The 112465-nt window shown below is 44.7% G+C and overlaps 34 protein-coding genes across 34 annotated transcripts; 14 read left to right on the top strand and 20 right to left on the bottom strand.

Moving 5' to 3' along the window:
- Window positions 1–3633: 3633 nt before the first annotated feature.
- On the bottom strand, window positions 3634–4149 carry K444DRAFT_629632 (uncharacterized protein; the record flags this gene model as incomplete). Its single annotated transcript, XM_024883091.1, has 1 exon — window positions 3634–4149. One exon carries the CDS (start codon window positions 4147–4149, stop codon window positions 3634–3636), a length of 516 nt encoding a protein of 171 aa, XP_024737136.1.
- Window positions 4150–4614: 465 nt separating this feature from the next.
- Window positions 4615–5901, bottom strand: K444DRAFT_722306 (uncharacterized protein; the record flags this gene model as incomplete). The annotated part of the gene is made up of 5 exons (XM_024888554.1): window positions 4615–4681; window positions 4732–5000; window positions 5059–5280; window positions 5384–5628; window positions 5682–5901. 5 exons carry the CDS (start codon window positions 5899–5901, stop codon window positions 4615–4617), a joined length of 1023 nt encoding a protein of 340 aa, XP_024737135.1.
- A 1371-nt stretch (window positions 5902–7272) lies between these two features.
- K444DRAFT_629630 (uncharacterized protein) lies at window positions 7273–8556 on the bottom strand (the record flags this gene model as incomplete). Its single annotated transcript, XM_024883090.1, has 2 exons — window positions 7273–7578; window positions 7708–8556. The coding sequence occupies 2 exons, from the start codon at window positions 8554–8556 to the stop codon at window positions 7273–7275; spliced, it is 1155 nt and encodes a 384-aa protein (XP_024737134.1).
- A 459-nt stretch (window positions 8557–9015) lies between these two features.
- Window positions 9016–10097, top strand: K444DRAFT_643150 (uncharacterized protein; the record flags this gene model as incomplete). Its single annotated transcript, XM_024884828.1, has 5 exons — window positions 9016–9065; window positions 9134–9520; window positions 9592–9790; window positions 9835–10028; window positions 10067–10097. The coding sequence occupies 5 exons, from the start codon at window positions 9016–9018 to the stop codon at window positions 10095–10097; spliced, it is 861 nt and encodes a 286-aa protein (XP_024737133.1).
- A 495-nt stretch (window positions 10098–10592) lies between these two features.
- Window positions 10593–12554, bottom strand: K444DRAFT_486354 (uncharacterized protein; the record flags this gene model as incomplete). Its single annotated transcript, XM_024873118.1, has 1 exon — window positions 10593–12554. A coding segment is annotated over one exon (1962 nt), but the record flags the coding sequence as incomplete, so codon positions are not given.
- A 2105-nt stretch (window positions 12555–14659) lies between these two features.
- Window positions 14660–16570, top strand: K444DRAFT_629628 (uncharacterized protein; the record flags this gene model as incomplete). The annotated part of the gene is made up of 2 exons (XM_024883089.1): window positions 14660–15169; window positions 15227–16570. 2 exons carry the CDS (start codon window positions 14660–14662, stop codon window positions 16568–16570), a joined length of 1854 nt encoding a protein of 617 aa, XP_024737131.1.
- Window positions 16571–18126: 1556 nt separating this feature from the next.
- K444DRAFT_629627 (uncharacterized protein) lies at window positions 18127–19238 on the top strand (the record flags this gene model as incomplete). Its single annotated transcript, XM_024883088.1, has 2 exons — window positions 18127–19098; window positions 19149–19238. The coding sequence occupies 2 exons, from the start codon at window positions 18127–18129 to the stop codon at window positions 19236–19238; spliced, it is 1062 nt and encodes a 353-aa protein (XP_024737130.1).
- A 9219-nt stretch (window positions 19239–28457) lies between these two features.
- On the top strand, window positions 28458–30238 carry K444DRAFT_722289 (MFS general substrate transporter; the record flags this gene model as incomplete). The annotated part of the gene is made up of 6 exons (XM_024888553.1): window positions 28458–28576; window positions 28602–28722; window positions 28771–29027; window positions 29078–29183; window positions 29239–29416; window positions 29474–30238. The coding sequence occupies 6 exons, from the start codon at window positions 28458–28460 to the stop codon at window positions 29992–29994; spliced, it is 1302 nt and encodes a 433-aa protein (XP_024737129.1). The 3' UTR covers window positions 29995–30238.
- Window positions 30239–30482: 244 nt separating this feature from the next.
- Window positions 30483–40052, bottom strand: K444DRAFT_528789 (uncharacterized protein; the record flags this gene model as incomplete). Its single annotated transcript, XM_024874755.1, has 6 exons — window positions 30483–31822; window positions 31892–34843; window positions 35021–36416; window positions 36485–36559; window positions 36616–39695; window positions 39752–40052. The coding sequence occupies 6 exons, from the start codon at window positions 40050–40052 to the stop codon at window positions 30483–30485; spliced, it is 9144 nt and encodes a 3047-aa protein (XP_024737128.1).
- A 741-nt stretch (window positions 40053–40793) lies between these two features.
- K444DRAFT_629625 (uncharacterized protein) lies at window positions 40794–42446 on the top strand (the record flags this gene model as incomplete). Its single annotated transcript, XM_024883087.1, has 2 exons — window positions 40794–40825; window positions 41393–42446. 2 exons carry the CDS (start codon window positions 40794–40796, stop codon window positions 42444–42446), a joined length of 1086 nt encoding a protein of 361 aa, XP_024737127.1.
- A 120-nt stretch (window positions 42447–42566) lies between these two features.
- Window positions 42567–48663, bottom strand: K444DRAFT_399230 (uncharacterized protein). Its single transcript, XM_024872507.1, has 2 exons — window positions 48524–48663; window positions 42567–48463 (listed from the first exon to the last, which is right to left on the bottom strand). The coding sequence occupies exons 1-2, from the start codon at window positions 48526–48528 to the stop codon at window positions 42688–42690; spliced, it is 5781 nt and encodes a 1926-aa protein (XP_024737126.1). The 5' UTR covers window positions 48529–48663; the 3' UTR covers window positions 42567–42687.
- Window positions 48664–49735: 1072 nt separating this feature from the next.
- Window positions 49736–50614, bottom strand: K444DRAFT_629622 (uncharacterized protein; the record flags this gene model as incomplete). The annotated part of the gene is made up of 3 exons (XM_024883086.1): window positions 49736–49873; window positions 49961–50326; window positions 50459–50614. 3 exons carry the CDS (start codon window positions 50612–50614, stop codon window positions 49736–49738), a joined length of 660 nt encoding a protein of 219 aa, XP_024737125.1.
- A 3059-nt stretch (window positions 50615–53673) lies between these two features.
- K444DRAFT_629621 (DUF221-domain-containing protein) lies at window positions 53674–56207 on the bottom strand (the record flags this gene model as incomplete). The annotated part of the gene is made up of 3 exons (XM_024883085.1): window positions 53674–54317; window positions 54372–55996; window positions 56041–56207. 3 exons carry the CDS (start codon window positions 56205–56207, stop codon window positions 53674–53676), a joined length of 2436 nt encoding a protein of 811 aa, XP_024737124.1.
- Window positions 56208–56714: 507 nt separating this feature from the next.
- K444DRAFT_722249 (glycoside hydrolase family 18 protein) lies at window positions 56715–58900 on the bottom strand (the record flags this gene model as incomplete). The annotated part of the gene is made up of 3 exons (XM_024888552.1): window positions 56715–58505; window positions 58612–58713; window positions 58767–58900. 3 exons carry the CDS (start codon window positions 58898–58900, stop codon window positions 56840–56842), a joined length of 1902 nt encoding a protein of 633 aa, XP_024737123.1. The 3' UTR covers window positions 56715–56839.
- Window positions 58901–59299: 399 nt separating this feature from the next.
- Window positions 59300–59991, bottom strand: K444DRAFT_612819 (uncharacterized protein). The gene is made up of 2 exons (XM_024880214.1): window positions 59582–59991; window positions 59300–59532 (listed from the first exon to the last, which is right to left on the bottom strand). Exons 1-2 carry the CDS (start codon window positions 59941–59943, stop codon window positions 59364–59366), a joined length of 531 nt encoding a protein of 176 aa, XP_024737122.1. The 5' UTR covers window positions 59944–59991; the 3' UTR covers window positions 59300–59363.
- Window positions 59992–60306: 315 nt separating this feature from the next.
- On the top strand, window positions 60307–61092 carry K444DRAFT_663398 (uncharacterized protein). The gene is made up of 3 exons (XM_024886828.1): window positions 60307–60629; window positions 60676–60746; window positions 60796–61092. The coding sequence occupies exons 1-3, from the start codon at window positions 60446–60448 to the stop codon at window positions 61012–61014; spliced, it is 474 nt and encodes a 157-aa protein (XP_024737121.1). The 5' UTR covers window positions 60307–60445; the 3' UTR covers window positions 61015–61092.
- A 271-nt stretch (window positions 61093–61363) lies between these two features.
- On the top strand, window positions 61364–62114 carry K444DRAFT_629618 (uncharacterized protein; the record flags this gene model as incomplete). Its single annotated transcript, XM_024883084.1, has 2 exons — window positions 61364–61384; window positions 61470–62114. 2 exons carry the CDS (start codon window positions 61364–61366, stop codon window positions 62112–62114), a joined length of 666 nt encoding a protein of 221 aa, XP_024737120.1.
- A 364-nt stretch (window positions 62115–62478) lies between these two features.
- On the top strand, window positions 62479–62964 carry K444DRAFT_629617 (uncharacterized protein; the record flags this gene model as incomplete). Its single annotated transcript, XM_024883083.1, has 1 exon — window positions 62479–62964. One exon carries the CDS (start codon window positions 62479–62481, stop codon window positions 62962–62964), a length of 486 nt encoding a protein of 161 aa, XP_024737119.1.
- A 1746-nt stretch (window positions 62965–64710) lies between these two features.
- Window positions 64711–66095, bottom strand: K444DRAFT_589371 (uncharacterized protein; the record flags this gene model as incomplete). Its single annotated transcript, XM_024878104.1, has 3 exons — window positions 64711–64796; window positions 64845–65557; window positions 65611–66095. 3 exons carry the CDS (start codon window positions 66093–66095, stop codon window positions 64711–64713), a joined length of 1284 nt encoding a protein of 427 aa, XP_024737118.1.
- Window positions 66096–67881: 1786 nt separating this feature from the next.
- On the top strand, window positions 67882–70050 carry K444DRAFT_663397 (uncharacterized protein; the record flags this gene model as incomplete). The annotated part of the gene is made up of 1 exon (XM_024886827.1): window positions 67882–70050. Exon 1 carries the CDS (start codon window positions 67909–67911, stop codon window positions 70048–70050), a length of 2142 nt encoding a protein of 713 aa, XP_024737117.1. The 5' UTR covers window positions 67882–67908.
- Window positions 70051–71992: 1942 nt separating this feature from the next.
- On the bottom strand, window positions 71993–72318 carry K444DRAFT_612815 (uncharacterized protein; the record flags this gene model as incomplete). The annotated part of the gene is made up of 1 exon (XM_024880213.1): window positions 71993–72318. A coding segment is annotated over exon 1 (284 nt), but the record flags the coding sequence as incomplete, so codon positions are not given.
- Window positions 72319–72668: 350 nt separating this feature from the next.
- On the bottom strand, window positions 72669–73061 carry K444DRAFT_612814 (uncharacterized protein; the record flags this gene model as incomplete). Its single annotated transcript, XM_024880212.1, has 1 exon — window positions 72669–73061. A coding segment is annotated over exon 1 (224 nt), but the record flags the coding sequence as incomplete, so codon positions are not given.
- Window positions 73062–74847: 1786 nt separating this feature from the next.
- On the top strand, window positions 74848–76661 carry K444DRAFT_561359 (uncharacterized protein). The gene is made up of 3 exons (XM_024876933.1): window positions 74848–74977; window positions 75038–75543; window positions 75608–76661. Exons 1-3 carry the CDS (start codon window positions 74929–74931, stop codon window positions 76289–76291), a joined length of 1239 nt encoding a protein of 412 aa, XP_024737114.1. The 5' UTR covers window positions 74848–74928; the 3' UTR covers window positions 76292–76661.
- On the bottom strand, window positions 76453–77148 carry K444DRAFT_399107 (uncharacterized protein). The gene is made up of 3 exons (XM_024872506.1): window positions 76997–77148; window positions 76838–76893; window positions 76453–76783 (listed from the first exon to the last, which is right to left on the bottom strand). Exons 1-3 carry the CDS (start codon window positions 77060–77062, stop codon window positions 76615–76617), a joined length of 291 nt encoding a protein of 96 aa, XP_024737113.1. The 5' UTR covers window positions 77063–77148; the 3' UTR covers window positions 76453–76614.
- A 1101-nt stretch (window positions 77149–78249) lies between these two features.
- On the bottom strand, window positions 78250–78785 carry K444DRAFT_663394 (uncharacterized protein). Its single transcript, XM_024886826.1, has 2 exons — window positions 78582–78785; window positions 78250–78527 (listed from the first exon to the last, which is right to left on the bottom strand). The coding sequence occupies exons 1-2, from the start codon at window positions 78722–78724 to the stop codon at window positions 78323–78325; spliced, it is 348 nt and encodes a 115-aa protein (XP_024737112.1). The 5' UTR covers window positions 78725–78785; the 3' UTR covers window positions 78250–78322.
- A 692-nt stretch (window positions 78786–79477) lies between these two features.
- On the top strand, window positions 79478–81082 carry K444DRAFT_643141 (uncharacterized protein; the record flags this gene model as incomplete). The annotated part of the gene is made up of 2 exons (XM_024884827.1): window positions 79478–79915; window positions 79979–81082. The coding sequence occupies 2 exons, from the start codon at window positions 79478–79480 to the stop codon at window positions 81080–81082; spliced, it is 1542 nt and encodes a 513-aa protein (XP_024737111.1).
- Window positions 81083–83496: 2414 nt separating this feature from the next.
- K444DRAFT_528767 (glycosyltransferase family 2 protein) lies at window positions 83497–84692 on the bottom strand (the record flags this gene model as incomplete). The annotated part of the gene is made up of 2 exons (XM_024874752.1): window positions 83497–83794; window positions 83845–84692. Coding segments are annotated over 2 exons (1146 nt in total), but the record flags the coding sequence as incomplete, so codon positions are not given.
- Window positions 84693–85031: 339 nt separating this feature from the next.
- K444DRAFT_589363 (P-loop containing nucleoside triphosphate hydrolase protein) lies at window positions 85032–87539 on the bottom strand (the record flags this gene model as incomplete). The annotated part of the gene is made up of 8 exons (XM_024878103.1): window positions 85032–85395; window positions 85447–85857; window positions 85912–85984; window positions 86036–86222; window positions 86281–86458; window positions 86531–87175; window positions 87225–87343; window positions 87395–87539. 8 exons carry the CDS (start codon window positions 87537–87539, stop codon window positions 85246–85248), a joined length of 1908 nt encoding a protein of 635 aa, XP_024737109.1. The 3' UTR covers window positions 85032–85245.
- Window positions 87540–90086: 2547 nt separating this feature from the next.
- On the top strand, window positions 90087–90991 carry K444DRAFT_629609 (uncharacterized protein; the record flags this gene model as incomplete). The annotated part of the gene is made up of 3 exons (XM_024883082.1): window positions 90087–90338; window positions 90388–90732; window positions 90779–90991. The coding sequence occupies 3 exons, from the start codon at window positions 90087–90089 to the stop codon at window positions 90989–90991; spliced, it is 810 nt and encodes a 269-aa protein (XP_024737108.1).
- Window positions 90992–93945: 2954 nt separating this feature from the next.
- K444DRAFT_722228 (uncharacterized protein) lies at window positions 93946–94985 on the bottom strand (the record flags this gene model as incomplete). Its single annotated transcript, XM_024888551.1, has 3 exons — window positions 94541–94985; window positions 94200–94495; window positions 93946–94150 (listed from the first exon to the last, which is right to left on the bottom strand). The coding sequence occupies exons 1-3, from the start codon at window positions 94715–94717 to the stop codon at window positions 93946–93948; spliced, it is 678 nt and encodes a 225-aa protein (XP_024737107.1). The 5' UTR covers window positions 94718–94985.
- Window positions 94986–95420: 435 nt separating this feature from the next.
- Window positions 95421–96056, top strand: K444DRAFT_494177 (uncharacterized protein; the record flags this gene model as incomplete). Its single annotated transcript, XM_024873259.1, has 2 exons — window positions 95421–95877; window positions 95920–96056. Coding segments are annotated over 2 exons (594 nt in total), but the record flags the coding sequence as incomplete, so codon positions are not given.
- A 144-nt stretch (window positions 96057–96200) lies between these two features.
- On the top strand, window positions 96201–97133 carry K444DRAFT_398833 (uncharacterized protein). Its single transcript, XM_024872504.1, has 3 exons — window positions 96201–96484; window positions 96848–96977; window positions 97024–97133. Exons 1-2 carry the CDS (start codon window positions 96344–96346, stop codon window positions 96974–96976), a joined length of 270 nt encoding a protein of 89 aa, XP_024737105.1. The 5' UTR covers window positions 96201–96343; the 3' UTR covers window position 96977; window positions 97024–97133.
- A 110-nt stretch (window positions 97134–97243) lies between these two features.
- Window positions 97244–97945, bottom strand: K444DRAFT_528897 (kinase-like protein; the record flags this gene model as incomplete). The annotated part of the gene is made up of 1 exon (XM_024874763.1): window positions 97244–97945. One exon carries the CDS (start codon window positions 97943–97945, stop codon window positions 97244–97246), a length of 702 nt encoding a protein of 233 aa, XP_024737104.1.
- Window positions 97946–99956: 2011 nt separating this feature from the next.
- Window positions 99957–100778, bottom strand: K444DRAFT_398989 (uncharacterized protein). Its single transcript, XM_024872505.1, has one exon. It carries the CDS (start codon window positions 100518–100520, stop codon window positions 100107–100109), a length of 414 nt encoding a protein of 137 aa, XP_024737103.1. The 5' UTR covers window positions 100521–100778; the 3' UTR covers window positions 99957–100106.
- Between the last annotated feature and the right edge of the window lie 11687 nt (window positions 100779–112465).

The raw sequence follows: 112465 nt of genomic DNA, 5'->3' as shown, positions 1-112465 counted from the left end.
ACCTGCAGGATGCTTGTCATTCTCGCACTGCACAAGGGTCTCTTTAAGCACTTCCGAACATTGGAAGAGCTGATGAGTTGTACACCGAGGCCAGATGGGAGCCCGATACCTGACCGCGTACTGGTCTTTTGCCACCCCAATTCGGCAGCAGTGTGCTTATTACCACCCTCCTATGCCTGCACCAGCAACAGGGAAATCCCTTCGATTCATAGACAGCAACCCTAGACCAGCAAAATCACCACGGCACGCAGCACCCCCCGAATTACCTTCGAATATTCCTTGTCCCGAATACGGAACTCAATTCACAACCCCTATAGCCGACCTAACGAAGCAATGCCCGCAATAGCACTAGACTACTTCCCCACAACAATGTCAATGAACCCTTGGACAGGCGGTCTAGAAGCAGGAGATGTGTACGAAACATTAAGTCAAGTTGCCACATAACCATCTGTTATTGCTGGTCTTCGAGGGCTACCTCGCACCTCTCTCCACTGTCCCTCTCGAGGCCTTCGAACCATCTACGAATAAGGCCGCTTAGAGACATGATGTGCCTTCTTCAATAGTTAGCCTTGATTATGGTGATCCTCATGCGAATGTAGTTTGTGGAAAGAGTTGAGAAGCCCCAGCGCAAATGACGCGATCCCAATCCGAAGCCTACATGGCCTGCATATTATGTTTTCTACCATTCGTGTAACCCGCAGCAACGATCACCGAGTCAAATGATGCGCTACATTCTTCTTGCCAGCTAGACCGCAAGGAGATGATAGACTGTTAGTAACCTTGAGTGGCAGAGACCGTAAGGAGAGACGACACCAAAACGATGATCTCCCTCCTCCACGCCGTCTTCCAATTCACAAGTCTGAAGATAGGGGTAGCTTGAGGCGGATTGGCGGCGCTGAGACAGGCTGGAGGCAATGGTACAAGGCCTATCTACATCAAGCAGAGCCGTATTTGAACGCCAAACGGCACCGCCTCGTATTGTAGGAGTCCATCTGAATCGATGTTTGAAATAACCTTGTATAATAAAGATATACAAACATCTTCAATGCACGGAACCAAGGCAGGAGTCATCGAAGCATTGTGACTACTCAAATCCGATGCCCCTTTCCCAATTCGGAACCATAAACGAGCCCTTGAATATCGCTCCGAAAGCAGCTTGCATTTGCCGGGGTGGGGCATAAGTACAGGAGCTCGTCAGGCTATACTTGTCTGGTAATTATTAAATGAGCGAGAGTATGAAACAGATCTCTCCTACGAATCCGATGGCTGAGGAGAATGCAGCAATGCGAGCATTCATGGTGTGTCGGAACTTTTCGGAGGTATGCTGGCACGCAATGACATTGCTCAAGGACTGCCTGTGAATGAGCATAGGTGACGAATACTGGAGAAGGAATGCCGGTCGTCAATTTAAGCAGCAGTAGCCAATAAATGGGATGATGTGGTGTTTGACGGTTAATATCGTCGTTGATAGTTATATAAGTAGACATTTAAGATTCTTTTTAGTGCTTTGCAAAAACTAAAGGGAGGATAGCGTTTTTTTGTAAAGGAAAGAAAGTAACCAAGTGCCGAACCAGATATGTTCCCGCTATACTGTTGCTTCCCCATGTTGAAGCTTGTGGCTCTCGAGCCCTTGAGCCAAAACGGCAGAGCTAAAAGAAATAAGCCAACCTCCATCTTCGGACGGTTACATCCAAGGTCTGGAAAGCTCTTGCATCGCCTTGCAGCTTCTTTGGACTATTTCCCGTAGCTCTCGCGTCACCACCTCTCTATCTTCCCTGCTATTACTGTGTACGCGCCACTTCCATTGTAGCTTACGGGAACTCCGTGGTCGATGGTGGTTGGGGGATGGAATGCTAATAAAAGTTGACTTCGTCAGTCATGGAGCAACAGTTGGTAGCGGCAGGAGACGAGCACATGAACTAAACTCACCTCTCTTCCTAGGGTGAGGGTCTAATCAAGAAGTTGGTAGAAACAACGGCAGCCCGCTTTGCTACAATCCTTTGTCTGCGGCATTGTGCGTTAAAGGAGTGAATGGAGGAGAGGAGGTGGTTGATCTTGCCCCGAGACTAGAATGCCTGTGCCAGCAGCCTTTCAGGCAGGATTCTCTTAGCGCAATGTCGCCAGGTTAGTAATAATTTACCTTACCAGGGAGGGGACATCCATATGTCTTGGGATCGTATTCGATGTTGGGGATGGCAAGGCAGGCTGCTGTCCTTGGAGAATTGCCCGACGACTGCTGATGACTGGTGGGGATTTATGCTTGCGGCTCTATGGGTTCTAGTCCATATAAGAGCTAGAATGAGATGTCATTGTAGGGAAGAGATGTTGAGAGCAAGGACGTGGAGGAAAATTGTTCAGTTGGTGAATTCATGTTCTGGCAGTAGATCAACTTCACTAGAAATTAGGGGGTTCCACTGCAGCCAGAACCTTGCACGCTGTATCCAGCAGTATCGCACAGATTAACGCCCTCCTGCACCCCAGCGTGTTGCAAGTGTCGGTTTGGCACGGCAAAGCCGCCCACAATCCGCACTGCCCGCTGATGCTTGCCCCTAACCACGCCTCAGATCAGTTAGCGTGTGATCCACAGCGCAAAGGCTAGGGTTTACCTGGGCCAAACCGCCTGCCCTGAAACTTCGATCAGATCATGTCAGAACATCCCACGCCAAACTTCCCCGATGATCTACCGCACCTCTAAAATTATCTAGAGAATTAAATTACTTTGAAATTCTATTCTATCTCCGCCGTTCCAAGTCCTACCGGTTCCCAACAATTAGAATGGTAACACTTTCGGCATTAGAAACCCGAACACTCTAAATTGAATGAACATCTCGACGAACCCAAAGAACAAACAGTCCCACGATTGACGGAAAAGGAAAGCCCACCAACCCGCTCACTAAAACTAATTCGCCGAGCCTACGAGAATGACTCCGCGGGTAAGGCCCCTCTGTCTTGTTGCTCGGAGTGTAATATTTTACATACTGACTTTCTGTAGCCGGACGGACGCAGTAGAGGCAAGAGATATGTCTATATTTGGCACTGCGTGAGTTGTCTACCTCGTACCCTATAACTCTATGTGAGAGCCTAACATGCCCGACTAGTGTGCGTGTGGGAAGGCTGGTATAGGAATCATGACCGAGGCCTGCCCCGATTGTGGTGCATCAAGATGCCCCTTTTGCAGGACAGAGAAGGTCAGGGTTCAATGATGAGACTGGACTTGCTGAGCCTTACGAAGGGAAAAACGTGGACAGCGAAAATACGCCTACAAGATACAGGAGGGGAAATTTGATGGTTCAAAAACGTCGACATTTCAAATATGGAGAACCAATATTATCTTGCAAATGAAAGCACTTTGAAGTCCCAACCCTTTCTACGCTATCAGAAGGCTCCCAGGCAGATCAAGTTCTCTATCACCTCTCCTGCAGTCCCCAGACAGTCTAGCAAACCGAAGTCCGGATGTTTGCTGGTAACTTGGAGCTCGCAAGCTTAATCACAAAGAGATTGTCCTTGAGCCTCACTTGGCTTCATTAACCTGAGTGAAAGCCAAGGAACATTGCGAATGTTCCATACGAAGTGGAACGCTGTGCGTGAACTGAAGAGAATGGTTGAGGCATGGCTATTGGGGGTTGCCCGCTATTAAGTACTCAAGCCGGTGCTGTCAAGATGCCGCGTCGTCTTCCCCGTCCGAGTTGAGCCGTTATATTGAGTCTGGGGCAAATACTGGTGAGTATGCTGATCGAGGAAGGTTTCTAAATGTGCTTTGTAGTGCTCTAACTTCTCTTTTGCAGTTTGAGGCGGGCTTTCCACATGAGCCGGTATTCCAGATCTAGTCATACGCCTCTTGTTACTGTCCACAAAAACTGGTGAGCATTCGGAGCCACCCGCGGGACGCACCACACAGCGGTAGCGGAGAGGCTCCCCGTTACGCTTTTTGCCAGGGTTCCCACCATTTCCATTAATGTCATGCTCGTAGCTGAAAAGGTTGGAATTGGATGGAAATTCGGCTTGTTGTTCATGAGAATGTTGGAGTAGGGCATCTGAACCGATAGCGTCTTTGCTATTCGGTGAGACACTGCCATGAGCACCAGCGGATTCGAAGTCTTCCGCAAATCCTGGGGGAGACGAAACGGGAGGGCTGAGGTTGAAACTCATTCCGTCTTCTGCACATTCATGAACGAGGCTAGGTGTGCTTTGCAAAGGAATGCTGTTGTAGAAACTTAACCCACATTACTAAAAGCAGGCTTTTTGCTAACTATGAGTAAAAAGGTAGCCTCCCCGAACTATTTTTATTTCAAACTCGCCGAACTTTCCACGGCCTCCTCCCATTTTCGATATAGTCAGTCTCAGGAAGTCTTGCCTTGGCTAGGACCTCGTTAGTAATTTGAATCCATTCACAAAGGAATACTTGCGCTCTAGTCTTAAGGAAAACCATTTGCAACACTTGACTAAACCGAGAATAAAGCACGAACAGAAACACCACACTTGTAAAAATGCTAGGTATAATCACAGTGAAGAATCCTTCGAGAATATTGGCAAGGATCTTCAACCTCTCAGTATAACAAAGACGAATGAACTCGTCATCTTTTCTCAATAGCCCTTTGCCACGCAAAAGCCACTTCAAGACGTGCCAGTAGACGAGGAGTTGGAATTCAGATTACCGAGGAACATAATAATCACCGCATAGCTTTTCCTCGTTAGTAATTGGGATTCCCTCCTGCGAGAGTGAATACTCACGCGATACTACCGAAGAAGACCACTTGCACCTTAGCACCAGTAAGACTCGAGACTACTACCGAGAACAATGTGACATATAGCGAGGCTATAGTTGCTATTATAGGCTTGCTCATTGGGACCAAGAAGAGAAGGAACACAGGAATAAGGAGGATCACGATAACGGATACCTCCAAAATGTTGGCGACGATCTTAAGCCTGTCCGCAGAATAAAGGTGGACGAACTCGTTATCTGTCTTTCGACGCGTCTCAGTGTCATGCTGGAGGAACCTCTTTGGTATATTAGTTCTTTAATTCCTTCCAGATTTTCATATCGAGGAGTACGCGTACCTTAATCCAAGGAAGCGGATAAGAGTCGAGAAAAGACTCTACGAGGTTCTCAAAGGGACGGTCATGTTGAGATTGCCCAGCCAGGGACACAAGGTCGTCGGGATAGAAGATAAAGTCACTTTTCCCCGCTCCTATAGCAAGTGGCTTCTCGTCCCAAACCCATGTAAACAGAGCTTTTGCATTTCTTGGTGGACATTTGCCAAGAGCACGAAGGCCTGCGTCCTTCAAGACAATGTCAGCTAGTAACAACGTTAATTTTCTCCTCCTCGAATCTTAATGGGTAGAGCATGCCATATTGAGAATAGGCCGTCGAGATTTTCGATACCAGTTTCCGTTGCTCGTCATCCCACCCATTATAGTTTTCATATCCCCTGAGTCTCTTCTCCATCGTATTATCTGCAGCGTCTTTCTTGTCAAGCTTGTCGAGCACTTTCTCCATGTCTATCAAGTCATTCTGGAGATGTGCGAGAAGTCGATACGACAGTCGACCGAATCGGCGAACACTTGCAAAGGTGTCACAGCTATTAGCAAAAGCAGCAAGCTGCGGGTAGCCTTCGGGATAGTCATCCACTGTGTTTGAAGTATTAGCCAAGAGCCAGGATCTGGGAAGCCACACGGCATACCTTTTTCATAGTTTAACTTGTCAAACCCACGCGATTTGTTCAGCTCTTGAACCTCTTCCGGGTTGGGACGAGACGATGGGGTGAGTTTGAGGAGGCATAACACTGTCTTGAGCACTGTCTTGACTATGGACAGCAAGCCAGAATTCTCGGGGCTTGGCGAGCTCTCCTCACCCAAGGTTATAGCCGCTGGTAATTGTTCCGCCTGTCGAAGTTGAGTCATTTCGTGGGTCTCTGGTATTATTGCTAAAACAGCTGTCTCGGGTCTGTTAGGGCTGCAAATGTAAGCTTCTGGAGGACGCTTGGCACGCTGTGGTTCGATCGCGGCAGCGTGCAAAGTGTGAAGCACCGGATGACACAGTTACTACTTTCAAAAAGAGATTCACCGTGTGTGATATATACTATAGACTCTTGGTACGATTCCAATTTTAGCATGTGCACCTCCAAATTGGTCGCATGGAAGGAGGCCCACATCCTCGCCCCCAAAAAGAGAATGAGGCAGCCAATGGGATTCAAGGTGTGTCGCACAAGCATGCCCCAAAGACCCGATTCAATGGGATACTTTTCCCGCTAGCGCATGCCCTGCACTTAGAAATTAAGAGAATGTGTTCGGTGCAGTTGCTGCAAAGGAAAAAATTCCATGCATGATAGGTCCCCGCTGTTTTACCAATATGCACAGTAAGTGCATTTTGCCAACAGAGCAACCGGTCTGCATATGCCAAGTCACCAATACCCAGGATGCTAAACAGACTACATGGGCAGATAAGTGCTCGATCCATGCTTACTTAGGGTAATCCTCTGCCCTTCCGCATGGACTTGCATAGCCCCAGGTAAGATAAAGTCCACGGGTTTCGTAAGCCTTAAATACCAGCCGGCATTGCGAAGCATTCTACTCTTAATCTGAGCATTGTCTGTACCCAAGGACTTCCTCAGCCTCCCCATTTATTGTAAAACGACCCGGAACTATTTTTGGGTTCTCAAAAGTGGATCTGGAAGAAAGGCGCTTCAAATGCCACCGCCGTCGCTTGAGAGAGAGGAAGCCCCAATGGCCGCCCAACGAAAGGTTGAGTACGACAAGATTCGACCTCATATGCGTGCGTCCAGAAGTTGAAGTTACTCCTCGGATCAGGCTACTGACGATATATTTTGCAGTCGAGAAGGATCATGTCGCAGGTCTGCCACGACTTGCCGCGTTGCAAGATAGTAACGATAGCTTTTGCATCTTCCGCAAATTTGGGCCAGTTACTGCTCGAATTCTTATAGAAAAACAAATTGAGCTTGGCCAACTTGTAACAAGGTTGAATGAACTCGACAACGAAGACGTCGAAAATTCAGAGACGAGGTACCGACTCCATAGTACCGAATTCTATGACGGGTGTGATCCCGAGCAAAGGAATTTAACGAAGGAAATTGAAGTCAAAATCAAAGACTACTGTTTGATCAACGATTTCTAATATTGCTTCTCCGGTTCTGTACTGACGAGATTAGGGGATCTCCTCTTGAAGTACGCTGATGTTAGGAGTCTGGAGTTGGTCTGGTAGTGTTGCTGTGACTGAGATTGATTGTTGCCGTAAGGGGAGTTGAGACCGGGAGTTTAGTCGCCGTTGGATGCAGAAATGAGAGACGGTGCGTTGGAGAGTTGGTTGGGGAACTGCTGGTAAGGAGGCCCATATGGGTAAGGCCCATGACCGTATTTTGGTAGTTCGTCTGCCTCGACGGCAGTACAAACGCCATTCAGTCTCTGGCGAGCGGCCTCCACAACTTGCATTGGCTCTCCGTTGATACTGTTTCCTGGGATATCATTCGTGCTGGCTCGAGAGGGTGCCTCATTGACCGTGTCGGAGCCATCAGATACGCTGGTCTGATCCGGATCCCTGGGGCCGAATTCCTTCAACTCTTTCTCGAATTGGTTGTATTATTCCAAGCCACCGCCGGGGTATGGCTTGCGTCTCCACTTGACACAGTAGGTACGGTGAACATCATGGAAGTAGATATTCATCTTGTCAATGGACTTGAGATACCTTTTTACCATCCTTAGTCGTGGCACCATGTCACTAAGAATCTTCTTAGTGCGGCCTGCCAGGCCTTTATTCGAATTGACATTGATATCGGGGCTAGGAGAGAGGGTGTCTCTCGGAATAAAATGATGCTGCTCGTCCATCTGGGGGAAATATGTCGCATAAAGACAGACGAAGGCTGCTTGCCATACTGCGAAGCCGAGTTGAGGTGATTCGGGAAGGAAATTATTGTCTTGGCAAGTAGAGACAATGTCGATAATGTCTCTCGATGCCTTCATTATTTGATCGGCGCTTTCTTCCCAGAATCCAAATGGGATATCAAACTTTTCTCCGGGGAATGTGGGCTCATCCAATGGACCAGAAGGCTTATTGCAGCGAAGCGGTATGAATGGTATGTACTCCCGGTGTAACATGATGAGGCAGAGGGAATAGAGAGTGTGCAGAGAAGCATATGTAGTTGCATTCCGTTTCTCGATGTGGGCGGACAGATTGGCCTCCGTCAATGTGAGATTTGATGGCAATGCGTCATGGAATTTCTGCAACTCATGGCGCAGCCTGAAGAATTCAGTAGCCTCATCCCAAGGAGGATGTTTCTCGGTCCTCCGGCCTCCAGCATAACTCCACTTAGATAGTCTCCCAAAGATTTCAGCCAGTCGAATGTATCTACTCAATACTCCGTCGTCATTGATAGATGGATGTTGCTCTGCATATTTGGGCTTTAACCAATCTGAGTTCAAGAAAGGCGTTTGAACATTGTGGACAAACAAGAACTGGTCGTCTGAGCACGGAAGCTGAACCCGAAGGTTATTCACGGCCATCATGGTTGGCGTGTATTTTCCGGCCGCGAGCATACGGTCCATAATGAAACAGCTCCAAAGAGTGCGCCTCCGGACCTCCTTATCGATAGCATCTTCTCGAGGGGTAGTGACTTATGACAATTATTCAGCCACAGTTTTCCATACCCACAAGGGTCTCTATCACAGCCATACCCCGACTCCTCTTCTACGAACGCAAATCTCATTGAACTCCTTGGAAACCGGAAGCCAAAAGAAGAGCCCCTCTGTCATCTACCACCTTGGGCATCAGATTGAAAATGGGGCTATATTTTAGTCGCACCCCCACACCGATGACACAAGCCTTCGGAGACCTCTCCCTCAAGCTCACAAATTCAGAGCTTGACATTCACACCCAACGACTCTGGGAAAAGAGAAAACCCCGAAGAGTGCGATTCCTTGAAGTCACCCAGCCACAAGCAATCTCGAACTTGGGATCCAGACAGCTTCATCGATGAGCACAACCGTCACAGACGGTTGAAGGGCATGCAGGAACTGAAGTTTCGACGAAAATCCTCAACCTGCCCTGTGCCAAAGTAAGCGCTTTATAAGCCCCAGCATCTATCTCCAAATCATTAATAATACCTCCTCCTCCGCTGACCAGCTCCAATGGATTATCTGTGCTTCACCGCGGCCTCGCAGCCCCACTACCAGTTCCTGGGTCTCCACCAACACCCGCCCACACCGGATCCGTGAACTCAGATGACTCTAGCAACTCTCCACCCGTGTGGCCCCAATCACAGTCCTTCCTGTTACCCAAGCAGGATGTGTTCGAGTTCCAGCACTTCGAAGCATCTACCCAGCACTACCCCATCAGAGTCAAGCCGCCGGCCCCGCTCTTGCTCCCGCAGCCATCGATCAGCAACTCGAACCACAACTATGCGATGAGTGATGGGAACCAGAATAATGCTTCCGACCGGAGGGGGAGCAATAGTTCTAACAATGACAACATGACGCCAGGGTCCCGGCGGAAGGCTCAGAATCGAGTAGCGTAAGGGATCCTCAACTCTGCTTTATAATCACTCTACTTTTCTCCCCCCAATTGCTAACATAAATCCCCAGACAACGAGCCTTCCGCGGACATAGGAACAGTACGTTAAAGACCTCGAAGCTAAGATCGCCGCCCTTGCAAAAGGACTCCGACTCCGTATTCGAAGGTAACGAGCGCATTAAGTTGCAGTTGCAAAAAATAACCATCGAGAACACGATTCTAAAGGAGAGAGCTGCACATTGGCACCGTGGAGGTTCAAAGCCGCTACCCGTTGCCTTGGAATGTGCTATCCGACGACATATTCCTACTCAGAGATGCTGCACGCGCACGAGAACAAGACGCTGAGCCATAGGATTGTGACTTCTAATGCCAGGGAGCGGTTGCTGGCTCCCAGTGCGGCGTGGGACTGCATTTTTACGCATCCGCTATCTACACGCGGACGGGTAAATATTGGGGACATGAGCGAGAGGTTGAAGAGGGTTGCTAGGTGCGATAGACAATGGCCGATGTTCGAGGAGGGGGGATTATTGATGCTATTGAAAAGAGCATTACGAGCGGGAGTGACAAGCTGTTGTAATCCTCTCTCTTCTTACGGGATATGCTGTTAGTCCTGGTGTCAGGAGTTTGTGGCGAGCGTGGGCGGGTCTGCCATGGGAGGCAGCGTCTTGTTAACGGGGCAATGGCGAGAGATCTTGCATTTGCATTTGCATTTCCTAGACTTTGGCCGCACGGAACGTGGAAGGAGGGAGTAATGCACCTGAACAGCTTAATCGTTTTGTGAAAATTCCTTTCAAAGAGTGTAGGCCTCTCAATCTAAGACCGGGGCCGAACCGTGACGCCTTCCCGATTACAAATACTCACCCAATTCCTGTCCGCTGAAAATCTTAAATTTTGTCTAGCCAGGCAGCCGAGTCAGAATGTACGGCTCTGGCACTGCTCAAATGATATTCGTAATGTTCATCCGCTCATCCCCCCTATTCCGATCTCGATTTTGGTTCCTGTCGGAACCCATGCCCCCTCCGCTTGAACCAGATCTGTCCTTCGTGTGCACAGGCTGTACGTAATCGCCTTGTTCCCGTGCCAGGACGCCAACCAAGTACTCCACTCGCTCCCAGACTCCCCAGTCTCGAGCCTCTACGTCCGTAGGGACGTTCGTGCCCTCCTCCCTCCCACCGCCGAGTAGTGTCAGGCTTGCCCCTATCTTTGCGGCTCCGCTGCTCCCCACGATATTCATGCCCGTCTCGCTGCCTGTCCAAATCCAACTGCTATCTGGACTAGCTTGCAGGTCCCCGGATACATATGCCATCAACTCCTCGTCTATTTCCTGCTCCCCGCGATACCCTTTGCTTCCAACCAATCCTCCCGCCCGTCGTTTCTCAATCAATACTCCTAAAAAGAATGCCACATTTCGACCGCATGCCACATTAACGTCCCGAAGAGTAGCGATGCTCGCAGAAGCGCGGATGCAAGTGAGTGCAGCGTCGAAATGGCCACCGAATAGCAGGAATAGAGTGCATCTCCAGATGTGCGTACATGTCATAGCATTTGCGGTAGGGCCAAATGGAGGTGTTAATGGATTCGAGGGAGTCGATGATGCCATTGCTCTTGCAACCAAATTCGTCGAGTCAAGTGCTGCTCGAATACACTGCTCAATTGCATTTCCCCTGACTTCCGGTGGACAAGACGTAGTGAGATTGTGACGGTGGAGTATTAGGCGAGCGTTCATGAGATGGCATACGGGAGCTAACATGCGAGGATCTAGAGGCTCGTATGCGGTAAGTTGGCAAGATAAAGGGAATGCTGCTATGCAAGAGCTGAAGTGTGTATCGAAGGTCTGAAGGGTTGAAGGTGAGATTATGGGTGATTTCAATGTCTTAATGAGCTGGGAAACAGAGCGGACAACGTGTATAATAGGCAAGATGAAGTTAGTTAGCGGAGAAACACCACTAGGGACCACTATCCCCGTATCGTAAATATAGTGGTCATCGATGGCCGCCGGGAGACTGATATCGCAATCTGCGTCTTCGATTAGTAGGGGCCGTCCAAGTTCAAGAGACATATGCCGGTCCCAAACGTAGATTCCCCACCACACTCTGCGCCTCATTTCCCCTTCAATTATGGGCCATGGTCCTGTCTCACAATGTAGACTAATATCTTGGGCTATTTGAACCGCAGAGGCAAGCCACGTCCACGCCGCCGATTTCAGGTTTATCTCCGTAAGAAAAACGCTGGTCAAGATTGCTGCTCTGGCGTAATCGATAACAAATTCGTCGTTCCACATGTCTATGAGCATCCGGGACGTTTCGATATATTCCTTGCCTTTGTTTGGCCTGTGAATACTGGGTTCCGTACTAAACAGAACGCCAACTGCCAAGACAGAAAAGAAGACGGAGCTCCACACCGGTGGAACACCATGTAGACTTTCCGCTTTGTAGACAGCTTCGTACTCCCTCTCGAACGTAGGCCAGTGCAGAATGGGTATTATCATATGTACTGAAGCGTAGTAGGAGCCAAGAAGATGGTCAGCCATGTGCTTCGGGGGAAGATCCGGACGAGGAGGATTGAAATGTGCTTGCGACCCTATTTGCCGGTACGGTGCAGGCGGTTTGAAGATACCCCGGCCGAAGTTTCGGATATTCGACCGTACCCGTAAGAGTTCCTGGGGAGGGGGCGGTCTCTGCCTCCTCTTGGGATGTGAACCGATTTCTGGTAGTTGTATCTGCATTTGCTGAGGCCCCTCGCTATCGATATCCATCTGGCACTCTCGAATCATCGACCGTAGCTGTAAATTCTCCTGTTTGATCTGTGCAATCTGCTTCTCCAAATCCTGTACTTGCTTGATAGATGACATCCGCCGGTTGGTCTCTTTTGTAAATTGACACTTGACCATGTGGATCGAGCATTCTGAGCAGCTGTTTGTTCCTGTTGCATTACACTTGACTTTCCGCTCTTTGCAGGCATCGCAGCTTGGATCTTTCCTCCGTTGCCCGTGACGATTTTTTGTTGCCGGTCGAGACCCATTGGCAGACGACATCTGCCCTCGCGAAGTGACTGCGGTTCTGCTTGAAGAAGCGGACATAATTCAGAGGGTCAGGAGACGTTGTACGAAGTAGCTGGACCGTGTGTATTTCGGGGTGAAAGGGGTTGCAGAAGACACCAGGGACCTCCAAATTGGGATGTTTGTTATATGCTGATCTTCTGTACGAAGTAGTCGACTAGTGGTCCACTTGAGGCGGAAGTTTGGATTCGGGAGTATGTTGGAAATCAGACCGGATAGCACAATCTTTAGGGAAATAGAATGAAAATTGGAACCTGAGTAACACCCAATTGGCAGTGGTGGTAGGATAGATTTAAAGTTTAGGACACGCTGAGAGAAGGACTGCCTGGGGAAGATTGTGGAATAAGTCAGATGGGAAATCTGCGTGTGGCACCTTTTTTGCCTTGTGAAGCTGCGACCGGCTGAGCCTCCCTAATCTGAGCCCACGAATGACGAGGTGTTATTCTCAGCGTAAAAGGCAGGGCCTCGTGCTTCCGTGACTGATTTGGGGTTAGGATTCTTAGATTGCAGTGTATGGGTTGGATGCGCGTGCCCGGGTGCAGCTCAGTGAACCCCGGAGCAGGGATGTTGTTGTGTGTGCGAGCGCTTGGAGTCACCAGCAGAAAGCCGGGATGATGCAAGCCTGCCACCCAAGTCTGAATTACCGTCAAATCTGCGGCTAAAATGGGAGACTGGCACCCGGATTTATTTATGCGCCACTAACATTATTATCGTATGGCTCATCAGGCAGAGACACTGAAAGCCTCCAGGCCATTCTTTGAGAACAGCGATCTTTCCGCACCTCCATTTTTTCATCTTGATCGGATTCCTCTCTGCATCCCCAGCAGAAATCGCCGCGACAGGTTTCTGCCTAGTAAAAATTTGTGCATAATCGTGGCCAAGTCTGTCACCAACACCCTCACAATTCTAGCCATCTTGCGGCTGCCACGTGCTTCTCCTCCTTTTCTTGCCCACAACAAACGCCTGCAATCCGCCACACTCATTACTCTTTCGATTTTCAAACTCAGGATCCCGTTGGTCGGGCTCCCTGCCACTCACGCCCTTATTAAGCTGGCTTTAGACTTTCATCCTCGATTTTGTCTCTGCCACACCGAATCAATTCTCTCCCCACAGTGTACATACTCTTTTGGTGACTTGCGGCTGCAAATTCCATAGTCTCTACCTGGACTAAGTCAGTTGACAGTGACTGACCAAGCAGTAATTGGTGGTATTACCTTTTTGCCGAAATCAGTCTTCAATAGCGAAAGAGTTGGTCTTTCCTTAGACGGCTGTATTTTCGGTATTTGTTGGATGCTTCCTACTTTGGTGCCTGAGGGCTTGGCCATAACCACTGATATGAAGAATATTTATATATTTGAAATCTGGAGCGATCAAAATTCTGAGAGAGTCTAGAAATCAAGTGTTTGTAGACATGATTTCACTGCTGTAATCCCTATATCACATTGTGGCTTTGATCAGCAATTCATTGATGCAGAACATGGCGTCAAGGGTCAAAGGGCGTTGGGAGTTGGGTCTCGGCGTTGGTAACGGCAGGACACCGGGACTAAAAATTTCGGCGTGATCCCCTCTACGGAAAACTATGGACTCAGCAGGACGTGCTCACCCCACCCACACGCCACGCCCACATCCACGCCCATATCCACGCCCCCTCCCTGTGCCTCTATTACTACTTAAAATATTTACTCTCTTTAAATTCTTCTCTCTCTCTCTATAAGTATAGGGCAAAAGCGATCCGCTCTGGATGCTCTCGAGGAGTGAAGTCATGTTACCGCATGCTCGCCCTATCACGCCGAATGGGCGATCTTGAATCCCAAGACGAACTGCTATTTGGGGCTTTTCGCAGCCGCACCCTCAAGTATGATATTTACGCCATATCCAGCCGGCCTTGTAACTGGAGCAAAGCTTCTCCCCTTGAGGAATCTTGCATTTCCGCACCGGCCGCTATTCCATTCGTGCTAGGGGGAGGCAGTGCCTCGATGTGACGTGTTTCACCTCGCACATAACGCGCATCATGCCGGCTTGCATCTCCAAGCAATCGGGGGAGTGGGCTTTCATCCCCGCTCGCGGCCCTAAGTTTGATAATGGGATACCTGCTAATGCCTGGTAACATGCAGCTGCCATCGCCGGTACCACACCTCCATGGATCTCGCACGCCTCACTTTTTAGTGGAATGGACCACCCTTCCCTACCCGGAAAACAAACACACCCAAGTCACCCACTCTCCCAAGTGTTCACAAGAGTCCAACTCTCCGAAGTGTCTTCAGCTCTCCCAGGTGTTCAGTCACTCAATAGATCACAACAGCGCCCGATCCTCGGACACATACAAACCCGAGTCCTCAACTCCGCCAAGTCTCCAACACTCCCAAGTGTCAACACTCCCAGCTCTTCAAACCGCCAATACTCCCACGTCTCCAGAATATCTTTGGCCTTCAGTCACCAACAATACAGCAAACCGCACAATGCCACCACCTTCAATTACAGCCCGCCAACACACGGGGGTTACCAACTCTCCCAGCAATACTGGTCCAGTCAACTCTCCCAACAATACTGATCCAGTCATCCCTCCATTGGCTGTCGTCGCCAGGACAAAAGTGAGTCTCTATTGTCTTGCCATTTGTGAGGTCTCTGGTTAACCTACCATGTTGTAGACCGTTGAACTCTTCAACAATACCCAGTCCATTTCAAAAGCTCTACTTTTGAAGAACAATCTACTTTATGCCGGGAACCGAACCATCTTCCCTGAATTTGCCCAGGTCATCTTCGGCATTCTCCAACACTGGCACCTCATCAGCAACCATGGCTTCGAATATCTCCATGAACTTTCTCACAATACCTCCTTTGTACTTACTGAGTTCATGAATCTCTTATGTAATTACTCAGGTCAGCTTTCTGAGGTTACGGGAGCTACATTGGCAGGCGCCAATTACAAAACTTGGAACGACATACACTATTTGCAAACCAAGCTTGACGATTGGTACTTGTTTATAAGTGTATTGAGGTTCGCGAGAGAGAAAGATAGTAGGGAGCGCGAAAAACTCGAAAAAATTATTACGAGGAGTGCCCGCAAGTCCCGCGAGAACAACATACAAATCGCAAAGGATTTTGTCGCCCAACTTCCTAACAACTCTGGCTCTGACCCTGACGTCGACCCTGACTCTGACTATCCGGTCGACGCCAGTAAACCCTCCCCAGCCGTCCAAAGTTTAAAGAGTGGCTCCGAGATAACTCTTTCAAATTCTGAGGCTTTGCCAGAGACTACTAGAGACATTCACCAGAAGCTGAAGTCGATTCTTACAATATTCCGTAGTGTCCGTTCTGTCGACCTACCAACTATACCTCCCCTTTGCCCGGTTGCGAACATAGGAACACTTAACCTTGGAGAGGCTCTTTTCGTCGACGCACTCTCTCATCAGAAACATATCGGGCAATGGATCCAAATATGGCCCGAACCACCTGACTTTAACACTTTGAGATTTACCAAGGCTAGTCTTTGCAAGGCTACGACTTCTTACCACGTCTTCCGCTTTTGGCCTGACCCCCGTCCTGGATATGAGAAGTGGTTCTGCACGAAGTACACACACCGTAGTCATCCTAAGGCTGAATGGCGCAAACTGCTCGTTTGCTGGAAATCAACTCCATCTTCCACCCAAAGGCAGCTGGTCGATACTTTAATGGCGCGAATAGACAGGACTGACCCCCATAAGGCTCTTTACCATTGGTCTTGCCACTCGATTGCTCCTTTGAAGGACGAAATGATCGTATTTCTCAAGAAGACTTTGCGAGACGATTCTCAAATGAAGGAGGGTTTTATTCAGGCCTGGTCTCCTCCCAAACCAGCGCCCACTTTCTCCCCCAAACCAGCGCCCCATTTCTCACCCACGCCGGCGAATAAAACCCCTATATATACCAAAGAACCACACTTTAAGATATTGCCTGATTGGGAGAATCCCGCCAGGGAATTGGTGGTCTCATGGACCAAATTGGAGGGTTGAATGGTAGGAGGCTGGTTACAAGGCTATGTTTCTTTCTTCCTTTCTTTCTTTGTGTCATTGAGAGCTTGGAGATGTGTTGTGTCTGCCTTTCTGTTCTTCCAAAAACTCAATTCTGTCATTACTGATACTGGGGATGTTGAGTCCCGCCGCACTTGATAATGCTGGTTCTTGAACTCCGATTTGTAATGTCGTATTGATTTGGTTCAATTGATTCACGACTGTATGGATTTTGCGAAGACTGTGGTTATTCAACCTTGTGACCAGGCTCAAGAGATTGCCAAACAAAGTCACAAGTCCACATTCTCCCCAATGCACCACCTGATAACTGCTCTAACAGCCGACATGATCATTCCAAATAGATCCATTCCATCTAGATCCCTGAGCTGACTGAAAACCTGCGGCTGTGGTTTTTCTGAGCTAGTGGTTAGTTTATCCTGTTGGCTGGGGGCATGATTTGCGAGAGCGGGTTGATAAAATGGATATGGTTGACGGAGCGGATGGTGTTTATATAAGCTCAAAATATCAACAAGTGGCCTTCTTGAACTACTATAACATTTTCTACGTTGCTGCTTCCCCCCAAAAACCTAACTGCAGCCCCTCAGCCATTGAACCCCAAACCCTCACCATTCGCGTAAACTATCGCGACAACACTAGGAGGGCATCGTTTGTGAATGGTATTCGTAGTTTGGACACCGCGCATGAACTGTGTAGCGGGCGTGACCGCAACGGAATTCGACTTGTATAGTCGCACATATTGGAAGATGTGAACAGTATGAACTTCGGCGAGGAACTGTGGAGGGCAAAGGCAGGAGAAGGAGCAGTAGCTGGAAGCATCAGCTTCTCATAGGCTGGACGCCCCTTTTCAAGCACCGATCTTTATTGGGGGCAACTCTTTGGTGGCAGCCGGGGAAGTGGGGGACAATTAGCGATGGGCAATGGGCGTCCCTTTTCCTTTGAGCAAGTCGAGAACTGCCCATTGAGCTCATTGGCGGGTGTTGTATTTCAGGCATGTTGGGGCTAACACTCATGGCTGTGGTTTTTGTCAGGGTGGACCCGCGCTGGTGGATCCCACACCGACCGCTCTCCCTCCTACCGGCAGCCAGAACGGCCCTCCACCACTAGCCCCTGGCCACTCCTCCCTCTAACTTAATTCCATCACCTGTGGGTGATCTCATGTATTCTTCATCCGCATACTCATATATCCCGGGCGGCTCGTGGCAATTACGCAACCATCAATACAAATTCAAGACCCATTGCCGAATAGGGGGCTGTCGTGTGACCTCTACTGATTGGACTATTTGCACCGCCTTTCAGCCATACCGAGTACAAATCGATTCCACCAGTAGGGTCCTTGTTTTCCCCTTTGGTTTTTGCATGCATTGCCTTCCCACTCTACTGGCCTTACAGATATGAGGCTCAAATCCCAGTCGCCTTATTGGCTGAGGATGTGCCGTGATGCAAACGATCGAGAGATCCATCTCGCTGGAGCCTCATCTGTTGACTGCTGAGAGCGTACAGGCAAGTCACCCCTTTTGCAAGTGAGGATACCAAGCAAAATGGGGGATAGATACGCTTTTCGACCTACACGAATCGCTCCCTACGGGGCGCATCGCTATGCTGCTCTCCCACTACGCAACAGAGACGGGGAACTTCCCCCTCAGGCAAGAGGTTTTGACAGGACGCCCATTCAACGCACATTGGAACAACCGCAAACTAGGGCGCCAGTCCCTACGCCTTCCTATGCGGTTGGAGATGAGGGGAGGGAGATGAGGGAGAGTTCACAACTTCGAGCGGAAAGACCTCAGTGTTCCAGATACAACAATATTGAAAGGTCAGAGAGTGTGGGACTTGAAGAGAGGAGTGAGAGGACAAAGAGTGTGTCACGTAAAAATTGTTCAGGTGACAAGGATCGCGGACTTGCTGGAGCTACTGCCGTGGGAATCAAAGTCGCCAACCGAGGTCGGAACAGACAATATGGCTACGATAATCGAGACGAACAACGCAATAGACGTGCTCCACCTAGAGGAGAAGCAGACATTCCTCCACGCGATCCTCCAACTCATCGTAAAGTATCCAATAACGGCACTTTACAATACTCAACCATTGAGCTTGGCGGGCGTAACCCACAAGAACGCAGGCCATCTAACTCAGAACGCCGAGAGTATACCTCGCATCCCTCTCAACAGCAGACTCCACCAGGAGAAGTTTTTATTCCCAATGACATATTGGGTCTCACAAAACTAAGGAAAGAGCTCAATTCTGTTACACCAAAGGGAATTCTTCGTCCTCCTACTAAGAAATTTTCCGAAGATTCAGATCCAATCCGTGAGAGAGCCGTCCCGCGAAGATATGCTAAGAGGATCCTGTCAAGCCCAATATGGACAATGATCCCCAGGCGCCTAGTAAATCCCGAGGCCTTAACAATGCGAGATGAGAGATTTATAGTAATAGAGGGCTTTGTCATTGTTTTGAGAATTTTGATTAAGGATGAGGTTCAAAATTATACGTATCTACGTTTAAAATTAGAGGTTCGTTTTATTTATAATATTAACGAGTTGCTAAATACTAACGGAAGCAGCCGCAATACAAAGAATACGAGAGCGAGGCAATACTCGTGATTCATTACAGCGCGGCAACGACTGAATTATCCACAGAGTCGCCAATATGATCCAATTCTGTAGAGCCCCGAATAGTCACTGCCGCTGTTATCTTGGTATTATGGGATATCTGTTTGAGTCTTGTATTGTACGGTTGTTGCGCTTTTTTACGAATTTGCTAATCTTCTTCTTACGCGACAATAGTTTTATCGATGTGTCTTCCGTATCGTCTGGAGGATTCTTTTGCCTTATTTCGCTTACTGTCACGTCCTGCTCGTTAAAATCCCATAACGCACTTTAAAGATATGAATCCATGCCTCTTCCTTTGTAATAGGAGTTATCGAAGCATTGTGGCCAATCAAATCATTTACCCCTCTCCCAATTCGGAACCATAAGCGAACCCCTGAATATCTCTACGAAAACAGCTTGCATTTGCCAAAGGGAGGCATAAGTACAGCAATACTATCTAGAAATAGTCGTCCTATACTAAGCTATTATTCGGGAATTAAATGGCATATTTCCTTTTGCTGCCTGTTCTTGGCTCCTGGAAGTAGCGATGGACGAGATCAAGTTCAAGCTCAGGATGCGCTGGAACAGCTTCCCCAGCAACGCAATTCAGGGCGAGTTTCTGGATAGGAGTGGGCATAGTTCTAAGATCTGTTATGGCTTTGATTTTCATTTCTTTTTGGGTTTGGCAATGCACTAATAATAATTGATCTCAACATTCTGCTTACATTATGTCAAACAATTTTGGTGAACGGTCTGTACTTCGAGTGGGAGCATACGACGTTCACCAGCATCCAATACTCTCCATTATAAAAGTCGACATTCCCAGCACCAACGCTGCCAACATGGATATTTATCGAAGAAGCGGGAGAAGCTGCAAGAAAGCTTGGCACAAAAGCTACGAGAGCAGGAAAAAAATAAATCAAGAGAAGCAAGAACAAAAGAAGCGTGAACAAGGGATTTGTTGATGTAATCATCGCCCCGTTGCGTACGGTGGCCATCGCAACGCAATATTTGAAGTATTGGGTGGGGCGGGGACAGAACAAGTTGCGTTGCATGGTCTGCAACGCCGAAGTGCAACGCCGATTGCCGGCAAAACACTGTCCCCTCGCTACGGTCTCGGGAACGCGACCTCGTCTCATCTCTGCAGCAGCACCTCCAGCAGCACCACCTCAGCACCACCTCCTTCAGCACCTCCTATAGCGCGCACGATCATAATAACAACTGAGAAAACACGATTACAAAATAAATTAGCACAGGCATGGAAGTAAGCAGATGAGCGATTAATTGAGATTACTTTGCTAATTTGAATAGAAAACAAGCCCGTCTTCCTCAAGGTACCCAGCTCAATAGCACGACGAGCGATGAAGCATAAAAAAGGGAGAAGGAACGGGTGAAGAAAAGGAAACAGAGAGCCAAAGCGTAAGCTTATTTGGGTGTATACCCTTTGGTGAGACAATGACGTATATTAAAGAATTGGAAGATCAAATTTTGCTCGGAGCCAAAAGTGGAGGACAGTACAGAAAGCTCAGATAAAGGGAGAGAGTTGGTAAGTGCTTATGCTCTTTCTCAAATAACAATATTCTAACTTCTTTAAGTTTACTGCAGACCGGCGAGGCAGAACTCCCCCGTGGAACTAAAGAAACCCGGAAGCGGAAAGCAGTACAAAGCACAGCTCGTAGTCGCAGCCGGCGGGCTGCCTTAGCAGAAGAAGTATTGCGGCGGAAAGCATAAGAGTTGCGGATATCCTTCGAAACGGATATAGATCTAGTCCAAGAGCGTCTCTTTCGCGACCCTCGTCGATCTGCAAAACAGCTATGCTGGTACCTTTCATGACAAATGTATTTCAAGGTTCTCCGGCGTCCTGTCGTGGCGCCACGAAGAATTTTTCTGTTCTGAATGCGAAGCAACTCCCAGACCGACTAAGATACGCAAAAGAGCCTGAGCTGTTATTGCTAGTCGATAAAGAGTGGTTTGAAGGCCGACTATCTCTGACTCTAGAGAAATTCATGACCAAGGTTATCTATACTAAGATCAAACTCGATTACCAAGAACTTGACCCCGAAATCTCAGAGATTACAACCGATAGCCTTCCCGCTAGGTCCATTGCATCGAAATTTATGTTATACGATGGAAGGATTAGCCCAAGACCTTTGAATCTCCCTAATCTTTTCATGCAAAGGGCAGGCACTTATCCAGGCATTGCGAAGTACTGTGGGCTTCTAATTCCAAGAAATGACTTATTTGTGTAAAAAGAAAACGCACAAATTACCCAGTTTTAATCCACCACCGAGCAGTCTTTCCCCTACTCTTCCTTCCGCCACCAATTGATCGGGTGTGGTAATCCTCAAGAGTAGAGAGAGTTGCTTTAACTTGGTTGCAATCCTACTTAAATTTGTAATTGCCAAGGCCAATAGAGTCAGCCATTGTTGCTACCTACATTTGAGGTCTGGAAAGAAGTCGTAGATGTCCAAATGGAGATGAGGCGGTGGACTTGTGCTCCTAAAGTTGTCAGGGTAATATCTCCACTAATTGCTCAAACGTTATCAAACTAGTTGTAGTGACTCGGGATGACTCGGGTTGGACGACATGTGCAAGTTTTATTAGTTATAATATATTATAATTATTAGAGAATATAAATTACTATATACTTCAGAGCAATTATAACTTTTAGATTTAGAAGGCTTTTAGAGATATTATAATTTTTCTCTCGGAATTCGGGAATAAATTAAGGGATTTCAAAATAAAAGAGAAGTTCGCGAGAATAATAATTATAACTGTAATTAATACTAGCTATTTACTTATAACTATACTCAGTGCTTTAGAGATTATACTTCTTCTAGCTTACTTTATTAACCAATACTCTATTATATCCTATATAACCTCAAGGGTGAGATAGCAAGTTCTATTTAGTAATTCCTTACCTACCTTGACAGAATGTATTCTATTCAACCGTTCGCGGATAACAGGATAACTCTGGTGGGTCCCTGACTAAGCGGGCTCGGTAACCCTTTTTAATAAGCGAATAGCTATGTTGTTACCCCGCCCCACGCCAGAAGTGGGCTACAGATCACGTGGAGGCTATTACCTCATCAGTCCAACGCCGGCATCTCCTTGTCCAATAGGATATGTTTTTCCTATGCAATTGCCCTCCTTCAAAACAAGTTCACGAGTGAACACTCACTAATTGCGAATAATCACCGCCCATTGGTGGTCACTGTCACTGACTGAAGAAGGTCCAAAGCCGCCACGAGCCTATATTTCCAACCTGGTAGAGTAGGAAAACTGACGGAGATGCTGTAGGCCTTCATTCTTCCAGAGAGGCCGGTCAGAACCGAGTCGGGACTCACACAATCGGGTTCCAATCGAGTGAGAATAGCCCACCTCAGTAACGGGTCGAGGAGCGAGGCCAAATCAAATATAGCAATTAATGGAAGATGGCGGGGCGGTGCCTCGACATTCTCAGTCTTTATTTCTTCCTGTCGAATCACGCACCGACAGAGGTTACCTATTCTGTAGTTATCTATCAAGAATGCCATGGAGGTGGTAGTGAGAGTACTCTTGGCTTTAATCTAACGAGGTGAAGATGCCAAGTAACCGCTTTGGGTTGCTATTGTCGGAGGGTAGGGTCCAGAATATCTCCTCGCAGTAGACATCTCGCATTGTGATGGAGACAACAGGCTTTTCACCTTGACAGAAGAATTCCATAACACGGATAGACTTTTTACTATTTCCTCCAGTACGCAAATGGCTCCGACTATAGCACGCCCAGAACTTGGCAGGTTTACCTGCTAAAGCTAGAGCATTTCTGCTAAACTTCTTGACACTCCCTAGAATCCTTGTTAACCAACTGCATATATAACTTTAAAGCAACAAGCAACCCTATTTCGATATGGCACCTTCCCTTGTTATCTATGGCATCGAATACGCTCCGCGGAAGCTGGGGACTAAAGACAGAGACATTACCGATATCTTGAATGTAGCGGATCTCATTTGATCAGGAGCCACCAAAAGCATGCATCATGGTGAAGAAAACCAAGGTTGAATTAGAAGACGCTATCATCTTCTTACAAAGTTGATTGGAAGAAACGAGAAGGCGGTTACAGTTCTTCAAACAACATCACAACTCATGTCGCACTGCTTCGCCAATATCACGAATCCGAAGGCTGGAGCGATGTATAATGTGACCTGCCCCACCCACGCATTGCACCTACTTTCCTTTCTCTTTAAACTCCAGAATGCGAGAGGGCCCTTCAGAAAAGGTGGAGACTAATGGCCCTGCCTTTACGGTTCGCGACTATTCTATTGGAGATGGTGCTGCGGAGCCAAGACCCGACCGGTGGATACTTCGTGGGCTTTACACCTGTGAGGGGCGAAGCGAGTCGAGAAAGAATTTCGGGATTATCTCGTTGCCGTTGTGTGCTCGTTGGCACTCCCGGCAAGGATCGATTCTATGGGTAAATCCGTCGAAACACCAGATAATATTAGCGAAGCAGTTGATTCACCACAGTTTCAAGAATCTTAGACAACCGTCAACCCTTCAATAAGTAAGACAGGCTTTCTTAAATATTTCAATACAATAATAGAATGCGTGATTTAAGGGCTTAACCTCACATACACAGCTTTCTTTGTTAAGTCAATTTCCGTTCCCATCCCCACAAGAGCTCGTTCAGCGTTCCTTCAATTACTACCCATTTGCCATCGGCCGTTTTTTTAATTTTCTGATAGATATCGAGAACTGACTGGACTGGCAAATGTGGCTCTAAGTTGAGTGTTTGAGAATCGATTAATCCAGGCGTATACTTCGTGTAAATGCCATAACGAATTCCTCGTCCGGACTCCTGAGGGAGGGTATCTTGAAATCCACAAAGCATTGGTCTTGACTCATTGCCGCAAGTATAAAGCAGAAGCTGGGCCTTGTAAATAAGCAAGACCTCTTTACGAGATTCCTTACAGATATAGAGTGCTTTGGGAGGACCGATGCCAGCGAGAGAAATAGGCTCCGGGTAGTGGTTAACCTTTGCAACAAAATGTATTTTAAAGTTACGAGGGGCTGGGAGAGAATAGTGCCATATTCGGTTTCGAAGTTCTCGAGGTAACTTTGGGAATAAGTGGAATTTGGCTAGTGTATTTCCTTCGAGCGACTGGCTGCCTTCTTTTTCAAATCCGTCTATAATTTGAAAAATAGTTTGACAAGGTGAGAGAGACATCCGCCGATTCCTTCGAGCTTGCGCCGTTCTCTGGCTCTCGCGAAGTGACCTCACTAAACAATTTTCTTAGTATAATTAAAATGGATATTTTATGAGAGGACATCTGAACTTACTTTTGAGGAAAAGGGTATTATTTACACTTTTAAAATAATCCAAAAATGACACAAAACAATAGCGGGAGCTTTGGTGTGAATTTCGTGAATTTGATAGTTGGGAGAGGAAGAGTAGGCTACTTAATCCGTAGGACTGCTTGTTAGTCGGTTTAGTAATTGCCTAAATTGGGATGGAAAGGATTGCATTAGAAGTTGTCTAAAGTAGAAGAAGTAGAGGGATCGAGGGATTATAAAGTCCTAGGGTAAGAGCACGTGATTTCCATTTGCCACTGCCTATGCAACAATCCTCGGTAGCCGCTGAGTATTAGCGTGTCCATTCCTAATTATCAAGCCTATGCTAGTATATTTGCAGTGATTATAGCGGCGAAAAAGAAAGGGACATCGAAATCATCCAGAATTATGGGGACGGCGGTACGATCTCTGAGATGAATGGAGATGGTCTTGGTAGTTGGGGTGAGGGGTGATCCCTTTTTACCGACTAACACTCACCGCTCGAATGGATCATTCCTATTAACAAAAAGCGCATCTTGACCCTTATTAAGTGAGGTATCAAATGAATGACCCACATATCAAATGGATGACCCACAAATCATATGGATGACCCACAAATCAAAATGGATGACCCACAAATCAAGTGGATGACCCACAAATCAAGTGGATGACCCACAATTAAGTGGTTAAGCTATAGCCAAAGATGAGGATTTCACAGTCTATTAAATTTCATATGTGGATAATGAAAAGACTCCCCGGTAGACTAGCTCGATTAGTCTGCACAAGTCGATCTTCAGTTATTCACTGGATGTGATACCCCCCGTTCGTCAATACGAGCGATTGATCAATCGCCCTCCCGATTGATCAATCGTAGCGCCCGATTGATCAATGGGGGGGGGGATTACAATTCGGGCTCCACAGTGGGTCCCGATTGCCCAATCGGGTAATATTGAGGTTTCGGGAATGGCAAAAGCAGTATATATTAGTATACTTCACCCAAATCAAGCTTTATTATACATGCCTCCCACTTCGTCTAGGTGCTTTCATAGCTACCCTAGCCCTTTTTGGTACCCTCACACCCACTTGTTCACCTGATTCCCCTTCTCTAGCTCCATCCTCACGTGCTTGCTCAATAGCTACTCTCTTCTTTGCTCTCTCAGATACCCTTCCAGCCTTCTGAACTGACGAAATTGAACCCCGGTTATTCTCCTTTGCCACTGCTTTGGGGAGGGTAATTTTGTCTTTCTTGTGGGCCGTACCAGTAATAGGCAAATCAGGATAAGTTGATTGTAAAGCAACTTTATTGAGAGTATTGTGCGGCCAGAGGGTTGTAAGCTCACCATGCTTAGTAGTCAACCGGTAGCCCTGTTTTTAATTAGCTTTAGCCAAAAGTATATCCTCATAAGTTACATACCTTTGAAGTCTTTTCCAGAACTCTCACTGGAATCCGAGCCATTTCTGTACTGAATCGATATTGCTTTGGGATCTGTAGGGTTGCGATCTCCTGAATATCATATTCAAGAGCTTTAGTACTAGCCCTCTTTACCATCTTCTCTTGCTGTTTCTTCATATGCTCCGCAACCCTCTTAGTTAGTTCAGATAAAATCATCTCCTCTGCTGCTTCCTCCTATTCTGCTTCCTCATTAACGAATAAGCTATCCTCTCCATTCTCTTCTTCTCCTTGAACCTCAATGGTAGATGATTGTTCAGAAGTACCACTCTCATCAATATCGATTTCCCTCTCTCCTAAGGCTGTACGTGCACGGCAAGCACTCTCCTTATGATTCAGGAAATCAGTAGGTGGCTTTCGTCCAAACCAGACCTCGTACGGCGTATTACCCTTAGGAAGGGCAGATGTAGCCGTAGTATTAATTACCCATGCAATCAAAGGAAGTAATTGTATCCAAGATTGGATACCAGTATCCGCTCGTACGGCCCGCAGTCGTTTCTTGAAGATTCGATTAGCAACCTCAATAGAGCCCTGAGATTGGGGGTGATAAGCTCGTCCGCGAACAATCTTTATCCCTCTCTTCTTGCAAACCTCAATTACTTTCCCCTTAAACTCGCCCCCATTATCACAGGCTAGAATGGCAATATACCCATTATCATTTAGCCATTTGATAAGCTCGTCCGCAGCTTCGTCCGCAGTCTTAGCCTTAAGCCCACGGATCCAAACGAACTTGGAAAAATGGCATTTCAATTGCCAGATCCACGTATATTCTCCATCCGGATCATGCTATAATAATATTAGTAAGTGGTATAGATAAAAATCGCGATTTTTATGATTTTCGCGAAAATCGCAGGAAAAGCTCAAAAATGCAGGAAATGCAGGAAATGCAGGAAAGGCTAAAATAGGGGTAAATCATATGACTTAGGGAACACTTACACGGAAATCCATTAAATCCAGAACCATACGCTGACCAGGATAATGAGATTGAATGGGTATTACCCCTGTATTGTTCTTTTGAGCCTTCTCCTTATTGCAATGAGCACAATGGGCACTTATCCAAGCGTGATCGTCACGGGATGGGCCATGCCAAAGTCGTCTTGTATACTCAAATACAGTATCAGAAGCTATTATATAATTAGTATAAAAATTAGTAGCTTTAAGGGAATACTTACCTGTATGCATTAATTTCTCATGAACAGTAGTCAAAATCTCAAAGGCATCGTTATAGCAAAGAGTATACCGGGCTGGAAGGATCTCATCGCGGCGAGTATCGTGGTACTCCTTACGATATACTTGATTATCCTGAAGCTCGTACAAGTGGGATTCGTGCTTAATATTAGCCTGGTAGTGCTTCTCTGCCTTAGTTCCACCAGGAAGCGGAGCATTAGGATTTTGAAGCCACCATCTAATATCCATACGTTTCCTAGCAGTAAGAATTTTCCTACTACCCCCCTTAGCAAGCCTCTGATCCCATGCAGCTTCGTCTTCGGCAGACCAATTATCAGTAGGCTCTTCAGTAATTGGGGAGGGCAAAAACTGGGTGCCAGACGAACGAGCTCCTGGAGCAGTAATATCAAAATATTGCTCTGCTCGCCCATAAATACGCTGACGAGGCGTATACGGGGTTGGGGATGAACGAAGGGTTGAAAGAGACATATTGGAAGTAAGGTAATTGATTAATTGAGAGGTATAAAAATCAGTGGTTGTGCTTGGTAAATTGGTGCTTGTAGTACTTGTAGTGTGAACTGTATCTAGAAAATAAGGGAGTAAAGGCCCTATACATATCTAGAAGCTCTGGAGAAGTGTCTTTACCCCTATTATTACTTCCCTTAATGCCTAGAAAAAAATTAAATAAACTATGTAATGCTATAGGTATAGCATAAATAAGTGAGGTATAAGCGAAATAAGAAAATTAGACTTGAGGATATACTTAGTATTAAATATTAGAAATCTATATTATAGCATAAAGAGTAAGGCTTAAGCGAAGTGAAGAACATAGAATTGAGGATATATTTAGTATGAACTAGTAAGTAAAAGCTTTCAGCTCCCTTAGCCCCATTAGCCCCGAAACCCCAATATTATGCGATTGATCAATCGGGACATCGATTGATTAATCGGGACCCACTGTGGAGCCCGAATCGTAATCCCCCCCCCCATTGATTAATCGGGCGCTACGATTGATCAATCGGGAGGGCGATTGATCAATGGGAGGGGGCGATTGATCAATCGCTCGTATTGACGAACGGGGGGGAACAGATGACTCTCCATTGTTGGCTACCAGACTTGCAATTTTTTTTTTTTTTTTGGCAAAGCCAACTCCAGATGACGAATGCGCGAAAATTGGCCGTAGCTTCTCGGTTAGCAGTAATAAGGATAGGTCCAAAATGGATCTCTTGGTCGCTCCTCAGCGTATTCTTTAGTAGAGCTCTTGCTTATGCCGGACTTCCCGTCAAATATACACCCGCCTCGCTCCAAGAAACAAAATAACGAAGTTAGCTTAGATGCAGTTCCGAGAGAAACATGTCGGCTACCTTTACAGAAAGAGGCCAAGGGAGCCAGATTCCTCCATGTGACAGAGGAGGCCATGCATGGACATTTTTAGTTGGAGCCGCAATGATTGAGGGTCTAATGTGGGGCAAGTATTCCTTGAAGTTTTCTTGCTAGAGATCGTTCTAACTTTAATTCAGGATTTCCATTGACATTTGGAATCTTTCAAACCTTTTATTTCACTCATCCACCTTTTGAAAGCAACAAGTACCTGCCAGTGGTCGGAACGCTGGCTACAGTAAAGAGCCTTTAAAACCCTAGTCGTTAATAGCTAACCTCTCCTTAGGGTATCTCATATCTTGCGACGCCACTCATCACACCTTTTACGATCAGATATCCCATGTATCGAAAGTACATGATTTGGTTCGGATGGCTCACCTGTATCATAGCGCTCATTGGAAGTAGCTTTGCTACCAAGTTATCCCATTTAATAATTACACAAGGGCTTCTATATGGACTTGGGTTTGTGGTGATCTACTACCCCCTCTTGAGCATGCTCAACGAGTGGTTCGTTAAACGCCGGGGCCTTGCTTATGGGATTTTGTAAGGCTCTTATCTTGTACAACTCGATTATTTCTACTAATAGCATTCAGGTTCGGAGCAGCAGGGTTATGTGGCCTTGGTCTTCCCTTTGCTATCGATAAATTGCTTCACACATATGGATATGTGATGACTCTCAGGATATATGCGGTCGCTATTGTACGTTAACTCCTGCTATGGGAATTAAAGGGATATTGCTCAGAAAGTAATCTAGTTTGTCCTCGTCGGTCCAGCTCTCCCTCTTTTACAGAATCGCCTCTCACCAGATATTTCTTGCTTTGAAGAAACGAACCCAGATACCGCAATCTTCGCTAAAGTGCCTTTTCTTAGTATGACGCTATCCAACGTCTTCCAGGGCCTCGTTTTCTTCTTGCCAGGTATCTACTTGCCTTGTAGGTATTCAGGAGTTACTATTCGTTGGTCTTACTAAACTTCTAACGTTCTAGTAGCATACGCGACTTCTTTTGCGTCGCCCCGAACAAATGCCCCTTTATTACTCTCCTTTTTAACTCTCTCTCAAACCCTCAGCCAAGTGGTTATAGGCCAGCTCTCCGATAATTACAACCCTTATCTCTTACTTTTCCTCTCTACCTTTCTTTCATCTTTGTGTATCCTTGTCTTGTGGGGTTTTAGCAATTGCCTTGCACTATTATATGTATTCGCTGTTCTATATGGCATCTCAGCAGGAGGATATAGCGTATTATATAGTAGATTTGCTACACACTTGACGGATAATAGAGCAACAGGATTGTGGCTTTATTCTATTTTCGAGTTTCAAAGGGGCATCGGAAATGTGATTGGTGGTTTGGCGGGCGGATTCTTAGTCGTGGATGAAGCAGGTTTAGTTGACGGGATGTATGGGCTTGGAAAATATATGGGTGTTATAGCATTTGCGGGAATTGGCATGCTCACTAGTTCTTTAGGGGCGATGGGCCACTTTTGGAAAGGGAAACAACATAATGTGATGTAGAAGTCAATGCTCGCGTGCTGTTGAGCTAGGGTGGCACCGCCAATCTTTAGTAGACCTGGTGCTGGAAAGCTAAACCACGAAGGAATGGAACGGGGAAATGTGTGAAGCTGTTATGAAATCACCTTAGCAAAGATGTACATACACCCGGCAGACTGATGCTGAATTGCTGGTCGAGAACTCGATCCTCTTCGCCCTTCCTGTCTCGCTGCGCCACCCGTTTCCATCTATGGTCCTCCTCAACTCCAGGATGATACTGCCCAGATGTCGGAGGCTTCTAAGAGGATACTTTGAGTTGGAGGCGTGATCAAGCACTGGGAAGAGGGGATGACGAGGGGGGAGATACAGTAACATCTCTTTGAAGATTACTCGTAGCGGAAGTTCGAGGCAACCTGACTCTTTACAGTAGGCACATACCATCCCAGCTAAAATACTCGGAGTGTTCACACAATCTCAGTCCAGTCTTCCTGTCTTTGTTGGCCTCTCAGCATTCACCGAAACTCATGCCGCCTTATCGGTACGGGTCTTGACAAAAGGAGCTCACCCTGAAAGTGCTCCCTTGAAATCAACTCTCCATTCAGAATCCTTCCAAAGTGTGAAGCAGTAAAACTCTGCCCTTTCCTCCTCAATGCCATAAAAGTTCTTAGGAATGCCACTGGGCTGATCATGAACGGACATATTGGGGCCATGATAACGCCCGACCGGAATCTATTCGGCGGGGTAATGAACCCATCATATGCGACCTCCATATGATTATCGGGGGGTTGAGAGCAGAGTCCTAAGAAGCCACATAGCAATTCGTACTCCTCGTAAGTTCGAATGTACAGCTGACCAGCGAATAAATTAAGTTGTTTGACGATAGCGGGGGTTGACCAGGATTCGGGGACGGTCGGAACAGTACAGAATGAGAGGTCCTCCAACGTCCGCACAGACACACTGAGGCGCGGAGAATACACGTGAAGGATCACGTGCTTGTACTGCCTTACGGACGGTAGAAGCTCTTGAGCCTCGTATGGGCTCAGAACCACGGATTCGATCCTATCTCCTTTCTTGCAGCTAACGACCCAATGCACCGGCCTCAAGAACGAGTCTAGCAGTTCGTCAGCCGAAGCCTGCACCGTCTGGGCGAAGTCGGCTGTGACAAGTAGATCATCTGGCCACGCATTTTTTTCGCAACAGTCGAATGCGGTGGTATTGCAAAGAGTCTGAAAGGCTGGTCGAAATGCATTCGAAGACCGTTCAAGGACGCCATGTGTGATCAAATGCCGTACATCCCGGTGGACACTGTGCTTACATGGCGTTGCGGCTGGCGGAAGCTCGACCTGCTGCTCCCGTTCATTTTCCGGAGAGAGTTCGCGCTCTTGTTCCTCTTGCAGCGCCGCCGTGCTAAATGATGCAACGCCGAATTCTCGGCACTTGGCTCGGATATCCGCTAGCTGTTTCCCACGCGCAGCGAGTAGCTCCTCCGCCACGTTCTCTAACAATATCTGTTCCTCCCGCTGTGTCCCTTTAACTCCGTATCGTTCTTGGAGGCTTTGTGCCTCTTTTTCGAGCAGTGACGCAGCTAGGTGTCTCGGAAAAGCCCCTTCTGCGCCCCAAGATTGAGCGCACGCTACGTGTCGACGCTGATGTCGGACCCCCTGAGTCGCCCACAAGGGGATACACTTTCTCGTGTGGGTGCATGTGCCTGCGATGCACCATTTCAAGACGTCGGCAACCTCGATAGGGCCCCGGCTCCTGCCTCTGGACTTGAGGATCTTGCGTTGAACTTCCATAGAAGCGCAAAATACGACAGACTGTCCCTTTCCAAGTTTTCGCATTCGCATACAAGCTTCCAATGATCAGCGTGCAACTCAGATTCTCACAATCAAAAGAAGGGGAAAGAAAAGGAAAAGTTCACCTTGCACAAGTCGGTCCTTGGTAAGTCCGGGGCCCAATGTCACAATTGCTCGATAATTCGCCGGCATCCTGAGGTCCGTCCCTCTCGTGTGAACCTCGTCGAGATATACCAAGCACTGATCCATCTGCTTTGCGAAGGGGGAGATTAATAACGGCTCTGTCGTCCCATCGCGGCTCAAGACGCAGATCTCGTTACGGTTGTCAAAGAAGATGACAGCTTGGGCGGCAGATTCTGATACGTTGGAGAGCCATGTGCGCGCCATCTCTTTGTTCTCCAGTTCCAACACCTGCGCACCAACATCGAGAATGACGCGGACAGGAGGATCTAATGCCAGGGCCATCTTCAACAGCACGCCAGCGTCCAGGACTCCGGTGTCAGATGACTGCTTAACGTCTGCGAAGGAGTTCTCGGATCTCAACAGGCAATCGAGTACTTTGGCATTTGTTGAGAGCTGCGGCGGCAGATCGCATTGAGTGATGGATAACGGTAAGATGTATCTGCTGTCATTCGTCCCACTAAAACCCGTGGTGGGGTGCGCTTTCTCCCGCGCAATGTCCCAGCCGGATGACGAGAGCTTGTGAGGGAACTCCTTCATCTCTGCCGGGAAGACGATGGTTGACATGTAGAAATTGATGAGGCCTCTTGCGAACCGCAACGGTGGGAACACTTCTCGAGAGCACTGTCCCGCGTTGCTGAGGTTGATACCAGTTATTTGTCTGAACGCAGTGGGCAGTTCTGGAGCGTCTTGCACCCATCGAGCGTACTCTTCTGGGGCGTGGTCGAACTGCAACAACGCTTCGAAACTAGCATGTATCTGCTGGTCTGACAGGCCACCATAGTAATACGAAAGGCAAGTGAGGACGATCGTGGCATCAGGGTGACTGAATTCAGCCCGTGTTGCTGGACTGTCTTTGGCATGATACGGAACCGCAAGCATCGTCCGCGAATAATCGAGTCCGTAGTTGACGCGCCACCGCTTCTGCTCGAAGGCAAACCTGAGGATCCCACCAGCGAATAGGCCCTTCAGAAGGAGGAGACCGTTCCTCACCGTGTCGGAACCAAATGCGGCTTCCTGGGGCGACTGGGTGGCCGTAGTGCTGAACCCCGGATCTGTGAGATATTGGAACAAGACATTTCGAACTCTTGGGGGGAGGTTTTGCACAGGCACTCCGGGCAAACCAGCTTTACAAAGCTGCCTGGCGACAATTCCCAACAGCTCATCGCCGGCCGGGGTTTGAAGGATACGGATCCTTGGGAAGCCGCCGGGCTGCGCCGGTACCACTTCCAAGCCGTGCGGGAAGCGTTCATGTACCTGGTGCGCGGAGGGGCCCAAGAGCCCCAGGACGTGCTGGATAATAGCCCAACGATCTGGACTAAACTCGATAGCGCGTTGCATGCCCATAGTATAGATCAGCTCAAACCGCACGCTCAGAATCTCATCACTCTCATCAAGGATATCCCGTGAATTTACCCGCAACCAGTCCTGTGTCCGAATTATAATGTTGCCTAGCTCTGGCTTGCTAGACAGGACTTGCTCAAATCCCATCAGCCCAAACGAAAGGATGTGCTCTGGCTGGATGAGAAGAACGCCGCCAGCCCGCATGCATTCTTGATATAATTCGAACATCTGGCGGGCTTGGAACGCATCCAACTTGAGAGACCGCGAGATTGGCATATAGAAGATGCGTCGGTTCAGCATGCCGCCAAGCTTCTTCACCAATAGTTGAAACATCTGCATCGCTAGAGGCTTGAGGACAATAACCCTGACAAGCCGTGTCCTGTCTGCAAGAGCTACCGCGGTTATGGGAACGATGACGGACGACTTGCCAAGTCCCATGTTCAGCTGCATAACAGAATTGCACCCGGAAGATGGCGACATCATTTCCCTCGCAATCTGGGCCTGTTCTTGCCGTATTTGGATGTTGTTTTCGACTTCAAGGAGAAGCCATTCAGGGTACCTCATTGGATCCCAGTCTTGATGGCCAGGGTTCTCGAGTTCAGTCAGGAGCTCTGCCAAGTTTGCGTGAGACGCGACAAGTCGTTCTGCACGTTGAAGGGCCGCGATGGCGAGTCCATACGCTACTAAGCACCTCTTCCAGCCATCGGGGAGAGCTGCAACTTTGTCGCTCGCCAAGTGTGAGAGGATTGAAGTCTGGGATATGCGGGGTAACATCTGTGCTTTCCGAACGAGATCATGGCCAATTTGCAACTGGCTGCAGATACTCTGATAGATAGTTTTAACGTAGCGATGAGCTCGCATAAGGTGTGCTTCCAATAACTCAGTCGATTCTTGTGGTAAGCTCAATTCGACAGACGTATCCTCACGCAACGCTTCGAAACTCTTGAACAGGTCACTGGCGTATCGTTGCTCATGCCCAGAAGAACATTGGGCAGACACATGAGCCAGGAGTTCTCTGAGCTTGGCATGATCCGTATTCTCTTTATTACTCGGAACAATCCATCCATCAAAGTCGCCTTGGTCAGCTGTCGGGAGCCACGGAGCGGGGTTGCTTGTGAGGTCCTCAAAGTTAATATGGGCCCGCATAGAGACGTATCCATCAACCGGCGGCGAAAATGAGTAATGCTCCAGGTTTTGGGACTCGGGAGCCAGGTCGTTTAGAATATTTTGTGCTCGTTGGACGTATCTTTGAAATTGAGCATTGCGGTGCCAGCTCTGGAACCAGGCCCGCGCACTCGCCGTTGCATCATCCACCAAGATATAGGTTCTGTGATTGGGATCTGGAGGAGTAGAGATGTTGGCTCGAGGCCACTGCGTGATGAGATCCTCCACAAACCTCCGGATCTTCTCTCCTTTTGCCACCTCGTGTTCCTCTCTTCGGCGCTGATCAGCAATGTGCTGCATCTCAAATGGGAGGTTGGGCAGATCGGATTCAGGACATTCATGAAACTGCCGCACGTGTCCTCCTGTCACCTTGGTCAATCTCTCCCGCTCTGGTCTGTAACCATCCCCAAGCCGAAAAACCGAGCAGTCAGGCGGCCGGAGAGTTCGGAGTCCTGGGATAGTCGCAAGAGCTAAGAGTGTCTGGACAAGCTCTTGATTTGCGTGTTGTGAGTATGATAAGGTACTCAGGAAGATCATAATTTTGTACTTGTCTTGTTCGACCACACTTCCGGAGAGGATGCTGTGGAGAGTGCACCAGTCGTCCGGGAGAAACTTGGCAGGCGGACCGAGCCACTTGACGTCAAAGCCTAGTGTTAAGTTGTTTGCCAGGCCAGGACCTAGAATCGGCTCGCCCCACGACTCTATTTCAGAGAGCAACCGTGGGCAGATTGTGAGGTTTGTAGACCAGTTGTCTACAAGCTTCGCAGTGCGACAAGTCTGAAGCTCTCGGGCGCCATTAAAGACCTGATCTCGGGAGGGGTATCTGGTATCGTGGTCTGTAGTGTACGCCTCGGCGCCAAAGCCGTATGTTTGGAATGATGAATCTCGGATAGCGGCCCTTTCCAGCAGGTCATGCTCGCCACGGGTCTCAGAGATCGGCAGTTCGGCAGGCTGTTCTCGGAACACATAGGACGCCTTGGCTTGGCTAAAGATCGATGCTACCTGTACAGAGAAAGCGCAGTGTTGCGAGAGGGGAGATAACGTCTCCCAATCTACTTGCTGCATTACCCGCAGATACTCTGGGTAATATTGACGCCGCGGAGTCAATCGTGCAAGCATTCTCAGAAGCTCAGCATCCTCAGGCTCGAGTTCGACAAATGATCGGGTGGCAGCACTTGCGAGACCGTAGAGGGCTTCCTCGGTGCCTGTCCTCCCGGTAAGGTGGTCGACCAGACAGTGCGCCGTCGTAGCATGAAGGTACAATCTGAAGAGCCTGCTCCTCAGGTTGCCATTATCGATGAGTCGTCCGAGTTGACTATCAATGTGGTATGAGTGATACTTGACGTGAGCGACCGAGGTTGTGTCAATATTCACCCGCACGTGATGACCATCTCGCGAGAAGGAAACGTGGCCGTGTGGGACAATGACGGACCGCGATGATCCTTCAACCTCGCGTAAGACGAGCTTGTTAACGAGTCCTGTCAATGCGCCAAAGGATTGGCACTCGTCCACTGCCATTCCCCGGAATTGCTTCGACACAAGCAAGTTCCCGTGATTCTGGAGGGAGAAATCAAGCCTCACTCGCGGCAAGTTCACCTCCAACGTTTCCGTCCCGCAGTCCAGTATCACATGGATGTGGGTTGCATATTCCAGCGGACCCAGGATCCGGGAGATGGCCTTGGCCGTGGGACTGCGAATGTCTATTAACCGTTTTGCGCCGCAGCTCAGAGCAACCTCTTGGCCATCGGCCCTCATCTGCCAGTTGTCTGGCCACGACGTCCATGCATGCCCCAATGGACGCCATTCAATTACCCCGGTGTCGATGTCCAACCAGTGTGCGTAGTCCTGCACAAAGGCTGCTGGGAAATTGTCGTGCAAAGCGTGTATAGGGAGCAACTCGCAGACCTTTTTCAGTTGGCGAGTCCGGATGATGAGCTCTGGGCCGCACATGCGGAAGTGCATCTGCCATAATATCAGTTTCAATTCTTTACCACTGCTAATATAGGGGAGAAGGATGCTGTGAGCAGTACTTGTTGCCCGCAAACCTCCTTCCGCGTCTCAAAAGCCATTCCTGTCATTGTTGAAGGGATGACCTCCAGAACTTTCTACACGATTTATAAGTCAGCGCCATTACGCTCATCTGAAAGTGAAGTCATCGTACCTCGCCAAACAGCCGACGGTAAGTACTGTGCAATTCATAATGTCCGGGAAGTCGGGTAAGTGGCAATCCGTTGACAAGCAAACTCCCATCCAAGACATTGTAGTAAACAATCATCCGAGAGAAGCCTCCCTCAGTGGACGTCTCAGTCACCAGCCACCTTTCACTTGGACTCTCCACGGTGGCCCAGGGGCGCCCTGGACGATATCCCGCCCAAACGCGACGTAACGTGCTGTCGATGCCACCTCTTTCCGCGAGTATCTTTTCACGCAGGATCGGTTCCAGGAGGTGACAGAGCTTCTCATGTCGCTCTAGCATGGTCTTCACTGCCCGAGGCAGGCGCGCTGTCACAGCGGGACAGCGATCGTGGACAACGATAGAGCATTCAGTCACGACTGCAATATCCTCTTCGGAATTCAGTAACGCAGAGAGATGATCCTTGTCCACATTCAAAGTGCTATGGCAAGTCAGAGCCATTTCGAGCACCCGGAGATTCAAGGTCTTCAATTCCTCGGCATCGCCCGCTTCATGAAGCAGCTGGCCCACATCTCGGGTCCACTCAAGCGTGACTTGCCGTGCTCGCCGGAGAAAGAGATAGCAACCAGTGCGAACTATGCCGCGAGAGGACATAGAGAGCAATCGAGTCGCAAGAGCAACGAAAGTGCGGACTGCTACAGCACCCTGCCAGTTACCCTCAACGGTCCCGAGCGCTTCTCCCAACACGGAGAGTAGAGAACTTCCAAACTCTTCTTCGTCTAAGTCGACGTGCGATTCTCGGAGATAGCGCCCGTCTCGAGACCGGCCAGCCTGCCACGCTGCTTGTACTACTAACAAGTAGGTCTCCTCATGGTTGAAGTTAAGGATCCGGGCGACAAGCTCACGTGCCATATTGCGCCATTGTAGTCGATTACCGGATCGCAAAGTGGCAAAGGCATAGAACTCATGCAAGTTCAGCCCCTTCGGGCACTCCGCTTGGGTTGCAAGAACTTCATTAGAGGTATGAGTGGTTCCATCTAACGCGTATTGCAGCGTTCCATAATGTCCGGATGGGAGCTGAAAAGTGCATAATCTCCGTACATCGCACCGATCAAGGAGATCCGCTGTCCACCGCATTAATGTTGAGTCATACATAGAATAGCGCAAGCCGTGGTGAACACAAATATTCTCTTCGGTGGCTAGAGGGATCTTCTTGGTGCCGTAGTGGGCCACGACGAATGGCTTTGCTATAGATGCGAGTTGGAGCCTTCCAGTCTGGGATCGAACGTATCTGCTTAAGCCGCTGAACCCGTGGAGGCAGTATATCATATTGACTCGCTGAGAATTGTCGAGGGTCGGTGGAGAGAAGACATCGACAAGAAGAGTGTATGTTATGTCCCGCCACTTGGCTATCACAGTTGGGACGTCAAGTTCGAACACTGCCGACTTCGCCTCCAACTCACCGTTTGGAAGCGGCCACTCATGAACAACAATTTCCAGACTCTCAGCACTCCTCTTCACCCGGCATTTTTGGCAATGCGGGTCGTGGTAAGAAGTCTGGCGGCGGCCAGACCATTGAGTGATGTATTCACAGCTCATGGCGTCGGACTGTCGCTTCAGGCGATTATACAGTTGACGTTGCTCCCTAAGCTCTCGCTTCTTCTGGTCCCGCTCAATCTCTGCCGCGGCCTCAATCTCCCGTCGTAAGTCTTGATGGCGCTGGGACCGGCCGAAGTACTGCACTGCAAAACTACCCCGCGCGTTGATATCTTGGAAGATCAAAGAGGACTCATGAACAGATCCGTTTTTCCTTCGCGCGAGATACTGCTCCACACGTGCCAATCGCTCCATCTGCGACTTCTTGGGCAGCAACAGCGGGGTAAACAGTGACGGCGGAAACCCAGGATCATACCTGCTCAGTAACGACTCGTGAAGAGTTGCACACTTGTCTAGGGCGACCCATAGATCCATGGAGGTAAGCAGCATTAATGAGATGTCCTCCGGGTTCCCGGCATAGATAGAAGTCGCCGTTGTAGTGTAGTTTTCGATCAACTCTGCCAGACACGTGCAGGTTGACGGCGAGTCCCAATTCGCTCCCAGCCAACCATCAAGCCAGTCTTGCACCCAGAGTTCCAGGTCCGCGAGGAACAAGCGGGCGGCACCCGCCACCAGGAGCTGGAACTGTGGGAAAGTTGAGCTATATTGCTTGATACGTAGATGACAGCCAGACGTAAAGCTGCCATGGCCTGAGAGTGTCATCTCGCGAGTCGCGATGCCCGCCAGGTAAGGGCGCAGCGTTGAAATAGTCAACCGGGTGTCACGGTAGAAAGACAGCTCTGCAGGATTCCAAGCTCCTTGTGTTCCGAGAGGGTCTAGGTTCTGCTCTATCATCCTCCATCTTTTGGCCAGCTCCAGATGCGCAGCTTCAATCGTTTCATGCACATACGGCATCCAGGACGCCTTATCTTCAATGCCGAGTTTGAGAATCCGCCGGCTAATCTTGGCCGCCATGACGAACAGAATCTCGCTTGGCAGAGACGCCTGCAAAGACCGCTGTAAGATATGGGTCATGAAGAAGATCATGAACGATTTGTACCACTTGTGAAGATCATCTGAATCTGTCCGAAGGCTTGTTTGGAGTGCAACGCGAAGCAGGAGCCAGAGGGGTGATCGGCGCCAGGGCTTCAGGGCATTGTTCCACAAGACGTCGTCGCGTGTGCGCTTGTGAATCCGAGCCGCATCGACTGGCTGTCCAATACCGCGCAAGATGCCGGTGAGCATCTCAGTAAGGAATTTCGGATGCAATGAGTCTCGAACCTCAGGGGTCCGGGAGTGTGCTTTTACGACAACCGGCCAAGCCTCCTTTGGCGTGTTGGCATCCAATTCTGCGAGGAGTTGTGCAAGCGCTTTGCGGAAGGAGGGATCGGCGAACCTGTCCTGCCCTACTGCAACTACCGGGCCTGGAAAACATCGCCGCAGCCGGCCCTTCGTCGTCATAACGGCATGGGTTGTTGGGGAGAGTTCGAAAGACTCGAACGAGACTTGTTGCGGTAATCTTCGGACGATGAGACCCGCATTCTGGCTGCGGATGTGAAAGGCGAGCACGCCTGGTGGAGAGGATCAGCACATTCATCTTCCAAGCAATACATTATTTCCCGCATACCTGTACCCTGCATTGCCTCCAGGAATAATTCAACCTTTTCAGAGAGCATATCTCCAGATGCATCCCTTAGCTCAAGCATCTTACTCAGCATCAATATCGGAGCCACCCATCGCCAACGCTCTCTGCCAGAGAGGCGTGCTCGAAATAACCTCAACGCTGCCCTGCATTCCTCTATCAGAGCCAAATCCTGCTTGGGATCGCGGTCGTCCTCTTGAGGTAACTTTGGCGGGAGGAAGACATGGGTGATAATGTATTCCAAATTTGAAGATGATGCCATCTTTTGACGTTTTCCAGGCCGCATTGAGGAGTACGGTGGGATGTGTAGGGTCGAATATCGGCCACAGGGCATGCTGATATGAAAAGAAACTTTCAGCCGCCAACTCCTGCAGGGCACATTAGCCCGCAGTACGCATGGTATCTCTGGGGTAACCCACTAAGGATGAGAAGACGATCTACTCATTATGTTCAAGACACGGCGTTGTCTTTTGTCTGAAGATGCATGGTTGGAGGACATATCGTTGCCCAAGGACAGCTGAAGGGAGGCTCCATTCTGCAGCTCGACTATTTTAAATCTGAGATGTGACCGATAAGCTTGAGATGCTAACAGTGAGTGGTCCTCGGCCTGCGGATGCCGCTGGTAAGGCTGTCAATTGCGCCTGTGGCCGACGGATGCTTCCCGAATGGCATCCATGTGGGATAATCAGTATGAGTTGGCACCAATGACTTCCGGTGGGCATAAAAGCGGTGAAAGAATTGCGGCTCAAGCCGCTGATAGGACAAAGGTTGAGAGTTGGGGAATACGCACCTGTGGGGTGAGGTGGCTCGCGTCAATTCTTCGGAAATGCCATGTGATTCGCTTAGTCATTGTCTAACTCAGTTACGTTGTAGACATTCGGACATCTGCTTTGAAATATACGTATATCATTGGTGAAATAAGCGAGAGCCAGATCTGTGAAGTGAATCTGTGTTGCTTAACAGTTTATTGACCTCTTGGTTCAGTCCATCACTTGTATATTATCGATACCGATATCACGAGGCTATAATGGCTGATGATATTATCGAACAGATCAGGCCGTACGTCCATGAGATTTTACGTATTGTGCTTGATGTCAAAGGTAGGAATTTGCGCGAGTTGAACGAACTTATTGGAAAGTGATCGATATATTGGTGATAAATCGATATATTGGAGGTTGACAATCTGTAAAATGACTAGATACAGGAGAGTGAGTTCTAGAAACAGAGGAAAAGTGTCCAAAGTAAGGGATTTATTCCCATTACCCTTCGGCGATACCGGTGATGCCGAGCCCGCTTTCTCCGATACATTATCAATCAGCTGATAAATCAAAGGTAATCAAAATGACGATATACTAGTAAGCTTGGTAAGCTCGGCGAGTGACGCATGACAAATGAGAGTGGAGAACCCTAAATTAGTGGTTGAACCTGGTGCTGGAAGGACTGGTAAGCTAGCTATGGTAGCGTACCAATTTCAACAGAACTGGTGGGAAAGACCTAGTAAGTTAGAGTTCCATCTCAATGTCCGAGCTAAGGTTATAATAGTTCAAAATTATCATGTCGAGATAGATGGGGGAGATGGAGAGGATATTTCTCGTCCGATTTGTGTTGAATTTAACACCTCCGCAGATCTCGTCGACTTGCCCCAACGAAAAGAACCTACGAGAAGATGCAGGGCACGAGCAATAGAACTGGCGGACTGGCGAAAAAATCGAAGCTTGCAGTTGATAACCTTGCCACTGACGCTCTGCCCAAGGATGGGACTCGCGAAGAGCCTGTCACTGATGAGTCTATGAGCGAGCCGCCCGGCGAAACCTCCACGAACATCTCTGCCACCGGTAAACCTGCCACGAGCGAGCCTACTATTGACAAATCGTACATCGAAAGTCCAAATACAGTTGAGACTCCGAAGTCTTTTGGCGCGGCCAATTTGCCAGCTTCTCCCACACATATTCCAATCGAGGGTGGTGGAACTATGGGTTTGTCGCCGGAAGGTGACATGTTCCCAGTGACTCATGGTGATGGACTGACGATCTTGGATGAGTATTTTGAAGAATCTGCCATCGGTTCAGGGTCTGTGGGGAACACAGGAGAGCTGGGCAAATCGCCGACGTTCATGGCCGAGTCTGTTGAACCCACTCGGCCGAATACTCCTGGGGCCTCGACTGAACCTCGGCATCCTCCAAATGCCGAGATTAACTCCTCCTCCTCAGAAGCCTTGGACGTCGACCCTGACCCAGCGGTAGTAAGTGCTGAGATATCTGAGTCTGGCTCGAGGACCGGATTACCTGGATCTTTATCTACGAATCCAACAAGCTATCCACCTTCCGAGACTCATCATATCAATAGTGTCTGGGACCATGACTTAACGGAGTATGAGAATTTCATAGCGGATCACAATATTAAACCGACCTCTGGAAAATCAAATGTCCACGTTCTCCGCCATGGCCTCAAGGGTCAATCTGACCGTAATAAATCTCGCTTCGTTAGTCTAGTGCCGTACGAAGGGGAATCTGGGAAAAGGACTCTGGGTGCCCGTAGTGGCTCGACCGAACTTCTTGCAGTTACTCCACTAGCCCAATTCTTCCTGGAGACTTCCTGGGTATCTTTTCCGGGAGACTTCGCTATACGGATCAGAAGCCACCGAGATCTATCCCAGGACCAGTTCCAAATCTTTGGCTAGATTATTCCATGGTGATGGGAAAGCTGGGTAGGATGGGGCTAGCCAAGGCTGACGAGATGGCGAACGTCATTAGGGGGGCTATTGACTATGTATATCGAGCAAAAAAATCTCAACGCCAATTGCCTCTGTCAAATAAATAATGTGCAACATCCAAAGTAACAAAATTCCAGTCTCGATAACGTTCCCGTGTTCGTCTTCATCGTTCCCATCTCTCTTCTCATTAAACTCCATGTCTCTAATATCAAATTCTGACTCCGCCGAATTGACGCTCCAAGTCCGTCGCAGGTCTGACACCACCAATAGCCTGATGATCATGTCCACCAACCGGAGAACCACATTGTGGGCATTGAGAGGTTTCCATCGGCATACCACACTCTCCAATCGTAAATGGGTGGCCATTCTCACAGTAATACCAATGCCCAGTGCCTCTAAAGTCATGTGCCATGGCCGCATACACAGCAGCTTTTTCCTCATTGCTCACTGGTATATAGAATGTCGAATCGCGCAGCATCTTCTCAACGTCCTCAACTTCGCTTCTCATGCCTGCTGTTTGGCCGGGATATTCATCACATATTTCGTGTGCGAATTGAAGATGTCCCCTGGCCTTGTCCAAGAGCTGTGTGAGCTCTGATCCAGGCTCTGCGAGGCTCCGCTCGAGGGCGAGAAACCGTGCCCAGTATAGGAGGCCCTCGACGTAGTTTCCTGGTTGATTTCTCGAGTCGGATTCTGCTATCAGTTTTTCGCATTCCTTTCTGTTAATGCTCAAATCGACCTGGACGCTAGGAGAACTTGCGCTGGTCTCGCCTTTCCGATCATTGAGGAAAGTTAGGAGGATGGTGTAGTCGCATCTAATGAGCAGCACTGTGGTAAGAAGTCGGTTGCGCACCTGAAGAATATCGACTTTGGAGTGTAAATCGATATTGATTCCACGATGTCTGCGGGCGTCTTGAACGAGGTCGTAGATGCGGCCAAAGGGTTGTTCTTTTTCATTGACCTGTTGCAGAAATTTCTTGATCTCTCTTCGAAGACCGATGATCCTTTTATATCGGTTCTCTTTTCGCGTAAGTGTTCCGATCTGGGAGATTTGTTGGTCACGACTCCCCTTTAACTGAAGAGGTCCTGACAAAGGAGTTTCTGGCGATGCCGTATCGGAAGCCTTTTGGCTGCCTCCAATACTTTCACGGAGCTCTGCTTCAATTGCATGCATCCTGGTGACTAGAGGGATGAATTCCATGTTGGCCCAGACGATGAATTTCTTTGTCGCCTCGTCGATCAATGCTCGACGAACGATACGGCTGTAGCGGTTGAGGTTTCGTAAAGGGCCGCGGCAAGTTGGGCAGCTTTTCATCCCGGAGGCAGAGAATGGTTCGGCGCTATTCTTCAGGTCCACGATTGAGCCTTCGCCATTCGTAGTATAGAAATCTGACATGCTCATGTGTCCATCCATGCTCTCCAGGGTGAGGATGTGTCCACATGATGGCACGATGCAAGGATTCTCATCAAGATCGACCTCCTCGAAAGTGGATGACAAAATAAAGTCAACGACTATTCCCTTGATTATTGGGTGCGCACAAATCTGACAATACGCAACACCTGGACAGACCTCCCCACAAATAGACGGACATCGATGCCCACAAGCCAACATCTTTGCACAGCGCTCTGAGCATGGTAGTAGATCACAGGGCACTGCACATGGTAACGGGCACCGTCCGCGATGTGGACAAGACCAGGAACAATCCTCAGCACATGGTGCGCAAGGCTCATGACATAGCTTGCTGCATTTCGAATGATTGCAGCTGACTTCGCAGGGTTCCGTGCAAAGAGAACAGGGCATGTCGCCATGGCATGGAGCTTTGCAGCTATGACTGCAGGTCGTGTATGGTCTTCTACACTGGGTGTTGCAAACTCCATGTATCTTCTTAACAATCATACCGTCAATCCTGGTATTGCAATCTTTGCAAGTATGCGTGCAGTTGTGTCCACAAGTCAGCGCTGCTCCGCAGGTTGCTAAACAGGGGTAATCAACATCCAAAGGCAGTTCGTGACAACGGACTCGGATTTTATGTTTGCAATGCTCCATGACTTGTTCCATCTGGACCTGACAGCGAACTTCCTCTGGTATCTGCGCTTCATGACATCTCAGCTGCCTGGCGATGTGTCCACATGGTAAAGGGATGTCGAATAATACGACTTGGCATTTTGGCTCGCATAGATCTCCGCAAGGTCTCGGACACTCATGCTCGCAACCTTTCTTTGTTCTTGGGCAGCGTTCAAGGCAACGAACTGCATTGTGCAAAGATGTAGAATGGCACATATTAGGACAGGAATGCCCACAGAGTAGTCTCGACGAGCATCTCCTAGCACAACCGCCTTCAGGGGCGAACATAGCGAAATCGTCCGGCTCTGAGACTTCAATGGGTGTTTCTTTATGTCGAGGACAGCATAGTGCGAGGCTTGGACCGATGTTGTTTGAGTGTTCCAAAATGGAGAGTACTTCAGCCCACATGGGAACAGGCCTCGAGGTAGCGGAGTTGCCGATGATGTACATCCCATGTCGAGCACGACTCAGCAGCACATTAATGCGATTGGAAGTCTTTAAGAATCCACATTTCCGCTCATCGTTGCTCCGAACTAAGGAGACGACAATAACTTTTGCCTCTTCGCCTTGGAAGTTGTCCACGGTAGCAATCCTCAAAGCACTGAGTAGTGTCGTTTTCTGGACTTGGACTTGGCCATCTGTGGAAGTTTCCGGGTCGTCTTGAAGTCCCTGAGCTTCCAACTCTTCTTGATCTCGATCCCCAACAACGATCTCGAAGGAATTCGCGAGTCGCTTCTTGATTTTCTGCAATTGTCCCAGATATGGAGTAATAACTGCAATATCCTCACTCCCATACGTTCCTTGCCTTACAAGATGCGAGACAAGAGCAGCGATCATATCCACTTCGAAAGTGTTGGTTCTGGATAAGGAGACAGCTTGGGTAGGTCGCGGGTCTTCTTTCTCTTGATGGTCAAGCCAATATAAGCGATCTCGCATCCCATCGACTTCCGGATATTCTAACACTGAGGGATGATCTTGTAAGTCCTGATAGAGCGGGACTCTGACTAGCTCTGAGATGGAAGGATGCATTCGTCGCTGAGTCTTCAATGTACTCAATGGCACCTGGAGATTCCCCATCTGCGGCCTGACGAGACGCTCAAATAGCGAGATGTCGAGGGAATATCTCTTGCCTCGGGGATTGTCATGTTGAAGCTCGTAGTTGTTGATCTGGGGCCGGAGTTGTTCGTGATCGCCGATCAAGATTGCATGTTCAACCCCGGGTAGGAATGCAGTGAGGGTATGTGCCTCGAGAACTTCTCCAGCTTCTTCGCAAAGCATGACTTTTGCTCGCACGCGCTGGAGCAACTCGATGTTCCTTGCCAGCCCAGACGTCGTCACGCCGATAACGTGGGCTTCTCGAAGACATCGAAGATCCAGTTCCCTGTAACATCTATCCAGCGCGGATTTGGAACCATGGTAGGAATCCAGTGCATGAATGAGATCATTGGTGAGTTGCGCACTCCTTTGCTCAATCCAATGCTTGTGAAGAACACCACGCTCCAACTCCGACATCTCTCTCAGAGAAATGGCCGAGAGCTGAGCAACAGGATGATTCGAAGTGAGTTTCTTTGGCGCTCCTCTGAGCCAACTCTCTACAACCCTAAACTTCTTCCCTTTCACTTCCTGAAACCCCTCGTCATCTACCCCCTTCCCAAACAATTCCTTAAAATGCCGATTATGGGTCCTCATGAGATGGGCTTGGATATTTGTCCAAGACTTTGGATTATTCAACCCAGACAATATATCTTCAAATTCTCGCAGTGTCTCGTCAATATCCCGATTGTGTTCCCACGTATCATGTTTTTCTGTCCTCGTGGGTTTGGCTCCTTCCCGTACATGATGGAGAGTGAGATTTTGAAGCAAATCGGATTTGGATCGTGAGCCTACACGGATGACTTGCCTCACGCCATCCTTCACTAAATGTTCTAACAACTGGTCGAGAGCATGATTCGTGTAGCATACACAGATGATGGGACCTAGGTCGGCTGCCTTTCGGTTGTGGAGTAAAGCCTTGATGATTGCCACACCGGTATAACTCTTTCCTGTACCTGGCGGGCCTTGGATGAGAGCTAGCCCTGTACTGAGAGCTTGGATGACGGCGAACTGTTGGGCTTCGTCGAGCGTGGATCCTCCGTCCAGCTTGGTGAAGTCGAATGCTTGTCCGGGCTTTAGAGTCAGCGGTACGTCGGCGAGAACGTCAAGGTTGAAACTGAATCCTCTTTTGGTCGCGTATGCTGGAGGTTTTACGACGGCAGCAGAAGCTTGCGAGTCTAGTGCTACGATCTCCGTGAATGGAAGGCTCAGCTTCCGGCTCATTTCCTGCAACGCTTGCAGAGTGGGCTGAAAAGAAGGTAGAAGCACCCCCGGAAACTCAACGAGTGATTGTCGAGTTTTGGAAGCTGCAGTATGAGTGCTGATCCAAACTACATCTTGAGTTTTATATTCAGCCAGGCTCAGTAGCACAGACGCACGCTTCGCTTCTCTGAAAAGGCTGGGAATATCATCTAATTTTGTCTTGTCGTCTGCATTGGAGTCCTTTCTTGCGCGGGATGGCAATATTGGATCGCAGACGCAGAGGAAAATGATTTTGCCATTTGAAGAGACGAAGCAGACTAGTGAATCGACTTGCAGAAGCTTGCTTCCTTTCCACCATTCTTCTCGCTGCTTGGTGGATTTGTTATTGATTTGGGGAGGTTGGTCAAATTCTGCTACAACCTGCAGACCTTTTCTGCGATCTACACTCATACGGGAGAAGCGGACGTTGTGATAGATGAGCTTCCGAACGCCTTGCTGACCTTGGTGTGTTGTTGGTACCTTACGATTGGGATGTTCTAGCCTTGTAACCTCTTCGCGCACTGCGTCTCGTAGTTGTCCCACTGTATCTTCGCGGAGGAGCCGAAATTGTCTGTCCAGGAGTCCGGCGAGACCTGACAGGTGGTTTTGTGTTGAGTCGATTAATGGGAGATATTCTTGTCGTGGGGAAGCGATCTCTCGCGCTGTGGGGAGGATCTGGATATCGGCGATACTCGCATGGTCGTTATCGTGTCGAGCGCCCTTGCTGGAAAGATTTCCGGGCAAGTCTTGAGCCAACTCGAAAGCTGCAGATAGGAGGTTTTGCGGAGTTGATTGGGTTAGTGCAAGAGGCAACGAAGAGCCGATGTTGAGACGACGTCTAATTCGAGTGAGGCTCTGCTGTGCATTCGGTACCATGAAATTCTCTGGAATGCAGGCAGAGATTGTCTCTATAATAGCGGTAAAGCCTTCGATGACTTGGGCACTCTGGTTGATCTCGATCAGCCGGTCTAGAACTGCGAGACTTGATGATATAGCAACGGTAGAGACTTCCTCATCGCTTGAAGAATGTCCCAAAATCATTCTACTTAGGGCAGCTGCTGTAGAGCGGAACACTCTGAGACCACGCCGACCGCTAGGACCGAAGAGAAAGGTGTAGATGGTATCAACAGGAGTTTCCAGAATTAGGGAGGATAGCACATCGGGGTGAGAGATGATCCTGTAGAAAGGAAGAGTTCTATTTCTAAATATCGAGACGGTGGTTTCATGCTTTTGGCTGGCATCCATAATGTCCGTTAGGGTCTTGATGATTGCAAGTCCCGTCTCTGCACCGAGTTTTGTGATGACGTGCTGGCGTGTTCCCGCATCCTCGCTTTCAATGAGATTCCAGCCCATCTGGAAGAACTTTTTGGTGTCCACAGCAGCTTCGAAACGTGAGGAAATCGTGTTGGGTCTGGGAATCATGTATGTCCATTTTCGGCAGGCTGCTTCGGTTTCAGTCTCCTCGCGAAGCTGTTGATTTGTGGTGCTTGGTGAGCTTGCGGTGCTCGTTGATGTGTCATGGCTGAATCGACAGTAGGTGCCGCGACGGCAACGGCCGCGTTGGAAGTCGAAGCAGGGACCTGGTCTATTGTGTCTTGAAGTCAGTGGTTGTTCTCATAGACAAGGTAGAGCATCGAGTACTTACGGCATTCTGGAAGGTGTGTTGGATGATTGACTAAAGATTGTAAGCAAACGAGCAAAGCAAGCAATGTTGCTAGTAGCTAGAGGTTGCGGCGTGAGAAGGCTATGATTGAAGGATGTAGAGGGTAGAACACAGTAGCAACACAGATGACTTGACAGTGGTACATAGCAGAACAAGAATTAATCTGCGGAGGAAATGCTTTGGGAAGCCTCATCAGCCTCCCACTTCACCTTGGGGCAGCTTTGAGGCCCCAAACAACTGGTTGCTGAAGAGCATGCATGATAAGAAGTTGTGAATCATTGTGTCGAATCGGACGCCGCTGGCAAACGCGCAATGCGTTGTTGGAGCATCAACAGCCAGTCAGACGAAGGGAGCCTCCCCAGCCCCAGCACGGTAACGGCCGTTTACGACGAATTGATCATGTTACATCAAGAAATCTGTCACTTGTCGACCCCGCCGAAAATCCATGCGGCACCTAACCTAATTTGGTTAGCGCATGGTGATGGGACAGCCACACATCCCTTGAATCAAGTTAATCGTCAGATCAGCTTCACAACAGCCTCCATAAACGATCCTCCGAGGGCCAGGGGCCAGTTTATAACAGTATTACATTCCAGCCAACACTTCCATCTCGCAGACTTCTTTCGCCACGAGCTCGAACGCGATAACCGGTCAAAGAACAAGTACAGCACACGAACCACAAAACAGGCCACCTTCTACTTGATACAACGGAAAAAGTACCCCTTAATGGTCGTATCGCCATCGCTACGGCCTATCCTCCCTCCTACCTCGAAACACATACAAAAGACGATGAACTCGAGATCAGCGGCGAGGTTCTTTGGACTTGGCGCGAAGTCTTGCTAGTCCCTGTGCTCTGGGTCCTGCAGTACTCTTCAAATCTTCTCCCGCATTATCCAGACCGCGATGTCTCTTCCGAGGTGGATTATAGCCACAGTAGAAGAATTCCCCGTGGTCAGCGAGATGCTTTTGATTTGCTAGGAAGTCTTTGTATTTCCCGAGCTCTACCACTGTCATGGTATCGTTTACGAAACAATAAATGACCTGATTACGCAATTCCTCAAACTTCTTCCCTAGGTCTTCCACGAGAACATAGTCAACGCCTGTCTGGCGGCCGGTTTTGGAACTTTCGAAGCGTACTTTATACTTCGCATATCTCATAACATCCAATCCCGTTATCACCATTTTCTCTTCGACCTATGAGAGACTGGCATCGACATGCGCTTCCTGCTGCATGAGTTCCCCAAGATCCTGGCTGCTTGAGGCTTTTGCCTCGGCCACCGCAGCTTGAATCTCCTTCTGCTCGGCCTCGAGTTTCTTCTTCTCTCTCTCCAGCTATATCAGACAGCTCGTCTCAAACTGTTATGCCTTTAATAACCTTATGCGCTCGTTATTATTATTGATATCAAGCTTCAGGCCTACTAACTCTGTTTCTCTCTCCTTAATAGATTGCCGCGCTACTTCCAGGTCTTCTTCCAGGCCTGTCACTCGACTCTTAGAGGCTTCTAGCCTCTTTTCAGCATCGGCTTTTGCTAATTTCAGTTTCTTGATATACGAGCCTGATAGTTGCCTCAAGTCTCCTAGGTCCTGTCTCGTCTTCTCCAGTTCCTCTTGCGCCTTGCCTATAGCTTGCAATACTGTTCTTAAATCATTTAATTCTGTCTCCAGGCCATGAACTCGTTCTGCTTCTTTCTGTAAGATTTCAGCGTCTGCCTTGACCGTCGCCAACTCTGCTGTAAGCTCTGTAACAGCTGCCTTCCCTTGCTGGAGTAGTGCTTTATTCTCTGCCTTAGCTGTATCTAGTTATCCTTTAAGGACGCTTGTAAGCTCTATATCTCTCTGCATGGCGTCGCGCGCTGTCTTCAGGCTTTCTCCGAGGTCCCTAGTAGCCACTTGTTCTTGCTACAACTGCTTCTTCACCTCCGCGAGCTCCCCCTCGAGCCATTCGACACGTTCCGCCTTTTGCCGTTGGCTCTCGGCGGCTGCCCTTACCATGTCCAGTTCTGCTTGGAGGTCATGGACAGCCCGACCTTCTTGTTCCAAGACTCCTGCCCGTCTGCTCACGACTGCGAGCATTTGCTTGAGATCCGGGGTCCCTGTTTCGACTCCAGCGCCTGTTCCATCCGTGAATAGCGAGCCGCTCGCCCGGGACCAGCTTCTGCCACTCGAGAATCTTCACGCGAGCATTTTCATCATGCGCTAGGTTATTCTGGCTATAGAGAGCAATGAACTTGGCAATCGACTTTTTCAGGTCTTTAATCTCATTAAATTGCGCCTCCGCCGAAGGAATATCTTCAAATTGAAGTTCATCCGAATGGATCGTCTCGCAATCACCGTCTTTATAGTTGGGCTCAAGCTGGAGTCGTCCTGAGAAGGCTATACTTATCTTCTCCACTCCTTCTCTAGTCTCCTTGATCTTTGCAAGTATTATATCCAAGGTCCTACCCTTAATAGTGGCTACTTCTTTGGAATTCCTTAGGTCTTTGGCCTGCTATTAACTAACGAGTTCTAATTTGGTAACTCTTTCTTAGAAGCCTTAAGACATTACTCCGGTATTAATATCTTCTGGCCTTTATAAGTTACCCTTTTCTTATTAAGTAATTCTCGACTATAGTACTTCTAATTCTATTATTACTTATTATAAATATATAGCAAGCTACTATTATAATAACTCTGCCGCTAATGCTTGCCTATTACTCTCAGACTTATATTCCGAGATCCTATACTCGAATTCTGTAATTATTAAGTAATATTTCTCTAATTTATCTATTATCCCTCGTTAATCTTGGTACTGCTTTGCGAATATAACTTGCATTTTGCGAGCAGATTTGTAATCTGTAATTATCCTTTCAAGAGTCTCTATTATCTGCTAACTCTAATAAAGCTTTTTAGCTAATTCTAACTATTATCGTAACTCTTCCCGCATGCAATTTCTCTCTATAATCTCAAGTTTATTAATTCTCTTCTAGTAATATTGAATTTGCACGAGTTGCCCCGCTAAACTCTCTCGAGCCTCGGAAATTCTTCGCCCTTCTTTGGAATCATAATTAGTAAGATAGATATAACTATTACCTAAACGTGCTATAAGCTCACATAACAGGCTTCCCCTTCTTATCCTTGCTTATATCTTCGCGAATTTTCAAGCTAGTACCTTTTCCTATTCCCTATTATTGCTATAACTTATCCTGACTTTATAATATTTTGAACTTCGTTTACGAGACGGCTAACTCGTAGAGGATAGCAGGACCTTATCTCATAATTAGCGGATAATAAAATGCTCGATTAACGGAAATATAAAGCTAATATAACAAGTACTAGTATAGATAAAGTAATATATAGTAGAGAGTCAATAATAGAGAGCGTGGAAAACTATATTAGCGACATTAGAGGCAAAGGGCACATTTGGTAGGGCAGCGTCTAGCGCCGTGTTGCAATGTTTTGGAGGTTGACGACTTGATTTTTCAGCTCACGCGGGGTAAGCACTCTATATATACATCTGGTATATAAACTACAGTGTACCAGCGTACACTCAGTTCCAACACGCCGAAGCGAGGTGCCGTTGTCACGTGTAACAATTTTTGACCAAAATCGGACCGACGAGTTTGGTTCGGGATACTATCGCATATGGTTCTACTAGTCTCAGTAAAATATTATAATTTCGAGAGGGTCTAAAGTTTAAAGGGTTTGACTTAATAAAAAAATCGAAGTTGTAATTAAAGAGCTTTAAAAGTAAGATATATATATTTCGGAAAAAGGGCCTTATTGTGAGGCACGTAATAGCAGGGTGATGCACAAGTAGTCAAGGTAAGTAAGCTGCGGAGTGACGCTTGCAAGTGTAACTGATTCCAAGAATTGATTCCAACAAGAGACTAATCGATGCCCCTTCCAAAGCTAGGAGCGTCTCCCTATATATTCCCTAGTGCTTAGCCAGGCATGCGAAGCCCTTTACTTAATTAGGAAATCCCATGCGATCCATACGATTCCGATCGCAAGCTGTACCCAAAATAGGAAACTAGATCCACGACATCTGACACCTGTCCATGCGCCATCACGTGTGCCCATCACACTTATAAGTTCGGGTATTATATAAGTAAAAAGAATAATTACTAAGAAAATAGTTTTGGAACTAAAAGAAGTTAGTTTTAAAAGATAATAGAAGTTAAATAATTAATTAATTAAATGGCTAATCGCTTATTAATTAGTAAGAACTAAATATCTTCTTTATAAGTTTGTAACGGCGCTGGCTGGGGCCAAAGGGGGGTGGCTGTCACATGACTAGTTTCACCTAGCTAGCCGGCGTTTCAGTGGTTTTAGCTAGTACTTCCCTCCTTTTATCCCCTCCTTCTTCCCTCTCTCTCTCCTTCTTCTCTTTAGCTTAGTATTTTCAATACATGAGATTCTTGGATCTTTGAGCCCTGGCTATTGCCTCGATCCCGCCGTCACAAAGTTACTAAATACTTTTATAAAGTTAATAAGTAATTTCCCTTTTTAATATAAAATAAACTAGATTTATTTTAGGCCATTAAATGCTTTTAAAACTAATTTAAAATTTTCTTTAATTTATAAGTACTAATTAGTATTAGTTTACTAGTAATATATAATATTATTATGTAATATATATAAAATACTTAATATATCAAATTAATAAAGTAATTAATATTTAAAAGTAAGAATTATAATATTATAATATTAATATATAACCCCTAAATCTGCTAAGCCTAATGGGGTCTAGTTTACTAGTCAAATTCGTGATATCCTTTATTGACTCAAAATGTAGAGTTAGATGTCACGGCTAAGGCTTCTCTCAAAAGCACTGACTAGTACGCGCAGGTATCCTGAGCTCCCCGGAGCGGGGGACATCTAACTCAGCGTCGATGGCTTAGGCACGGAGTAACAGGAAATATGATTTCGGTTTGAAATGATTGCAAAAATTCGATGCTAGTGCTCGTTGACTGATCCCCGTTGCAGTTGCCTAGGATTCTAGTCTTGGGGCGGACAGGCGTAGGGGCTAGAGTGGAGGAAAAGGCGATATCGCGAAAAGAAGAGGAGGAAATAATTTTAGGAAGCAGGTTCAAATCGATTTATTACTCAATTATTCGACTACTGGGTTCACTGCTCACCCCCACATCCATCCGTCATCCTCTAGTTGGAGGCGGACCCCATAATTTCAGATTTCCTCGCTCATCTAGAGATGCACTTTCATTGCTAATCCACATATCATGGGTTCTCCTTACATGAGAGATCTCATCATCCGCAATCCCCAACTCGTCCTTCGGAATCCAGATAACTGGACGAGAAGACCTCAGAGCCTCGTCTTGAACAAGATCCGCTTGCAATATCCTTGGCTTTTGAGTCGAGAGCTCTTTAACCTCTTTTCTGCTTCTCCAATCTTGCTGGCCATTGCCTTGACTGCTAATTGGATTAATTTTCCGCTTGAAAATATCGAGAAGAGGCAAAAAAGGTATCCAATAACTATAATATAGAGTATAATGAAACAATGCAGTTAAGGCCGTAACTACTACCATAATTACTGCCTGCGCGGTGCATGTCGCTCTGTCATCGGCGTCGCGGACAAGAAAGAATAAGCCAGCCAAGCAAAACTCCATGAAATATATGCCGGTAAACAATTGGCGTATTGCTGTGGGATAAAACAGGCCGCCGGTGCCAAGATCTAACTCCGTGAGTTTCGGAGGATAGGACCGATATAGTATCCAGAGCGCTCCAAAATAAACGACACTAAAAACTAGAATAAGTGGAGCGATTACTGAATAGATGAGACCTAGAGTGTTCTTATATTAGTAGTGGCCTTGAAAATAGCTAAAGAGAAACCCACCTATACATGCAATATTTGTAAAGACCGGTATGAATGTCCCCCATTTTCGTAGGCCTATATTCTCTCCTCTCATCCACTTCTGTCTAGCTGTTTTGTCGAACACCGGGGAAAGTACGAACAAGTTGAGAAGCTGGTCGGCATGTATAAGAGTGGAGACCGCCGCTGTAGAGGTACTCATAATGATATAAGAAAAAAAGTAATTACACGCCTTGGGCAAATTCTGTGCGAGGACTGCAGGAACGGCTTGAATCGTGTTTGCCAATTGTCCAATAATGGTTGTAATACCTGCTGATAAGGAGATTGTAAGAAACCCCTGGATAAAGAGGAAGGCGAAGTAGTAGATTTGAATGTGGTTTTCAGTGGCTTGGCGCGAATGAAGTCCCTCTATGTTTGTGAGCAGGCGGACCACGAGTGGAACTGTGGCTGTAATAACAGCCACGAGCAACGGAGGCAGCACTCCTTGGATAGCCGCTAAAAGCCAGTTTGGAAGAGTCCCTACCCATCGTAACCAAGAGACCGCATTGGCGAGGTATTTGATCTGAGAAAGCGACCCAATGGCTGTGACCGGGACTGCGAAGCCAAGTATAAGCACCGTGACCAGAATATAGACGATAGCTGTCCGAATACACTGCTGCCACCAACTGATCGAGACGTGAGCCCATATCGTGTCGCTTGGAGTGGTACCATGTTTTAGCGTCCAGGAAGGGGGGATTCGTGCTTTGAGCGCTATGGTCGCAAGCTGCTTTGAGATTCTCTGGTTGAAATGAACAAAGGAGGAGTTAGTTGGAGGGAATGTGTATGGGTGCTCTTGGTCCCACTCAATCTCGGCGTTTGATCTGGCAAACTCCGTACGGAAATGACGGATTGCATCGACCCGCACTCCAATAAATGGCAAAGGGGGCAGCCATGGAACTATAGAGAGCCGAATTGATGGGCGGTCCTTCTGATCTAGGTATTTTGTCCATAGCGGAATGGGGTGGCTGTATCTGTCGTCCTTCGTGCGACCGAGCTTTTGGTTATAGTTCGCTTTCATGATAAGAGTGGTTTCGGCGATCTCTAACTTTGTAATTAAAGCATCACGTCGGCGTACTTTGGCGCGTAAGGTGCTGTAGTCCCGATTCGCCGTTATAAAGCGTACACCACCAGCAGTTTTATGAAAGTGTCGCTGAATGGCCTTGGAAGAGAGATGTTGCATCGAGCTCGAGATAAGGAGGGATGATGTGCGAGAAACGCTGAAGCTGCTCTCGATTCTTGTGTACTCTTGCAATTCGCGCTGAAGTATGCGGCAAACTAACGCAACTACGAGGATAGCAATTATAAGGTGAACCCAGTACCTGTCTGTGTGCGAGCGGCCAACATTTGAAAAACTCAGACGATCGAGCCCTTTTACTCCTCCAGCCTCGTTCTTGCCGCCAACCACATTTAATGGAATGAGGATCGGTGGTATTGTTAGCCCTAGAAGGAGGAAAATTGTTGTTATTGTCTGTAAATAACGATCGAAGAAGTAATTATCGAGACCGGGCGCATGCCTCAAGGGGAGGTCTGGCATTTGGAAGAAGAGCATCCGCGGCGACAGCGAAGCCGGTTTCCATCCCGAATTAGACGTCCGGCGTGTTTGTTGCGAACTGGGGGTTAGCCGCATGCTTCTGCCAAAGGCAGTTGTGCTTACTACTGTTCTGGGCACCTGTATTTAAGAAATACGTATGAGATGAACCCGAATCCCAGAGTAATTCCTGATGTTGTGAGAGATGCAAGAAAGGTGTTTAAGGACTCGCCCTGTGCCTTCTGAGCCTTTCCCGCAGCATTATCTAGTATGTCGGCGATATTACTAGTCATCGTTACTTTGTAACTGCAAACAATGGATACGAGAAAATGATAACCGCTTGAAAGTGCACAAAACTCGCAAAAGAATGAGGCCAGGGTGCAGTTCTACTCATTCCCGAGCTATAGTCTGGACTAGTATGGATGAACCTATATGGATGATCTTGTATGGATGATCTTGTATGGATGATCTTGTATGGATGAACCTGTATGGATGATCTTGTATGGATGATCTTGTATGGATGACCCCGTATGGATGATCCTGTATGGATGATCCTGCGTAATCCCCTTGGACTTGGTCTTTGCTGAGATGACCTCCACCCGCTTAGTTTATATGCTAATCTTTAACATTAACGGCCTTGATACATAAAGCTGGTAAAAAACGCTAATTTTGAACTTGTTAAAAGGGAGGAGTCACCGATAACCAAACTAGAACATGAAGGGATGCAATTTGAGAAAATAGGGCGGCGATTGACTTGAAATAAATAATTTCTATAAATATCTCTTAATAACAAAGACATGGTAAACTAGAATACGAGCGGCCGTGCAGCTGGTAGAGAAGAGGGGTCGCTTAGCTGGATAATGCAGTTGACAGAAAAATTCAAGTAGTAATGCTGGACTGGATTAGAGTGAGCTTTAAATATTGTTCACGACGAAAGTGTCGTGACCACTCTGCAGCTCCCTGGAGCAGGCTTCAATGTCGTACAAGTAACGACAACAACTTCGGTTACCGTGGCCAGGGTGACGGGCGGTGGGCAAGAGTTGACTGCTGGTTGTGTCCCGTAGTTGCAGTTGGTAGTCAATGTGCCTGAGACAGACGATGTGAGTAGAGGAGCAACGGTGCCGCCACAGTTGCAATAGTCTGACGAGCACATAGCGCCAGCACCCAATTCACTGGCCACAACGTAAGCGCAGCCCGCCACGCCATTCTTTCCAGGGACGATGAGAGTAGTCGTCGTACTGCTTTGACGAGATTTGTCAGAAGCCACTGCTGTCATGGTGGTTGAGGTGACTTCTGAAGAGAATGAAGACCCTGTCGTGCTTGACGTGGATTCGCTGTTAATGGCGATGGCAGTGCTCTCCGTTGTACCGCTTGTTGCCACTGTTGGAGTCGAAGCTGAATTAGGGCCCGAAGTAACATAGCTCGTCGGTACCTCCCTTGATGGCAAGAAAGCAGCAAGTGTGCCAGATGTCGATAAGGAGACACATGTACATGCTTTGGACGTCTTGCCGGTAGAGGTTAGCATTGTACGAACAGAGCTGGAGCCCGGCATTCCAGCTCGAAGATTATCGTAGGTACTATTTGGGTAAAGCAGTTGATTTGGGGAACTCCGAAGGCCAGAACCATTAACCCCACCAAGAACCTCAACGGCGTTCAGAATCAAGCTATTATTGCCCATTCCATCCGCGCTGCTTTCCCACCACATCGCGCCACCTAGTCCCATCCGCTGGATCCAAGCTGCCTTCTGCTTTGCCACTAGCACAGTGTCATAACTGACCAATTCTGCCTTTGTACAATCATAGCTATAGCTGGATCCCGTTGTGTTGTCGTTAAACTCTATAGCCCCACTGAGTGGCAGCGACTTGAAGTCATAAACTCCAGCCTCCCAAGTGCCATTTCCCACACCATTAAATGGTTTCCCAAGACCCTCAGTAGCCTCAAAAGACCGACCATAAACGGGCATGCCAAGCACGATCTTGTTTGCTGCAATTCCCTGTGAGGTATAGTGATCAATTGCCGTCCGTGTGTCAAATGGAGTAGTGGCCGCGTTGCTTCCAGAAGAGAAGAGATTTGCTTGATTAGCAGCCAATGTACTCCAGCTTCCAGCATAATCGTAGGCCATGAGATTCCAAAAATCAATATACTGGTCCATGTCGGTAAGATGCAGAGCTTGATAGTTTGAAGGTCCCGCAGGAGAGGCCACTGTAAGCGTAAAATTATATGGCACGCTCAGCGAGTTTCCGTAAGTGTCAAGAGCTTCCCTGACAGCCTGGAGAAGCAAAACCATATTCGCTGCCTCTGCATCACTTGCTATATTTTCCCAATTAATATCCAGGCCATCAAGGCCGAGGTTTGCAACGAGCGAGACGGCGGTTGAGGCAAATGTCGAACGACCTGAACTAGTGGATGCTGGGGCAGCAAAGTTCGAGGAGTAACTGGAACCTCCTATTGAAAGTAGGACCTTAAGGTTTCGGTTCGCTTTCTTGAGGAGATAGAATTGCTCGAAGCAGCCATAGAGGTTGAGCCCAGTCTGGTTCCGGGAGTCACCAGAGAGGCGAATCTCTGTATCTGCCCAGATATCGGACAAGTATCTAGTTGTAATATAGAGTTAGAAACGAGAAAGGCAGCAACGGAATTCGTGGGAATAGCAACAGCGGCACAGCAGGGTCACCATCAGTGGCTTGAATGAAAACTTACACCCCGCCTGTGTTAGGTGAAATATTGGCAAAAGCATAGAGCACATGCGTCAACTTGTCAGCTGGAAGATCTTGCGGGTTGAACTTTCTGTCGTAAATAGCCCTATCTCTTTGTGTTAGAGAAGATCACAAAAAAAATGCCGAGGGCCATAATACCAGTTGACATAATATGCTACGGAGATGTAGGCAGCGTTGCTGCTTACGTCAGACCCGTTCCTTGGCGAGGGGCCATGACAAGTGGCCAGCTCGGTCGTCGCTGATAAGAGCACGAGGATAACGGCCCAAAGCATTGTTGTGATTTGGAAAGATGAGTGAGTGTAGCTTTGACCTCATTAGGGGAAGCCGTCCTTGATATAAATGAATTCAGGTCGTCCAAGTGGATCAGCCTAAAAAAGACTGCTGATTTTCTTGAGCTACCATCGCCTTCCTGCTGGCCATCTAGCTTTTGACTGCCATCCTCGATCATCCGCTTTCACCCATTAAAGGCAGACTCGATTGGTACCATCTAGAGCGTGGTTTATCTGCTAGGCATTATCAATGCAAAGCCATCGAGTGAAGTTCATTCTCGTACAATTCCTACGCACACCAACAAGCAATAAACACCATGCCGGTACGTCTACACCTGCCAAGATTGGGTCCAGATAATGTCACAGTCAGGGCGAAGAAGATTCCGATTAAGATTGAAAGGAGTTCAAATTATTTCCCATTAGTCTCCGCCAGCTGTGTCCGTCCCTACTTTAGCCCTTCGCAGATTCAGGCCTGCTCTCTCTGCTCAGGCATATCCCACTCGGCAACAGGCACTCTCAATCTTACAATTTGTTGGGCAACAGATGCAATCGCGCCATTCATATCCATCGACCAAACAGAAAGCTTTTGGTGGTTCGCCAATACTGTCTTGTGTTCCCCAAGCAATTCTTGAACGCTTGTCATGGATCAGCAAGTCTCCTCAAACATAAATCGCCGTAACTCACCTCTCTTGGAGCTTGGTTAACTTGTCAGCAAGACGCCCAACCACTTTGTAGAACTCTGGACGCGATACGTAAAGTTGATTGCTTCGTCGAGCCGGGAAAGAGTCATTGGTTGCTCTCGATGGCACCTTTGGAGGGCGTGGAGAGGATGCCAGGGCCAGGTTGCTTGAGAACCAATCTCGAGCGTTAGATAAGTCCCCCGCTTCCGGGAAGGCGATGTCGCTCAAAGGTTGAGAATCCGGTGCGAATGGTTCTTCGAGTATTGCGGTGGGAGATGGCATGCTTCGAATAAAATCATCCCAAGCCCTGTCGTTTGTAGAATTCGCCATGGTTGTAGAATTCGCCATGTTTGTAGAATTCGCCATGTTTGTAGAATTCGCCAGGTTCGTAGAATTTGGTTGTAGATGCGAGTGTCGTGATCGGTGATGAAATCAGGCTCCTATATATACCATCCAGCGAGTCATGTGGATGACCCCCCTTTTAATGAGATGATCCTGGATCATCTCGGGTGACGAAAGTGCCCCGCAATAATCGGCCGCCGCGCATCACATTTCTCCGTTAACCCCCTGTATAACGGTGACGGCTCGGCGTCTGCTTGCGATCGCCATAATTCTGCAGGCCTGACTACTGGGCGGCAAACTCGTCGGCGGTTGGGAGTGGAGCTTTGGTTAGGGTGAACTTTACCCTGGTAATATGCCGGGGGCGGATCCGTCCTACGCTGCTACGATGAACAAGCAGAAGTGAAGTAACTGACAAACTACCTCCAATCTAGCCGGCATATCCAGTGGGAGATTCTTGTACAGTTCCTCCATAGCTTTTGACGACCCGCAAACACCCGCCGCCCATCAAGCTCATTCTGCGTCAAACATGTCTGCAAACCGATCCATATGGGATGAATCAGAGCTATCACTATTGAGACAAATACGATCCGAGATGCCGAGTGCGCAGCTCGCACAAATTGCTGAAGAGTTTGGCAAAAGGAATCATCAAAGCCGTACAATTAATGGCATAAAAGCCAAATTAAAAGACCTTGGTCTAAACGCAACGCGTGGTAGGTAAACCTGTACTCTTGTGTATGTTACGCTAAGTTCAAAAAGGTCGCGACAGAGACACAACGTCGGCGCCATCGGAAGAGCGTCCCTCGATTCCTTCTCCTCAGTTTGACGAAGTAAGTTTGCCAGCATAGCATAGTTCTAAAACTCTGCTGATCCTCCTAGATGAGATACGCCTGGAGCATGCCGGAGCTGGGCATCTTCATTCCCCTTCATCCCTTAATCGCAGAGGCACGACGACATGCCAGCGGCGTCTTTGAGACCTCCAAATGGTCATCGATAGTAGGAGGGGCAGATATTTCCGGTGTGCAATGTGCGGAAGAGGATAGAGTGGCGTTGAGGAATTATTTGGATTACTTAAGAGGTGAAACTCGAGGCCAATAAGCACAGACTCAGAGGGGGCTCAGCGAGCTGGCGAGGATACGGGAAGCTCTAATTTCAATAAGTTTGATGATGTACCGCAATATTTATTTTGTGTTTCCGTTAGACCCCTCCATGAATGGTGCTTGCATTGCGATCACGATCATCTCCTGTGTCCTATAGCCCCACTAGATGAATCATTCATTATCCACCGTACGATTCAAGAGGGCAGCCGAGATGGTCTCCCAATTTTAAGGCAGTCCACATTTTGTAAGCCGTGCTAAGAACTCTTCGTATTATAAGTAGGGTTAATCTAGTTGTTCAATAGCCAACAGATATCGTTCTCGAGTTACTTTACACAGGGTTTTTCTTAATGTCTCAACCGGACCTTCCAGTAAGCTCCCGCTCGTAGAGAAGAGAAGCTGCTAACATTCAAATTAACGGTCGCAAACACCACTCAATGTAGAATATGTCACGAGAGATCTACGTGGGATTTCTTGCATGACTTCTACTTGAGAGTGGAATCAGCGGATGGGTACGCTCGGAGGCTAGAGCATAATGTAGAAGAAGCCAAGGATCTCGCATCGCGGTTCTACCATGCTTTGACTCAGTGTGAAGCTTCTCTCGCCGCTAGCTGGGAAACAATTAACCAAGAACGTCTGGATCATCGAGCATCTCAAGAAGCACTTACTTTCGAGCGTGAGAGGCACAATGAAACAATGGAGCTGCTCGAGCAAGTATTCAGAGAGGCAGTGCGCAGTGGTGAGATTGCAGACAGTCTCAGTAGTCAGGTTGCCACAATGCAAGCAGCTTCGAACTCTGGAGTCATCCAGGTGTTCCCGCAGGCCATGGCATCAGAGAAGGCTTCTCTGGGCAAAGAGAGTTCAATACCGTCGGAAGCATCGCCGGAAACATGTGCCAGCCGTTCATCCCGGCCGAAGCATTCAGACCAGGACGAGAGACAACTGGTAGCTCATCCTCTTCATGACGCCGAAACCCAGTCGAGCATTGCAGGGTCAGCCATAGAAGGGGCTGGTGGACACAAGAGAAGCAAAGCGACGAAGAAAAGAACAAGTCGCCCTGCAGCTAAGGAATGTCGCTTGACCTTAAGTGGCAAGTCTTAATTTCTTCGACTCGATGAGGGTTCTTAGTAGAGGTTGCTATTAGGTTTAAATACGCAATTAGAAATGCAACGCATGATTAAAACCTTCACAACAAATAAAGTAAATTGCAAGCGTTTTTATCCAGGTCTGGCAGAATCTGCCGGATATCTATTTCTTCACCGTCAATGACTCAGGGCAGACTTGACCCACCATCAACTTCGTTATGCCATGGTGAGTGGGTGACCATCACTTCTTAATAGGCCACCAATATCAAGGTTGTTGAATGAGGCTCTCCATGAGCAGTGTATAATAGTACGCCGAACAGTCCTCTCTCATGCCGCATTCGTTTTCACTCACATTGACACGCTGCAGCAAATGCTCAGTGATGCCCCTGCTATCGATTCCACGTAATCCCCTCAAAAACTCTGCCCCTCTTGTCCCACCACCTGCGAAGCCGCCAGAAGTTAACAGGCTTGATCACCTAATTCGTCTTCAAAACGGGTCAACATCAGTACTTGAATTTTCTTCACAAAGGATTCAACTCGCAAAGCACAGTCAATTCCCAAACCTCTATGCTAGGGTCGAAGAGCTCACCAAGGATCTGGGTCATTTGCGTCAAGAGGTCCAGTTCTACCGCCAGAGCTTTGAGAACCTACAAAGGCTCCGTGAAACAGGCTATGATGTCTATCAGCAGCTTTTCCTGGTGCTTTACCTTGATCACAACTCTGACCGCTTGCATGAAATTATGATTCAACTTCACCAGGGCCTACAGGATTCGGTGCGGCGTGAGGTGAAGGCAGAGAAGGCCTGGATGGAATTTTGGGGGATAGAATATAATGAAAAGGAATTCGAAGGGGAGTTGTTGATCTAAGAACACGGATTTAGGCATTCGGAATAGGATTGGAATAAAATTGAGATTGACTTTTACATCGGAAACTGCATCTTCCAGTAGAGCATCCGAAATCCGACGTCTTATTTGAAGATCCTTTAACATCCAGTCATCGTCTCGGTGAGTCAGTCTAAAGAGTGTTAAGGAAAGTCCTTCTGATATTCTGTTTTGCGTTGTACATACCATCCAAGATTAGTAGAATAGTTACGGATCTCTGTGCAGCATCGACAGGAACACAAGCTGTGGTAAGTGTGTAGTCGAGAAATCGGGTTTCGCATTCCGAACATCTAGCGTGATAGCATTTAGAGAGCTTGCAGGTATTGTTTTCGAAATCGACGGTTTGCGAATTGTCGCAAGAACAACAACGCCAACGCCAAGGCATTACTACAGTGGTGGTGTTGTCCTGGATTTCTCTTGAGTTTACTAGTGAGCTATATATTCAGCGAGAGGTCTCACTTTTGATAAATCGGTAGTCTCGAGTGGAATATAGTTTGTATAGGAAGTTTCAGCAAGGTTGTGTGCGTTAAAATACTCTCCTGTCATATTCATAAACTACGGGAAATAAGCAGGCTCGAAGTTTGGTACCATCCAAGAGGTGATCTTTCATGTGGCTTATTCCTTGACTCAATAGATGATCTAAAACGGCGGTCCAAAAACACTATCCGAAGAGGATCATCTTCAACACCACCCTCATCTAAAAGGGGTCATCCAAAGTGGGCTGCCTCAAAGGACCACCTGCGGCTTTCGTCCCGAAGTGGACGACCTTCGGCCATACTTCCCCCGTCTTAATGTGCGCACTAAAAGAAAGGTGATCACCTTGGCCCGAGTTTTTGAACTGCCTCAACGTCAGGGCCGAGATTAGCTCGCCCGTCACAAACCAGGATATAGGCTAACCGTTCTGCTTGCCGCGTAGTGTTTGGCGCCGTGGAGGGTTTCACTAAAGTGACTGTGATCGGAAATGGGAGGGAGAACCCGGTCAATCTCGGATCTAGATTAGAGTCGCATATTCATTCTATTTTTCTTTTCTCTTAATTCACGTTGTTCCCACACTTATTGGTTTGTCTTCAGGGACGTCTGAATTAACTTAAGCGGCGCCTAGGGGATCCGTTTGTAGACGCAGCATAGTGCTGCGCCAAAGCTTACAAGCTCATTTCTGCAGAGGCCGGAACAGAGGCTGGCACAAGGTCCAGCGGTTAATTGCGACCCACATTTAAAAGGCCACGTGCGCTGCCTACTATCAAACTCAAATAGTGGGAACCAAAGTTTAATTTTGCAACTAGACGCTTTTAGTTAAACCCCCCATCCAATCCTCTAATTGCTGTCCAATATTGTGCAAGGATTATCCTTCGCACTGAAAATCCATATCCGAAGAGAACAGCCGACCCGTCTCCCACAAAGACGGCTGGAAGTCCAACTCAACAAGCCGTACCCACTTATTCTTCTTCTCCCGTACATGTTTTCGGGCTTTGTCGGTGATGGCCGTGTCCGCGCAAACTTTCAAGGTTACACAATGGTCAGTGCATCGAGCAGGGCATGATTTTTTAGAGTCGGCGCTTACGGGATACCATGATCCGTCCTCTCCGGTCTTCGAATTCGGCATCAAGAATCTTCACTACGTTTGGTGGAACTGAGGTCTCCAGGATCCTAGAGTGACTACCATACGGTTTGTCTTTCTCCGCATCCGGCGCATGGATAGAAATGTCGAGGATCAACGGAGGGTCAGCGGCATCATGCATTGGACACGGGATGTTGTACGTATCCTGTGTCGCTGGCCAAGAGCTCGTCCATCCAATGTTTCACCCAATCCTCTTGACCTAATATCGGTAAGATATCGGCACGGATCGAGCAATAATGTCACTCACATTGCTCTTTGATCTCCCAAACTAGTCGGATGCGATGCGTCTTCACCGCGCAGTTATTATATCCACTAATCAGATCCTTGATATATGGTATGAGGCCCGCAATGCCGATCCCCGTCGCAAACATAATTACCGTCCCGTACTGTCCGAAGTCATATCGGACGCCATACGGCCCATCAATGAACGCGAGGAGTTTTCTATTCGCATGTCTGTCGAGCTCCGCAGTAAAACCCGCCCTCGGCTTCACCAAGAGAGATATTGTCAAGCCTTTCCGGTCCCGCTCCCACCAGCAAATCGTGAAAGGGTGGCCGCGAAGCCCGGTGAAAATGCCAAGTTTGGGGATTGAGAGGAAAACGGACTGGCCAGCCTCAACACGCCACGGCCTCGGGACGGTAATGTCCACCTGCAATACGTGTGACGGATCAACTAGTAACCGATTCGACTTGCCGTAATGCCTCACCGCCACGGCTGTTGCGAATGGTCGACCAAAGACAAAGTTCCTCTTTGCAAACAAAATCCAGTGAACGGTCGTCACGATGGTCCACAGATACATGCCAATCCTTAAGAACAACTCCGCCGGTTTCTTCGAAGATATGTGGCGCCAGATGGCTATCAAAACCACCACAGATAAGAGCAGATGCGAATTCAAGAACCATTCATACAGCACACGCCTCACAATGCAAATCGAGAGGAGAAATATGAATCCGGAAGCAGAGCTTGCCTATTGCAACACATCAACCGGCGTCTCACTGGAGCAGGAGCAGAACACACCACAGCCCCATTGATATTACTCGCTGTCCATGTGAACGGAGAACTTCCTGTCAATGAGATGGCCGTATGCAACAACATCTGTGCGATCGCGGTCCTGCCGAACCACTGATGAGAGCCAATACTGGCACGAAGTGAAATTCCGGCCAATTTTGTCACAAGGCTAAGTCGCGAGCCACAGAGGAGCGGAATTAGGTTGATGATTGACATGGTAGACGCGCGTGAGCTCATCTGGGCTCTTGGCCCCCCGATGACAACAATGAGAGTGTTGGCGACGAGGTAGAGAGATACAATTAAGACCTGAAATCGCGTCGCTGTCCCTATGAACGAGTTACGGGGAAGGATGTGCGGATAGATGAGGTGTCTGTTGACAAAGGATGTGGTTAATGGCCACCTAACGTTGAGAACACGACAGATACCATAACCCAATAACCGCGCTACAAAGATACATCCAGAAATAAATGAATACCGTGATGGGACATCCATGCTGCCAAACTTCGAAAGCAGCCAGTGCAAAAACGATGTGAGCGACATGATTATATAATGTTTGAGAGGAAGAAGAACTTTCAATGAGAGTGAATGGAACTGTAAAATACGTGTCCAAGAATGAGAATACGCGGCATTACAGCCATCCAATTTTTGAGGGCTTGGAAGATGGGGAGGGTGACTCAGTCGTACCCGGCAGGGATCATCTACTACAGAGATCATCTACTACAGGGATCATCTACTGCAGAGATCATCTACTACAGAGATCATCTACTACAGGGATCATCTACTACAGGGATCATCTAATAGCTGCTGACACCATATAATAGGTGACACAGGCTTACTTTCAGCAAACCGATTCACGGAACGCGACCATGATGGAAAAGAGGAAAAAGGCGGAACAATTTCGCAAATCGAAAAAGAATTTATTTTACAGGGCTTATACAATTGGTATCAAGTCTGACGTGGAGATGTTCATCTCGATGAAAAGGAATGGCAAATTTTACACATTCACGAACACGGACCGCCCATTCTGGCCATCCCAGGTAGAAATGGTAGGTAAACGGGTTGATAAGATCGCATCCCAATCTGACAGTCCAAGGATCGTGGTGGAACTATAGCAAAAACTGCGGCGGATTTCGAATTGGCGCGAAGGCGAAAGGGGAAGATCGAGACTTCTCCAGCTCAACACGACAAAGATTCTGCTCTCTCTATACTCGGTATCAAGGCCCCAACGGTGCCACGGCTGGACTTTACTCAGCAATAGTTAGGAGGGTGGAGGAAGTGGCTGAGAATGGTGTATTATTGAACCAAGACGAATGAAAGTTTCAGGCAACCTAAAAATTTTCCTAAATCTCATCTGAAGTCAGGGTATAGAACATGAGTAATGCAAGGAGATTTAATCGTACTAAACTCGCAACAAGGATGCAATGGCAGAGCTATTTCCCGGTTATAATTTATTTCGATTCAATTTAGCATTGTCTACGCCTCTCACTAAAACAGAACAGGAGCTTCTCAAATCCCCAGAATCCTCCTCACGCATTTAATTAAGGTAGAAATATGGCCACTGGTGCAGCAATGACAGCAAGCATTGGTAAGGTGGTGTGAGTTGCGTAGCTACTGGAAGGTATGGTGGTAGGTGCGAAGATCGACGGAAGCTCACTTGTATCGAAAACCAGACTAGAAGGGAGTGTGGATGGAATTTCGATCGTCAGCGTGTAGATCGAGTCCTTCTTGGCGATGGCGTGCGTGACCGTCTGCGATGGGAGGCTGAGTGGAAATGTTAGAAAATGCGAATACTGCGACCTCGATTCACTCACAATAACGTTGGCGTGATGTTTCTACCGCTCCCAACGAGCACAGGACAAGGATGAATGCCAAAGCTATGGCAAGTGGACTCTTCATTCTGTTGTCTCTGAAGTATGGCGGTTTTCCAGACAAATCGCATGATTCTTCTAGCCCGTGAGTAAGTTAGACATAAGAGAGTTCTGTGCACCGCCCACAATATATGTTTGGGGGAAATAAAGATCGGGCTTGTATGAAACTCATGGGTTTGTTAGATGGGCTAATCATAGCCATCAAGAAACGGACGGGATCCACTACATAACAAAGAAGACCCCTCATTTGTTGCCTCCCAGATGATCCCATGTCCAGGAAAGAATGGTGGAGCCATCCATATGTTTCTGCTCGAGGTGACCTCTGGTTCTCCACCATCCAGTTTCTGAGAAGGATCATCTCATAATAATATAGATGGCGTGAGACTCGACGTATAAAGAGCTGGATTTCCCTAACCTCCAAGTTGAAAAATTGCCTTATGGAAAACTCATTCCCCGAATTAGATTCCACACCCCATCGCGAACTTGAAGAACTTTTCCGAAAGAATCGCAAGGCTATAGCCGAGAGGGAAGAAAAAGCTAGTAGGTCGGGAGTCAATCATCGTGAGCGTGCTCGCAGGGCGCGTGCCGCTGCAACTGCTTTCAGACAGCAGAACGAGACGACACTGAAACAACTATCGAGAGTTCTCAACTCTTCTAATAACGGCGAGAGTTCTAACGTTAAAGAAGAACACAAGCAAGACGAGACCCAGACGACACTAAAACAACTATCGAGACTTCTCGACTCTTCTAGAAACGGCGAGAGTTCTAACGTTAAAGAAGAACACAAGCAAGTCGAGACCCAGACGACACTAAAACAACTATCGAGACTTCTCGACTCTTCTAGAAACGGCGAGAGTTCTAACGTTAAAGAAGAACACAAGCAAGTCGAGATCCAGACGACACTAAAACAACTATCGAGACTTCTCGACTCTTCTAGTAACGGCGAGAGTTCCAATGTTAAAGAAGAATACGAGCGGCTAAAGGAGAAAATCAATATGTCGGTGGCAGGTCCTTCCGGTTCCGATCCTCCCTCGACCCCGGGCAAGGGTAAGGATAAAGGTCCTACCTCAAGCCCGGGCAAGGGTAAGGATACAGAATTTCACGACTCCGGAATTGCTGATATATCTGGCCTCAGCGATAGTAAAAAACATACTCCCAATTCCGACCAAAACACCGGAAATGGCGAAACTGTGGATGAGCCAGCAGACAATAGCGGACTTGGTGATTCCGCATTGGGTAGTACCCCGTCTTCTCAGTCTCCTCGGCCGAACCGGCCTCCTCAGACTCCCTCGCCTCCTCAGTCGAACCAGCCTCCTCAGTCGAACCAGCCTCCTCAGTCGAACCAGCCTCCTCAGACTCCCTCGCCTCCTCAGTCGAACCAGCCTCCTCAGACTCCCTCGCCTCCTCAGTCGAACCAGCCTCCTCGGACTCCCTCGCCTCCTCAGTCGAACCCGCCTCCTCAGCCGAACCAGCCGGGCCAGCCGGGCCAGTTGAATCCAGAAGAAACAGACGTTAACGGAGAAGAGCCTGAGGATGCAGGTTTGATCAAAAACAACAGCCGTAACGGGGTGGTTACTCACTGGAGGAAGAAAGGATTCTCAACTCACATAATGATTCGATATGGGCCTCCGGGGGCTGCCAGGTACCTTCATACTACAAGACCACTCAAAAAATTCGATAAACGCAATACCCCATGGTTTGGCCCCCAATACAGGTATGGAGACGAGAAGGACGAATACGACAACTACGTGCGGACCTTTGACGAATTTGATGGGATCCTGGCTGTGACTTACCGGGGTGACTTAGCGGACTTGGAACCGAAGAGGACGTGGGTAGACTCCGAAGGGGAAAAGGTAACTGAGGCCAGAAGATTCCCAGTGACGGAGGTTTACGTTAAATGGGTGATTGACAACAAGGTCTGGAGGACGTGGGAGACACGATCGTCGATCAAGCACCTCTTCCCTAGCGCTAAAGATTGTGACAAAAGAATCTATAAGGCTGCGAGAACCCATGCCGCGGAACATAGCATGTGGTTAAAGACTCAAAACCAAGCGAGCGACGACAGCAGCGACGACAGCAGCGACGACGGCAGCGACGACGGCAGCGATGACGGCAGCGACGACGGCAGCGAAGACGGCAGCGATGACGGCAGCGATGGCGAGTTCTTTAGTTGCGATGAAGGGGATGACGGCAACCAGCCACCTCAAAAGGAAGGCAATGGCGTTAGGAAGGGGAAGGGGGAAGATAGCAAAGATACAAAAAAGGGGAAAGGGAAGGAGGTCAAAAAAGGGAAAGGGAAGGAGGCCAAAAAAGGGAAAGGGAAGGAGACCAAAAAAGGGAAAGGGAAGGAGACCAAAAAAGGGAAAGGGAAGGAGACGAAAAAGGGGAAGAGTAAGGATGCCGAACAGGAAGAGGATACTGAACAGGAAGAGAATTCCGAACAGGAAGAGGATGACGATATTGAGAAGATGCTAAGATATCGAAAACGGTGGTGTGCACTTAATGGAATTAAGGATGGAGCTATGAATAAAAAACAACAGGAAAAGTTTCTCGATATGTGGGAGGATAAGACGCAATAGGTCTCTTAAGAGAGTGGAAATTTTCCAGAAGCGTGGAGGAGAAATTTACTTACTTTGAGGTATATATATAATACTCCTTCTTTCCCTCTCGCTTCTAATGGTTTACTAGCATATTACGCAAAAGGATCAGGAAGAATATTGTTACTTATAAGAGGTTATTTGTTTCCTTCCAGTACTTTCTTTCCTAGTGTTACGTAGTGCGATCTATATGTTTGTTTATTTGTTTGCATGTTTGCATGTTTATATGCTTGTATGTTTCGCAATATGTTCCGTTTATAAAAGTGCTTGTAATTAGAATACCAAAAAAATCGAGTTTTATAAAATATAAAGTGTAGCCTACCATTCACGACCTTGCCAAGACTTTCCATAATAGTAATACTCAATCTAACTGCTCCCATTCCTCCATTACCTTTTTATCCTCAACTACTCAAACTGATAAGTTGCTCTCGAATTCAGTGCATAACAAAGTGAGAGATGCGCTCACAAATCGTGCTGTGTGGAATTTCATTAGAAACAGACCCGCCATTTGTCCAAGTCTGCCTGTTCATTAGTTTTCCATATGGGTGGAGCGAATGCCCACCTTGCTGGGGGCGACAGAGTTAGTGGATGTGTTTGTGGCAAAACGTCAATACGATGCAAAAGCAGGGGACGGACAGGAACCGGCCTTCAAGCGATATCTTTATTAGACATAACTAGGTAGATTATACAATAACTCGTGTGTTCATTTGATTCAATAGCTTCATTGTATCGTTCCTGAAGCCCTTTGTAGCAAACAATCTTGCTACCCAGCCCCGGCCTCGTGTATTTGCCTATATCGCCGCAATTCACTTGCCCAAGTCCTTGTCTTCTTGCTGGTTTGCCCGTCGTCTATCGTGACCATAACGAATGCGCATCCATATAAGGATGTAGAAAACGACTCGCGGTCGATTGCCATGAATTGCAGTGTACTAGTCTGATTGCTGGCTCTGTTTGGCACATTGTCCAGGCCTGCAAGGTCCGCCATAATTAGGTATTTCCTATCTTGTTTATGATCGCTTGCTTCTTGGCTTTTTGAATAATGGCTGGGATGTCTGAGAAGGTGCTAATTGCAAAATGTCTCTCCTCACCAGCCTTGACTTCAATATGCACCCCACCGACTGACTCTCCGCCATCCTCAAATGATTTTATCCTTGAATACTTTCGTAAGAAGGTTCCAAATAAAGTCACCGAACGCGACAAACGAGTATAATATCTAGTGAAAGCAGCCCAAGGCTTCTGGAAAGCAGTAAGTCTCGACCAAAATTTATCCAAAGATTATTTAACTATACTACCTAGGATTAATACTAACCTTCTCTATCCAATATATATTGTTTATTATATTAGACTAAGCGAGAAATTAATTAATAAGGATTTGTTACAAGGCGTAAGATAGCTAACTCTAGTATTTGAGATGATTTTTGACTTTTCTCTCTTTCTGCAAAAAGCACCTCGAGACCGCCCTGATTCTTCCGAACTTTAATGGAAGCCTTGACCGCAGGAGGACTCCGTTGGCGGAAGAGATCAAAGTCTTGGAGCAAGTTTTACAAGAGAATTTAAAGGGCGAAAAGGGGAGATTTTGGTGGGGTGCTACCAAAAATCTCAGATTTGCTTATTGCGTGAGTTGGAGGTGGGAAGCGCCGAACAAGTGTCGTGATTAGAGGTGATCAGGTATACGTGGCACTCTGCATATGAATTGTCGGGGAATGGCTAACTGAGACCCATAGCCTTTCCAGCGTTAGTAATATACCGTATCCTTGTTCGGGATATATTCCCACGTGGACAAGACGGGTGCCGCTAATATTGTGCGAGGCAAGAAGGGGAGGAAGGTTAAGTAGTTGGGAGGGAAGGGAGTCCGCACATTTAATATATTTGGCGCCTAACAGAATAACGGAGGTCGCCTGCTAGCGCTTTCTCTGCCTCTCCCCACCACTTGACCTCTGCCTCCCATTCGATCCTCTCCTCCCTCGCCCCCACCTCACTACCCAGGAACCTTTGCAAGAAGTGTCTCCTTTCAGCCCTCCCTCCGCGTTTAACCACCTCCATCTTCGCCGGGGTTCTTTGTCCCTCCTCCGGTCCCCAAGGTTGTATAGTTTTCCACTCAATCTCCCACTCGCTCTTGTTTTGAAAATACCGCTCCCTTCTATCTAGAATGATCCAACTAGAGAAAAGAAACTCATCTTGCGCGACGAGCAACTTAATTGGAGACATCCGTGGCGCTAAATTCGTATCACACTTGCGCCATTCTTCTGTAAAGGCGCTCCATAAATGTGGTTCTATTTTGCGAGGTAAAATAGCCGTGAAAGTCTCCATCTCAGGAAATCGGCTCCAAGCTCGGTCGTAACATGCCTCGGCTTTGTTTCGTATGCCATCTACCGTAGCCTCCGACACGAAATCTGCGATGTGCCTGGGAGATCTGAGGGCCTCCTTGAATGCTCCATGGTCTAGACCCCCGTCCAGAAGTTCTCGTACCTTGGGCCTGTAAGAGCCAGACCCCGGAACCCACCCAGTCGGTGGGCGATCGAGCCTTGCATCGACCACAATCACTTTGTCCTTTTCTGCATTAAATTTCGTGGTATTAAATTTCGTGGCCACCTCGCGCGATTCTTTACAGGCCAGAAAAATACCAAGTGTTGGAATGCTAGGCACAACTCGTTTTGCGATTTGAAGTTGAGTGTCTGTCTCTCCGTCCTGTTCAACAAATCACAATCAGCAGATAGACTTTTGTAATTAGCAGATAGAGATACTCTTCCTCGAAGTACAACTGCCCCTGGGTTGCGCTCATATATGCCCGTCTGCTGGTTCTTTATCCGTGGAACATATTCAATACAGAGTTCAAATAATCGCTCTGGAGCAAGCAGCTTCCATATTTTCTGCCTTACTTCGATGGGTAGCTTATTGAAACAAGCGAAATTGGGAGGGTCCATCGAGGGCGCGCTGGTCAATTGTGCGAGACGAGTTGAAAGACTGAGTTGCGAGACGAGTTAGAAGATAAGGACGATTGTTGGAATCGAAGGAGATCTTAGCACGTCACAGGTATTTTAGGCGGGCAGCTTATATAACCAATAGTACACGTGATTGTGCTTCCTTAAGCGACTGTATCCCTTCGTCCGGTGAGACATTGCCACATTAGCGGCCGCACATGAATATCCCTAATTTGGATTATGTTCTGGCTAAATTAGGGATATTCATGTGCGGCCGCTAATGTGGCAATGTCTCACCGGACGAAGGGATAGTACAAGTGGATGACACAATAAGGGTGCAAATATAATATAAAAGGCCATTCTAAGTAAGTATAGCTATAGATAGTTTGTAAAAACTATCCCTTTCAATTAAAAGTCTTATCTATTATTTGTTAAGAAACCTTAATTAAAATTTCGGACTTATTTTTTTAGCGATGGTTACAGGGCTATTGCGCTGTAATTTTTTTTTTTTTTAGCGATATAGGCCTAATACCGCCTTTATGGCAGAATCGCTAAATGTGGCTCGCTTAGTAGAAGTATCCACTAGCCAACCGCCCATACCCCCCAACAGCCCCAAAAAAATTTAACTGCCACTTAAATAATGATTATTCAACCACCACAACTCACTTCACTACCAAATAAATTATTTCTGAATCTTTTGCTACTTGCCGAAATGCCTGTTAAGAAAAATTATTATCCTGAATGCAAGGGCAATCCCGATAAGCTCCCTAAAGTAGTGAGGCTTTAAATAGCTTATAACCATTATCTCGACCAAAATAAGAAGAAATTAATATGCTAAGTTGCTAGGGAGTATTGAGATCGAATCAAGGGAGTAATACCAAAGGTAAAGGTTATAATAGTATAATAGTAGTTATTACTAAAGGAAAAAGCAATCCGTACTATATTCTAAAATTAGAAGTATAAGGATAGTGTGGTACGGCAGGCCGTACTTTCCAAAAATCATGTTGTTTTGGCGGTTTTGAGGTTTTGGTCACATGGAAAAGGCCGCGGCCTTTTGCACGTGACTTGCGGAAATCACATAAGAAAGCTGGTTTTTCTGTAGTCCTAGAGAACAATCCCTCCTGAGTATTCAATCAATTGAGCTTTTGCACACTGTACACTGTTTATGCTTTACTGTTTACGCTTTTGATTTGTTGTTTTGCTGTCAAGTCACGTTTTGCGCTCTGGTGTACTTTATGTGGGTTTTTGTCTTGTCGCAGTTTCCCTCCCACAATAGCTGCTAATAGTTTATAAGTTATATATATAAGTGAATTCCGGCCCTCGAAGATGATTGGGAGTTGGTGGATAAAGGTGTGCACGCGTGGTATGAGTTGAAGCAGAATGCTGAAATAGGAAATGTTGAGGCTGTGTTATACGTATCAGCAAACGTAAGGCTGTCTCACTTGCACCATTTATATATCTCTTTAATTTAATCGCAAAATTGACTGCTCGTCTTTCCTAGCCACGCCTTGTCTCTCTTTAATACTCTTAGCCGAAATTTGCTTTGTATCTTTATAGCAGTTTGTAAGAATAGCCTTTTGCTTACAAACCGCTATCCTGTTCATATCTCCGTTCTCAAGTAATAACCTTACATCAACCTTTGCAGCGTCAGATTGTTTTATTACGCTTAGTATTTGTTACAGCTATTCGCTGGCACAGATGTAACCCCGCTCGACTAAGTGCGGCACCCATCCGCTGAATAAATGCCTGAGGGTATAATTCACGTGATTGAGGAACCGGCACGGATTAACTATAAACCCTGCATCTGCCTGCAGTACAAGCGTTTACCACGTCAGAGTTTTTACTCTTCCTCCTAAACACCTAAAAACGTGTGGATATCAAGTCGAAGCCATAGGTTCTTTTAGCTTTTGAAGTCGGTCTTCCCCTCCTATTTTACGCAATGGAGAGTAAAGCCTTGGAGCTGAAATCCTCCTCTGACAACATTTCTCGTAAGTCCGCCCTAAGCCGCCTTCAAATTTGGTCGTCGGCGCACACTGACAGCAGTCTAGAAAATGACAAGGCCTTTTCCGGGTATCAGTGGACTTATTTCTCTTCTCTACAAGAAGGTCCGCTTCGCTCACGGGCCGAGCTGTTTTTAGCATCCATGGATTGGCCTGCACTCCTAGATTACGCAGCCAAGAAGCGGAATGGCATTAACTGCATGCTACTCCCGGATATTGGCCTTGGCTACAACCACATGGTTCGAATTATCGAATTTGCAGATGAAACCCGATGGGTGGCGCGGCTCCGAATGCCTCCTCTAGCAAAATCTGGTTCCGATGAAGAGGCTCTGAAGACCATAATGAATTGTGAATTCAACGCAATTTCTCTTGTGCGACGAAAGACCAGAATACCTGTCCCCCAAATCCACGCATTTGAGGTGAAAAGTGGTTGCAGCATGAAAGCACCATTCATGTTAATGGACTGTTTGGAGGGTAATGTAGGAATGGATTTGGGCATGAAGATACCACCTGAGTATAAGCAAGCCTTTTTGAGCAGTCTAGCAAAGATCCATGTAGGTAAAGCGACTTGTATTCGGAGCACATAGGGATAACTAATTGAATTGTTCTCTGCCCTAGGTCCAGCTATCCGCGGTACAGCTGCCTAAGATCGGGACAATTGTCTCTATGAACGGGAACGGCACGTACCAACAAGGCCCAATACCAGGGCTGGGAGGCCCCTTTGACACAGCAACTGAGTTCTTCAAAGCATGGGCGGCCAAAGTTGAATTTGGTATGTTAGACGAGCAACTACGAGCAGCATCCGGCCCATACGCTGCCGAAATCATTCCCTCGGTCGCCTCCTTCACAAAATCCATCAACAAGCTAGCTGGTAGACTGTCTGTCCGCGATTACGGCCCGTTTCCTCTCTGCCATGGTGACTTTGGCCACAACAATGTCATTGTTGATGACAAATATCACGTCCTCGGCGTAATTGACTGGGAAACAGCCTTCGCTGGGCCGTGGGAGGTATTTGGAGATTTCCCTTTGACTCTTTCAACAGTTCCACCTGCTATGGATGCACCATGGAACTACGATGAAGAAGGCTCTCCCAAGAGCCCTGATCTAATACGAAAATTTGCGGACCAGATAGACTATGTGGCGGCTGTGAGACAGGAGGAGAATAGAAGCGATGGAAATAGCTGTTGTCTATCGGAAGCGCTAGGGGATTCAAGAAGACAGCAATTGGCAACTGCGATGAGGCTGTATCAGAATGGAAAGGTTGGATGGTACTCCAAACTGATCGATGAGTTTCTCTCATAGGTAATCTCCTAAAATCTGTTGGATAGAGGGAACTCATTTCCATTGCACGCGCAATAGACTGTGGGCCGAAATCTTATCAACACCATTTTATACCTTGTCAGCGTGGTTGTAATGGGCAGGATTGGCTTGGTCAATATTGCCATGGCTAGCTCAGAGTGTTCAAGCCAGCTCAGGAATGCTAGTGGATTTAAAGATATTCCTCGATAATCTCTCAGACCGCCTCGCAGATAGGATTACGAAATACACGTAGTAATGACAGACTCTATGCCGCTTCGTAGCGAGTTTCTTTTCCGGCCTTCAATCTCTCCTGCTGTTACGCAGAGCTAATTCTGCCACCCGCATTCACACACCGTTCCACGCTTGACTTCTTTGCCACAGCCTAGCTTGGCGCAGGTCGTGTAAGCACTTTCAACGGAATCGACCAGCTCAGGCGCCAGGCCCGCAGCCATATTGACGAAGGTTTGGGTTGAGGTTGTGTTATGCATTGTAGTGCTCTTTGATAACTCGGTTAATATCCTACAAGTGTTTGGGGTGATGACTCCTTACTGAACGAAGGTAGATCGATGTAGTTTCGAACGGAGCTTGATAGGATTGCAATTTACCTGATTGGAAGTTAGCTTGTGCCAGCTGGAGTTTTGGAATGATAGAATCTAAAGGTCGTGCTCGGGACTGGGCACGCTTTAGTGTGATAGAAGATAGACGTACTTCTGGCTGTGCTGAATGGATATGGAGGTCGTTTTGAGATGTCCTGACCAAGTAGTGGGAGAACATTGTGCTTTATCTTCGGCTCGCATTAGGCAGAAGCCAGTTGTTCTTCCCTTGAAGCCTTGGCTACGAGCCAATGGTGGTCGCGAGAGCGTGTTTTGCCGCCAACGTGAACTCGTTTGAGCCGCATGCCGCCCCAAACAGATTGTGAACGTCGCACAAGGCTCTGTGACTCATTTGCTTCTCTCCTTTGAACCAACTATCGCCCTTGCTGGGAAGACCAACAATACGATGCAGCCCAGGCACATCACAATATTGCCCACAGAATTGATTGGCAGAGATCGACTATGCATCTCTGCATTCGACATGAGAAATGTGGCCAATGTCTCACGTCCATTACCAAGCGTTTACCGTGCATTGCAATGTACGCCGTCTGATCCAATCAACCTATTCGTAGGAAGGGCACAGCTCAGAGTTTTCATTTGATGGTGGCACGGTTCGTGCCCTCCCCTTCCTTTTCTCCGTAACTGGAGCCGCACCTCAGCCGCGTAGGGCGTAGATTGCGCTAACCAGCTTCCAAAAAGAATCCTAGGAGTCAAAGCGGCGAAATTGTTCTGCCGCATCAACCACGGCTCGGCACGTTATCGTCGTCCCGTTCCTCAGCACACAGGGTTCCATCACCAGTCCCAAAAACAAGCCCTGCCCGACCCTGTTAAAACCTTGGATGGACTTTCCAGTACTGCAGCAGCAGCTTTTCGAAAGAGCTTAAAATAATAATAAGATAAGTTCAAATCCGCACCCTCTTTCTCGCGGGCAGGTCACCGTCTACTGACCTCCTGCGTTTGCCGTGGTCAGCTCTCCCAAAGTGGGCATCTAAGCCTTGCGCTAATATTAACGAATCAAGGGCATTGTTGATAGGATTATCGTTGATTGCTTTGAGTTGGCGCTCAGAGAGCCCAGCCATGAGCACCAGCAGCAGTTTGGAACTTTGGAAATTGTACAGTAATGGGAGATTGGGATGGGCAAAGACGCGACGGGCGATGAATGGAAAAGTTTCTGGAATTAGCGTAAATAATCTGCAGAACAGGTGGGGAAAGATAAGGAACCCTTGCGCAAATCGGAACTCTTGGAAGCTTGGAGGATGTCATACATCGGATCACAATACCAACCGATCAAGTGGACCAGTTTGTGTACCACTCTGAGTAGCTGACGGTAGCAAAATCATCAATCACTTTAATTTAATATAGCTATTTGCGGGATCCACGAGTGTTTTAATATTTCTCTGGATATTCCCAGGGCGGTGATCTCTCAGCCTCCTTCCTCTCATCACTTCGTCTTTTTCCTGCGAGATCCCCTCGCCATATCACCAGAAGATAGGATTTGTCCGCCGGCTTCTTTCGCACCAGCTTTTATCCTCTCTGAAGGGAGAGTGGTGTCGTCATCCACCCTTTTTCCTCTTTCCCTCTTAGCCGAGTCACCAGAGGTTTGTGCCATCTGCAACTGTTGATTGTGATCTGCCATTTCTTGAGCTCTAGAAGAGGTTTAGATTTAGCTCGTCTGTTATGGGTTAAACACCTTAGCTTACCGCTCAGATGCATAGAAACCTTCAGGAAAGCCTTCCGCCGGCTGCTTCAACCTATAGTAGATTCCATAAGCTGTTTCTTCAGGTCTGTAATAGTAGCTCAAGTTCGCATCGTCGATCTGCCAAATGGCATACGAAAAAGACATTTGTTCTGTGTCTGTGGAAGATTTGGTTTGATCTGGTAATTGCGTATAACTTCAATCAGTCATCCTTTCCAGTGGGGTGGCCAGAGCTACTCGTGGTGGGTGATATCGACGCCCGGTTAAAGTAGTGGGCCCCCACGATCTCCCCGGTAGGAAGGGTCGAGCCGAGCCTCCGAGCCCCAATATGCGCCGTAAGCCTCAAATAACAAATATACACGTACTGTAGAAGGAACAGTACCCCCCGCTCTGGATGCGGGTCTGTCTATGCGGTAGTACGATGGTGTTACACTGCATTGCATTGTGCTCAAAATACAGTGGCAAACAAGGTGATCCAGCTAATCAGATAGCTGGAATCTTCTCGAAAGCAAATCAGAGGAAGTCTTTCGGACCCGCACGCTAACCTTTAAACCGGGGGGGAGGGGAGTATGGAGGGGTAAGTGCATATATCCAGCTTAATAATTCTGACGTGATGCGAGACAGCATCCCGAATCGAATCGGACCTTCCGCGCCGTCAACGTGGTCAATTGGAGCCCTGCAACTTTGGAAATGTTCGCATCATGGGGCTCTGGAAACCAGTAGGGCTAGCTACGGTAGCCGAAGCGGGTGCTGAAATTCAGGAACGCGGCTACCCCACGACAGGAGTCCAGTCCAATTCAGGGGCCAAAATCCAGCTACATGAAGCAATCTTCATCCAAACAAATCCTTTCCTCAATAGCCAACGCCGTCTCCCGATAGCCATTGCAGATCAACCCCACCATGTCGAACACACTACCACTTCTGAACGGGAGAATCACGCTAGACCGGGCTCTGAATGACGACGACAACATGCTCGCTCAAATCGGATATCCTCGACAAAGACAAGAATTCTTTAGTTACTTGTCCGCCCATAAGGCCGAGATCGAAGCTATTGTCTCATTCCACCTCCGTGCGAAGAAGTGCCGAGTTAGTGACGTACAGACCTGGTTATCTGGCAGCTACAACGTTTGCATACCTGTCTACATCAGCCCACCCTCCAATGTGCGTTCGGTACTCGTTCGGATTCCACTGCCTTACAAAGTTGGAGAAGCAAAGTCTCCAGGCAATGTGGACGAGAAGCTTCGTTGCGAGGTTGCTTCGTATCTATGGATTCAAGAAAACTGTCCAGACATTTCGATACCGTATTTGTTTGGATTTGGGTTTCCGAATGGCCAGACCGTACGTTCAATGGAGCCAATATCCATTTCTATTCGGATGTCTGCTAACCATCTATCATGTTAGTTCACGGCTCCAGAACAAACACCTCTCTTCGCTCGATTAATGTGGCATACGAGAAGGACCCTGCTTTCGTGGCTTCGATTTCCAACTCCATGCCAGTACATCAGCCGAAGATATCAAGACACCCTGAATACCGGCTATATCATCATAGGTAGGGTTTCGCAGGGGAAAATGCTCTCCAACACCTGGGAGGCCTTCCGCCACGACAAGACTCGCCGTTCAAACCTTTTCCATGGCTTGGCTCGGATCATCCTGTCGCTGAACAAATCTCCTTTGGCAGCGATTGGGTCTCTGACTTTGAACAATCAAGGATTTATAACCTTGACCAACCGTCCTCTAACCCTACAACTTCAATCATTGGAGAATGAAGGTGTCCCGACTGCCATCAGCAGAAGCTCTACCTATTCAACTGTGGAACCTTACCTTCTTGATCTTTTGAGTTGTCACGATAACCGTATTTCCTTTCAGCCAAATTCTATCCACGACCAAGATGACGGTCAGCAGCAAATGGCCGCTTTAACTGCGATGCGTGCAGTCCTTCATCACTTTTCGCCGCGCAATTCTCGTTACGGGCCTTTTGTTTTCACCCTTACAGATCTCCATCAGAGCAATATCTTTGTTGATGATGACTGGCATATTACCTCTCTAATCGACTTGGAATGGGCATGTTCCCTACCGATTCAACTACAATGCCCTCCATACTGGCTTTCTGGGCGGGCTATAGATGAGATGGAACCGGGTGAACATCTTGAGACATTTCATCAACTCGTTTTGGAATACCTCGAAGCTTTCGAACAAGAAGAAAGGGGCATGGTTGGAGAGGCGTTATATCAAGCACCAATAATGAGGAAGTGTTGGGAGACTGGAAGCTTTTGGTACTTTCATGCGATAAATAGCCCCAAAGGATTGTGTCGAGTCTTTACCGAGCATATCCAACGGCTGTTTTGTCCACAACACTGTGAAATGCGGATCTTTGATCAAGTTATGGCCCCGTATTGGGGTGTTGGCGCAGCACAGGTGATTGAGAGGAAGATCGAGGAAGAGGAAAGGTACAAGGACCGATTAAGAGAAGTGTTTGGGACTGAGGTGATTCTAACCAAGGCATAACCTGAGCTCACATTGCCTCGACGTGACAGTAGGTGACGCAGCATTGAGGGAGCATCTCATCTGGTCTGGTCTGCGTGGGGCTCGGACGGCGGCAGGGTGTTGATCGAAGGCCCATTTTGTATTTGAAGCAAACAGTCATGCGATTTGCCCACGAATAAATAGCGATCAACATAAATGCTATCTCAATAACCTGTCTAGCTGAGTTCCACGTGGAAGGATCTAGGGACAGAAACAAGATTGAAGCGCAGGTACTGCCTTGGAGAGAAAGAAGACGGTCCATTTTTCACCCTTTGAATTTCTTCAACTGAGAGTCGCAGATTTGTACTCTCACTTCTACACCGGACCACATCTGATTTTGGGTGCCAGTCCGTCTTTCATTACCCTAAAGTCTGAGAGTTCTCCCAAGAAAAGCAGCAGAGCAAGCTCGAGAATCCTCTATACCGGGTGTTGGTGGAGGGATTGTATGATGTGAAGGGAGAGAAGAAGGAGCTATGGACGAAAGTCAGCGAGAGTGAACAAGAAAATGGATATAAGGTTCACGGACGTACTGCAGGTCAGAAATGATATGCTGCTTTGATGTTTAATCGACCTCGTCTCCAGCCGCCCCAAGTATAATCGGCATAGACTGTGTCGTCTCAAGTCGGTACTTCTTCACATGTGCGGATCTTCCTTGGTGACGCTTTCTTCCCCTTCGAGCTATCCCCAGTGTCCCGCTTCTGAACCCGCCCATGAGTAACAGCATTTTTCTTCTGCGTCTACTTTCTTGGATGTAATGTTCGAGTCGGTTGAGGAGTTTTTCGATTTCTTGAGTCGGAATAAGGTGGAGGGGAAGCCTGCCGAATGGTGATGGCGCGGGCGTTGGGGGTTTGATACCTGGCGGAGTAGTAGGTACAAGGCGTCGGTGGAAGTGTTGCAGTACCTTAATTAGTTCCTGGGGCGATACAGGCGACTCCCAACCCAGTTTATTCACAGGTTTTACTAACGGAACTTGTGAGATAAGGTCAAGCAAGTCGTTCCAAAGTCTAGTGGGAATGCGTCTATAGCTTATCCCGACCTCCTGGGATATGTTCTCAAGGCTTGTTCTCCAGTAGCGTAACTACTACAGAAAAGAACGAGTTAATTAAATGGGTTCCAAGGAGTCCTGTATGAGACAGTGATACCAGGATACCAATGAATATGGATAGTATATTAATTGTTTCCAGTAAAGGCGTAGCGCCTCATGTCTCCTTCCAATATTAACCTCTTTATTTCTTTTGTATTATCTCACCCATATATCTGATCCCCTATCCTCCTTGCCTTGAATACCGCCTCCCTCGACCATACCTGCTCCCACATTGAGACTAGCAGGCAGAAGGATATCAGACGTTCGTCCCAGCAGACGCCAAGGGACAAGTAGGCATACAAAGCTTGAGCTACCGCCTGTTTACCTGCGGGAGGAAGCCTACTCGCCTCCGGGCCGTATCATGTTCCAGCGTATACATATTGCGGGCCGAATCCTGCCTGGGAATTTGCGGAAGATCCATTCCCAAGACTTGTCCTCTTTCTTGTATGCTAGCAAGCGCTACTCGTCTAGGTCTGACCATTGGCTGTGCTTGCTCGTGCTCGAACGGCCCTGCTTGCCCTTGCTCGAATATTCGTCATCGTCGCTGCTAGACTCGGAATCGCTGTCGCTCAATCCACCACCGTCGTCGCTGCTTGACGGCTCGCTTCGCGGTGCAAGAGCCCCGGCATCAACGGCTCTGCCATCCTGGGGTCGGGTACACGTCGTATTTCTGTGGATACGGCCTCCCTCTGTAGTCGATACAGTCCCTCCGCCGGACGAGGGTTGGGACGAGGTATGTCGGCTGAGACCAGTCACGAGGAACGAATGTTGCTCCATCGGCTTGATGGTGAAGTCGTCAATCTTCCCCACATGGCCGATGCTTGCGATAAGTCGGCCAAGCTCGCTGAAGAGACTCCTCGCTCGGCACAGCTGTGCCGGATCACTACAGAGCGCCTCCAACATCCCGCGTGCTCGATTCTAAGCGGCTATTTTGACCTTTACAAAGACTGAAGGGCACAAAAATAAACTCCCATTGAAGCTGCAACCCCCCTTTTTCAAATTTAAGCGAGGAAATGGTCACGTGGGCGGTGACGGATCTGCACTACCATAGAAGACGCACGATACCAGGGCTGAATTATCTACCGTCCCCTCGCAATCCCTCCGACCACATACTGGAAAATTTGAATGTCCATGAAAGCTACAATTAGAAGCCTAGATACAAAAACGATGCCCAATATTCACCAGCTTTTCCGTTCCTTTATTGACAATCATAATACCTTAAATCTTCAGTCTTTACTCTCCGCCTCTATCGACTTCCCCAGCTTATCTGTAATACAGATTAGATTCTAGATATCCTAATTAATAGGATAAATCATACCTCGCTCAGAGTAAAAAGTGCCTGGGCCTTAATATAACTATGGAAGTAGGTAAAGAAAATGGATACTGGTATAAATCGGAGGTCCCGAATATTGCGCTTATAAAGCCCGATCAATTTGATGTTTTTAGTAACCAGCCACCAGATTAAGAAAGCAACGCGTAAAGATATCTTTGCACGATCTTCAAAGGATGAAGTACTATTATAGCATGACCAAAGAAGCAAAGGATCGCGGATAATAGCAAAATTTGTAAACATAGAGAGATGTAGAACATAAGTAGACCAAGGCTGTTGCCTATATAATAGTTAAGTTGCTAATGTCATTCCTGTAGAGTTTTGACTTACCGCCAGATATGTCTTTCTATAAATAGACTTGTGTAATTGCTTCTCCAATTACTTCTTGCCCATCTGCTACACTGACAGCGAAATTTGGGATTGTTCTCAAGAGTTGTCTCAATCTCGCATTCCCGGTTATACTGAATCCAGGTTTTCCATTTCTTTGCAACTAGCCAGCGTGTGACAAAGTTATCGTCGTCAGCATTGAGGAGATGCCCTCTCCATGTCTCCGTTGTGAATCCTAACAGGAAGTTCTTATCCTGTAAGATCTCAGTTCGGAAAGAACATGTCCTTCCAGACATGCATGAAGTGCCTCCGTCGATATAGTGCGTTGCCGATATTTCGAAGTTGCGTCGTTCGATGTATACAGCACCTAGCCAATTATAACACCACTCCATAAATGTCCCGGTTTCGAGACGTCTTACTCGTTGACATGTCCCGACTCCGCCCATCTTCTCATTCTCGAAGGGTGCTAATAGCCAAGGAAGGATAGTACTCGGCCATGTAACATCATCATCAGCCATGACTGTAATACGGGTCTTGACGAGAGGGATGGCTTTGCAGACTTGGAGGCGTTTATTGGCATCCCGGGCTTTGAGGACTTTGAGATTATTTGCGTTTATTGATTTGGAAAACTTCCGAAGAGTGGTGTATTGAAGCTCTGTAGTGACGAGTAATATCTGGAACGGGTTACAGGTCAATATGCTCTGTATCGTCTGTCGAAGCTCGTCGACATCGGTAGAGATAGTGGGAAGGATAATCGTGACATCTTTGCAGGAATAAGTCGGGCTTTTTGGGATGGGGATTGACTTGTATCGCCAGTGAGCGATAGTGTTGACGACGAGCCCCAAGTAGCGTGCAATGCTTTAATAATATGTCAATATTCTTCCGGCCGAGACTTGGATGGCAACACTCACAACAGGATGATAAACCGCCATTTTGGCTGGGTAAGGGACTTGAAATACCAACACCCCATCAAACCTGGATAATCGACTCCGAAACCGGTAGACCACATGATAAAGAAGCCGGCTAGAACCAGAGTCGAGGTAGGACTCTCGTTTGAAGATTTTACACGAGGGAAGAAGGCTCATATATATAATGGGATCAGAGACGCCAATACCCCTAAGTCACATACGGGTCAACATTGCACTCACGCAGCCTGCAGTCTTACAAAAGCAGAAAATTGATGTGGGGATGGCACCAGTGCCTGCCTATGCATTCCTCATCAACGTGCTTTCCTCCCTGGCTACAAGTGGCCGAAAGAAAGAAAGACACACCACCTATATCTGCAATCTGGTACACTTTCCCTGAGTCTATACACCGCCTTCCCACCGAAACATGACTACAAGCCCATTTGTACAATCTACACCAATCCTCCAAAGCCTTCGCATCCATAATACCATGCCCCCACTAGAGAAAAACGCTACTGACATGGTCTGGCCCATTGAACTCGATCAGAAACTCCTTGCTCGCGGCCACAGCCTTCTCCAGGTGTGAGAAAAGTACAATACTCTTCTGCTTAATAGCTATTTTACGAGCTATAGCAATTGTATTCCTGATCTGTTTCCTCGGTCAGCAATGCCCTTTGAGGTCTGCAGCGAGTGGCCTTACCTCCCGACCGTTGAAATGAGCGTTACTCAGGCGTTTCAAATCGCCATCGGAAATGATTGGATCTCCGTAGGCGGTACACGCCCGACTGAGGAAAATCCTCCATACCTCGCCTTTCGCACTACTCTTCAGGTCGTCATATTTCATCTTCAGATGAATTCTAGAAAGAGCTGCTGGATCGAACTCAGTTACACGGTTTGTTGTAAGGAGCATGATCCCTTGGCAATATTCCATCGTGCGGAGGAACACTGAGACGACGCCATTGCGGACTATATCCTTGGGTGCACGCTTCTCGAGAAATACGTCTGCCTCATCGAGCAGCAGGATTGCATCCCAATGTCTTGCAACCTGAAAGATCTTAAAGAGCTGGCTCTCGAGCTGACTTGTATCGGTCGGCAGGTCTCCGGCAGATATCTAGAAATGTTAGACGAGGTGTATTCTATCGAAATGCGAGACATGTCCTCATACAGAGTATATCGGCTTCTGGCGATGTTCTGCTATCGCCTCCGCGGTCAACGTCTTTCCCACCCCAGGATTGCCGCTTGAATTATATGTCAGTATTTATCAGAAGACGATAATCGGGGTATCGTACTGCAAAAGAACAATGACGCCACGCCCCTTCCCATTAACGAAGTCGTCAAATTCGTGATCTGGATCGCGACTGGCCTCGGTCTCTGTCACAGCCATTATAGTTTCTTTTTGCTCATCGGGTAGGGTTAGGCAGTCGAAAGGCGCCGAGGACCACTCGATCTCCTTTATATCGGCAACTGCGAATTCAACTATACACCAAGCAGATCAGCCTGACCGCCTTGCGCTACTAGGAGAGAAGAATCTTACCCCACAGCTTGTGTCTGAGGCTAAACCCTGGCACTGTGGGACAGCAAATGAGGAGGAATTCGTCTGTCGTCTCTGCCTGCCCCACAACGCTGCCTTCGCATTGGTCAGGGGATGTTTCACTTGCCAGGTCAAAAGATGTTACAATCGAGCCATCGTCAGAAGATGCTTCACTGGAGGCCTCGTCAGAGTATGTGTCCCAAAACGGTTCAAGGAAGGCCGAAATGTCAAAATCGTGGTCTAGATTAATGACTGTCGGCCTGAAATAGTTTGGATTCATCTTTCGAAAGCAGGCAGCATCAACCATAATCCGACCATCGATACGTACTTCCACCTGTTGTCCATCACGCACGTAAAAGGCACTGCCATTGTAGCAACGATGGTAAGTGCCCCTCAAGGACATGAACTTCCGTCCGCATCCAAGGAGGTCGGCCCGAACCGTTCTGGCCTCCGCATGATATTGGAGTGGGAAAGCCTCAAGGGCTTTGATATACTTTGCCCCACGGAACTTGGCGATCTTCAATTCAATCGGGAACAAGCCGAGGTCTTCGCCATTGAAACCCAGATAGCTGCAGTCGAGACTCCAGTATTTCGTGCCCGCCATGGTTTTCTTCTCCCCGCCAAAGTTGTATCTGACACATCGAGGCTTATGTGTTCCGGAGCATGTGGTATAGACCAAGGCATTCGGCTTGAAGAGGGCCCAGAGCAGGTCGTACGTAATGTCGCCGGTGGGTAGTAGAGACTGTATACTCTGGGTCGTATCTGCATATGCGCTTCTCAGGTAGTCCACAAGCAATCCGAGATGTAATGTTCCTTCTTGATCGAGAGGAGCGATTTCATTCCGGCTTTTGCACAACTCGAGCTCGGGAAGGGTGGTATAGAGTAGGTTCTGCTCGACCTTGTCTAGAGTAAGTAGCCGGTCTCAATACAGGGCAGGCATAGCTTACAGAAAGCTTGCTTTCGTTCAGGCTAATCCCCTTGATATCATTCAGGACATCTCTCAAAATATCTCGCAGAAGCTCTGATTTGACATCGACATAACAGGTCGTCACCTTTGTCTTCTTGTCTGGAGATTTACAGTTAGCCAGTGAAGATGAGGCAGCATTGATATACTGACCGACTCGACGACGAACTACAAAAATGTATAGGTCTAGTCCAGTTACCTGGTCTGCTGGTTTTAGAGATTCCACAATCGCATACGTGTGAGCCTTCCCGTCCCAACTAGATGAGAGTAGCTTGTTAGCTGATTGGAACTTGCACATTGCTAGAGACGTACCGTTCGTCCACCGTCTTGAATCCCAGCCTCGATGCTTCAGCTGCCACGTCCTCTGGCTGATTGCCTCCAGGGGCGACAGGCACGGGATCCTCGGATTTCCCAGCCGGGGTCGAGAGTTTTGCTTCAATGATGAGCTGTTCGAGACGCTCGAGACGCTCGAGACACTTGACAACGGATGCTTCGGGCGAGGGTGGTGGGTTCGGGGGAGCCACCTTTATGGCGGCGGTCGCAATTGCCATCTCCATGGCCTGGTCATCGCTCAATGCGATAACAGGCAATAGACGTGGACTATCCGGTGGCGTAGTGGACTCTGGTGGGAACAATGGGGGACCGTTGTGAACCATTTCTGTTGGGGCCATTGTCAACGTTGGGATGATAGATGCTATTAGGTACGTACTGGACAAGATGTATACGGAGTGAGAAGGTTCGGAAAGATGTCTGAAGAGCTGGATGTTGGGGAACACAGAAGGCGATGATCAAAACCTCAGCGAGGATCTATGCCCTTATATCTTCATTTGGAGGTCCATTCATGCGCGGCCAACGCCGGACCGTTGATTAAGAAAGCTGACTCCTTCACCCCCTGGATGAACTGACGGCCCGCGGCTGCAGTACTATGCGTTAGCGCCTTGATAATCAAGATGACCCCGCCGATTCATGCTGCAATGTGGAAAGACACCAGGGCTCGTATGCAGGATCCATCCCCGAAGCAGCTCGAGGCACACAACTGAGACACGGTGCACTTGCCCCTGAATAATTATTGGTTTACGATGCGGGCAGCGTGGGGGAGATGGAAGCGGAGTGCTGGTACGCATGTTGCAGTCCCAACTACTCGGTAGGACCTCTCCGTCTTTGAGAGCTCAACTCAGTTGAGGTAATGCTATTCTGGGGAAAGCATGGAAGTGGAGGAAGCCACCACTTTCCGTCTCGATTGAGTTGAGGCAATGAGGGGATATGTTATATTCGTTCGTTTCCGTCTCATTGTCCGCAACGGAAGTCCATTCTTCCGCGGCCAGCGCGGGACGGTCGATTAGGGACGCTGATTCCTTCATCCCTTGGATACACTTGTAGCCCACGGCCGCAGCATGATGCGTTGGCGCCTGGATAATCAAGATGGCTTCGCCGATTCTCCATACAGCAATGTGGGGGAAGTAAGACATTGATGTGGAGCGTTTGGACCTGGATATTGCATACGAGCTTCGATGTTTTACAGCATTGCCTTAACCAATTGGAGGCACCAACAATGAAGAGGGTACCACACGGAGACGTTCCATTTTTGGGAACCGCAGAATCGATACGCCATGAACTCTTTCTCCAACAGGATCCTCATCCCCGAGGCGGCTGGCGGCCCACGATTGAGGTATGATGTACGCCCCTGGATAATCATGATGGCTTCGTCACTTCTCCCCGCGGATAACGCGGGGAGAAACGATACATTGAACTGGATGAAATTCCGTTGATGTCTTTCATAGCTTGCAAGGAGGACCCTGGGTCCCACCAATTGACCTCTCTCCGTATGGTACCCTCGTGCGGACAACGCGGAGAGAAGCACATATCTGCAGGACGAATATGTCCATGATTGTAGCTGGCATCTTCGCCAATCGATGTGGCTCATCGAACCTGCAGCTCATGCTTGCAGTATCCTTGAATAATCAAGACGGTTTCGTCAACTCATCATGCAGCAATGTACTGCAGTTCTGCAATAATGGAACGCTAAGGCAATGTTGGGGAGGCACTAGGGCTTGAATTTCTTAAGATCTGAATTGAGTTAAGGCAATATTGCGGAGACATCGGGGATCGTATATAGGATTCTTATCCCCAAAGAACGGTACACTAGCCCCTCAACAATCATGGATGGATTGTGCGAAGAGCGTGGGAGAGATGACGCTTTGAACTGGATGCACAGCTCCGCATGTTGCACTGGCCATGGGAAACAATCAAGATACCCCACGTAGACAACATGGTCCATGAACGATAGTGCTATGCAATTGGACTGGAGCCTTGAACACGAGACTGAACTGCGAAGATAGGTCACAACATTTGCCAATCGGGTTATGATCCCTAAAATCGTAGGGACCATGGACTCATGGTCCCGCTAGTCCCGGAAGGTAAAGGGAAAGGGCCCGCAGAGTAATGATCCCTGGAATCGCAGGGACCATGGCCTCATGGTCCCGCTAGTCCCGGAAGGTAAAGGGAAAGGGTCGCAGAGTAATGATCCATGAAAGGAAAACGAAAGGGCCGCAAAAAGCCATGATTTCTGGAAATCGCAGGGACCATGGACTCATGATCCTGGAAAGAATGAGGCACGGAGTAGGGACCACGAAGCCATGGTCCCTGCAGAAATTGAGATTTCTGATCCCCATGTGGCTAGGCCTCCTACGGCAACGACATCAAGCCATGATAGCGAGCCAATGTGGGGATCTAATTCGATGTATAAGAAGAACCTACAGAACGAGGCAATCTGCATGCGCCCCCCTCGTTCCCCATTGCACCTGCTTACCTTCTCACCAATCATTGCCTTACACTCATTCCAGTCATGGCCGCTCTAGTTGCTACCGTAGTGTACTTGTTCGCATTTCTCATACTTTTTCTTTATATTATAGACGCTATCGTCCAATGGCGTCACCCTCGGGGGAAGTCTTGGAAGTACTTCTCTGTCCAAGTAATTCTTATCATATGCATCTTTACAGGCGAGGTTATACTTGTTGTTTATAACGAGAAGGAGGTCAAGCCGGCAATATTGCATGGTCTACAAGCCCTGTCTCTTCTACTAAGCCTCACAATTCACGTGCGTGTTTTCCCAGAAGCAAATCCCCACGTACTAACCATAGATACAGGCTATGATGTCTTCGAGGCTATACCTTGGTCGTGCACCCCTCTTGGACTTTCGGAGATATTTCCCATGGGTGTTCTTCTTCATGAGTCTCGCTGTGTTAGCCTTGTTCTGGTTGGCCTTTGCCTTTATCCTGCGTGGCGATCACGAGGAAAGAAGTCTTATATTTGTCGCTGTTGCAACTATTACCGCTCATTGCTTTCCCGCTTGCTTCTCGCTTCGTCAAATCCATGAAGGAAACGTCCTCAAGACAGCCAAAGTTTCAACCTTCGTTCTTAGCTTGAATCTAGCTACATTGCCTGCCTCGGTGGCAGCCCTACTACTTCCAGGAGTTACAGAAGTCCTCTTAGTGAGTGTTATGGTTACTCTTCATCGAATACTGCTAATGTCTCTAGGGGCAAACTGTCATCTCCTTATTCTCTAATACACTTTGGATTTCCCTGATGATTTACCATTTCGAGAAGAAAGGGGCGGTAGCGTATAATACCGGCTCTGATCGCGAACAGGGGATGCAAGACACTGACTTCTCTCTACGAACTACAAGTGAAGGTGACGAAAACAAATCAACCGATGTGTTGACCCCGGTCTTTGACGTACCGAGTCGGTAGATAATTGTGCACCGATAGGAGATCTCGAGCTGCATGGTCAGGGCTAGTTTCATGTGCATATATCAAGCAAAGGGCTGTGTGTTATTTCCTCTGTTCACATTTTGGCTGTACTTAGATATGCGGGACCAGATGTATATATGGTAGTGGCGTCAAATGTGAAGCTTCCTTCGTCATCTGCTTGCGAGGAAGAAATCTTCTTTGCCTATTCGGGGAGATCGACACGGAAGGAGGAACAACTGCTTGATGTCCCAAACCCGTGCCACCCTGGATAACTGGGCACGTGGCTTCTGCAGCCACCCTTGCGAATAGGCAGATGTGCCAGTCATCATGTGACTGTCCCGTGACTGACACCAAGAAGGCGCAAAACACCGTACAGTCGATCCGATCCAAAAGCGACCCAAAAAAAAAAGTCTACCAAAATACTAATTGATATAAATCATATTAATCGGAACTATCGTATATCTTATAGTAATTATTTCCTTGGTCTCCGATTTTTAATACCTTTAATATTACAGAAGTTACAAAGCACGTGACCATTTTTATACGAGCTCGCATAGAAATTTTGGCGTTTTGTAAGAGTAAAAAAATCACATCTCGTATAGTATACGAGGCTGCACGTGATTATAATCATAAACTTTTTATACTTACTTTTTTGATTTCTGACCATACAAAACGCCAAAATATTTCACGAAAGTCACGTGTACCTAAGTAAATAATAAATTAAACTTAAACTTATAAGGTCTTATAAGGCTCCTTAAGCTTCTATAAGCTTAGTATATCTAGTAAGAGCTTAAATTTTAAGAGTTACTACTAAAGAGAATATAAAGAAACGTCCGTGCACTTCAAAACTCGATTACTAATTAACCACAAATCGCATTAAAAATCTGATTGATAGGTTTTATTCGCTTGGTTCTTCTCTATAATTACATTACTTAGTATTAATTACTCGGGGTTGTGGTTAAAAAGTTATTATGGATATAAAAGGGCGATCGTTTTGTCGCTTTTGGATCGGACCGACTGTATTCCGACACAAACTACCGAGCCAGCATAATCGGAGAAGCCCGGCGACCACCCACCGAAGCTTAGGTGCATGGTTTCAGCCTGGAAGGAATTGGAGCCTAACTGAACTGGGGCCTTCTCGGTCAGTATCGGATCGCTAAACAAATCACATGGCACTCGAGTTAAAATACCCGAAGTTTCTTGGGTGATTGTCAAGAACGATTTGACTCTTCTGAAGTCGATCCTCTTTCCAACCGCCCTTTACTCTATCGAAAGCTCTTTCGAAACAAAAGATGCCTGAATGTTCAACTTGCAAGGACGAAGGCGTCGTGAATGGAGTCCTCTGCCCTGCTTGCGGCGGTAATGGAGGAGGAGGGAGACAACATGCAGAGATGCATGTGATTAGCAAGCTAAACGCCATCTGATAAACTTAGGTGAGCGCATCTGGAACCTGCGTTTCTACCTCGGCCCTTAATGACAGTCCAACAGATTACTATTTTACATCTCATCGTCTATCATTTCTTTCGCAGTGGGAGGACAGAAAGATGAGGCGGGAGGGAGAGGTGGGTGGTGGGACGGCGGCGCTCCAATCAGATTGTTTCGCGTGGGGCGAAGGAAATGGAGGGATACAGAGAACTGAGCGGACAAATGGCGATTGCACTGCGCACTGATGGAATGATATCTAGAAGCGCGAGGGCTCATGGAGGAAGGCAAATGCGATTTCAGGACAGCTTTGATTATTTACAGTAGCAATGAAGCGGCACTCTAGGTTTGAAAGTGGTCACCTGCACCTGCCAGGCCTTGCATGATGACTAACTCCTCCCGTCTTTTGGCTTGTTCTCGCCTGTGTGTTCTCAACAATCACCTCGACTTGGCAGCAGCAGCATGTTAGATGAGATCAATCAGCAGCGACAATGCCAAACTTGCTCGGTCTGCTTTCCGACGAACGATGAGTTACGTGATCATCTTGATGGATACCGAGTTAGTACTTCACAGCCCTCTAGTCCCAGTCCTAATCCGTTCGTCCAGTCTCAGGAACGCCTTCTGTCTGCGAAACTTGAGCAATGTCGCGCCCACTCAAGCCCACTTGATGATGAACACGATACGTCCTACGATGCCCATGATTACGATAATGGCTATGCGGACGGCGACGCCCACGACTCTACACTTGTAAGGAGGAATGATAAACCCGCCGACCAGCTTTGCTGCCCACACGAAGAGTGCGACCGGGACAGACCATTTTCCAAACGAACAAGACTTGTACGGCACTTTGCACTACGTAAATTACCATCGGCCATTGGATACGCAGATTGCTAATAATGCCTTGACCGCAGACGTTCAATGCAAAGAAGTATGTGTGTATTGTTTTAAGGTTTTCAAAGTGGCGAGCCAATACATTGCGCACGCCGACACCCACAAAGACGCGGATATGACGAAGAATTCATATACACGCCAGATATGCGATCGGCTGAGGGAAATTGCCGCCGAGGGGCTTGACAAATGTCAAGGCGTCGAGACTAAGAAAAGAACAAGGGAGCTGGTAGGGACACCAGGCGCTCGAAGGGTCAAGGGGAAGCTGGATGTTGACGACACGATTACAAGCTCATCGCCATCGCATTTCCCCGGTTTCACTGGTACCAACTCTCTCTCATCTGATGAAGCTTCTCTGCAGCCAGTGCCAGTGTCGGCGCTGCACCTCAATTCTATAGGAGCATCGGCCAGAGTTCCAATTGAAACATTGGACGAATACGGTGCTGCAATATTCTGGTCCCTTACGTATCCCTCAAACCATGTGGCACAGCAATTTAGTGGAGAAATAGGTGACATTCAGACAAGTATCATGGACCCTTCTGATCTAGGAGTCGGTGAGTACAGTGCAATGCGCGTACAAGAAGGCTATATGTTCGGACATCCACATAATGGAGGAGAAGAATATCATGGGCAATCATGAATTTCTACCTTGGTTCTGGGTCCTCAAATGCGAAGTTCACCCCAATCTTTGTGTATATGCTCTCCATTTCAGTGACCTTTGCTGCCAACTCCGGCGATCTAGGAAGGAGCATCTTAGCCCATGTCTTGACTTCGTCCTCCGTTGCAAATGCAGATGTGATTGTAAACCCGTCCTTGATTTCGAAAGCGAGTCTGGCATCGAGAATGGCTCTGCAAGATTTGTTAAGAGGATGTGACTGAAGTGTAGATGGTAGCTTACAGGCCACCTTGTTCAAACTTAATCTCTGTCTCCTTACAGCCAGCACGTTTCAAGGCAGAGGAAGGGACTTCCCACGAGCCATTTGCTGCGCGGACGGCGGGCAACGAGAGTAGGTGCGAACCGCCCCAGTACCCAGCTCGCGATCCAACGCTCCACAACTGAACAATTAGAACGCGCAAACCAGCCTTCGCGCCACCCTTCCTAAAGGAAAAGATATGGCCTGGATCGTTGCTGTATTTCAGACAAAGTCCAAGACCAGGCCTTGGGAAGAAGGACTCGAGTATGGATCGGATACGCTGCAACCGTTAGTAACCATAGAAACATCTTTCCCCTTTACCAACCGTATCGTCAAGGAGGTTGAGCTTGCAGAATTCCAAGCCATATTCTGATGCGAAGGGAAAGTCCTTCTGCTCCATCTCCAAGACGTGTTCTCCTACCACCGAGTCATCCATAGAAAAGAACCCATCTTCTAGAATCGACTTCCTTGCATCCACAAGCGCGAACGTGGTTGACGCCATGTACAGGATGGCGATGGATTAAAAGCGAAACGGCGACTGTGCGCAAGAGGCTGGTGGCGACGTTAAGCCTTCAGAGTCAAGGGCACTCCTTCTGCGCCTTTGATAGAATATGCTAAGCGCGGTGGGAGAAGGAGGTAAGGTAATAATGCGGTGGCGAAGGAAGAAATGAATTTGGTGAAAAAAATTGCGAGGTAGTACGACGTAAAATAGGGTGCATCAGGCTGCCCCTCAGCATAGGTGGAATGAAGTCTATTAGCGGAGCCGGGCGGAGCTGGTCGGGTAGAACAACTGAGTCATCGTCGTCGTTGCTCAAGAAATGACCTGGATGGGGGTTTGATCTCTCTTGTTTGCAATTCGAGAGGTTGAGGTTATTCGAAGGGAGGACTTTGCAAGTAGTGGGGCTCAAGGTGCCATGTGAGTCGCCCCAGCAATCCGACGCTGACTGATTAGGCTTCAATGCGCTAATCGCAGGTACGACGAATGTGCATGTGACTTAGTGTCCCGCTATCTCGGCATGAGCCGTTGCCTTGACATCGTTATTCAAGCACGACAACAACAACCCACTCCTACCAGAATGTCCTCAAGGAGGGAATCAGACTTTGAACGTCTTGAGCAACTGCTTCGAGAAGCAGATGAGCGAGCAAAGGAAGCTAACGAGTGCGCAGAACGGGAACGAAGACGTGCGGAGGACGAGCAGCGGAAGACAAGACCTACATCATTCGAAGAATACATACGTGCCTGCCATACACTTCTCTCGAAGCCACTTTTTATCCAGACAGACAAGAGTCTCAGTGCACAGGGCTCCATTGCCAGCCCCAAGAACAAGCCGTGCCCGACTTTGTTGAAACCTTGGACGGACTTTCCAGTACTGCAACAGCAGCTCTTCGAAAGAATTTACCAATATATCCCACCGGACGCGGAACTTTTCAGCTCTACCCAATACCTTACAGAGCTTGGGCAGGATATCTGCGACCGACCATTGGCGAGCAAGAAGGATTTGGAGGCATATCAGCGCCTAGCCGTTGAGCGACCGACAACACACATCATCTCCCACCTTCAACGAATAGAAGAGGCTCGCCATGCGTTTTATCTGGGCGAAGGCATCATTTTCGAGAACCATGCCAACACCCTCAGTGATAGCAACGAAGAGGTCCAGCAAAGTCTGCAGGATCTCCGCATCTCAAGCAAAGGACACGACTCAGGCTCGAATCCGAAACAGCGAAACGCCGATCAGATTTGCGTATATAAGGAGGCAGATGGCACACGGAGCCTGTGTATGGTCGTGGAATACAAACCGTCCCACAAGTTATCGGTCTTCAATCTACGGGCTGGACTTTGACGAGCTTGTTAGGGCTGGTACGAAAACATCCCCTGGACGAAGCTTGCCCAAATGTCAACGCACATCGTGCTCATGGGGCCGGCAACAAACATACCTTGGGGAGGAAGTCCCTTGCTAAACTTATGTTGCGCCAACTCGCTGAAGACCCTGACAATGGATGTGAGCCACTTGGAAAGCAAGGTGCTCGTGGTGCGAAGCCGCTCATGGAGCAGGTGCTTGCGGGCCGAACGGGTGGCCCAAGCTACTGTGATGCAAGCAGAGCCTCTCCAATGTGATTGGAGGAGTCAATGCATGGAGATTCAGTTCAGTATTCCAGTGGACTGACTTACGGAAATAAAACAACGGCTTCCGGTAAATCTTCCCGCTGCACCTCCTGCACCTACCTACAAAATGCAAGAAGACCCAAGACTATTTACTGCGCTATGAAGGTACGTTTGATATCCCCTAAGATGCAATGCAATGCAGCAGTCCTTATCGCATCTATTCTGGGCGCGAGAGAACGGTAGGTGGATGCGGGTGTGCTGCTGTGCAGCTGCTCCTTTCAGGGATCATGAGTCCATGGTCCCTGCGATTTAAGGGGTCATCTAACCGCCAGGTCAGTGGTCCACGCAAATTGGTATACGCCCGGGTTACCTACAACAAGCAAAGATTGGTCTATAAAGATAGGGGCTTCGTCCCTCCCTCCTTTCGTTCTCAACTCAAGTTCCCCAATAAAATACATTATTGCAAATTTGCCCTTCATACAAACATCCACGAAAGTCAGCCCAGAGTTCAACATGCCTCCTATCAAGATTCTCGATGACACATCCTCCCCATCGCCGACCGAAGGCGACATCGTTCAGTGCAAGAAGTGTGGCACGAACATCTCGGCAACTCAATCCGAATGCCCAAGTTGTGGAAGTAAAGATCCGCATAATTAGGGTAAGTTTTGGCTTGCTAATCACAGATTTGTTACTGATGAGAACAGGCCACCCCCACTTGCAGGACTTCATAAGGGTCAAGGTGGCAGGACAGAAGTAGTGTCACAAAACGTGGAAGAGTTCTTGGGATCTTTTATGATTGAACTACAAATCACAATGCCTTGCTTTAAGAAACCATGTGACCACCTCTCTTCCCTATCTTGCGTGACGTGACATAACTCAAAGCGGTCCACTGGCCTCTGCCCTCACTGTCCCCTAAATTAGCAGCTACCCATATAAACAATCTGTTAGGAAGCGCACTGCAAAGAAGGATATCAGCTTTGAGGTATCCGGGAGATCCTTCACTTGCGCCCCTGAAGGCTTAGAGCTTCGATAAAAGGGACTTTCGAAGTAGCTTGGATAATAGCCGGCGAATTCCCAGTCGATAATTCCGGAGATCGTAAGAGTATCTTTATCAACTATGACATTGAACTGTGATAGATCGTCGTGGCAGAACACAAACTCGTCGTCCGATGAGGAGATCGAAGGCCATACTTTATCCTTCGGAAAGTGCAAGGAAACTCTAGGCGGAGGACAAATAATGCCTGTGGGACCACCAATGCGATTTGAACGAAGGGTTTGCAGTATGCGGAGGTGGCCTTCGAGCTCCTTTATCACAACTGCCTGATCGGTAACGGAGAGTTCCTTCATTGGGATACCGTGACAGATTTCCGTCCAGAGGAAGAACGACCCATCCTTCTCATATGCTGCAAGCACTTCAGGCACTGGGATATTTGTTGCAGCCTTAATGAATCGCAGGCAGGCAGCCTCATTCTCAAGTCGAGCCTCGTTAGCAACTGGAACATATGGTTGGCCACGAAAGTCCAACTTATATTCGGTTGGTCTAAGGCTCCTTTTCAAAAAGCGATCCTGAAAGCGACTGTACTCTCTCTCGTGGGTCGACCAGGTAAGCGTTGGTGTATCAGGCATTGTATTTGAAATGTAGGCGGTGCTGGTACGAAGAGGAAAGCGAAACGTCGGATGAGTTTATGGGTTTGGTCACAAGGCGGTGAGCAGTCGGCATCGGTCGGACCAACAAAAATAGATGCTTGTGGGGCTCCGGCTCTAAGCCTAAAGGGCACTACTTCTATGTCACATGATCCGCTTTTATCGGTTCTGCCATGATCTCCTGAACCCATCCTGCAGCTGCCAACTCATCATGCTCAAGATAATAGCGTGTCCCGACTCCAAGGTGACCCCAAAGGCAGTACTGCTCACAGAGTACGAAATGGCCCCGCTTAATTCGAATCATCTAGCAAGCTCGTGCTCAAACGGCCCTGCTCGGCCTCGCTAGAGTCTCACTATCGCTGCCTGTTGCTGCTGAAGTCCGGATCGCCATAACTTGACTCGTCATCATCATCGCTGCTTGACGGCTCGACCTTCTCCAATGCAGGAGCCCCAACGTCAACGAAGCAATTGGCCCTCCAGTTCAAGAACGACCAGCCCCTGTACGAGGTCGCTTTTCGAATTTTGTCGAACAGCGCACCCGGATGGACCCTTTACTCCGGTTAGGGAGGGCAGCAAAGATGTATTCCCACGAACGGCCTTCGTTCCACATCTGGGCCAGCTTTATATCGTCTTCTACCCATGAAACCTTGCTCTTCTTTGGCTTCAACGGCGCTTGGTGTATCTGAGAATGTTTAGTAGCATCGTGATTGATATCCAATGCATTAGAATCAATCGGTAAGTGAAGATGTTCCAAGGTCAATGGCAGTTTGAACTCAAGATTATACGTCACATCATTACCGATCCTGGTGCATTTGAGGAAGCCTTGGAAGGGCCACTCCTGATACTCAGCAACTGGGGCCGCCTCTGATGCCGCAGACGGGCTTCGAGAGGCTCGCGAGATATGGTGGCGGCTATTATCGACGAAGGTCGACAGGCATTCGTGATCAATCTGAGGTTGCGCGTCGTTAATCTCAGGTGTGGCGGTCGACAATGTCACAAGGGGGCCACGCTGTCCGACGTGGAGCTCTGGGGTATGTCTGCGGGAGGTGGTTGGAGTCGCGGCAGGCGCTGGGCGTGGCTTTCGTCGCTTTGCAGGTCGTGGGGCCTCGTCGCTTGTATCGTAGGCGTCGTAATTGTCATCGGTGTTCGTGGAATGGTGGGTGTCGCTGCTGATCTCTGTATGCGCATCTTGGTGCCCTCGCTTCCGCGTCGCAGGCTTGCCCTCCAGCGCCGGGTCGGCTGAGGCAGAAGAGCTTCGAGAGGCTCGTGACGCATGGCCGTACTCGTCTCTGATCGGAGTTGCTGAATGTCTGAGAAGAACGTCACGCTGTGCTTCGCTCAAGGGATGGGGAGAAGACCCTGTTCGAGATGTGTTCTGTCAGCAACCTATTCCTCAAGGTTTCCAAAACGGGGCACTCATAAAGCAACTGGTTACCTTTGAGCTCAAGGACCAATATAGGGCTGAGTGAGATTCTCAATTGATCTTCAGTGATCCAGGTGCTGTCATCGAGACCGAACGCATCGACCAGGTACTCGAAAACTTTTCTGCCTTTGTACCGGCTAAAGCGCATCTCGCAAACTCGGAAAATGTCTGTCCATCGAGCCAAGTTTTGAGAGTATAGTTCGCAAGGCGGCCATGGTATTGACATTCGTACATCGTCTTCATTGAGCCAAGAATCCGACCTGTTTGGACGTTGCCCCCATACGACTTGGTACTGAGTTGTCTTTGTCTGGTGTCCAGGAAGCTGCCGGGCTCGTATACCGCGCAGTCGAAAATGGTGCTCAGGTTGCGTGGCTGGCGGATCCTCGGTGGCTTCCTTGTCTTCAGGGTCGTCTGCAACATTAACCTCGACCAGGTCCTGCTGATCACCCACAGCTGGCTGCCCAAGCTCTTCCTGCTGCTGCACTGCTACCGCTCCCCCTTCCACCCCCACCTGAGTATCCTGCTGCTCCCACCATTCAAGGTCCTGAGCTGGGCTACTATGTCGAGAAGCACCTTGTAGCTCTTCTAGTATGCCACCGGTGGTTCCGCTGCGTTCTCGACTCTGGATCTCGTTCTGTGGTTCCTCGACCGAGCGAGGACTTGGGGATGGAGGTGTGCAGGCCGATAATGGCTCCACTTGTTGCTTTTCCCAAGCCAACCCTAGTTCTTTCTCCAGTTCAGCCGTCTCCTTATCAGTCCATCCGTCATCGCCGCTATCGAAAGGCTTGGGGAGGGAGTGAAGCGTAGATTCCACTGACGCGCTCTGAGCGATACTGCCGACACTCTGCCGGCTGGTCTGATCTTGTAGTGGCTTGGAGGATTGGAGGAGAGTCTGGGGTTGGGCTTGTGCGGGAGCAGAAGGTATACTGCGCTGCTTGCGAGGCCCAAGTTCCGGAGCTGGCTCGTCGATATAGTGCCCCTCCTCGACGTCATACCATGGACCGGATACATCGATAGACTCTGTCGGTGCTGAGGCGAGTTCTGAGATTGCGAAAATGTTATGCAAACTCGCGTTCCGTTCAATACGCCTAGTATCAACATCGCCTTCGGCCTCATCCTCAGCATCTGCTTCATCTAGGTTGTTGTCGTTATCGAGAATTACTGGTTGATCTGCATACAATTAGCAGAGCGCTCCTGAATACAGAGGACAGATGGTGCACCTACCTCGATTCCCACCTTGATATCCACCCGGCCCGAGCTGTACTCGGTCGACTTGCAGTCCAGCCCTCTGAAGAGCTGGCTGTTCTAGACGCTGAAGGGTGGGCCCAGTCTTCGAGGCCACAGTCAAGACCTTCGGACACAGAGTAACCCGAGAGAGCTTCTCGAGGGATGGAAAATCATTGTCTGATTTATTATTATTATTAGCAAAAGCGCCCTCATAATCTAGATTAAACAGATCAGAACAATTTCACTTTCAGTATAGCTCTTCCACGTACCTTCAGCTCTCGCTGCAGTATTTTCATCTGCCTCGATTTGACTTGAACAGGAAGGAGCAGCTGCAGGTCTGCGTATTTTCTGGCTGCTGCTAGTATTGAGTGAGGGGATAGAATAGCTGGGTTCAGAAGGCCAGAGAACATTACTATTGCAGAATGGCGGGTTTGATAGGGGAAATGCAAATCGATCAAATTGCGTATTCCCGAGAGCAGCCATTACGAAACGAAGTAGGCAGAGAGAACACCGGTCTAAGCATGTGTGGAATATTCAGCGAGGGGAATTGAGCGGCTTAAGTGGTCATCTGTGAGCGCCTACTTGTCGGAATTGGCCTGGTCTCGCCCATACATCAGTTTGCCGCTTGCAACTGCCGTATACTGTCCTGAAATTAACCTGATCTTGCGCATGAAATCCCAGCCCCTCCAGGCTGCTGCCAGGACTCATTCATCATGCAATCCCCAGTATCTCTCGGCTTCACCGAAGATCGAGAAATCGACTTGTGATCAGTCCAATCCTGCTCGAAATCCAACCCACTATACCCATCCCGTAAAGCTTGCGGCCATCTCTGCGTAGCTGAGCCCGATCGACCTTCTCTTTGCAGAATTGAGAACCCGCAGCGTAGATTGTGCCGTACCCATTCTGGCAGCGCAACAACTACGGATCGAGCTCCTTCCGAGGTCGTATGACCTGCCTCCGTGCAACCGTCCACGTCAGTCTGCCTGCTTGTGACCCATTCTCCCACCGCCGGCGTTTCGTATTCGGTCCGTAGGCTGCTCAGCAGAAGCTTCGATGCTGCCATCATTATGCAGATGGTCATCTGCCACAGCTACGGTTGCCAGAAATCGGCCCTTCTCGTCACAGATCAGCCCAGACCAAGGCATAGAGTGCATGTCGTCATCTGACCGGCCCAATGGAGCTCACCGAGATCCTTTCCCGACGCGCAATGCTACGGCGCAGCCAGGCAGAAGCTGGCCACGTCGCCGTAAGGCATTTCTTCCATTGGCCAGGTTATATTGCATGAAGGGAATGCCAAGGGCAAGCTCCACTGTCGCGGTCACCGAGGGAGGCATTGCGGCGAGGATTGTAATGGTGCGGCAGAGAGAAGAGGGCAGTGAGCTGAACTCACGCTCGTATCTCGGACAATGCGATGCCATCCAGAGGAATGATCGCCGTCGCGACAATCACAAGCATCGAATCCAGAGTGGCAGATCGAGGAGGGTCGAGGATTCTAGCTTCAAACCGGCCGTGCCGTCAAGGCTTTTCAGCTGCGACAGGGCGTTCTGAGTGGGTCTCGGAGAAGGGGGATCAATGGCGCATGACAAGGTCAGACGGCCAAGCGAAGGGGTGTTGGGAAAGGATTGAAGAAGAAGACGGTCGAGCAGCGGGGATTGCGAACTTTTATAGACATTGAAAGCGGCGGTTGGCCCGTGCACGCACCTTTCCCGAAGCAGAGGGTCGCTAAACCCGGGGGAGTAAACCGGAGTACTGAGATAATAATTTAAATTAAATTTATTAAAAAATAAAAAATAAAATTTAAAACTAATATATTTTATAAAAAAAAAATTATAAAAATTAAAAATTAAAAATAAACTAAAATTAAATATAAAATAAACTAAAATTAAATATAATAATAAACTAAAATTAAATATTATAATATAATAAATTAAAATAAAAAATAAATATAAAATAAAATAAAATAAAAAATAATATAATATTTTTAGTTTAAAAAACTAATTAAAAATAAATATAATTTTTTTTTATAAAAATTAAAAATATATTATAAAAATTAAATAATAAAAAAAAAATATTTTAAAAAATAAAAAAAATAAAAAATAATTTATTATTATAATTATATAATTTTAATTTTAATTTTAAAATTAAAAAAACTTTATTTTTTTATTTTAATAATAAATATTTTTATTTTAATATAATTAGATTTTATTAATTAAGATTTTTTAATTAGTTTATATATATATTTAATATTATATATAATTTAATTTTATAATTAATTAATTATTTATTAATTTATTTATTATTATATATAAATTAGAAAAATTAAATTATTTTTATTAGTATAGCTATTTTTTTAGAAATTATAAAATATAAAATATAGGATATAAAATATAAGATATAATTATATAATCTTATATCCTATTAATAACTTAACTAGTAAACTAGACTTCTTTAGGCTTAGTAAATTTAGGAATTATATATTAATATTATAATATTATAATTCCTATTTCTAAATAAAAAATAATAACTTTACTAATTTATATAATTAGTATTCTATAACTATATAATAGTATTATATATTACTAGTAAACTAATACTAATTAGTTTATATATATAAATTAGAAATAAAATAATTATACTAAAAGAAATATTTAATAGCTTTTAGTAATATTAATCTAATTATATTAAAAAAAAGAATTACTTATTAATTTTATAAAAAAGTATTTAATAGCCTAAAAAAAAAGATTCTAGTTCTTATTAATTAATAAGTAATTAGCTATTTAATTATTTATTTATTTAATTTCTATTATTTTTTAAAATTAATTTTTTTTAGTTCTAAAATTATCTTTTTAGGAATTATCTTTTCTATTTATATAATACTTATATTTATAAGATATTTTCTCTAAAATATATATATTATATATATTCTTAAAGCTTTTTAATTATTACTTTAATTTTATTATTAAATCGAGTTCTTTAAGCTTTAGATTCTTTCGGAATTATAATATTTTATTTCCTAAATTTCTTATTATAAATAAAATATTTAAGAATAAAATATTTACTTTAATACCTATAATATCTTTAGATATCTAAAATATCTAGTATCTTAATTAGATATCTAAACTAGATATCTAGTATCTAAACTAGATATCTAGTATCTAAACTAGGTATCTAAATATCTTTATTATTAAACTCTATTATAAATTACCTTATTCTTAAATTTCTCTTATTATAAATTATATATATATATCGAGAATTAGCCCTAAAAGTCCGGAATAATAAATCTTTAAAATAGATATAAATAAATAAAGAAATAAAAGAATAGTATTAACCTAGCTAGTTCTAATAATAAGGAAATCCTGAATTATTTTAATACTAGATTATTCTAGTATAAAATAAAGAAATTAACTAATAAGAATTTCTAGAAATTATTTAAAAAAGATTTTAGTAATTTTAATCTCGAAATATTTAATTAACTAGATTAATATATATTATACTAATTATAAATTATTTTATAATATAGTAATATTTATATTAAATATAATTATAATTATTTTATTATTATATAATTCTTAATTAATATTATTTAGAGAAAAAAATAATATATCTAGATTACTAATAATATTATTATTACTAGATAAGACCTTAAAATAGGCTTTATTACCTTATTATATATTTCCTTAAATAATAGTATTATAAGAAATTAATATATTAAATTAATTATTATTTATATTTCTTTATTACTTATTATTTCTTTATTATTTATAACTGCTTTTACTAGTATTAGACTATAAAAAGCTAAAGCTAATAATTTACTATTATTTCTATTATTTCTAAATAATTCTTTAATTAGTTCTTTTACTATAAAAGTAATTAAAGAAATAATAAAAATATATACTAAAATATAAAAATATAATAAAACTAATAATAGTTTTAATTAAAAACTTATTATTTTTCTTAATATTTACTAATATATAAAGCTCTTAAAAGAGATATTAGTAAGAGCTTTTCCTACTATATTAAAGAGACTAGTATAAGACTATTTCTATAATAACTAGCTTTCTAAATATATATATAAAAAAGCCTATATAAATATTTATAGTTTCTTTAAAAGCTCTAGTTACTATTATTAAAATTTAGATAAATAAAATACTATTACCTTAATAATTATAATAATAAAAAATCTTAAAAAGACAATATTTAAACTTATCTAAATACTAATTAATAACTTATATAAATTATAATATAGCTTTATTTCTATTTTATAAACTACTAAATTCGTATATAATAAGATTATTATTACTTATTAAGGCTTATTAGTATACTAATATATAATCTTGAATCTTTCTAATAATCTCGGCTAGCTTATTAATAAGCTCTAATTATTTATTACTATTTATAAGAAAAAGTAATAAATTATTACTAAAACCTATTTTACTAATTAATAATACTATTTTTAAAATTATCTAAACTATTATTTATTCGGAAATTATTAATATAAATCTAATTATAACTTTAGAACTTATAATAACTATTTTAAGTCTTATAATTATAATAATTATATTTCGAAATTATATTTTATATATAAGAAACCTAAATACTACTTATAAAAATATATATTAGAGAAATAAGAAACTAAAAAAACTTAATTTAAGAATAGAAATATTTACTAATTTAGATTCCGAAATACTCGTAATTTTAATAAATACTTTAGTAATACTTATATATAATATATTACTAAATTTAAAAAAAAAGAAAATAATAAGAATAATAAGAATAAACTAATAAATAATACTTTTAAAGCCTTATTAATAGAAATAAATAAAAGAAAGAAATATTATTCTAATTTCTATTTTACTTTTATTAAAAGCTTTCTAGCTACTTCTATAGCTCCTGCTCTTATTATTCCTATAACTAATACTTTTATAAATAATCTTATTTCTTTTTCTTTTATATACTAGATAATAAATAAAAACTATATTTTAGAGCCTATTAAATAAATAGAGAATACTTAGATATTTATAATTAATAATATATTAAAATATAATACTTATTACTTTTATAGAATTATAATTAATACCGGAGTCTCTAGATTCTTAATTACTAGTTCTAACTAATTTCAAGCTTTATAATAAACTAATAATAGTATTAAATTTAATAAAATTATTAAAGATTAAGTTAATATCTAGTTTAGTATTAGATTTATATTCTTTATTAGATCTATAATAATAAGAATACTAATTAGATAAGTATAATTCTATATTATATTTATAAAGATTCTATTTCTATTTAGTTTAGCTAATATAAATAAGCTAGAAATCTATTTTAATAATTTTACTAATTATTTTATTATTTCTAATAAATACTTTATATTTATAGTATAATATTTTAGATACTTTTTCCTATTTTAGAATATTATTTTATAAGGCTTTATTTCCGAATTCTTTATATATAATTCCTGTTTTTTTTATAAAAATCAAATTATAATATCTATATTATTATTTTAGTTATTTATTTATTAGTAAGCTTTAAAATATACTAAAATAAATAGGCTATAATATTAATATAAAAGCCTTTAAGTATTTTATAAAATATTATAAATAATATTAGAAATTTAAATAATTACTAGAATAATTTAAGTTTAATCTAAGAAATAATATTAGCTTTAATTATTTTATTATTAATAATATTTTTTATATTTCTAGTAAGCCTATATTCTATATTATTAATAAAGGTACTTAATATTAAGCTAGCTAATAGCTTTAAAATATTAGTATATTATATACTTAAAATATCTTAAAATAATATTAAATTAATACTTATTTAGGCTTTTCTAATTAGATTATAATAAATATTAGAAAGTAATTTATTAGTAAAAAGTTTATTTAGCTTATAAATACTATAGAAACCAAAATTAAAATCGTTTCTATAAAAGCTTATAATTTTATTAGAATTATAAAATACTATTATAATTCGATTTAATATATTTATTTTATTATTATAGCTAAAATTAATAAAATTAATAAGAATATTATATTTCAAATAGCTTTTAAGGCTATTAATAATTTTACTAAACCTAATAATATTATTCTAATTCTCTTAATTTATAGTATTTTATCTTAAATAACTAAATATAATATCTTATTACTAATTATATTATAGTAATTAGTAATATTTATGAAAATAATAATAGAAATTTAAAAGCTTTAAACTAGATACTAGATTATAAATATTCTAAATATCTAAAATAGTTCTAGTATTACTAATATTTATAAACTTCTCTTAAATTCGAATATTCTTATATAATATAAAGAAAATACTAGTTAATCTAGTAATTAGAATAAACTATATAAGCTAATAGCTATTAATAGAAAAAACTATATACTAGTTCTATTATATAGTAATATTATTTTCTACTTAACTTTTATAAAGCCCTTTTATATAAGAGATATTAAAGTTATTACTAATAGTTTTAAATTTAAATCTATTTTTAAATTCTATAATAATACTAAAAATAATATAAATATAATTTCTTTTACTATTTCTATTATTTTACTAAAATATAATAGAGAATACCTTTATAAAAACCCGGATTTTATAGTATTTCTATAGAATAATAACTTATATAAGAATTCCTATTAAGTTAAAATTATTAGCTTTCTAAAAAAGAATATATTTGAGATTATTTCTAGATTTTAGATACTAAAAAAGATATATATTTTTAATTCCCGGTTTATTAATAAGATTAAGAATAAGAATATAGAAAAAGAATTTAAGAAATTAAAATTAGTTATTTAAACTTATAATTATAATAAGAAATATATAGTATTAATATAATTATTTACTATTTAATATATTAGCTAGAAAATTATTTTTAGTATTATTACTATAATAATAAATATTATAGAACTATATTTATATAATATTTTATAAGCTTATATCTAATTAATAACCTTATTTAATTATAATTTTTATATTAATTTATTTTATAAGCTTATTAGAAAACTAAATCTAAATAATAATTTAATTCTAAAAAATATAAAACTATTATATAATATATTAGAAACTAGAAAATACTAGTTTAAGATTTACTATTTCTATTATATTAATAAGCTTTTTATAAAATAGTTAATTTATAACTTTTATTTTTTTTATAATAAGTAATCTTTCGGAATTATTAGCTTTTAAACTAATAATATTCTATTTATTAGAACTAGAAGCTAATAAATACTTTTAAATACCTAATTAATATAAATATTATATAATTAGATATAAAAAAATAAATTAAGTATAAATAAAATAAAAAATAAATATATAAAATAAAAAAATATTATAGAAATAAAAGTTATATATAAAAGGCTATAGCCTTTAGTATATAACTAAAACTTTAAAAGTAATATAAATATATAAAATATTTAGGAATCTAGTATTAGGCTAGATTAGGGAATTTATATATAATTAGAGAAAAATACTATTTTTTATATTTTTTAGAAAGTTTCTAATATTAATATAGTTATTTCTTTAGAAATTATAGAATACGAGATACGGGATATAAAATATAAGATATAATTATATAATTTTATATCTTATTAGTAATTTAACTAGTAAATTAGATTTTTTAGGCTTAGTAAATTTAGGGATTATATATTAATATTATAATATTATAATTTCTATTTTTAAATAAAAAATAATAACTTTACTAATCTATATAATTAGTATTTTATAACTATATAATAGTACTATATATTACTAGTAAACTAATAACTTTTAAATATTATATAATATAAGCTATTAAATAAACTATTTTTTATAAAAATTAAATTAATTATTAATTTTTAATTAATTTTTTTTTAAAAAAAATTTTTTTTAAATTATTTAATTAAAAATAAAATTTAAATAATAAAATTAATTATAATAAAATTAATTATAATAAAATTAATTATAATAAAATTAATTATAATAAAATTAAAATAAAATATATAAAATAAAATTTTTAAAAAATAGATTTTTTATATAAGCTAAATTAATAATAATATAAAATAAAATAAAATATAAAAAATTAAATTTATTATTATTAAATTAAAAAAAAGAAAAATTTATATATAATTAAAAAATTAAAATAAATATTCTTTTTTATTAAAAATAGTTTATTTAATAGCTTATATTATATAATATTTAAAAATGCTTTAATTTTTTTAATTTATATATTTTTTATAAAATTATTAAATAAATTATTATTTTAAAACTATTTATTTAATTAGCTTTTTTTAAATTACTTTTTTTTAATAAGTTTAGCTAATATTATATATAATTAGTTTTTTTAATAAAATTTAAAAATTTATAAATTTTTATTTAAAACTTATATAATTTTAAAATATAATTATTAAATTTTTTTAAAATAAAGTTTAAAGCTTTTATTAAATTTTTATAAATTCTTTTTATTAGCTTTTTTAATATTTTTTTAATAAAAAGCTAATATTAAAAATTAAATTTATATATTATTTAAATTTTAGAAATTAATTTTTTAATATATTTTTATTATAATTTTATTAAAATTTATTTTTATTTTAATATTATATAATTTTATAATATTTTAATTAAATTTTTTAAAAAAAAAGAATTTAAAATTTTTATTATTTTTTTATTAATTCTTTTTATTAGCTTTTTTAATAAAAGCCTAATATAAAAAAATAAACTTATATATTATTTAGATTTTTAAATTATATTACTAATTATATTTATAGCTTATATAAGAATTAATATATAAATTATATATTAATAAAAATTTATTTAAAATATTTATTAAAAATTATAAAATATTTATTAAATATTTATTAAATATTATATTTTAATAAACTTTATTATTAAAAATTATAAAATATTTATAATTTTTTTAATTTTTAATATTTATATAATTTATTTTTTATTTACTAATTCTAATATATTTTATAATATTAATATTTAAATTATTATAATTATTTATTTTGAATTTAAAACTAAAATATTTAATTAAATATATATTAAATATATTTTTATAAAATTAATTTATTAATTTTTATAATTATTTATATTAAAAATAAATTTATAATATAAAATATTAATTTTAAATATAATAATAAATTAAAAACCTTATTTTATTTTATTTTATTATATAATTCTAAATAAATTCTATTTATTTTAAAAAAATTATAATAAAATTTATTAAAAATATAAAATTACTAAAATATAAAAATTAAATATTTATATATTTTTTTTTATATAAATTTTATTTAAAAAATTTATATATAATTATATTTAAATATTTTAAATAAAAATAAATATAATTTTTAATTTTATAATAAATAAATTTTTATAAAGTTTTTTTATATTTAATTATTATAAATATTTTATAAAAATTAATTTTTATTATATAAAAAATATTTAAAAAATATTTAAAAAATATTAGAAATTTTATTAAAAATAAAAACTTTAATATTTATAATTATAAAAAATTTATAATATATTTTTATTTAAATTTATAAATAAATTTATAATTATTAATTATAAAATTTATTTAATTAGAAAATATTTTATATATAAATTTATTATATAAAATATTTTATTCTAAATTATTTTAATTATTTTAAAATTATTATTAAGTTTAGTTTTAATTAATTATAAATTATATATTAATTTTTTTTTAATTAATAATATTAATTTTTTAATATTAAAAATTAATAAAATAATAAAATAATTTTTATTTTTATTTTTTTTATATAAAAATTAACTAATTTTAATTTTAAAATATTAAAAATAATATAAATTATTTAATTAAAATAATATATTTTTTAAATAAAAAATTAAATATTTTTATTTTTTATAAAATTTAATAAAAATAAAAAATAAAAGTTTTTTTTAATTAAATATAATCTTAGTATTATAATTTGATTTTCTAGACTTAATAGCTTTTATTTTAAGTAAAATATATATATAGGCTAATTATTACTTTTAATATTTATAAAAGTTTATATTTTTTATTATTTAATTATTTTTTTCTTTAATTTTTTTTAATATTTCTTATTTAATTATTTAATTTTATTATATATTATTAATTTCTTTTTATTAAGATCTATTTAGAATACTTTTTTATAATTAAAAAGCCTTAGTAATATAACTAGTTTAAAGCTAGAATTCTTAATTTTTTTTAATTTATTATTCTAGATTTAATACTTATAATTATTATAATAATAATTATTTCTTTAAATAATATTATATTACTTAAAATATAAATATAAATTTAGTTTATTATTTTCTTTTTATTATTATATTATTATAATTCTTATAATAATATTTCTTTTATAATTATAATAATAAAGGCTTATTTTTAATATTTCTTTTATATAATATAATTTAGCTAATAAAAAAAATATCTTATAATAATATAACTAGTTTCTATTTAGCTATATTATAGAATTATATATTAAAAAAAAGAATTTTAGTAAGTTTTCTTAAATTATAAAAGTAATAATATATATTATATATTTTAATCTAGGCTAATCTATAATAAGAAAAACTAATTTCTACTAGTTATAACTATAATAAATAATAATTTATATAATAATAATAGTATTAAAGCTTTACTAAATATCTTATAAACTAAATATAAAATACTAGTATTTAGAAAATAGATTATAAGCTAATAAGTTAATATAAATAATTATATAAAAGCAAGTTATATAACTTTAGAAAAAGCTTAATTTATAATTATTATATATTAGAAATATAAATCTAGTAATTAAAAGTTATTTTAAAAAAAATTTATTTTAATATATTATTATAATAAAATTATAAATATTACTAGAATAAATATAATATAACTTATATTATAAAATCTTAATTCTAAAAAAAAAATATTATTTAGATTTAATTATATAAAAATAATTATAAACTTTATAAAATAAATATATTAGATTAGATTTTAAATAAAATTAAACTAATTATAGGCTAATTTTTTAATTTTTAGTAAAGCTAAAAAATACTAGAAATTATATAATAAATAAGTTCTAATAAAAGCCTAGAGAAACTAAAATTTTATATATAGAATTAAGTTAATTTTAAAATAATATATAGTAATTATAAATAATAAACTAATCTAATTCTAATAAATAAATAATTATAGATTATTATTTAAACTATCTAATTTTCTTTATTAAATATTTTATATATATTTAAACTAATTTTCTTTTTTATTTATTTTATTTTATAATAATTATTTTTTAAAATATATAATTTATTAATTTATATTTTTCTTATTAAATTTATTATTTTATAATAATAATATTTTCTAGTTTTCTAAATCTAGTTATTTAATTTCTTTATTTAATACTAGTAATAACTAGAAAATATATAGATTTATAAGCTTTTTAGTAATAGTTTATATATTTAGAATACTTTTTAATAAATTTTTTTTAGTTAAATATACTAAAATAAAATACTATTACTAAAATAAATATAATAACCTTTTTATTTCTTAATTTTAATTACTAGAAAGGCTTTAAGATTTCTATAAAATATAAGAAAGCTATTTAATAATTATATTAATATAAGAAAGTTCTCGAAATTTAATTTCAAGAATATTATAAATTTAGAAATATTATAATTAATAAAATTCTTAGTTATTTTATTCTAGAATATATATAGCTAAATTAGAAAAATAAGCCTTAACTTTTATTAGACTATAAGCTTAATTAGATTATTAAATACTTTTCTAAAAACTAGAAGAATTAAATTCTTAATTATAATTAGCTTATTATTAACTTAAAATTCAAATATAGTTTTTCTATATTTTAAAAACGGCTTTATTAATATAAATATTA

The sequence above is a fragment of the Hyaloscypha bicolor genome (genome assembly GCF_002865645.1).
Source record: "Hyaloscypha bicolor E unplaced genomic scaffold K444scaffold_61, whole genome shotgun sequence".
Taxonomy (NCBI): domain Eukaryota; kingdom Fungi; phylum Ascomycota; class Leotiomycetes; order Helotiales; family Hyaloscyphaceae; genus Hyaloscypha; species Hyaloscypha bicolor.
This window is presented reverse-complemented; position numbering and strand designations above follow the sequence as displayed.

Excerpts from the sequence above, each read along its gene's own strand:
- K444DRAFT_612819 (XM_024880214.1), bottom strand. The coding sequence starts at position 59,943 with ATGGCGAATTCTACAAACATGGCGAATTCTACAACCATGGCGAATTCT. Across the intron at positions 59,533-59,581 it reads TTAACCAAGCTCCAAGAGAG|CGTTCAAGAATTGCTTGGGG; the intron begins GTGAGTTACGGC and ends ATCCATGACAAG.
- K444DRAFT_663398 (XM_024886828.1), top strand. The coding sequence starts at position 60,446 with ATGTCTGCAAACCGATCCATATGGGATGAATCAGAGCTATCACTATTG. Across the intron at positions 60,630-60,675 it reads TGGTCTAAACGCAACGCGTG|GTCGCGACAGAGACACAACG; the intron begins GTAGGTAAACCT and ends AAGTTCAAAAAG. Across the intron at positions 60,747-60,795 it reads CTTCTCCTCAGTTTGACGAA|ATGAGATACGCCTGGAGCAT; the intron begins GTAAGTTTGCCA and ends TGATCCTCCTAG.
- K444DRAFT_561359 (XM_024876933.1), top strand. The coding sequence starts at position 74,929 with ATGGAGAGTAAAGCCTTGGAGCTGAAATCCTCCTCTGACAACATTTCT. Across the intron at positions 74,978-75,037 it reads CTCCTCTGACAACATTTCTC|AAAATGACAAGGCCTTTTCC; the intron begins GTAAGTCCGCCC and ends ACAGCAGTCTAG. Across the intron at positions 75,544-75,607 it reads GCAGTCTAGCAAAGATCCAT|GTCCAGCTATCCGCGGTACA; the intron begins GTAGGTAAAGCG and ends TCTCTGCCCTAG.
- K444DRAFT_399107 (XM_024872506.1), bottom strand. The coding sequence starts at position 77,062 with ATGTTCTCCCACTACTTGGTCAGGACATCTCAAAACGACCTCCATATC. Across the intron at positions 76,894-76,996 it reads TCCATTCAGCACAGCCAGAA|GTAAATTGCAATCCTATCAA; the intron begins GTACGTCTATCT and ends ACTTCCAATCAG. Across the intron at positions 76,784-76,837 it reads CATCGATCTACCTTCGTTCA|CACTACAATGCATAACACAA; the intron begins GTAAGGAGTCAT and ends GTTATCAAAGAG.
- K444DRAFT_663394 (XM_024886826.1), bottom strand. The coding sequence starts at position 78,724 with ATGTCTTTTTCGTATGCCATTTGGCAGATCGACGATGCGAACTTGAGC. Across the intron at positions 78,528-78,581 it reads GGTTTCTATGCATCTGAGCG|AGCTCAAGAAATGGCAGATC; the intron begins GTAAGCTAAGGT and ends AACCTCTTCTAG.
- K444DRAFT_398833 (XM_024872504.1), top strand. The coding sequence starts at position 96,344 with ATGCATGGAGATTCAGTTCAGTATTCCAGTGGACTGACTTACGGAAAT. Across the intron at positions 96,485-96,847 it reads CTATTTACTGCGCTATGAAG|ATTCTCGATGACACATCCTC; the intron begins GTACGTTTGATA and ends CCTCCTATCAAG.
- K444DRAFT_398989 (XM_024872505.1), bottom strand. The coding sequence starts at position 100,520 with ATGAAGCAGATGCTGAGGATGAGGCCGAAGGCGATGTTGATACTAGGC.